The sequence below is a fragment of the Thamnophis elegans genome, chromosome 10 (assembly GCF_009769535.1).
Source record: "Thamnophis elegans isolate rThaEle1 chromosome 10, rThaEle1.pri, whole genome shotgun sequence".
Taxonomy (NCBI): domain Eukaryota; kingdom Metazoa; phylum Chordata; class Lepidosauria; order Squamata; family Colubridae; genus Thamnophis; species Thamnophis elegans.
Window position 1 is genome coordinate 43,343,646 of NC_045550.1, and position 121,896 is coordinate 43,465,541.

The window sequence follows — 121,896 nt, forward strand, 5'->3', positions numbered from 1 at the left end:
CAGAGTCCACTTCATTTCTGTTCCTGGGATCTTCAGTTTAAAGGATAAGGTAGCAAGTGAAGTGTTTCTGTTAGTTAGTTGATTGGTTAGTTAGTTGGTTGGTTGGTTAGTTAGTTAGTTAGTTAGAAAGGGAGGAGGAAGGAAGAGGAAGGAAGGAAGGAAGGAAGGAAGGAAGGAAGGAGGAAGGAAGACTTGATGTTTGATAGATTATTTAACTTACAGTACTTTTTTAAAAACATTTTGGATAGTTGAAAAAAATAACTGAAATTCAGTGCATTTTAAGAAAAGAACTGGTTTACCTTCAAATAATTCTAGTCAATGTTCCACTCCAGATAATTTAAAATGATAAGATTAAATTTTCAGCAGTCTACTTCCCTCCAGATGCGTTGTATCTAGTAGAGCAACATGCCTATTGGTTTATAATCATAAGACTGACAACTCAAACTATTTGGCAGGCACTAAAATTGAGAAGTCTAAGTTATTTCCTCTTTCCAGTATATTGCCTTTCAACAGTGAACAAGGTTTCCATCATTGAACTGCTATAGCCTTTAGTTGCTCCTCCTCCTTCTTTCAATAATAAATAACCGCCCATTTTATATGCATTTTCAAACAAATTAACTGCATGGATGTCTAAATGACAGCAACACATTATGTTTTATTTTTAGAGGAAACACATAGATGAGTCACATCTAAATACCTATTTCCAGTTTGAAAATTATGCAGGTATATTACTTTTTTGAGGTGATGATTAACATTGGTGCCCAATTAATGTCCATGAAAGCTGAGTGTTCACCACCTACAGAGTCCCTATAAAAACATCAAATGAACCCTCAAATTGCTTTCAGGTAGGAAATTCATGTATTAAAAACTTGAATATAAGCACTATAAAAAGCATAATCTAGCCAAAATTATCATCAATTGGATTTATATATTGTCTTGGCAACATTTTGGTGAGGTCTCACTCACCATCTTCAGGTTGGGCTTAAAGTGTGGTCAGAGCTGTCGTCTTTCTATAAATCTTGGTTGGGGTGTGGTGGAGTGCTGGCTTTTTTTTTTTTTTTTTTTTCTTACTGCGTTCTTGTGTTCTGCGATGCATGCATTTATTCTCCTGTTTGTTTGTCCTATATATATTGCAGGGCAGATTTTGCATGGTATACCTATGCAAAATCTTGTCATCACGATACTCCCCACCTACCAGACATCTGGAAACCATCCTAGTCAACAACGAGCCCCACCCACCATCCAGGCCGTTACAACACACAACAACAATGGACACACAGCCAGCACCAATCAGCACCAATCTACCAATCATGATACATCCACACACCCATCAATCCACTTACTGAACAAAGCCAGCACTCCACACAAACCCCATCACACACACACACACACACACACACATATATATTCTGAAGTTTTAAAATACATGAACAAATCTATGAAGGATAAAGCTATAGAGATGGCTACTATATATGCTTAAATATTAATATCTGAGGAAAAATAAAGAAGTGGGGTGGGATTGATAACAATTAATTCCAGCATATGCGAAGGTGGATAAAATAAACATATTTGTAACTTTAACTTTTCCATGACTGTGTTCAGAGCCAAGAAAAAATTAAATCACATTGTTGAAAATGATCTGCTTCTAGTAAAATTGGAATCTAATATATTTTCAAAAATATTGGATTAGCTAACAGTTTTATGTTTCTTTTTTGCACCATACAGTGACCATCCAGATTTTTTGCAGACCAGAATAAGATCAGTGAATAAAGACTTCAGCCTGAAAAGGAGCCTGCAGATGTAGTGGGGAGAGCCAAATTCAAGGTGATGGTTATAATCAGAAACCAAACGTCTTTGTGAAGGGTGCACATGCAAACACTAAGGAGGCAGGCTTAATTTTTATTTATTTATTTTACACATTATGCCAATACCTCTTGTAGTGCTGGTTCTCAGCTCATCAAGGAAGAGACACCAACCAATAAGCCACAACTCTTATAGAGGCATTTTAATTCTTTTCAACTCAATGGAGTTTTAGAAAAGAAAAACTCATAAAGAGATTCAAGGGTGCTTATCAGTTTGTCCATCCGGTGGTCTGCACTCTCTTGAAACAGACAGAAAAACATTTTGGCATGGGAGAAGACAGTAAAAGAAATGGCCTTGAACAGGATGGGTAGTTGGGGATAAATTAATGTCCTTGGTTTAAGTCTTTGACAGATTAAATCCGAACTTTAAATTGGGTTCAAAACTCAAGCAGTATCCAATTCTAAATGGCTCAGAGTTGGTAATATATTCTGAAGACTCAGCTCTACTAGTATTCCTACAGCTGCAATTTTTTTATCAGTTGAAGTTTTGGAATGCACATAGAGTACATTATACTAATCCATCCTGGATTTAACTAAGGCACATGAACTCACAGTGTGTGAGTTCATTACATTCTGCTATTTGCTCTCTCTCCTCTTTTTCTCTTGTTGTCCTGTTTCCTCTTTTATTTTTTTCTCTTTATTTTTAAAAAAAATATATTATTTCTTTAAATACTCTCAAATATGCATAACAGTAATATTTATTTTTACACTGTTAATATACATAATAGCAAGCAATAGATCCCTAACTGTGCAAAGGTAGATTTAAGTCTAAAGCATAACCCACATAGTAAAATATTTCAAATTCTAGAGTCAGCAATATGAGTATTAAGGCAATGATCGAACAGGAGCCTAATACCTAAGCCATTTTTTGAAAAATGTTGAAATTGCATTCCTAAAGATATTCTTGTTTTTTTTAAGTGACCTAATGTGCAAACAGAACAAAAGAGCATGAGGATTCTCATCACTACATTTGACAGCTTGGGCTTCCATGTGGTTTTGGGAATAGGAAGACACAGTTTTGTTATTGGTGTCATGTGCTCTGATAACATAGAGCAGCATAAATGTTATAATAACTTTGTAATATAGATTGTATGTCATCATTATCATTTCTAAACTGTCCATGACTAATGCTTGCTGGTGGGGTGTGGTGAGAATATTGTTGTTCATCCATTCTCTGTGTTTTGGTTCTCAATTTTTGGGCAAGGCTTGGATACAACCGCTGTTGAACTGGCAGAGTGATAGGATGTCTTCAGGTACTGTATGCACATTGAAGGATACAGTTCTTCTCCCTGAATATAGTCCTATATCCATTTAGTGGGAATAAGCCATATTGACATCTTGAGATTTATTTACATGAGTAGAATTATTTTTAAACCATTTATACTAGTCACTATTCATATTTTAATCTACTATGGGTACATTTAAATTTATTTTTAAAAAACTGATGAAACAGATAACACTTTTCCATTTTCCTTTCTGTTTAAGATCCGAAAAATGGTGAAAACTAAGAAATTATTTGAATATTTTTTAAATAGAATAGCATGCCCAACCATGGCATAGGGCTTAATCTGTAATATGTTTATGAAGCTTTAATTATTTTATTGTTTGTGCCATAATCTGATTTGCTATATAAACATTTTAAAAAATCCATTAAGCAGGCGAAGGAGGGCGGGGTGGGCGGCAGCGGCTGCTTTAAGTGCTCCCTTGTCTCACAGCCGGGGCCGCTCCAGGCCGCCGGCCGCTGACACATGCTCCTACAAGAGCCTCTGTGCAGCGCCGGGAGGCCGCAGAGAAGCTTCGCTCCGCTTCTCACCCAGCCTTCCCCCAGAGGCGATCCAGGACTTCCAGCGGCGGAGCCTGGAGAAGCAGGCCGGGGCAGCGGGGCAGCAGCATCGGGGATGGTGGGGCACTTTGCATCGCGGGAGCCGCCAAGCGCCCAGGTCTGCAGCAGAGAGGCAGCCTCCTCCTTCTCGCCCCACTCCTCTCTCCTCTGAAGCACGTCCCGCCCAACGTAAGCGTGGTCAAGAAGACACGATGGCTGCTTCCAAATCAGGAGGCGGGAGAATTAGTGCCTCTTTTCCATCTGAACTTCTTTGCCTTTTAACTCTTTATTAACTTTTAGAAGGCGAAAAATTTCTTATGGAAAAGAGGTCCCGAGTTCTCTTGCCTCCTGCTTTGGTTAACACTAAGCAGACACCAAGCCACTGTGAGCTGGAATCTGGTAGCAACTATCTTGGCTTTAATTATTTAAAAAAATATATTTAAATTTCTTTCTTTTTCCTGAGGAGACTGGTGAGGCTCCGCCTCCCTTGCCTCTAGTGACTGCACGTCCCTGCATGGCAAACTAATAAAAGAAATTTGGATTTAAATTACAAATGGCAATCTGGGAAAAGACCTATAAATCTTATTAACAAATTTTTATTTAGATCTTGTCATAAAGGTGTAAGGTTTTGGAGGGGAGTCTGACGAGAGGAGATGGGACATAAATAGTAAATGTTTTTAGCCAATTATAATAACAACAAGGAAATGTCAATGGACATTGTTTAATAATATATACATGCTATGGTATTGGCAAAAGTAATTTAGGTATAAATTCTAAACAGTGAGTTGGGGGAAAAGGCAGGGGGAAGGTTTAGAAACTTTATTAATTGACTTTTACTTAAAAGATGCTATAAAGATGTAATGTTATTGGAGGATTTTTTGAAATAACTAATGAATGCCATTATGTGGTTGTGTCTTTAAGTATGAATGATTTCAGGTAAAAGCATGTTCAAATAATTGTAGTCAAATGAAAATTGTGGTACATTGATAGTAAGATATACAAAGATTTTTGACTTAAAGTGTATAATCTAATATGAACTATAAGTAATGACTGTGGAAGAAATGCACGAAAGTTATCTGTAACCAATCGACACGCTTTCTACAAGATGTAATGAAGGATGATTCTTTTTTTGTGTTTTTGTTCAATTAAAATAAAAAAAACTTTTCTCAAAACAATCCATTAAATAATATTTAGCAATTGTTGATATTGTATCTTACTTTTATACAAATCCACTCATTTTAAATTGAATTGCATGGACAAACCAAAACATCCGTATTTTAGAATTCAATTATTTTATGACTGAAAAACAAAATACAAAATGACCATATGGTATCGTGGAAGTTGCATTAAGCTGCATTTAAATTTTGGACTAACCTTTCTTGCTGAATTTTCAGACAAATGGACAAGTCTATGAAACAAATCTATGATTGGGAAATAAAAAACTAGATGAATTTAAAATGAAAGTTATGCTTCTTAATCCTTAAATTGAGGGTTTAATTTGGATTGGTTTAAAAGAGACATTTGCTAAAACAAAAACAAAAACTTTATTCTGTCCCACTCCATTGGAATATACTATTGGAACATAGCATACTATGCTGCCAGAAATATATTGTGCAAATATGTTTATAGACTTGCACAATAGTTGAGTATTAAGTAAACTACATATTCCTAAAGTGAATAATTGTTTTTGCAATTAAGTAGGTTTCTTTAAAATCAGTGATCAGATTTTTTTTTTCTGAGAAAAAGCAATGCATTTATCTTGAACTATTCTTTTTTTTCTATACAATTGTCTTCACTCTTAAGACACAACTGAAACAATTTTATGAGTTACATTTCAGCTCCTAGTATCTGGTTTCTGTCACGTAACTGTAGGACAGATGGTATTCATTATGTTAGCCAGAAAATATTAATGAATGGGACAATCTTACAAAAAGAAAAGCCATAATTCCTTGTAAGCAACACATGCTATTCTATATACTAATTGCAAGTTCATTCTCTGAATGCCTCTCCTGATGTAGCCAAAGTGGCAGCATTCAAACATGAAAAACAGGTCTCAGAAGCCTTGGGAAAAGTCCAGCTTTTAAAAATTATGCCCACATTTTTATGGAGGAAAGGAGAAAAGGCTAAACCAGCAGGGAGGTAGCATGTTGGAAGGGGTCCAGTAAATTGCTGAAGGAACAAGAAAATTGGAGAAAAGAAAAAAAATAATTGAAGAGAAAATCCTGATAACAAAAATGGCTGTTGGCTGAAATCCTCAGCTGTAATTCTTCATTTGTAAGTGTTGCATATCCACTTATATTAGTTAAGTATTAAATTAATAGATAAAGTCAAGAAGATATTTAATTGTAACTCTACAACCCACATCCCACTGAGTCATCATTTCAAAGCTATTTATTTACCTAAATAGAGAAATAGAATGATCAAGGAGAGACAAAAATTGAATTTCTTTGTGGGAATCTGACATGGAACATTCCTTCCTTCCTTCTTCTCTCCCTCCCTCCCAACACTTGTTCACCACTGTCAATTATGAATGCTCACTAAACAAGTAGATGAGGCCTGTCAAACTGGCAGTTCACAGGCCAGAGATGTCATGCTCAGGCCATGCCCACACCGGTTCAGCAAAGGCAAAAAAAAACCTGTGATATGTCATGATACATCACATGACACGATTGAGTTTGATACCCATGGAGCAGATGTTAAATAAAGACCAATTGTGAATGCAATTTCAAGTCCTAAGTTTTATTTGGGGACAATCAGTGTAATTTCTCCAGATTCTATACAAAGTTACCTTCAGTATTTGAAATGGTCACATTAATATTTTCCATTTCAAATAGTAAAATAACAACCTCAAAAATTCTTCAGTACTTTTGATTTTTACACCTCCTACTATGAAATCAAGCTCAAATTCTAGTGATTGAATAGATATTTAGCCTACAGTTCTATGGGTATTTCCCAAAATTCTAATAAATTATCATTCTCTTTTTTTATTTTTCCCTCAATTCAATCATGTCTGATTCTCAAAGACTGCCTGAACAAGTCCCTGCAGTTCTCTTGACAAGATTTTTCAGAAGTGGGTTTGCTATTGTTATTCTTCCTAGGGCTGAGAGAAAGTGACTGGCCCAAGGTCACCCAACTGGCTAAGGCAGGACTAGAATACACGATTTCCCATTTTTTAGTTTGATACTTTACTATATTAAACTGTCTCTCTCCTCATAGATTCTTTAAAAAGGAAATCCTCAAGTCATCTTATTGACATTACACTACAAAGACAAACATTTTATAAGTCCCAAGGGATGCCTTGTTGGTTGCTTCACCATTTCAGAAACTAATTCCCACAATTTCAGTTCTTAATTTCATCTGAAGCAAATGAGGAAATAAAAGAGATACAACAACATACAGCCTCATTCAGTTGAGAACGAGCGCAAGTTTGAACATGCAACATTTCCTATTTTATAATTTAAAAATGATGACTTAGGAAGAAAGCAATCAAAGCACAGCTCTGTCCTGTATGTGGTACATTTCCCAATGAATGCCTAGTACTTTCTTCTTTTAAATATTGAAATTGAGTGAGCCCCTGAGATTTATACATTCTTTGCATAATAAATCTATCATGGATATTTATGAATCCCCAGATACCCTATTTCTTCTAAGAGTCTTCCATAGAAACAGCTTGTATTTCATTCATTCAAAGGATTGTGCATGGGTGTATGAGTTGCCCTGTCACTGCTATCTAAGATTATAGGAAGAAAATTCTACCCAGGAAACTGAGCATTTTTCCATTCTGGATTTTTTTTAAAAAAAAAATGCTATTGTTGAAAAGTTGTTCTTTTTCCCATATTCTTATTTTGGCACTCCATTCATGTCTCTTCCATCTTGCAAAGATGGATGATGTTAAGAGCCAAGTTTCACAACCTTGGCAACTTTCACATGGCTGGCTGGGGAATTCAGCAAGTTGAAGTCCTGGCTAACAAATTCTGGGAATTGAAGTCCCCACATCTGAAAGTTGCCAAAATTGAAAAACAATGTGTTATGTTTGATTCAGCCTGGCTCAGATTTAATCAAAATAATTTGAATAATCTAAATCCATCCTATGTCCTGAACCTATGTTCTGTTTCTGTTGCAAGTATTCAAATGGTATATACTGTACCTAAGAGATACCACAAAGATGTGAACATTTTGTTCCAGAGCTTGATTTCAGCAGGCCAGATTTCCTAGGAAATAGATTTTTTTAAAAGTCTCTGCCAAAATAGTGTTTCTTATTTGTAATAAATGCAGATATTTCTAATTGGAGTCCTCTTGCTATATGATATAACCCAACCAAGCAAATAACTTCATTTCTGATTCAGAGTTTGGACTTATTCTAAACCTGCCTTATATCAACATCACAACCTTTCATGTACGCTGTCCATGAAACCATTCATCTAATTCTTTTTTAAAAGAACTCCTGGATGAGTTTATGGTCATAATTTTCCTTAACTTGGAGCAGGTTACAGGTAGTTTCCCTTTCTTTATTTTATTGGCTTCTTAAATTGAAAGTGCTTTGTTTTCTGCAACTGCCTTGTTATAGTCAGATGGAGTAGCTGATGGGTGGTAATTAAAGGATAGGGCAAAGCCTTCCTGGTGAACCCAAGCTTTGCAAGGGACTTGGCTGCAATGTTATTGGGGGAAAAATATTGTTGCCGAAAACATGTTATGGATTGCAAGAAGGCAAAGCTTAAGTTATCCTACATGTTCCTTCCAGTGAGTGGCAGCTCTTAGCTGTTTTTGTCTAATCTCCAAAGCTGCATAGGATGAACAGTATTTAGTGCTACTTCAAGTTACTACCAGAGGTGGGTTCCTACCAGTTCGCACCTATTCGGTAGAACCGGTTCATCAAATCTACCAAACTGGTTAGAAGAGGTTCCACCAGTGGACCCGGAAAGCAGGCCACACTTACAGAAGAGGTTCCAAACTTTTTTTAAACCCACCTCTGGTCCTTGGATATGATTATTCTACACAATCATGCTCATATTTATAAAACTCAGTGCCTCTGTGAAAGGTAAGGTTGACTACTGTGTTTGTGGTGCAATCAGAACCAAAGATGCCTTTTAAAAAACAAGTTTACATCATATTCTTATGCATGCCAGTGCTGTGTGTGAGGTAATTTAAGGTGGTTCTGACAAGTGTCGTCGGCATCTTCATATCCGGTCACATGGGCGGCAAGCCACTCCCATCTGGTCACATGGGTGACAAGCCACCCCCACAAAGGAGGCCACACACACAGAGTAGGTTCAAACAATTTTTAAAACCCACCACTGGCTACTACTTAGTTCTAAGTTTAATAGTACTTAGATGAAAGAGCATAGCAATCCAGGGCTTCAGACTGCACCTGGAAGTTGAGAAAAATATTCTGGTAGAAGAGTGGCTTCTTTTAGTACCTTTAGTACTATTGCCAAGATGAGTGCATGGCCATGGATCTTGACTCAACCTTTATCTTGCTATCTCCTCCTACATTCGTATTGTGCATTATGAGTCAAAGTACAAACCAAATCTTCCACACTTAGTTCTGAATTAGGAAATAGTATTGTTATAGCTAATATAAAATATATAGTTTTGATATAAGAATGTCGATCTAGGATGGTAACATTTACTCCAAAAGTTTTGAATATATCCTCTCTAAGCCTCCTAAAAATGGTAATCAAACTACAATTTTGACATTATGGCATGACATATAATGGAAACAATTGAATACATGAAACAATATTCAACAGGGCATCTTAATTCAATTCATTTAATGTTGATCTTGGCCATTTTCTTAATTGGAGTGCAATCTTGGAAGACCATCCAGAGATCATAGGCTAATGCAAATGCATAGGAATTGTTTGAAAAGAAAGAAGAGGGAAAATGGCTCAGCAGTATGTCAGCTTGATTAACTTTGTGGAATTTTAAAAATGAAGAGTCAGGGGAAATTATGGAATTTCTCAGCTTTAGATATTCACCCAGAGCTCAATAAACAAAGTATATCCACATGGCTAGGAGGATGTTGATAACCCTGAATTCTGATCAGTGAAACAGAAGCTTATTCTAATCTTGTTTACATTTTATAGAGTTATCTTGTGCAGCATGGAAGGCAGAGCAGTTAATACAATACTTTGGAAGGAATACACACTTATATAAAAAAAATAGAGAGGAACCATTTCTATTTCCAATGAAATGGTTAGGAAGGGGAAAAAAACTTTATTTTAAGAAATAGAAGAATCAAATAACTGTGATGAAGATTTCCTAGGCCGATATGTAGAGATAGTCCTCAATTTATTACTGCAAGTGGGACTAGAACGTCTGTCCCTTATCAATGCAATAAGTAAGTTACACTCAATTTTATGACCATTTTTCACTAGATTGATAAGTGAATCCAGCTTGGAATGGAATAGAATGGAATTTATTATTTATATGCTGCCCTTCTCCGGGAGGACTCAGGGCGGCAAACAATCCAAAAAGGGAAAGGGGAACATCAAAACGAAATACAAATAATAAAAATAAGCAACAGTCGCACAACCATACATGTCAAGAAGGGAGGGGACTCATCACCCCCAGGCCTGCCGGCAAAGCCAGGTTTTGACGGCTTTTCGGAAGGCCTGGAGAGAGGTGAGGGTCCGAATCCCTGCGGGGAGTTCATTCCAGAGGGCTGGAGCTGCCACAGAGAAGGCCCTCCCCCGGGTAGTAGCCAGATGGCATTGGCTAGTAGATGGAACCCGGAGGAGGCCAACCCTGTGAGATCTAATGGGTCTGTGGGAGGTAATTGGCAGCAGGCGGTCTCTCAAGTACCCAGATCCAATACCATGAAGGTCTTTATAAGTTACGACTAGCACTTTGAAGCATATCCGGAGACTGATTGGTAACCAGTGCAGCTCGCGGAGGATAGGTGTAACGTGGGTGTACTGAGGTGCACCCACGATCACTCACGCGGCTGCGTCTGGACGAGTTGAAGTCTCCGAATACTCTTCAAGGGCTGCCCCATGTAGAGCGCATTGCAGTAGTCCAGTCTTGAGGTCATGAGGGCATGAGTGACTGTTGCGAGCGCCTCCCGGTCCAGGTAGGGACGCAACTGGTGCACCAGGTGAACCTGGGCAAATGCCCCCCTGGTCACAGCCGACAAATGGTGCTCTAAAGTCAGCTGTGGATCCAGGAGGACCCCCAAGTTGCGAGCCCTGTCTGAGGGGCGTAGATCTTCACCCCCCCAGCCTGAGTAATGGAATATTGACCAAATTTTTGGGAGGGAAACACAACAGCCACTCGGTCTTGTCTGGATTGAGTACAAGCTTGTTAACCCACATCCAGACCCTAACAGCCTCCAGGCACTGGCACATCATGTCAACCGCTTCCCCCATTGACTGCTTCTTGGCAGCTTCCTGGGAAGGTTAGAAACGACGATTTTGTATTACTCCATAACACTGCAACTATCATAAATATATGTCAGTTGCAAAGAATCTAGAATTGTGATCACGTGTTAGTGAGGACACTTCGATGGTTGGAAGTGCAAATAACAGATACACGTCACTTTTTTCAGTTTTGTTCTAACTTTAAATGGTTGTTAAACTAATTATTATAAATCAAGGATTACCTGCATTATACGTATGCTGAGGTCTAGGACAGCTAGACTTCAGCCATGCTTGATAATACCTCAAGAAAAGCAGGATAAACTAAATGAACACACTTCTCAATCTCAGCACAAATTGCATGAACTCAGATGTAAACATATACAAATATGTGATTACATACCAGTATTCCATGTGAGACATTGTTGTGCCAATGGAGACATGACTATTATGATAAATATCATTAATTATGTCTACAAAATGTATGATAAAGTCTTCAGTAAACTAAAGACATCTATAATACATGGTACATATACAGAAAAGCGTAGAAAGAAATACTGTAGAATTGGATATGCTTCTCATTTGCTCAGAGAAGAGAAAGAAAAAAAGGAGTTGGTAAGCTATATCGTAAATATTCAGCAAAGTTAAGAAATAATAACAAATGCAAAGCAATGAACTAGAAATTGCAAGATGAAAACCCCAGAAACGCCATTTATGAATCAAACAGTCTATCTGCCTAATGTTGCTGATGTGATTGGTTACTAGCTTTTTTGTGCTTGCAAATACTGATACAGAGGCACTCCAGTTTTCAAAAAGAATTTATCTAGTCCTATGTAAAGTTGGCAGAAATTTACCATGCCACTTTAACTTTCACAGCTCCAACTGATCTCAGCAGCAAGATTAAAAGTAAATATGGTGCCCTTTTCATTCATGACTTGGACACTTGCCTGGAACAGTTACAAATATAAAGCTTCCAGTTTCCAAGAGAGAAGGATTAGAACCTCAGCTAAGCAGCTACACTATTGTTTCCAATCCACTGTTGCCTGAGATCTCTTCAGTTCTAAATAATGTTAGGGGTAGCCTTGACCTGCCTCATTTCGTGACTTTCATTTCTTTTAATTGCAAAGTTTCAATGAACTCTTGTCTTATTATTTAATATGTACGTTGCATTATTATAATATAGTAAGCAAATCACTTGCTCTGGCAGATGCTGAGGTTATTCTGGTGGGCCCTAAGGCAGGAACCAAAAGCCTTATTGCAATCATATGCAATAGGCATGTTGTGATAGCTGGAACTTCAAGTACCAGCCATAAATACCACTCGTTAGCACAACTGCAAGTTTGAACAGTCCCTCAAATATTGGAACACTGCTATCAGGTCTCCCTTGGTCATTCTCTTCACTAGACTAGCTGTGCCCAGTTCCTGTATGTTTTAGCCTCCAGTCCCCTAATCATGCTGGTTGCTCTTCTCTGCACTTTTTCTAATGTCCCCACATCTTTTTTATAGTGTGATGACCAAAACTGGATGCAGTACTCTAGGTGTGGTCTTACTAGGACTTTATAGAGTGGTATTAGTACCTCACCTGATCTTGACTGTATCCCTGTTAATGCAATTTAGGATTGCACTGGCTTTTTTGGCTGCCGCTGCACACTGCTGGCTCATATTTAGCTGGTTGTCCACTAAGACTCCAAAATCCCCCTCACAGTCACTACTATTAAGCCTGGTTTCACCCAGTTTATATGTGTACTTTTGGTTTTTCTTACCTAAGTGTAGGACTTTACATTTCTCTACATTGAATTTCATTTTGTTAGATAGGACCAGTGTTCAAGTCTGTCGAGATCCATCTTTGTTTCCAGTAGAGAAATGAAGAAGAATAATGAAAATGTACCCAAATAATTATCCTACACAATCTAGACTCAATATAAAAAAGGCAGAGTTATGCTGAATTTCTTTCTCATGCTTCTCCTTTCCTGAGATTCCTGAATGTCCTCTGTGATGCCCTGTATGCTCCTTAACTCTCTCACTGATTCCTCTGTGTTCCCGATCTCTGTTAGACATTCCATCATAGTATTATTTATGACATTACATTAGAATTCCCTTCATGACTCTCTTTTTTTTAAAAATTGCCTAATAAACAAAACACCTGGTCGTTGGAATTATTTATCTGCAGACTATTTTATCTATCAAAACTTAAGTTCAGAACTGCCAATAGAAAGTAATTATGTAAGCTTTATTCCATGAAGCATTTATCTCACAAGAACAGATACATCTGTGGAAATTGTAATTTAGATTATCCTAATTGGTTTTAATATCTTATCCAGTAAGCATTCTGAATATTTTTATGCATACAGCATTAGCAATAGAAATCATAAATAAGCAAAGTAATTGTCTAATGCTTCTTCTTACCTAGACAAGTGTTAAACTTTTCACAATCCTAAGCAATTGATAATAGCAAAATATCTCTCATCTGACTCAAAATGTAATCACTTCTATAATCTGTTGTTTTGTGAATGGAGGTGGGGGTGATAAGCCAAGATGTTTGAAATCTTATAGCATCATGGCTTTTGTAGATTTACAAATTTTCATAATTTCATATGTATGAAAGAATTCATGCACTGGAAGAAGACATGGCAATAAGATTTTGTTATTTGTGCTTCAAAACATTATGCACTCCAGTTCTTCTTATATATCTACAATATTTCAATATTACAAAATAAATCTTCAATGGCCTTTCTTCATATGAAAATCCTTATAAATGCATGACAATAATATAGTGGATTATAGTAGCTATAACTGCCATTTCTTTTTCTCCTTTTCTCAAACGGATATCCTCAAGACTGATAGATTATAACCTTAAGAATTCATTACTAGTCTTGAAAAGCCACCATTACCCATACTGTATGAGAATATCGAGCTTTGGTGGTGCAGTGGTTAGAATGCAGTATTGCAGGCTAACTCTGCCAACTGCAAGCAGTTCGATCCTGACTGACTCCAGGTTAACTCAGCCTTCCATCCTTCCAAGGTTGGTAAAATGAGGACCCAGATTGTTGGGAATAATATGCTGATTTTGTAAACTATTTAGAGATGGCTGAAAAGCATTATGAAGGAATATATAGGTCTAACTCCTAGTGCTATTTTGTAATTCCTAATAACAATTTTTTTAGCGAGTCTAAGATTCAGAAAACCTGCTTTATTTAAATTTCCAGATAATAACACCTTCTGAAATAGAAATAGAACTTCCAAGAATTACTAATGCAGGTATATAATTATTTTAATTTATTTTATCCAGTAATGAAACCTAGTGAACATTAAGTGAACATTAATGACAGCTTTGGTGTGAATTCTGTGACTTTCTAATGTTTATTATGTTATAGAATGTTCTTGTTTATTCGTCTCCAAAAACCATTTGGCATATTTTACTAGTCTCATGATCTGAACTTCTTCTGTTTTCATCAATTTAGACTGTATTGCTGACCTTTAATGCTTATGGGAGATGAAAAAAGGAAGTTGTCTATCAGCTGTCTAGAAACCAGAAGCTTCATTCTCTCTCCCTCTCCCTCTCTCTCTCCCTCTCATGTGCACATGTGTATTCCAATACTAGGAATTTATTTCCTGTTCACTGTGGGAAATATAATTATAGGTGACTTGTTAACCTTAGTTTATTTCTATTTGCCTTTTATATCATTAAATATAGTTTTGCAATATTATTTTTTTATATACCTGACAATTTAAATATTTCAGTCAAGGTCCTCCCTCACTGCTTGAAAAGAAGATTTCAACTTGCTGTGGGCTGTTAAAATCCTTGTTGCTGAGAGAGCTTAGTTTCAGGGGAAATCAGGAAAAATAGTAGAGTTGTACTTTAAGATGAGTACATACCCTGTTCTGACCCCCCAGCCTGTGAATAAACCAGAACACAGGCTTGGCTGTTTGCCACTGTTCAATTACTGAGATAACAAATCCTTTGGTTGAGGGCCCAGACAACTCATGTTCAATAGAGTAGCTCTGCAGCAACCCAGATAGTTCAAACGAAGCAACGCAGATAGTCCAAATGAACAGACATGACTAGAATACACAGATAGATTTTCTTAACTACTAATTTGTTTCCTGCAAATGTCCCCTCCCAACGCCTCACCTATAATCTCTCTTGGGAGGGACAAATCAACAACCACCTGTGCTTAATCATCTTCTGTGAGTCTGCCTCCAGAGTTGCTGCTTCTGTTTCTCAGCCCTTCTCAATCTAGCAGGGACAAACTGCCTTTGATCCTCCCCACTGCTCCATGTTTCAGGCCCCTCCTGGTGGCCTCCTGGTGACCTCTCTGATTCCTGCTCTGAGTCTGAACCCTGCCCAGGGTCTTTCACATCATCTAGGGCAGACTCATATGGTTCCTCGCTATCCGAGTCTATCAGCAGGTCAACCGGATCCTGCTGGGCCACAACAAAACCCCTACTGACTCTTCAGTGGTCAAATAGCATGCTTAGACAAAAAGAGAGCCAGTTTGGTCTAGTGGTTAAAGATAGCAAGCAGGAGAATTTGAGTTTAAATCCTACCTTAGCCATGAAAGTCATCTGGTGACTTTGGATCAGTCACTCTGTCTCATCTCAACCACTTCACAGAGTTGTTATTGTAGGGAAAACAGGGAGAGGAAGTGTATTGGATTTATTCATCACCTTGAGTTATTTGTAAAAAAAATAAAGGTGGAACACAAATAAACCTTTTTTTTAAAGCCAAGCATATGTATTATCCGATCAAACCATAGGTTTGCACACTAATGGAAAAACAGTAAATTGGGAAGAGGAGAGTGTTAAGGATATAAATGAGTGATAATCCAAAGAAGAAAGGGAAACATTCCAGCGTAACTGCTGGGTCAATAGCAATGGCAAAAGCTACTGCTTTTTTCACTGGGAGCCACAAAATAAATAATTGTTTAATCTCACCCAGAAGGAAGGAAACCAACAAAAGAGCACAGCTCCAAAAGGCAAATCACAGCGATGACTGCTGCAGAAAGTAGGTCTTAGATTCGGTTTAATTATTGTTTTAAATATTGGGATTTAAAGGAAAGTTAAAAAGGCTGTATAAAAGCATGCAAATGTGAGTAGATAAATAGGTACCAGTTCAGTGGGAAGGTAACACTGTTCCATGTGCCTCAGCATATAATCATGCTGACCACATGACCACAGAAAAGTCTTGAGACAATGCTAGCTCCCTCAGCTAATGGGATGAGCACCACCTCCTAGAGCCAGATACGACTGGACAGAGGAAACTTTTGTCTTTACTATATCCCTATACAGAGGTTTTTAAAACTATAATACTTTCAGGAAAGCCACCTACAGTACTTTTGAGATTTGTTTCATGGTTTTGTTTTTCAGCACAGAAAGATTCAAGACAGTCCCTGGCTACATGCATTTACATAGAATAAAAGTAACACATATAGCACACACAAACATGCACACAGAGATGGGGAGGGGAGAGAGAAGGAGATAGAAGGAAAGAGAGAGAAAACAGGTGGAAAGAACAGAAGAAAAAGGCAAAATCAAATTCCAGTTTTAAAAATTAAATGGCATTTATGTGTAATGACCATTAAAAACAATTCAATGAAAGACATTTTCAGTGAAGCCAGAATTGATGGAATTACTTTGGTTTACATTCCACCACTTATTTTGTCTGAATATTAAATTAACAAGGCAAAGTCATATCCATGTCTCTACTTACAGATCAGAGATCCATATGAAAAAAGTCAGCACATGAATAATTTAAGTAATTCTCAGCTATGTTTGTCAGCATGGAAATGTAAACCAGTATGGCTAAGATAGAAAATCAGAATATAGCTATATAGTTAGTTATAAAAAATACATACACATGCATATTCTCATACATGCTTAAAGAAGCTGATGGAGGGTTTCGAAAATTTATAAGACATGCAACAAGCAACAAGGTGCGAAGAGAAGTCCACACAAAGTTGATTAAGGAAATAACCAGAAGATTAATCCCACATAAGGCAAAAAGAATTGAATATATGAACAGTGTGGCATCTGGGTATCCTTAATTTTGATGCCAAATAATAGTAATAATATTGACAATTTTAGTAGTCTTAGTTACATTAATCATCCTCACATAATTATAATAACATTATACATAATACATTCATCTTTCAACTTCTGATACTTTCTTTTACATACTGATTGTAAAATATTTTATAGAAATATGCATAATATTTCCCCCCTTTCTGATTTCTACCTCTATTCTAAATCTTAATAACACAAATCTTATATTAGTAGATATTCTAATTCTATCTACATCTCTTGCCCGTTTAATATTTAAATTCTTCTTTATTTTTGGAATAATTCCCATATTCCTCCCTTGGGATTTTTCATAAAATATATTAATCAAACTCATATCATTATAGTAACATTATAAATATTACAATTAAAGTTGTTAGCATTATAGTATTTGCTCCACCATCTCTATAATCCTTCATCATTTAATTATTCAGTTTCTAACTTTTCATCATGTTGCACTTCCAGTGTTCTTCCCAGTAAGATATTCCTTCCTAAAATAGAATTATGCCAAGCTTGTGATAGGTTTCTTGAATCCCTTTGCAACTCATGTATCATCTCAGAAGCAAGTTGTCTTCCAAGACAACCTATTAAGTTAAACAGGCAAAAATAGCTGAGTTAACACCAGAGGTGGGATTCAGCCAGATCAGACTGATTTTGCAAGGACCAGTTGGCCCTGTCCATCCTGCCCCCACCATCCTGCCCCGCCCCGCCCCTCCTGAGAGTCTCCATGCAGCCTGTTCATCATGCCAGGTAAGTACAGGACCTGTGTGGAGGCCCTGAGAGGGCGAAAAATGGGCCTACTGGAAGTTCCCGAAGTCTGGAAATGGGCACATTTTCACCCTCCCAGAGACTCAAGGAAAGCCTCCGGAGCCTGGAGAGGGTGAAATTCCATGCTCCTGCCATGAGGAGGCTGAATAGGCCATGCCTTACATGGCCACGCCCACCCAGTAATCGGGCAGAGAACCGGTCGCTAAAAATTTTCAATCCCATGCCTGGTTAACACTCTACGATTGATCTATAATCAATAATGTTACTAATAGTGGCAGTAATATTTTTTTTAATTTCATTTGTATTAATGACTAAGTGAAGTACGTAGAGTAAAATAATAACTGAAACAGCAATACATTACAATGAATCATAACATCCTTACAGAAAACAAGGAGCCTTTTACACTAAAAGACTCACAACATATAATAAGCTTCTGTGATTTTAAATGAGAAGTTAAAAAACACTTATTTTAAATCAACTTCATAGAAGCCCAGGTGAGGAGAAGCTATTAACCCCAACATGGAACTTCACTGTAGAACCAAATGACTATGGCCCATCAACAGTCAAAGGCTTAAATGATGGAATCTCCATCTAGACTCAAGCAAGATGTTAAGAAGGGGTTGAGTTTGGAGTCTCTGCACTACACATGTTAGACTTTCCCCAGAATCCTTGAATCCTTATTTTGCCATTTCCAAGGAAATTTAGTCAGTCTGGCAAGATTCTTATAATATACAATAAAACTCTGGTCTTATTGGTTCTGATTCTAGCTGCTTTCACTAGCAGGTATATAGGTTATCAGCAGTTTCTTCAAATAAATTGGGTGTTTCCATGTGTGGGGTATGATGTGTCAATATCATCAATTTCTACTGGTTACCCTTCTCAAATTCCTACATAATGCTAGGGTTTAACATTATAAGTGAACCCTGATATGTTGTGCAAACCTAATCAGTAAGGATTTATTTGATTCACCATTCCGTAATCCCAAACAATCACCAAAATATTGGTCTTATTGTACCAGCTATGAATAGATGGCATCTCCCAGTGGACAGAAAATGATTTTGCTCCCATACATTGTACAGTTCTGGACAAGCAACGGCTTCATTGATCCATCTGTAAACAGGCAATTAGTATTCACCTTCATTAGAGGATTGGTAAAAATAAAATAGTTCCTGTATATGAGGCAAGTTGGACATGCAAAACAACATCTAGTTTGTTAATACAAAAGAAGAGAGGTTGGGGAGAGGAAAACAAGGGAAAGGAAGGGAAATTCTCACTTTTGCTTTGGCTTTTGATTCAATTCCTAAACAAACTTCATCTGGACATATTCAAATCTTACTATTTTTAATAAAGCAACTTTGCTGATAATGGAATGCACAAAACCAGAGGTGTTATACTTAGAGTCAGACAGACAATATGCACACTACAACTATATACGTAAACAGCAAAACAAAAAAATCTTAACCAAAACAAATCACTGTAAAAAGGAAGAGACTATCAAAGGGAAAAAATACTGCCCGCTGCAATTCAAAGAGTATGAAATGCCTGCAATGTTTCTTTTGATGAATATGAATTTAAACAGAAAACTGTTTCCACAGACATGAATCTGCTTTCACATTTTCTGAAATAATTGACTAGGATATTCATTTGAAGAATATTAAAGATGTGTGTCTGATATCTAGGAAGGAAGATGTTAGTGCCTTTCTTTTCTTACCCAAGAAGTACATCACAAATAATTTATTGGCATTGCCCTCATGAGAGTACAGATTTGTGTGCATATCATAACTACTATATATGGGAGTGCAGTTGTATATGATTAACATTGTAAAAATTGAAAGTCTCTTCTGCAGTTTTAATGACATTTTGTTTGGTAAGAACAGCTTGCTGCAGTTTTGCAATTTTTTACATAACCATTACTCTGAAGTAGCTGTAGACTTCAAAATTTAAACTTCCTTTCACTTCTTTTATGCTTCTGTAACCGCAGTGAAATCATTTAGCCAACATGAATTTCCCACACAGCCCCAACTGAAACTTAAACAATAGTTCTTGAGTTTATTTTCCCTGAGAAAAAAATGTTTTAGTGAGTAAGGCATCAGCTCAGTGTCACATTTTATTTCCCTGAACTGTTTGTATCTTGCCCATTTCAGAAATCAAGACATTCAACATATAAGGACATAAGAAAAGTGGTGTAGGATTAGATCAAAACTTGTCTTATCCGAAACTCAGCTTCCCTGCATCCAATAAAATGATTTAAGGAAATCCACAAATATGAAGTGAATGTAATAGGATATCTCTGCTTTCCCAACAAGTAGTATTGACACAAGGAAAGACAGAAGGAGAAAGGCCAATTCTTAAAGCTACAAAATTTCTATAGTAAGGAGACCCAGTAAGGAGAGAGGAAAGCAAATACCCAGATGGAACAGCAACACAATATCAAAACATTTAATCTCCCATCAGATGTGATGGAATAGTTTGGAATCTTTTCTTCAGTCCCACAGCCTGACTATCTCAAGGGGCACTTGGGGGCATTCAACTTTACTCCCCTTATTGGTAATAATTAACTTGCTGATTGAGATTTCCAGGAATTATAGGAAACAAACTTTCAAAATCCATAGCTTCCTCATCCCTCACAATGAAGGCAAGGGGAGGGATGCCAGACAAAGATCTAGCTTTGATGGCTTATCAAATAAAACACTGTGGTTCATCAACATGGACTCTGTCACAGTACAAATGAACATTTAATTCATGGAGTCTGCTAGACTTTACCACCACATTTTTATTGGTTCAAAAATTATCTCTAAAATACATTTCCACAAATGTATTTCAATAAAGGAGAATATTTGTAGCTCAGGGTTTAAACTAAGGAGTCCTTGGTGATCTCTGAGTTTGGTTGTTTTCATACGGATGTTGCATTACCCAAACTAGGTAATATCATCAGTACTACTGATAGAAATGCATTCAGTAGGCAAAAATGCATTCATGTTAGAAAAGCTGTGTACCAAAATGATTTATTTGAGAAAAATACATCCAAGGTTTGTTTATTTATTAAATGTATATGCTGGATATCTCACACTGAAAAATGACTATATATCCAAAATAGAAATGTTTATGGAGAATCTCAATCATCCAGGTCATGGTTGTCCCAAAGGTCCTTTTTTAAAATGTAACTGGATTGTCTTTGTTTTTCCTTGAAGATGTTTCATTTCTCATCCAAGAAACTTCTTCAATTAAGAAGCTGGAGAATATGAAGCTCCAACACTGGAGGTTTTTAAGAAGAGATTGTATAGCTGTTTGTCCGAAATGATATAGGGTTTTCTACTTGACTAGGGGGTAGGACTAGAAGACCTCCAAGGTCCCGTCCAACTCTGTTATATAAAGCTTTGATGAAAAGGAAACACAATTTATTATATGTGATTTTGAATCGTTCTTATAAACATGATTTCACACATTTTAAAGCAAGTGCAAGAGGTGGCGCAGTGGGTAGAGTGCAGTACTGCAGGCCACTTCAGCTGACTGTTATCTGCATTTCAGCGGTTCTAATCTCACCGACTCAAGGTTGACTCAGCCTTCCATCCTTCCGAGGTGGGTGAAATGAGGACCCAGACTGTGGGGGCGATATGCTGACTCTATAAACCGCTTAGAGAGGGCTGAAAGCCCTATGAAGCGGTATATAAGTCTAACTGCTATTGCTATGTCAAGATAAATTAGAAACCTCTGATTTATAAATGTAATCGGAGCTGTCTACAGAAGCTTGCATGAGGGTTTCTTCCATGTTGCTTTTCCATCACCCATGCAGACTCCTCAATATCAAAAGCATGGACTACTCAAATGAGCTGGTTTTTCACCTATCTTTTCCTTCCCTGGTAAAGGAAGTATGGGCAATTGAAGCTAATCGTTAAGTTGAGAGAATGGGATTTGTCTATGGAGAACATAAAGATAATCTAACATGTTCTGTTTCCTATCATGGGCAAAAAGACTATCGATACAATACAATACATACAATAGCAGAGTTGGAAGGGACCTTCTAGTCCAACCCCCTGCCTAGGCAGGAAACCCTATACCATTTCAGACAGATGGCTATCCAACATCTTCTTAAGTTCTAAGTTGCTTCTCTCCTTGATTAGTTCCCACCCATTGCTTCTTGTTCTACCCTCAGGTGCCTTGGAGAATAGTTTGACTCCCTCTTCTTTGTGGCAACCCCTGACATATTAAAATACTGCTATCATGTCTCCCCTAGTCCTTCTTTTCATTAAACTAGACATACCCAGTTCCTGCAACCGTTCTTCATACGTTTTAGTCTCCTAATCATCTTTGTTGCTCTTCTCTGCACTCTTTCTAGAGTCTCCACATCTTTTCTACATCGTGGTGACCAAAACTGAATGCAGTATTCCAAGTGTGGCCTTACCAAGGCATTATAAAGTGATATTAACACTTCACGTGATCTTGATTCTATTCCTCTATTTATGTAGCCTAGAACTGTGTTGGCTTTTTTTAGCAGCTGCTGCACACTGCTGGCTCATATTTAAAAGGTTGTCCACTAGGACTCCAAGATCCCTCTCACAGTTACTACTATTGAGCAAGGTACCACCTATACTGTACCTGTGCATTTCGTTTTTGTTGCCTAAATGTAGAACCTTACTCTTTTCATCATTGAATTTCATTTTATTAGATAGTGCCCAATGTTCAAGTTTGTCCAGATCTTGAGCCTATCTTCTGGAGTGTTGGCTATTCCTGCCAGCTTGGTTGTCTCTGCAAATTTGATGAGTTCCCCATTTATTCCCTCATCCAAATCATTGATGAAGATGTTGAAGAGTACTGGGCCTAAAACAGTACCTTGGGGTACTCCACTGCATATTTCCCTCCATGAAGATGCAGTTCCATTGAGGACTACACGTTGAGTGCGGTTGGTCAGCCAGTTATGAATCCACATGGTGGTGATGCTGTCTAACCCACATCCTTCTACTTTATCTAGTAGTTAGTTATGGTCTACCTTATCAAATGCCTTACTGAAGTCCAAGTAAACTATATCGACGGCATTCCTCTGGTCCACTTTTTTTTTATAATTTATTTTTTATTTTTGTTACATAGACAACATATACACACAACAATATAAAAAAAGAAAAAAGAAAAGAAAAAAAACACACAAAAGAAAAAAAAGCCCATCATCACATACAGTATGTCGTTTGGTTACAGGTGTTTTAACATTTATCATTCTTATACATTTATTGTTTCATTTAATAGATTATAATTTAGTATCGTTTCTTATTCCCCTACCTGTGGCAATCCATCCCAACTACATTTCCCCCCCCCACACACACACACCGTATCTCTCTGTTATATATTTAATAGACACAACAATAAAATAAAAATTAAAAAAAAGAAAAACCATCATCACATACAGCATGTCGTTTGGTTACAAGTGTTTTAACATCCACATCCTCGAATAATGTTTACCATCTCAAACTTTTCATCTAGTGTAACTAAAAACCTCATTTTCATTCTACAATATATATTCAGTTACCATTAGTATTATTTTTCCCCAGAAAATATACTTATGTTCATTATTATCCTTGTACTTCATACCTTCAAACAGAGATCTTATTCCTTCATTTTTCAACAAAACGTCACTGCATATATATACCAGTTTTTAATTATTCCCTTATTAAAATTGTTTATCTGGTCCACTAATTTTGTCACATCATCAAAAATTCAATAAGATTAGTCTGGCATGATCTGTTTTTGACAAACTCATGTTGGCTTTTGGCTATTACTTTGTTTGCTTCTAGGTGTTTGCTAATTCATTGCTTAATTATTTTTTCCTGAATCTTTCCTGATAGGTCTGTAGTTTCCTGGAACTGGTTTTTTTCCTTTTTTGAAGATGGGAACCACATCAGCTCTTTTCCAGTCCTCTGGTAGTTCTCCAGGATCTCTGAAAGATATAATTCAGTGGTTCTGAGATCTCATCTGCCAGTTTCTTCAGAACCCTGGGCTGTAATCCATCCAGTCCTGGTGATTTGAACTCATCTAGGGTAGACAGGTGCTCACTTACCGTTTTCTTCCCTATTTCAATTTGTGTTCCTAATCCTAATTTGGACCATTATGTTATTATCCACTTTTAATGTCAATACTTTTTAATTATATTTTAATGTTAGTATTTTTTAATATAGTGTAAAAACTAATGTGTATTGCTGGTCTTTGACCGTACTAAAGATTTTACTTTACTACTTTACTGTGTTCCTAATCTGATTTTTGTGGTGCTGTTTTTGATAGTCTGGACTGTTTTATCCCTTTGTGTAAAGACAGATGCAAAACATGAGTTAAATAGTTCTGCTTTCTTCCTGTTGCTTGTCACCTTCTTGCCACTTTCTCCCAGCAATGGACCAATTGTTTTCTTTTTCTTGTTTTTAACATGTTGGAAGAAGCTTTTTTTGTTAATTTTTACTTTTGTGGCAAGCCTTTCTTCATTGTGAGCCTTAGCTTTCCTCACCTCATCTTTACAGGCTCGGGCTATTTGCTGATATTCTGCCTTAGTTATGTCCCCCTCTTTCCACTTTTTATACTTATCTTTTTTGCCTTTCAATTTGTCAGAGAGTTCTTTATCCAGTCATGCCGGTTTCTTTTGGGAGCTGTTATTTTTCTTCTTCATTGGTATTGTGCTAGACTGGGCTTTTGTAATCTCATTTTTCAAAATAGAGCAAGATAGGATGAATTGATGTCCATTTGCATCCTGCATAGGTTACTTTTGTCATTCAGTGAAAGAAAGAGGCTAGCATTTTACAGTTTCTTTTGCATGGACAAATTAATGGTTTCAGTGTGGGGGGGGTTTCTAAGGAAGGTGGGGTTTTACCCTTCTGAAGCCTTAATGCTTCCTGCTAAGACAGCTGAGGGACTATTTCTCATATTCAGACTAGATTTAGTTCCCCACTTCTGGAACACCAAATACATAACATAAAGATGATCAGACTTAATTGTTACAGAACGTCTCCCACAGATCGAAATGCCACTGATGGACAGACTAAGTTATGTAGTTTTCAGAATTCGCAAAACAGTCACGATTGTCAGTGTCTAACCCCACATCTTGTATTATCATTACTTTTCTGGCTGTTACTGATTTTAACATTGTGACTGATCCCTTTCATCTAATTCTTATAACATTGATACTATGGATCTCTATGAGAATATTAGTAGTAGTGTTTTTAAAATCTATTAAAATATGTCTTGCATGAAGGCTTGATTTGTAAAACAAACAAAAATAAAATAAGCGATTTTAGACTCTTAGCCATTTTCAAATTGTCTGTAGAACAAATCTGAAAAATGTAAAACTAAAATAAGTTTTCAGTTTTATGCTTACACTGATATAAAATATTCACAAAGGTTTTGCCCTTTTCATAAAACCCACAATGAATAGTGTTGCTATAGCATAGGCTATTTTTCTACCACTAAATGACTCACTGAATATACAACATCAAAAGTTGCTTTGCCCTCCCAGCTCTTATGTTGCTCGTTCTCTTAGCACCACACAAACTTCCTTTTCTTGCATTTTCAAAATAGAAATGTGATCGCACTGCATCTCTCTACAGTACTTTGTAGATGAGAGCAAACATCATTAATTGTAAATGTAGCAGAAATGTGACAGAGGTTGCTGCCTCAACCCTAACGGTTGCTTGGAAATAAAAATATGGGCATGCAACATAAAAGTTAATCTTTCATTCCAAAGAAAGTTCTCTCCATACATTGTTTATATATTAAATAATTTAGAAGAAACAGAAAGACATCACTGTTCACAGTATCTATTGAAACATACCCCAGCAAATAGACATTTTAAAATAATTGACATGTTCAACACTGCAGGGTATGCACTTGCAGTATTAGAAGAGAATTAAAGTAAAAATGTCAAATATTTTATCATGAGAAATCATAAAAATTAATATAATAGAATTAGTAGACCATTCAAGACCAGACATTACTAGTATTTAAAAATACTAAAGCAAAAAGAAAGTTCCAATACTAATATAATATTTCCATCTTCATTCCAAAAATAGCAGGTAGTTCACCCATTTCTGTGCCTCGTGGCTGCTTTGATGTCATTATTTTTCATACTTCGTTTTACTTTTTTCTTATCCTGCATTAGTCAAACTAGATTATCATGGATCACATAATCACTGGAATTTTAAGACTGACTAGTTTATATTGCAGTTGAGATTACGGGATCAAATGTGGAATCTTCAGGATTAAATACCTTCAAAATAATCAAATCCACTCAAAGGTTTGGGAGGACAAAAGACAAACCTAGACCAATTCCCAATCCAACCTATACCACAATGTCCTACAGTAAATAAATAATTCTCATTTAGATCATTATTGTAAATCTTACCATGGGGGAAGTGAAGATACTATCCCTAAAGACCTTTAGTGTTAAAAAGATAGATAAGGAATAAAATGCAAACTATTTTTTTTAATATATTTTTTTCTAAAGAAAACAAGGCTAGATCAGGAGTATTCTCTAGATCAGATATATTCTTTAACCACATTGTTTATGAATAAATAGCATACACATTTAAAGTCTGTTAAAAATAGGTAAATATATTTTAATAAGGCTTATGCTTTGAACATCAAGGCGTCCCATTCTTCAGCCAAGAATTCTCTCCTTCAGTCTGCCTTAATCTTTTGGTGTTATTTTCCAAACTATTAAAAAAAACCCGCATGAAACTGTTCTGTTCCAGGCTTCCTCTTAAGAGCAAACAATATTAACAGCAGCAGCAATTAGTGCTTTTGAAATATTTGTTCTTAGGAATGAATGAATACAGCAAATAATGAAGACCTTAATGTTTCTGTTTTGCTTGCTTTATTTTTTACTAACAAGATCTAATCCAATAAACAGTTCCATTATCCTCAATGTTTAACTCATTTAAGAGCTGTCATGTTGACTATATCCTTCATAATATCTGCATTTTGCAAATACAGACATGTGCAGACTCACTTCTTGTCTGAGAATCAAATCAGATTTTGTTCCAAGTTGCTTAAAGAAAGTTTTCTATACTTTCACATTCTCCAGGCAGCTCCTTTCATTTTCCAATTAGTGTGTGGTCTAATTTAGCACTTTTTCCAACACATACAGCTTCTGGAAAAGATCTTATACAAGTGTAGTCATTATTGCATAAGAAAACATGTGATTTATACTACAAATCTTAATGTTCTTCAGATGTTATAAGCAATGTTCCCTCTAATTTTTTTTCAGTGTGTGCGGAAAAGTATAGTATTTGAGCAGCACATTTTCATGCCTGAGCACCTGAATTTTTTTCACAGAGCAATTGATTTATAGGATCCGAATTGGAATGGAGAAAAATGGTTTTGTGCGTGAGTGTGTGTGTGTGTGTGTGTGTCTGTGTGTGTGCTTGAGTGAGCGAGGGATCCAGTAAGGGAACTGCGCCTATTTAGGAAAGAAGGTAAATTATTGCAAACATGATCAATCGAAGATAAGTATGGGGACAGGTTGGGCAGTAGAGAGAAAGTGATAAAAGAGTGGGAGAGAGGAAGAAAAAAAGAGGGAAGAGAGACAGAAAGAGACAGAGAAGAACAGAGAAAGTGACAGAAGAGTGGGAAAGAAGGAGAGACAAAGAGAGACAAAGAGAAAGAGGGTGAAAGAGACAGAAAGAGACTAAGAGGAGAGAGAAGGGAGAAGGAGAAAGTGACAGAAGAATGGAAGAGAGGGAGAGAGAAAGAGAAGGGAGACAAAGAGAAAGAGGATGAGAGAGACAGAGAGAGAAGAGAGGAAGAGGAAAGAGTAAGAGAGAACATCTCATTTCAACCCTGAGGTGCAAATGTTCTCTTTGATTGGTAATTTTATTTGTCCATTTACTATTCAATACTCTCATTTTTCCTTAAGTTCATCAAGAATTCCCTTCTTTTTACTGAATTTATCACAATACCATGAGAACAACTTTTTCAGCATAGCTTTACAGCTATTTAAAATATATAGTAATTTAGGTCAGCTTTTCAGAACATTAGTCTATTTATAAGTCACTAAGTGCAAAGAAACAGATTCAGAAAGTTGGCTTCCCTTTTTGTAATTGCCTATTGCCTGCTTAATTTTCTACCTACATTTTTGATAACTGATATTCACGTTGACCCAAAAAGCCCATCATAGAAAGAAATGCTCCCTATGAACTTTGTTGGGTTTCCATGGAATGAAGTTTGATCTTTTTCTCAACCATACAGTAGCATATTTTTTCTAAGGAGGATATAATCAAGATAGTCCATAATTGCCTATCAATCTAACAGTATGGCGATTGACAATCTCTTTATATTTCAACTCTAACTCTTTCAGCCTTAAAGGTTTGGTGAGGAGAAATCCAAAAATTCTTTTAAAGAGGAAAAAAATGCTTGCACAATTCCACCCATTGAGACATGTATATATACACAACACACAGAGAAACAAACTTAACAAAGTGCTAAGTCTGCCCACTAACTAACTAACTAACTAACTAACTAACTAACTAACTAACTCTCTCTCTCTCTCTCTCTTTCTTAAAGAGAGAGAGAGAGAGAAAGAGAGAGAGAGAGAGAGAGAATCCCTCCTTCCTTCAGCCCAACACTCTTGCTGGCATCCCAGACGGATGAGAGGGACTGCAGAGGGTCTCCTCGAGTCTAGGGCAGCGAGTCATTCGATGGGAAAGTTGCCTCTTGGAAGGAATGACCCGGATTGGCTCTCGCTTCATCTCTCCTGCTTTGTCTCTCCTCCCTCTTTGCTTCTCCGTTCAGTCTTTGGGCAGCAGATCGAAAGCGGAAGCTCACACTCTCCCTCCCTCCCTCCCTCCCTCCCCTCCTCCTCCTCCCTCCCTTCCTCTCTCTCTCTCAAATGGCAATTCCAAGCAGCCGCTGCTGGGAGCCGGCCCGCACCCCTTCTCTCAGCTACTTCTGCTGTGATTGCTGTCTCCAGGCTGGCTCTCCCCTCGTGGAAAGCGTCTCACAAAACCACTGGGCGGCAGTTGGAAACTGCTGCGCTGTGTTTTGTTGCCACGTGCGCAGCCGCTCACCCGCGCACCTTAGAGGGAACAGTGGTTATAAGATGTAGTTCTTGGGAGCACTCCAGAAATACTGATCAACATATTACAGAGTAAGACATTATCTTCACTCAGATCCACCAGTTTATCACCCAGATGGAAAGATTACATAGTTCTCTACAAATCACCGATAAGTAAATCTCAAGGGATATTGTACAGATTATATTTCAATCAATCAATCAATCAAACAAACAAACAAACTTTATTATATGTCAGAGCAGAAACTCCCACACTGCAGTTGTGTTATGGGTCAGTCTGACGAACCCATAGAGAAGAAAAACTTGACAAGTTTTGACTATGCACCTTAGGAGCCTGTAGGCTTTGAGATATCTATAGATGAAACCAGTGGTGGGATTCAAACATTTTTTTACTACCATTTCTACATGTGTGACTTGGTGGGTGCGGCATGGCTTGGTGGGCCTGGCAGGGGAAGGTTACTGCAAAATCCCCATTTCCTCCTGATCAGCTGGGACTTGGGACACAGAGAATAAATGGGAGCAGGGCCAGTCAGATATGGTATTTACCAGTTCTCTGAACTACTCAAAATTTCCACTACCGGTTCTCCAGAACTGGTCAGAACCTGCTGAATACCACCTCTGGATGAGACTCAGAAAGAGGGGGTCTGTTGGAGGGTGGATCTGCAGTTCTGGAGCAATCAGTAATTAATCAAGCATCTACAATTAATCATTTTAGCCTTCTGTAAGGCTTTAAAGACCTGTCTCCTCCCCCTCCCTCTCCCTGGATAGGGAGAAAATTAAATAATATGATTAGCACAGATTGGAGCCATGCTTTTGTTATTTTAATGTTTTACGTTTAAACTGGTGGAATTTTATTGTTTTAAAAATGATTTGGGGAGGCTTTTAATTTTTGATGGGAGCCATTCAGAATTAGTTGAGAGATGGGTAAAAAATAAAATAAAATAAAGTAAAGTAAAATAAAATAAAATAAATAATAATAAAATAATAATAAAATAATAAAATAAATAACAAAATAAATAACAAAATAATAAAATAATAAAATAATAAAATAATAAAATAATAAAATAATAAAATAATAAAATAATAAAATAATAAAATAATAAAATAATAAAATAATAAATAATAAAATAATAAAATAATAAAATAATAAAATAATAAAATAATAAAATAATAAAATAATAAAATAATAAAATAATAACATAATAAAATAATAAAATAATAAAATAACAAAATAACAAAATAACAAAATAATAATAAAATAATAAAATAATAATAATAAAATAAAGTAAAGTACAGTAAAATAAACTAAAATAATAAAATAAAATAATAAAATAATAAAATAATAAAAATAAAATAATAAAATATAATAAAATAAAATAATAATAAACTAATAGAATAAAATAGAATAAAATAAAATAGGAAGTAGAGCAACAGACTGTACTACCTGAACTAGACCAAGGGCCGGAAAAGATATATGGTATCATACATGCAAAACAAAATCAACAAATCAAATCAGTACAATGATATTCTATGAGATTTCCTTCTCCCTCCTTCCCCACCCAAAAATGAAAACAGGAGCAGTATTTGGGACTAAGAAAAGACGACTCCACTCTGATTCTGGCATTAGTTTGCATAGAGCCATTGCTCGTGGAGTCAGCTTGGTTTTCCTCAATTCTTGTATTCCTGCAATTTAGTGAGATTTACATCTACTATAAAGACCTCTGGCTTCCTGCACCTGTAATTGCTGGCACAGGGCCATTTTATCTGCTTTGAACTATGATAATAACTGTAAGAGCTATGCTCTGTATCCCAATACTGAAAACATTTATAACAACATACTACCTTGTGATTTCCTTTCAGCTTTATGTTGTCATTGATTCTCCCTTAAAGCTTAAAATATGACTGAGAAAATTATGCTTCCGGGGGTGGGGGGAGGGAGAATTATCAAACAGGAGCGTCTCTCTATCCTTTGCTTCTGCTCATGTGGTCCTACCATAACCTGAGGGGAAAATGTCATTGCTTTAAAGAGTGGAAAGCAAATACTTGTGACTTTTTATACTCTGTAGGATAGAAGTTGTATCTAAAGCACTGCATAGTTCTAGTAAAAATGTACTTTTGTTACATAGCAAATCTACTATAGGGTTGCTGCCTAATGATAGGGACAAAGGTTGTCTTTTGTACTTTAAATGTTTTATTCATTTTCATTTTCAATTTTGTACATTCACTTATATACTGGATATTGAATAATATAATAGTAAGAAAAGAAAAACCCCAACCTAAACACAACTCATAAACCCAACCTATCGCTTTCATACACCCCTTCTTCTCCCCCTCCAACTTTCCTTTCTCCCTCCAACAATCACCCCTCCTACTTCCCTTTCCCCTCCTATCTTCCTTTCTCGCCTCCTTCCCCTCTCATCCTCCTTACATTCCCCTCTTCCTCCCTCCTTACTTCTCCCTCTTCCTTTCCTCTACTTCTCACTATGGTGTATTCTATTCCTTAATCTATTCAGTTACGCTAAAAAGAAAAAAGAAAGGAAAAAAGCAAAAAGAAAAAAAAAGAGAAAAATAAAAAGAAAATATAAAAATCAACAGTATACAAGTGTATTCTTCTTGTTCTATATATTGAAACTATATCTTCACCCACCCACCCACCCCCAATGAACCCCCCTCCCTAACCCCCTCCGACTTCCCAGGTCCCACACCCGGCACAGTTCAGTACCCTTCACCTTCAAAATATCTTATTAACAATAATAATGAAAATAAAATAAAAAGAACACTCCGAAAAAGAAAAAAAGAAGAAAAAAAAAAAACGAAAAAGTAAGTAAATAAAAAAAACTTAAAAATCTTTTACATTATGCTCAGCCTCCCATCATTCTTAAAGTTTAAACAGTGTGAATCATTCCATTTATATTTTATCATCGTCCCTTACTTCTTAAAAATCTTTTGCATTATGCTCAGCCTCCCATCATTCTTAAAATTTAATCAGTGTGAATCATTCCATTTTTATTTTGTCTTCGTCCCTTACTTCTTTGATATTTACCCCATCTTCCTGTAAATTCTCCAAAAAAAAACCTTTCTTAACCTTATATTCAAATATTAGTTTATACAAAAATCAATTTGTCTTCAAATACAGAGCAATCTAGTCATACTTTCGCTACTCATCTTCCTACCCTTCATTTCACATCTCCATTCCACCCAAACCGAAATTACATATGATTAGGATCTCGCTCTTCACTTTAAAATCCTAAGCTTTTTATGTTATACTTCAAGCATGTAAATCCGTAAAATGTGTACCCAAAATCCATACCAGTTCATTCAATCCCAAGATCCCTTCATCAATATCCCATTCCACCTTCCTTTCTGCCACACTCTTCCCCCCTCCATTCCTCCCAAGCCACAATTCATGCGCAGTTTGGATTAAGATTCAAGTAAATCTTATAAAAGTCCCGTATAATGTCTGTCTGGAATAAGCAATAAGCAATTCCTCATCAATGCACAGCTTTACCATTTACCAAACAGAAATAATCAGTCCAAAAGCTTAGAAGGTATTTTAAGAACATCGCTGGGTCTATGTTCCTTACTCTTCTGCCCTTCGGAAAGAGAAGGCTACCCTCTCCCTTGTAACCACATGTCCCACTGCTTTGAAAATATGACTGAATCCTCAGTTTCCGCTCTTCTGTCTCTCCAATAGGGGGAGAACACCTCCCTCCTTCTTGTAACCAAGTAACTTGCTGCTTGTCTTTCCTTCACCTTGTCCTTCTGCGTTTCCGAATGAGTCAGGAAGCCCCGCCTTCAGAGTTTTATAATAAAAATCCCAGGCTTCCGAAACAGAATTGATGCGAAATCTTTGATTTTCAAATGTAACTGTGATTCCAACTGGGGCCTCCCACCTATACTTTATTTGACGATTTCTGAGTTCTTGGGTTAAAAAAGTGTAGCCTTTCCTTGCTTGCAGCATCCGGAGCGGAATTTCTTTAAAGACGAACAAATCATGGCCATCGATTCGAAGCCTGCTATTATGAAACTTTTGTGAGATCGCATCTCTGGATTCTTTTGTGAAAAAGTATATAATTATGTCTCTTGGAAGCTGTCGTTGCTCTGCTATATGCGAATTTTGGCGATAGATTTTTCGAATATTCCAATCAAAATTGAGTCCCGGACCTCCCACCGCTTGGCTGAAAGCTTCTACAAAAGTCTGTTTCAGGTTTTCTCCTTTCTTTTCAGGCAGTCCTCTGACTCTTATTGCAGACGCCTTTCTGTTATAATTTATCATTGTAAGTTGTGTTTGAGTGTCCATAATCTCTTGTTGTAAGGCTTGAATATTAGAAGTCAATTTAAAATTAGCCCCCTCCAAAGTTTCCAATTTAGTCTCCATTTCTTCAATATAATATGTCAAAATAGACGTGGTTTCAAACATATCCGCATTTATTTGGGCAATTTTGGTCTGTATTTTATCGCATAAATCCAGCACAAATTCTTTGATTTCTTTCTTAAAGTCATTAATTATTTGAAAGAAAAGCTCCTGTGTCAAAGAATCTCCAGTAGGTGGCGTAGGAGACAAAGGCAGCGATTTACTAACAAGTTCTTTAAGCACAATCGGGGAGGATTTTTTTGCCTGTTTAGACCTGGGAGACATTATAGATAAAATCTGAGAATAGACAGATAAACAGTGTCTTCAGCTGGTCAGTTCTCACTAAATTATTTGTAGATTTTGCTTGTTAATGAGTAGCAGTCTCCGGGGAAATAAAGCCAGTTAATTACGTCATCAATCACCAACACAGTAAAAACGCCATTTTGTATCCCAATTGCGCAGAGACGTTCAAAGAAAAAACAAGGCTGGTGTTTAGATAGTTATAAAAAAAAAACATCACAGGAGTAAGACCCGCTCGTATTATCTTAAAAACAATTTATCATTGTCCTGAGTGAGGGAGTCGGCTGTCTAGGGCTGCAAAAAGGCAGCTGCGAAGAACTGGCTGGAGATAAGAGCTCAGTTACGCTAGAACTCTTCTTCATTCACAGCCCAAAAAAAAGGAAAAAGGGCTGTGAACTACGAATAAATCCTAACACCTGAGCTTCTGCCTGTCCCTTTCTGCCAGAAAGGGATGATATCTATTGATCTTAATTAGATATACAGACCAGAACTCTAAGAGGGGCTCCGTTGAGCTCCTCGGCGACAGGCTCCTCCCACAGGAAGTGCGGGACAAAGGTTGTCTTGAAGTCTCTGTCTATTCAGATTCTATTCTGAGAACTTTGATAAATTATAGTTTTCTTTGTACATTATTTATTTCTGCAAATTTAATTAGCAGTTGTTCCCCACGACCAAGCAAATTTTCAAAAGAAACAAAATTCCCAGTTGAAAAAAAAGATTTGGGGGAAAAACATGTAATTTCACAAATTGAATTAATCTGAAGATATTATCATTGCTCCTATTTGTGCCCCATCATCTGCTGTAATGGAACGACAGGATGATGATTAATTTCTTCTTTATTCTCATGGCATAAATATAATACTAACACTACACAGATACTGTGTGGAAATGTTGCATATATTCTATAACACAGGAGTCCCCAACCTCCGTGCCATGGACCCGCACCAGACAATGGCATGCCAGAAATTGGGCCATGCAAATGAGCAAAGCCCCATTGGCACACACATGAGATACAGGCTGCATTCAAACACACACACACACACACACACACACACACACCTCTGGTCTGCAGAAAGTTCTGTCCTCACAGAACCACTCCCTGGTGCCCAAAAGATTGGGGGATGCTGTTACAACAATCTAACTTCTGCTAATGTGGGAGTCTTCTGGTTTCAGGAGCTATCCTATTCCAAAAATCACATTGAGACTAATTCAACTTCTAGTAAGCTGTTTAAATAAAACCACCATTATCTCGCCTAGAATCAAAACTTGGCAAAAATGAAATAAATCCCCTCTAAGCCTTATTTTTGAAATACAAACTAGTGAAATTGCAACAAGATATTGAACAGAAAAAGATTTGTTACTAATTTGTCTCTCTGGTTATATTGTAGAAATTAAAGTGTTGAAACATTAATACTATGATAGTTTCCATTAAGTTATTTTGCTACTCAGACAAAAATTATGCTAGCAATTCTGTTCAGTCTCTATTGCTCTCTAATTTACCCATTGGGAGATTAGCATGGCTTTGTTTTTAGAAGAAGCATGCACAAGAAAAACAGTGTTTTCAGTTCCCTCATATTTGGCAGTTTAGAGCAATGCCTGAATAGTGACCCATAAACCACAACTTCATACTTCTGTTGTTTTGAATATTCTGCTGAACTTGCTCTCTCTCTCTCTCTCGCTCTCTCTCTCTCTCTCTCTCTCTCTCTCTCTCTCTGTCTCTCTCTCTCAAACTTGGCCTCTCCTTGTTGAACTTCTATTTGAATTACTCACTTCCTGATCTGTCCTTCTCCACCTTTTCTTTCTCTCTGCCACCCTCATCTGGTCAGGCTCTTTCTTCACGAATACTGCTTCTTTTGTAGTCTGTTCTTGCAACAAACTCTTCCTTGTAACATCCAAGGAAAGGTTACAAAATATTACCTAGGCTTACCTACATTTCAATTTAACCCATTTTTTAAATATTGCCTGATGTAGATGCTTCACTATCAATTTTGTTATCTTTTTAAAACTTTGGTTTTATTTGTAAGGTTTCTTGAAGCATAGTTTGATTGCTTTATATGATTTAAACAGGTTAAGCTGTAAATTGTATTTCTTAATAGATTTAAAAATTAACGCTAATATTATATTTCTCATCTCACTGTTTTAATATTTTATAATATTGTTTTATAAGACTGTAATGTGACAAAAGTCACTATAAAATGGGTGGCATATAAACTTAATAAATACATAAAAACAAAATGAATGATCTCTTATTTTGTAAGTCAACATTCTAGCATTTGAAGTCACCCACAATTCCATGATTTTCTTGATTCATTTGTTTCATTTTTGTCTCTTGGGGAATTTTCTAAGTTCCCTTGGTTTTGTCTTTTCTTATCCATCCATATTCTGATTGGATATATTTTGGTAGGGCTTAAAGCTGTTGTGGTTATTAGCATAGAATATTCTTATTCCAAAACTCACTTAATGAAAAAATATTATATATAATAGATTGATTGCTCATAAACTTTACACTACATAAAAGGATATTAAATATATTGTACATATTAAACAAAAACAAAAACATAATTAAAAAGCATAGTGCTGCAAGACTTAAATACAAACAATGATGATAAGACGTGAGGTTCTCAAGAAGACACGGAAAGAACAGGAAATATTCTGGTTGTAATACAGAAATTTGGTTATATTCAAGGAAATGCTACTTTATTTAGAGATCTAAATGGAACGTAATTTATGAATTAAAGTGTATCATAACACTGTCCTAGAGATCAAATATTTAATTTCACCCACACTCTTAAAAATAACTGTTTGAACATACAAAACTAGACTAATAGTAAAACATATTCCTTTGAATATAACTGGAATAGTATTCAGTAATGTTTTAAAATTTACTCAGAATTTATTCACTGTGTAACCATAGTTTCTACATGATATTTATTCCAAACTAGATGCAAAAATATCCACTTGGTAACAAAGAGAGTTAATACAATGGTTTTAACATATTAAAACAGGCAATTGCCTTTATAATCAGTTGCTATGATCTTAAAAGCACTTTTGCTCAGCAACAGAAAATTTAATTTGGACACAGACACATACATTGAAAGATAACTAATTTGTTCGCTAGACTCTGGGTCAGCAGAATGCAAAAGAGCTCCAAACCAGGCAAGTTTTAGGAATTAAATTCCCTAAGAAATGTTATAAGGGAATAATAAAGAAAGCAATGTATATTAAACAGTGACCTTTACAGCAGAAATGTAATAGCTAATAATATAATGGAATAACTCTCCATGTGCTCCTACATTCTTGTCTCATCACAGGACTCTACCAGAGCCTAATGACAGTTAGTAACATCACGTACCATAAACAGTGGCATTTATTGTGCCCATATGCTGTCTCTTTTATCACCACAGTCTGGTTTCTGTTATCTGTCTTTCTTTTTACTCTGCAGATTCACGGGAAGCATCTGATGTGCCAACTGCTTGGTACTCTATGCCTCTTCTCAGACCTATGCCATGTACAGGTCATCATATATGACAGACTTCCACAAGTTGAAATGTTAAGGTTTCTATGATAGGAGAAGCCACACATTGAACGCTTGGGCAACTTGGTTTACTAGAATTCTTTATTGGCCAAGTGTGATTGGACACACAAGAAATTTGTCTTTGGTGCATAAGCTCTCAGTGTACATAAAAAGATAAGATACATTCATCAAGAATCATAAGGTACAGCACTTAATGATAGTCATAGGGTACAAATAAGCAATCAGGAATCAACAATATCAATATAAATCATAAGGATACAAGCATCAAAGTTACAGTCCTGCATTCATAAGTGGGAGGAGATGTGTGATAGGAACGATGAGAAGACTAATAGTAATAGTAATGCAGCCTTTGTCAATGGTTTGACAGATGGTACTAACAAAAGTACCATTGTATTCTCATCGGAATCTAAACAATAGGAACCCAATTCTTTTTCTATAAATACATATAAGAGACACCAAAGCAAATAACTGAATTAATCTGTAGTTGGTGGATTACCCATGAACTTCATGCCAGTAGAACATGAAGATATTTCTTTGTCATTGGCATGGACTGAAATATTAGGACTGTAAAAACTTAGCACAGTTAGTATAAAATTATATTAATTGGATATGCAATTTAGTGCTCTTTACTAGGTCTTGGTGGTTTGACATATACATATCCGTGTATAGAGGAGAGTATCATCAGAATCAAAGTCCAACTTAAAGGTCTTCTGATGTTTCTGACTTCAAATCATTGATTAGCCCATAACTTTCAATCCAGCAGCAATAACATTATTGCATATTAACCACTTTTATTTTGCTAAAGATAGGTCAAGTCCTGCATAATTTCTTACTGTAAGCATTATTTTTTTAAAGCTATATTCTAGATAGCTTCCTTATCTTGAATAATTTTATATCAACAAAATAACTATTATTCTGTTAATATCAAATTCATATGCATATGGAATAAGATCTTTCTCACTTTTCAATTTATTTTGGAAAAAATAATTTTAAAATAAGACATGTCTTTGTGCTGCCATTTAACATAGTTTGAATGAGTATACAAAAATATTGTCAGACTGAGTTCAGTTTCATGACAGTTCCTTCAATGAAGCACTTTAATTTGTTATAGAATATGTTATAACTGGTCAGATTTAAATGGCATTTTCTTCACTCTAATTTTTGTTAATGGAAGGAATATTACCCACACAAAGTAGAACACAAACTTTTTAGATCCCTTTGAAAGAAGTCAAAAATCTGGTAGACTGAATTAGAAAAAAATTACTCTAAATTCCCTTGCCCTATTATTGTTAGATATCTGGCCTTCCAGTTAGGGTCTAATGCTAATTTTTAATCCTCAGTAATTGTGTGATTATTTTCCACTAGGCTATTACAATCATCAGTTAATACAGCTAAATAGGAAGGAAATAATGTGGTTAACAAAACTGAATATAAGTAGTATAAGAAAGATTGGAAGGAATATAATTTATTCAGACAGAGGGATGAAAGTATGAATGAAATTTTGGATACAGTTTTACAATAAATAATATATTAACACTTTTGGGAAAAGATGACATGTGGGCATGTTACATTCATTATCCCACACTGTCCCTCCAATTACAAAGTCCAGTCTTTGAAATATTTTGAAAAAACAAAATCAAACTGCCTTGTTAATATTGCATTATTAACAGAAACATGTCTTTGGATAGCTTTTTTCCCCAATTACTCAATTTTCTTTTATCCAAATTAAATTTTAGATGACTACAAGTAATCCCAGAATGCTTATCAACAAAAGAAAATATCTAATCTCAATTCAATAACTGAAATGTATTTTACTTTCTTATAAAGCTAGATAAGATGTTGTATTTTCTGAAATATATCTCCAAGTCTAAGGTGACCAGATTTTCAGATTGGTAAAGAGGGACACCTTTGACCGGGCTGGGGGGTGGGGGGGCTTGATTAAAAATTTTATACGGAGCAACAAAAATTTTCATACAATGCAAACAACATAACTACAATTTACAAATATAAATTGTAACTGTTGCCAAACATCAAAATTTTGATCACGTGACCATGAGGATGCTGCAACAGTTGCTAAGTGTGAAAATGGTTGCTAAGTGTGAAAAATGGTCATCAGTCACTTTTTTCAATGCCATTGTAACTTTGGTCACTAAGCCCATTATACCACCTTTCTGGCCACAGTTCTTAAGTGAATAACTGCAGCTGATGAGATAGTAACATACGTGAATCTGGTTTCCCTATTTGACTTTGTCAAAAGGTGATTATATGACCCCAGGACACTGAAACCATCATAAATACGAATCTGTTGCCAAACATCAAAATTTTGATCGCGTGACCATGAGGATGCTGCAATGGTCGCTAAGTGTGAAAATGGTCATCAGTCACTTTTTTCAATGCCATTGTAACTTTGGTCACTATACCACCTTTCTTGCCACAGTTCTTAAGTGAATCTTAAGTGAAGATGTTATATCTTAAGTGAATCTTAAGTCTTAAGTGAAGATGTTATACAGTAGAACCTCTGGTCATGAACGCTTCTGACCAAAATATTCACATTCTCCCCCCCCCCTGCTGCTGATTTCCCCTTCTGCACCATTTTTTTTGTAAGCGCCAAATTTCCAAAATTAGGTTTGATTCATGACCAAATCAGTTTGCGACCAAAATTATGGAACGAATTATGGTTGTGACCAGAGGTTCTACTGTATTCATGCCTTTACATACTCTATATCACCTCAAAATGTTGCACAGCCTTCATAAGTTTCTAATACAGATAAAATTAAATACAACATCAAAACCATAAAAAAGTAAAATTAACCTGGCTGGAAAATCCTATGCCTGTCTTGCTATTATTACTGACACACTTGCTGCAGTATTTGATGGCTAAAAGAAAAAAATATTGTTAAAGTGTGTATTATGTTCACTCCCATGTCTTGTCTGCTGCGTAGATTTTGAATTCATTAAAAGAGCTTATTTTACACCAAATCCCTCTCATATTATTCTCCTATGTTCAATAAACCCTAAGAGACAGCACATGAAATTCCTGTAACTGTATATTTAGTAAATTGTGGAGCTGAGTTTATCCAGTTAACTCAGTTTTTGGACTTAAGTAATCACATACAATAAAGGAAATAAAACTATTTAGAATGAAGTGTAGTTGGCTATTTGTGATTAAGGGTGTCATGCAGAAACAATTATAGTTTTGATCAGGAAAATACCCTAAAAAAACCTTTTGTTCTTTTTTTTAATGATTTTTCCATGGCACATCATAGTGTTACACATATTATTTTGAATAAAAAAACAGCAGCTGCACATTTTTAAAAACCTACATTATTTTAAAATGCATTAAAAAAAATAAAAGAAAGAAACCCAGTTCACTTACCAGCAGGCAGAAACTCCAAGTCAATCCAAAATGATATAGATGTTAATACAAAGAACTGAGCAAATTGAAATGGTGAAATTAGTCAGGGAAATATTTTTCAAAGAAACTTTGCCACCATTTTGGAGGAGTCCTCCAACCTCCGTGTCCCTCCCCTCCGGAAAATCCAGGAAGTAACAGTCGCTTCCCTCTCTAGCCATTTCCTGCAGCTCTATGGTACTAGATCATTTTTTTCTTATAAAAGTGAGTAAAAGCAACGCGGGGGGGAGGTCCGTTTTGTTGCTTTAACGTTTTAATATCTTCAATGAAAGTACTGAGACAGAGAGAGGGGGGGATTAGACAGGGTGTCTTTTGTCTTGCCCCGGTTAGGATTTCTTAAGCAAATCCACTGGGCTTTCAACATGAAGCCAGAAAAAAATCGGGACTTTTTAAAACACCCAGGGACACGCGAAAAATTGTTATAAAGCCTGATTGTCACGCTGAAATAGGGACGTCTGGTCACCTTATCCAAGTCAGGGTAAAAGCTATTCTGAGGCAGTTAAGCTATGGGTGGGAGACAGAAAAAGAAGACATGATGGTAATAGCCAGTTGGGTCCCATGGTTAAGGCACCAGGATAGAAACTGGGAAACTGTGAATTCTAGTCCCACTTTAGGCATGAAAACCAGGCTGATGACTTTAGCCCACCACTCTCTCTTAACCCAATAACTTATCACTGTGTGGAAAATAGATGAAGGAAGGACTATTATATGTTTATTGCCTTGAGTTGTTTATAAAATAATAATAATTGTAGTGGCAGCAGTGACAATAATAGGTATCTTGTGGAGAAGATTTAATAAAATAAAGGTGTATTTACTAGAAGGAAAACCAGAGAATAATCTGAAACCAACTGATATATTCTTCTAAACCATATACCATTAATTTAAAGGTTAACACATTATAAAAACGTGAGCCAGTTATGGCTTATTCAGTAAACTGTGCTTGACCCAATCATATCAAAAAAATAATACATCAACCTTATTGGAAAAAAAATAAGTCTCGGTCTTGTAATACCCAAACAGGAGATAGCCCAGGGATCTTGGCTACATAAAATATATTAACATTCATTGGATGATTTACATGTTAATAATATTTTATTAATCACTAATTAAGTTACTATGTACAACAATTTGTCTTTTAATTAACAGTCTCAGGCTATTGCCAACTGACTAAGTTGATTTAAAATCCCATATTCTTAAAGAAACATCTAGTCATACTTGGCTGTTTCAAAAAGCTAAGCATGTTTAATTCTGACAAACGACAAATCACTGAGAAATCTTAGGTAATTATTTGCAGTCAGCAGGAACTGAACTTGATTGGAGGAAGACATTATTTTGACCCTTAAAACTATTTGCAGTATATATGCCTTTTCTTCAGGAGGTTCAAAGGCAGAAACATAATACAATATTTAAAAGTTGTTTATAAAGCTGTTTTGAATACAATAATTTACAGAAAAAAGAAAATATCAGTGAATTGCATTGTGGCTAAAATTAAGGATAGGCTATTAAAGACACAGCTAGGAGTTTAGTTGCATCAGTTCTTACAAAGCAAATATTACTGTGGTAATATGCTTTTGAACTACTATACGCAGTCCACACACTGCATATGCGTAAACCAGGACCTGTAGGCATCATCGTGAATTAATCAGCCACTTTTATATCCTTAAATTGCAAGCACTCGGACAGCACATTTTCAGATTAATAAATGTTATTAAAAGGCATATGTAACTTCCCATTTTACATTACACTGTTATATGTATAGCATCAAATATAATTGCATTTAATCAAAAGGGACTCCTGTCAATTCACAGCCTTATAGGCCTGTTTCATTGATTCCCAGTTCCATTTCTCCCCCTCTCTGTCTAAAACAAAAAAGTTTATTTATTAGGGGGGAATGAATATGTCTCCTTTTTCTTCACAAGTAAGGAAATGCGACTCTGAAATCATGCTTTAGATAGCAATAGCAATAGCAGTAGACTTATATACCGCTTCATAGGCCTTTCAGGCCTCTCTAAGCGGTTTACAGAGAGTCAGCATATTGCCCCCAACAATCTGGGTCCTCATTTTACCCACCTCGGAAGGATGGAAGGCTGAGTCAACCCTGAGCCGGTGAGATTTGAACCGCTGAACTGCTGATCTAGCAGTAGCCTGCAGTGCTGCATTTAACCACTGCGCCACCTTGGCTCTTGGCAACCACTTTATTTTCTAATACTAAAATAACCCAAATACTTAGAATGTTTTCTCAGCAAAGTGTTGTCTTCCATGACTATATTTGAAAAAGTTAAAATATTAAACAAAATACTTCATGCTTACAACAAAATATTTAATATAGCATGACTTATAATGTTATATTTACGTTTTAAAATATTAATTTCCCTAGATCATAAGGATGATATAGCAAATCTGATCAACAAATTGTCTCTGTTTTTATCAAAGCTGTGGCAATTTAATCAATATTATATCTACATTTGACTTTTTCTGTTTAAATCTAGAGTTTCATCTCTAATTCTTGAATGTGGTATGAATACCTATATACCGTTCCCTTGTGACTAAGACTTGGATGAAGTATTTGAATAATAGGTAATTTGTATAATGTTTAAAAAGAGAAGGAATCCCAAAATAATTACTTTCATCCTCATGAACGCAACATGAAGAGAGCTAACTAAAGGCATCTTTAGCTGAAACTATCTAAATCAATTATTTCCTGGTATAGTTTGCCTCAAAGGTATCATTTTAATTAGGATATCAACATTAGAAAAGATTCCAGATTATATTTCATATGAACTTTTTAACTTTATAAATCCCTTTTGGATATTATGTTTGTTTTGTGCTTTTATTTTTCCTCCCCTCCAATTTGTATTTTTGAATATTAGGTGTTAAATGTATCCTATTCAACACTGATTACAGCACATGTAATATTCTCACAATGACATTGTTAATGAAGAACATCTGTTTAAAATCTTTAAGTACATTAATTGTGTTTGCCAGTATGGCAATGCATATTCATTCAAAGCCATTTTGGAGATATTCCATGGTGTTTTCAATATGAATTAGAAGCTGCTGGAATCTAAAGATAATTAGTAAGGTACCTGCATATTTATACTACTGGTATGTAATATGTATAAATCTCAATATCAAATAGCTATGTACATATATAATTCTTACACATGTATGTAAACACATGGATTGTTTTAATTAAAACAATTTAAATAAAAAGAAAAACTGTTTTGGAAGAGAGAAACATCAAAATGCTTAGGAACAAAGGTAAGGAAGCTTTTTTTTTCATCTAATAAAATCAAGGTAGAAAAAGAATCTGATGCTACAAAAAATAAGACAAATAGAAAATTGCAATAGAAAATTGAGCGCTTTAGTGATTTTAAGATGGGAACAAATTTGGGTGTTTTGCAAACAGTGAATCCATGAAGGAATACAGCTGACTTTCACTTTTAAAATAATCTGACATTACTTAAAGTGAATGAACTATCTGGAGATCATGCTCTTTTTTTCTTCCACTGTTTAGTTAGTCCTAATTTAGCAATCACAGTTGGAACTAGTAACTCAGTTGTTTGGTGAAGCGGTCACTAAGTGAAATATCACCTCTTACTTCAGCTTTCTTTTGCATTATTGACCTGCAAAGGCCATAAATTAATTATACTGTTACTTTTTTCATCATCATCATCATACTTACAAACAGTCACCAAATAAGGCAGTCACTAAAGGAGAACTCCCTGTAATAGAATAGAATAGAATAGAATAGAATAGAATAGAATTCTTTATTGGCAAGTGTGATTGGACACACAAAGAATTTGTCTTTGGTGCATATGCTCTCACTGTACATAAAAAGACAAGATACATTCATCAAGAATCATAAGGTACAACACATAATGATAGTCATATGGTACAAATAAGGAATCAGGAAACAATCAATATCAATATAAATCATAAAGATACAAGCAACAAAGTTACAGTCATGCAGTCATAAATAGGAGAGATGGGTGATAGGAACGATGAAAAGACTAATAGTAATAGTAATGCAGCCTTAGTTAATAATTTAACAGTGTTGAGGGAATTATTTGTTTAGCAGAGTGATGGCGTTTGGGGAAAACGGTTCATGTTTCTAGTTGTCTTGGTGTGTACAGTGCTCAATAGTATCATTTTGATTATATCAATTATATGAATGTTCAGGTAGTCTTCGACTTACCACTACAATTGGGACCAAAAACAATAGTCATCACAGTTAAGAATGGACCCTTATGATCCAAGCATTAGAAACAGGTCACAATAGTACATTCTATGCTTTAAGCTACATACTGCAGAATGCATTATTATTATTATGCAAACTTTCATTATGTTCATCATTGCACAGCTCAGTCAGCAGGCACCTTTCTTCAAAAGTTTACTCTGGAAGTTCTAAATGCAGGCAGTCTTTTATTTATGACCACAACTGATTCTAAATTTTATGTTGCTAAGCACGATAGTTAAGTGAGTTTTCCCCCATTTTACAACCTTTTTTTTTTTTTTTTTTGGCCACAATTATCAACTGATATACGTAGTCATCTGGCTTCTCCCGTTGACTTTCCTTCTCAGAAACCAGCTGGGAAGATTACAAATGGTGATCACCTGATCCCAGGATACTGGAACTGTCATAAATACATGCCAGTTGCTAACTGCCTGGATTTTGATCACATGATCATGGGGCTAATGCAATGGTTGTAAGTCTGAAAACCAGTCATGTCACTTTTTTCAATGCTGCTGTAACTTCAGATGGTCACTAAGCAAATAGTTGTAAGTCAAGGACTACATATATATATATATATATATATATATATATATATATATATATATATATATATATATATATATATATATACACACACACACACACATACATACATACATACACACACACACACATACATACATACATACATATATATCACAATCAATGTTTTACTTGTCCTGTATTTATTGGAGCATAGAGTTGGAAAAGACAGTTGAACTACCAAGTCAATCTCTACTCGTTATAGTTAAAACATCCCTTACAGATATTTATCAAGTGTCTCTTGAAAACGTTTAAAAGAGGAAGTTCACCACTTTCCTTGATGGTTGGTTTTTCTGAAATTGTTCTGCCTATTGGGTTTTCCCTGCTACCATTCAAGTGAAATTTGCTTCCCTGTAATTTAAAGCAATTACTCTGTGTCCTGCAATCTGGAGTGAAAATGCACCATTTACTTTGCTTCACACATTTTAGTAAAGGTTTTAAAAGGAGCAAAGTGAAACTAAAGAGAAAGGGTTTCTGTATTCTTTTCTTGAACCCAAGGAAATCACTGCAACTCAGATATTAACTGCTCAGTTTTGTTCTATTTGCAATCATTACTGTAAGAAGCAAAGTTGCCAGGCAAAAAGTTTGCCTTAAGCCAGCAGTATTTCTTTATATATATTTATATGTACATGTATAATCAGATAATTTTATAACAACAGGGTACTTTAATCTCATTCTAGTTTTCAAAGTGGCTCTGTTCATTGCCACCAGCCATTTGGCATTTACAAAATACATCTCTAATTACATCTCAGAATTAGTTAATAGCACAATTTTTTAAAATATTTAAAGCCAAAATTCTTCACTGTTTGGCTTAGAATATATGTTTATAGATGTCCATTAGGGAAGGAGAGGAACCAATGAAATACAGGATCTCCGATTTCCAATGGGAAGAATACCAAGATAAATGATACTGAAGACCACTGAGAATTTCAATATGGTCAGGGAGGCCCATTCCCTCTTTTAGATCCTGAAATAGGTCCTCAGGTAGAGCAACTAATGTCACCTGTGTCACAGGCCCAGGCCTGAATTCTGAATAAAAAATGTTCACACAATCTACTTCTACTTTTGCCTTGTCATACATGCAAGTTGTCTAAGCATAGTTTGTATAAGCCAGTGATGGCTAACCTTTTTGTCTTCATGTGCTGAAAGCACGTACCCACACGCCCACACTCATAATACAATGCGCACATGACCACCCAATGCAAAAAAACCCACACATGGCACGTGACCTACCGGTGCTCCCTCATGCATGTGCCCCACCCCCCTGTGCCTCGTTTTGGGACTGGAAGGCTTCCTGCACCAACCTAGAAACCAAAACAGGGCACAGGGACGCCACACGAGGCCTCCTCGCGCATGTTCCCCACATGAGCACATCCCCCTGCACATGTGTGGCAGAGACTCAAAGATCAGCTGGGCAGCAAGAAGCACTTGCGCATGTGCAGTGGAGCTAGGCTGGGGCGACGGCTCGCATACCCGCAGAGAGGGCTCTGCATACCACCTGTGGCACGCGCGCCATAGGTTCACTATCACTGGTATAAGCCAAACTCTTTGAACTGACTAACTCCACCAGGACGTACTAACAATGTCCCAACTCAAAAGCCCAATTGGTGACAAGGCTATGCTCTCCTGCAGTGGTGGGTTCCGGCTCCCGTTGCAACTGGAATGCTGCAATGGGGCCAGGCATCCACCACATGCATGCGCACAGTGTACACATGTGTATCCACTGCCCACAACGCTCCAGCTCAAATAGAGGTAAAAAGAGCGGGCAGTGGGTGGGCCCTCCAGAGCACTGTACCAGAACGGTACCTGGTGCACACAGCAGGCACCAGTACGCCTGTGCCAGGGCGTACCGGTCATATCCCACCACTGCTCTTCTGCATAAAGGGCAACCCAGCCTGACCAGATGGCCTCTCCACTTAGTAACTCTACCACTGGCATACTGGAGACATAGGCTTCAGAAGGCATGGTTCCACTCCATCACACAACCTTCACAGGATATTTTTCTGAATATCCTGAAAGGCTCCATCAATGTAAGAAGGACCTTGTGAGCCACTGATGAACATTCATAAATATCCTCTATCATCAGACAGATTGCTCTGTAGATATAGTATAAACAAATTCCCATCTACGCATGTCAAAAGCAAAACATTTTTTTTATTTTAAATATATTTATGGATATTTATAATTCTGTATCTATCCCATTCTTTTTTAATGACATTGAAGTGGCAACAAAATCAGAAATTCCTTCCTCTTATGTAGTAGTTATTATCAAAATATTTATTTAACAAAGTATTGTATTAGATTTTCCTAACCTTCTCCAGATGTGTTGGAAGAATATTCTCCAGATTTCTTAACTTCTTTGGCCACATTGGTTGTAAATTCTGGAAGTAGAATTTGGCAGATCTAAAAAATCTGTACAATGGAGGGATGAGTTGAACTATCTTAAGCTAGTAGATAGATATGAGAGTCAGAATAATGCATACCTAAATTGTTCAGGTATCAGCTGTTATAGTACTTGAACTGTAAAAGGGCAACACAATGCTCAGTGATAAGATGGAGAGGTAGAAATGTAAAACTTTCAAAAAAATATTGAAGCCATGCACAAACTAGTCACTTAAATAATTAGCTCTAACCCAAAACATATAAATCTCACATCTTGGAAAGGTGGAAAAATTCAAGACATTTTTAGATCTTTTCTTTTTCTTTAAGGCTTTTACAAAAATTAAGATGGGGACAAAAGGAAATTTGGGGAAATTTTGGAAAATTCTTCAATGAAAAACCATTGTCATATAGTGTCTATGATGTTAAGGGTAACAGTGAAGATCCTGATTTAAATCATCACTCAAACATGAAGTTTACTAAGTGACTGAGAATAATTCCTACTCAAGCTAGTCTACTTCACAGGATTATTATTGTGGAAATAAAACTACAAAAGAAAACCCACCCCATGTAAGCTATCTTAAGCTTGTACTGAAAAAATTTAAAAAATATGTAAATTCAATATAATCATTAAAATCATGATTCTACTTAGGTATATCATTGAAGAAATGCATCACTACAAAATGAACCAGAAAGGATGTTGCAAAATATGAAAATCCAGCATGAATACATTGGATGAATAGCAAAATACATCTTACCATCCTAGGGAAGACCTTGACCAAGGGTTTTATGTGATGTTCTGCCCAATTACAAATGTGGATGGACAAATACAAGATGCTTATTCTGCCTTAAATCAGGCATCTCTCCCAAACAAGGGTTTGTACCTGCAGCAAGCCTCTACTGTGGCATTGTGCCAACATTTTGGGATAGGATTGTCATTATCTAACTATCATATCAAATATCTTCTCTACCGAGGCCGACCTGTGAGTATTTGAGGGCAGCAATTAGCTAATAAATAACCAATACCTAGAGTGTTTAGATCAGAGATCTCAAAACTTGGCAACTTTAAGACTTGTTGAAGTCCACAAGTCTTAAAGTTGCCAAGTTTTGAGATCTCTGGTTTAGATGAAGCATAATATAAAAAAACATATTTGGGCAGAAAAGGGAAGAAAGCTATTAGTTTGTTATTTATTAAATTTATATGGCATTTATTTATAAAGCAAACATTACACTTTAAAGGATGCAATGTGGCAATTTAAGAAAGCAGATTTCAGTATTTTGAAGATCACAAAACAATAATAAGATTTGAAGCCAGGAACAAAATAAGGTCATAGTTATAAGAGTAAAATTAGAGTTGTTAGGTCATTCAGGTGCTATTTTAAATTGCAAACAAAGAGGGCTTAATGATTGTCGTGCAATTTCAAACTGGCATTCTTTTTCAAGATTCTTTAAAGAAGTACACAAATTAAATGTGTATTTTTGTGTCAGGGTGTTTATTCCTGTCTTACAGCAAGCCCAATTTTTCCAGGCATCAGGCATTGTTTAGAGAGGTTTTTGCTAGCTGTTTTAATTAGAAGCTTATCACTTTCCTGGAATGGATTTATAAAGAACAAAAAGTTCTACATCTTGCTTTTTGCAGGCCTTCTAAGACTTCATAGAAACATCTCAGAAAAGCACAATCTAATGTAGCTTCCTATAATTTCCTTTTAGCTTGGTTGTTTGCCATCTTTTGCATTTAATTGCCTGTTAATAACAAAGCAGTGGTGTGTAATGAACCAAATATTATTGTGGATGGACAAGAGCATTTAAACTGAACAAATTCCCAGTTTTGATTGCTCAAGAATCTGGTTTTTGCCTGCTTTTTTTTGTCATTTTGCATCATCATTAAACCAATTCTGAACAGAAAAAGGGCATAAAAATACTGCAAAAAATTTGAATCATTAAATTAATTCTGAATAGAAAAAAGTATAAAACTATTGCAACAAATTTAATCAATATTATTAATGATGGCATTCATAAGTACTCAAAGAACATAGCATTATGATATCATTATGAGAGTAGGATTAAATTTTGTTGTTTATATTTTCCTCCCACAGAAAATGATTTTTTTAAAATGTTTTCAAACCCATATTTAAGACAAGTTAAGTAAGAAAAAGACAGCACACCTAATGTGTTACCAAGACTGGTTGGGAAGGACAACTTCTCATAAGAAGTTTATCCAAAATAGTTTTTTGGATGCTACTCTGGTCATAGGTGCAAGGCTGGAAGCAGGAAGGAACAATGACCTTTGAAGAAACTTTAGTGATAACCAGTTGATCTAGTTAGCACATGAGCAGAATATGATTCCCTGCATTTCAAGCCGGGCATGTTTTTAATGTACCACCTCATAGCCCAACTATTCACAATGAAATGTATAATTCACACTGGCTGATGAATATCTGACCTTTGAATATATCTGGATTGTCATCATATTTATCAGGTAGGAAGCAGGAAGAAGAGAAGCGGTGTTAGTGACAACACAGGTAACAGGTTAATTTTTTCCAGTTGCATCATTGATTTCTTTCAGTTGAGTCAAACAGATAATCTGAATATCCATCTAGTTCTGCTGGAGGTTCACTAGATTCTTACACCAGAGGAAGCCATTGGAAACTTATTTATCAATCAATCATGCTTTTCAGAAAATGTGATTAAAAACAATCAATCCAAACTTCTCACTTCAATGCTTTGAAGAAATGAAACATCAGACAACATAAGAATTGGCAATTTTTTCCAATTACATTCTCTCCTACTCATGGATATAGCTGTAGCTGTGTTTAGTTATGCTAGGGAACTGATATGTCTTTTATGAGTTTAAAACTCACAAGTAGGTCATCACAGCTTATACATTTGCTGAAAAAAGACCATCAGAAAATTGATTACCTGTTAAATATAAGTTTATACAAATTGTATCCTAAGATTCCAAAGTTATATCAAGCCATGATCAATAGAAGGAAACATCACATTCTATTGGCACTGATTGGCTGTTTCCAGTTTGAAATACTGCTTCATTACTTTATTGATTAAATACATATCTACTTTGCTGCAGTTTACACAATCTATCAAAAATAAAAATCTACCCAATTAGAACCATTATAGAGTAGGATCATTGTCAAAAGCATCAAAAGCAAATAAACAGTCCACAACAAGAAAGATAAGTGTAATCAGTGAAAAATAAGGAAAAGAACAAGATGACATCAGTTAGAAACATAAGAAAAGCCCTCAAGATAATTTCACTCTTTAACATACGTATATCTAAAAAACAGAAGGACAGGGGTTAGCTCTACCTCCATTGGGATGTAGTTATAATTCTTCTGAACCTTTCAGTAATGTGATACTATAAGTATTTCCCCCTTAAAAGTATCCTAGCCTTCCCCGATTGGAGAAGGTAATCCTGTAGATACTCTGGAAAAATGGCAAAAATACTAATGTGATGGATTCCCATACAGTAATCTAGACTCTGACCATGATAAGCTCCCCCTCCCCTATTTTATTGCCCCATGCCCTGCCCACCCCCCAAAAAATACATTGTTTCTTAGGAGTTACTATATATTCTCATAGCAGTGTCAGAGTTTCAGGATAACTAAGTGAAGATCAATTGATAGTAAAGATTATTTCACTTCATGAGGTGAATATATTAAATGAATTTAAAGATAACTAACTTGCTTGTTTTGCATTTTGCTTTGTTTGAATGTCACATACTAGTTGACCAGATTTCAAAGTAAAAAAAAAAAAGACAATATACTGTGTGTCTTTTAGTCAATCTTAACTCCTAGCTTGGACAAATTCCTGCAGGTATTTTTGGCAACATTTTTGGCAATGATTTGTCCTTGCCTTCTTCCTCCTAGAGAAAAAGAAACTGGCCCACATCACCCAGCTGGCTTTATGCCTAAAGCAGGACTAGAACTCACTCTCTCCCAGTTTCTACCCTCATGCCTTTAACTACTACATAAAACTGTCTCTCTATAAAACTGGTATTATTAATTAATACCAGGCACAATTTAACTAGGTTGCAAAAATGTTAATGATCATTATATGATAGCAAACAGACACATTAATAAGGTAGGTCTTTCCTCTAATCTAGTGGCCAACTGGAGTTTTGTAATCCCAAATACTATTCCTATATACAATGAACTATGATCCATATTATGATTTGTTTGACCCTGCTAATATTACTACTATCAGCCATCTGGGGATCTTGAAATCTGGAAAATGTTCCTGATATGGGAGTATGCTTAAAATGTCTCTTCAAAAGCTGTCTGGTTACCTTGTCATGTAAAGTTATGAGTATATACTAAATGCATATGATGGTATGTATCATTTAAGGTAATTTACACCAACATAGCTTAGTTGCTTTAAGATTCATTGGTAAAAAAAAAATTACACACAGAAAGGGCAGCGTGTCCTGCTAAGACCATGATGCTTTGTAATAAAGAGATAAGAGAAGTTGCAAAATTGCAAGGCATGGTGATAACACAAGCATTTGTGGGGCGGGAGGAATCAATTGTCTGCTTTGATAACTCTGCTACATTTTCTAATTTCTACTGTATCTTGACAAAACCAATGGCCATACTGGGTGTTTTACAATTGGCACAGAATAGGATATAATCACATTTGTATTATATTTCTGTGGAAATTTCCAGAGCCTGCTCATCTCTAAGAAATATTGTTGGAAACACTGGCTGGAAAAATGTACTTAGGATATTTATAGCCAGTACCCAGCCCATAGGCAGTGAATGTGAATTTTAAATATGCATTCTCTTGGACAGATAAACACTCTTCTTAGATAAGAGGCAGTTCTAACAATAGAACTAATGTGCCATGTGGAATAAGTCTCCATGTAGCCCAACAAAGAACAAAAGCCTTAGCCATTCCTCTGAGAAAATGTGGCTTAAGAAAAAATGATTGATTATTGATTATATGCCATCAGGTCATTGCCAAATTATAACAACAATATAGATGGATTTTCTCCATGATGATCTGTCCTTAATCTGTTATTTCAAATCTTCCAAATGTGCACTTATCCCCCATTATAGCTGAATCTATCCATTTTGCTGCTGTTCTTGTCCTCTTTTTCTCTTATGCTTCAGCATTTCCAGCTTTAGACCTTTCTCAAGAGAGCTGGATCTTCATATAATTCTGAAAGAGAATAATTTGAGTTTGGTCAGTTGTGTCTCAAGTGGGTTTTCTTGAGAGTTGATTTATTCAATAATCCATTTCTTTGGTATTCCCAGGAGTCTTCTCCAACACAAAAGTTCAACAGTGTCAATACACTTCCTATTCTACTTAGTATAAAATCCATACAGTTAGGATAATATTAGTCTTAAAGTAAAAGAATTTCAGAATAATAGTCACATATAAAAGGAATGAAGCAAGCAATGAACCAGAAGACTAGTCACACTAAAGAAATGTCCCAAGAAAAGTGAAACAAGTCACTCATGTGAAGACTTGAAAAAAGTTGTGAAAAGGGAGAGATACTTCCTTCCTGTTACATTATAAATTATATTCCATAATGACTTGCATGTGAACAAGTACAGTATTCTTGCTGCCTGATCTACTCCCTATGCTTTAGAAAAGCTAACCATGCCAGATTGTGAAACCTATTTTTACTCCACAATTTGTTACGTTTTTGTAAAAGAATAACATTTAGGATTTCTAGTGCTCCCAAGATGTTCCGAAGTAGTATGTACACAGCTGGTGATAATTTGAATTTTCAGGGTTAATTTAGCCTCTCCAAAGACTTTCGAAAGTTCTGCAAGCTGAAAAGCTGCAGATTGAAAACTAAACACAAAAAATGCCCCCATCACTAAAAAAAAAAAAAAAAGCATTTACAATAGTGTTATTGCAAAAATTAACATGGAGTAAGTCCTCATTGAAAGAAAGTTGAAGTATTTTAGGAATTAATTCCCTCTACCCCCACCATCTGTTTTTGATTTAAAGAAGTTCAAGGCTATGGTGCAATGCTTTGGAATATCTTGTAGTACATCCTGCACCCTTTAAATGAACTGCTTAGAGTAACTGTATTGAGCAACAAGAACTATTTGGCAATGGGATAAAGATGACACTTCCATGGAGTAGAATAATTCTCAATGAAAATTCTGATATTGACACTCTTTATGAGTGTGGTATTGTCAGTTCTGACAGAAACACTTATAAAGGAGTTAAAATACATTCCTATTCAGAAAAGATTGCCAAATCTAATAGAACATTTGTAAATCCACAAATAACACAAGTTCAAATTGGATGGTGTAGCAAAATGATCACTTTTTTCAGCTTCCTGTTATTGCACCTAAGATGCTACAAAAAATACAGGAGGATTTGCTGGCCATTATAGAGTCAAAGGCTCTTTTTTCTTAGATAGGTTTATTAGATTTTTATTATATATTTAAAATTAAAAATAAATATTAAATATATTTATATTTATAAATATATAAATATTTATTCTATTATTATTATTGTACAATTGTATCACAGCGGCCAGTTGTTTCGCCGGATTTGGCATTGGTTACTAGTCGGGCCCCACCCAGGGGCCTAGGACGTCGTAACGTATTTTCGTAATATGCGTGCAGATCCAAGCAGTGCGGCTTTTTGCATTTGACTGATGGTGATTTTGTCAATTTTTAACTGTTTTAAATGTAATTCCAGTGCTTTTGGAATAGCACCCAGTGTGCCAATTACCACTGGAATTACCACTGCTGGTTTGTGCCATAGTCGTTGAATTTCGATTTTTAAGTCCTGGTATCTTGCGATTTTTTCATGTTCCTTCTCGGCGACCCTGCTATCACCTGGTATTGCGATGTCTATGATTGTGACCTTATTTTTCTCAACCAGTGTGATGTCTGGTGTATTATGCGCCAGTATTTTGTCGGTTTGTATACGGAAATCCCACAAGATCTTGACCATCTGATTTTCGGTGACTTTTTCAGGCTGATGTTCCCACCAGTTTGTTGCTGTTTTAATATTATAATTTTTGCACAAATTCCAATGGATCATTTGTGCTACTGAATTGTGCCGCAATTTATAATCAGTCTGTGCGATTTTTTTACAGCAGCTGAGTATGTGATCAACAGTTTCATCAGCTTCTTTGCAAAGTCTGCATTTGGCATCATCAGAGGATTTTTCGATTTTGGCCTTAATGGCATTTGTGCGGATAGCTTGTTCTTGCGCAGCCAGGATTAGTGACTCTGTTTCTTTCTTTAATGTACCTGTTTTTAACCATAACCAAGTTTGTTCACTGTCCACTTTATCTTTTATTTTTTCCAGAAATTGACCATGCAGTGCTTTGTTCTGCCAACTCTCCATTCTTGATTTTATCACATCTTTTCTGTATTCTTGTTTTGTCTGTTGGGCCTTCAGTAGATTTTTGTTCTTTACTTCGATTAATAGATGTTCTTGAGTGTCTTTTAAATAATCAGCCAGTGCATGTTTTTCTTCTTCAACTGTTTGCTTCACTTGTAATAATCCTCTGCCACCTGATTTTCGGGGCAGATATAGTCTATCAGTATCACCACGTGGATGTAAACTGTAGTGCATTGTCATTAGTTTCCTGGTTTTTCGGTCCAAAAGGTCCAAATCAGCTTGTGTCCAGTTAACTATGCCAGCTGTGTATCTTATAACTGGTATTGCCCAGGTATTTATGGCCTTGATTGTATTTCCACCATTCAATTTAGATTTCAAAATTTTCCTAACTCTGTTGGTGTACTCTCGCCTGACAATAGTTTTTACTTCTCCATGCTTGATGTTATCCAACTGCAGAATGCCTAAGTATTTGTAGGCTTCATTTTCTTTGCATTTAATTAGTTGGCCATTGGGCATTTCAATTCCCTCAGATGCAGTGATTTTGCCCCTTTTTATGGATACAGTGGCGCATTTTTCCATGCCAAACTGCATTGAAATATCGGTGCTGAATACTCGGACTGTATTTGTCAATGATTGGATTTCTATTTCTGACTTGCCATAGAGTTTCAAATCATCCATATATAGTAAGCTGATCTTTTGTGCCCCTGCTCCTTCTTTTGTTGCCTTTTTGCTCTACTGGCAAGATGTTGTTTGTTTCCAAATAATCCATCATGTTATCTGCAATAATGCCTGTGAGTAATTTGAAGGTTGTTGGTAAGCATGTTATTGGTCTATAGTTTTCAGGTGTTGTTCCTTTAGTTGGATCTTTCTGAATCAAGTATGTTTTTCCAGTTGTCAACCATTCATCAATTTGGCCCTTTTGTAAAATTTCATTCAGTTGCCTGGCCAATATTGCATGTAAACTGGTCAGATATTTGAGCCAGAAACCATGTAATTGGTCCTTTCCAGGTGATGTCCAATTCTTTAAAGTTTGTTACTTTCAATGTCCATTCTTGAATTGTAGGCAAGTCTTCCTTCTTCCAATATTGCGCCACCAACAGTCTTGCTGCAGTTATCAGGTGCAGAATCAAATTGGTCTCTACCACTGTAAAGTCAGTACATATACCTAGTAAAAATAACTGAGGACTAAACTTTATCCTTCTTTTAAAAACATTTTGCATGACCCACCATATTTTTATCCAAAATGCCTTAACCTTTTGGCAGGTCCACCATATATGATAATATGTAGCATCGAGAGAACCACACCTCCAACATTTAGGCTGTACATTCGGATACATAGAAGCCAACTTTTTAGGATCTAAATGCCATCTATAGAACATCTTGTAAAAATTTTCTCTCAGATTTTGAGCTTGTGTAAATTTCACATTTCTTACCCAGATTCTTTCCCATGTATCCAACATTATTGGTTCCTCAATATTTTGAGCCCATTTTATCATACAATCTTTAACTAATTCTGTTTCCGAATCCATCTGTATTAATACATTATATATCCTCTTTATATGCATTAAGCTTTGATCTCTTATTTGTTTAAGCAGATTATCCTCAACTTGAATAAAACCAATTTTTTGATCTATTTTCCACCTAGCCTGTAATTGCCCATACTGGAACCATGTTTGAACTACCTTCTCCTCTTTTAATACCTCTAAAGATTTTAATTGTAATACCCCCCTTTCCGAGGTAAGAAGCTGTCTGTAGGTAATTCTGTCCTGTTTTTGTGCTGTATTCATATTTTCAATTGCGTGTCTAGGAATTGCCCACATGGGTATCTTGTCATTTAATTTATATTGGTATTTCTTCCAGACCCGCAATAAAGCATTTCTTAAAATATGACTTTTAAAGTTCTTATCCAATTTTTTGTTGAATAACAGGTAAGCATGCCAACCAAATACCAGATCATGTCCCTCAATGTTCAATATTCTATCATTGGTTAAGTGAATCCAATCACTAATTACAGATAATACCACTGCATCATAATATAGTTTTAAATTAGGTAGTTTCAATCCTCCTCTCTCACGTACATCTTGCATTATTTTCATCTTTACCCTCGGCTTCTTTCCTGCCCACACAAATTTGTTGATACCCTTCTGCCATTCTAAAAGGTTCGCATCTTTTTTAAGTATAGGTAACATTTGGAAGAGAAATAAAAATTTTGGTAAAATGTTCATTTTCACTGCCGCTATCCTACCCAGCAAAGATAAGTGCAATTTCTCCCATTTTTTCATCTCTGTCTGTATGCTATGCCAAAGTGGTTCATAATTATGCTTATATAATTTCCCATTTGAAGTTAAAATGTTAACTCCAAGATATTTGACTTTTTTAACTACCTCACATCCTAGCATCACTCCTAATTCTTCCTTTTGTTTAATATTCATATTTATAGCTAATATTTTGGTTTTTCCTAAGTTTATTTTAAAGCCCGACACTTGACCATATTGATTAATCATATTCATTAAAACCATACTAGATTCCTGCGGTTGTTCCAATATTATGACCAAATCATCCGCAAAAGCGCGGACTCTATATTCTTGCTGCCTAATCTTGATCCCTTTTAAACCATCCAAGCCCCGTATTTTATTCAACAATACTTCCAAAGTTATAATAAACAATAATGGGGACAAAGGACAGCCCTGTCTTGTACCTTTTCCAATTTGAAAAGAGTCTGTTAGACTTCCATTGACTATGATTTGTGCTGTTTGCTGTTGGTATATTGCTTTAATTGACTGTAAAAAATTATCTCCTATCTGCATTTTTTGCAGTATCTTCAACAGAAATTGCCAGTTAACTCGATCAAAGGCCTTCTCAGCATCCAAAAATATAAACGCAGCAGGGATCTGGTTGTTCTTTCCCAAATATTCTAATGCATTAATAATTAATCTAACATTACTTTTCATCTGCCTCCCTTGTATAAAACCTGTTTGGTCCGTATGTATCAATTGTTGAGTGACCAACATTAACCTATTTGCTAATATTTTAGTAAAAATTTTATAATCTACATTCAGTAATGAAATAGGTCTATAATTTTTGGGTTGAGTAGTATCTTGATCTTCTTTGGGTATCAAAGATATAAACGCTGTCTTCCAAGATGGAGGGACTTTACCTTCCGTTTGAATCATATTAAATAATTCTCTAAGAGGTTCTACCATTTCTAACTGTAAGTTTTTATAGTAAACCGCTGTCAAGCCATCTGTACCTGGTGCTTTCCCTGACTTTAATTGCTTAATTACCTGCAGGATTTCCCCCGAGGTTATTGGTTGATTCAATTTTTGCCTGTGTTCTTCTCTAACTGAAGGTATTTTCTCTTTGTCTAAATATTTGTCTATGTCTAAACCATTAATTTTATCCCCTTTATACAGTTCTGTAAAAAATTCCCAGAAAGCCTTTTGAATCTCTTCCTGTTGAAATACCTCCTTCCCTCTGTAAATCAGTTTAGATATATTTCGAGTTTTCCTTTTTTTTCCTAATCTGATAAGCTAACCATCTGCCAGGTTTGTTTGCATTACAAAAAGTATTGTGTTTTGCATATAATAGATTAGTAGCCACCTGGTCAGAGATCAACATGTCAAATTGAGATTTTAATATGTTAATAGCTTCCTTAACCTTTGTATCGTCTGGGTTCATTGTTAACTCCAGCTCTTTTCTCTTAATTTCCTCTTCCAGTTCTGTTCGTTTTAACCCTTGCTTATTTCTATGTGTTTTATTTATATTCATCAAAACTCCTCTCATATACGCTTTGCTTGCGTCCCATACAAATTCCATAGATGTACCCTTATTCATATTCAAAACAAAATATTCAGATAGTAATTTTTTACAATCATTAATATACTTTTCATATCTAAATAAGTTTTCGTTCAATCTCCAAGACCTTCTTGCCTGCACTACCCTTCCCAACTCCATCCAAACTGGGTTATGGTCCGAAAGGATCCTAGCTGCAATCTTTGTTTTCTTGACCCTAGAAAGCAAATCATTAGTGGTTAGAATAAAATCAATCCTTGAGAGGGATTGATGCCTGTCCGAGAAGAAAGTGAAGTCACATTCCTCTGCATTTCTTTCTCGCCAAATATCTCTCAATTCAAAATCATCCATAATGTCAAAGAAAGATTTGGGTAACTTTGCTCGCATCTTGGTATTTAGGCGGGAAATCTTCTTATCTCTCTTAGTGTCTATCACTCCATTCCAGTCACCCAATAGTATACAGGAACTATAGTCCCACTGTACTAATTTAGCATGAAGATTTCTATAGAATCTATCTTGCTGTTGATTGGGAGCATAAATTCCCAAAAGTAATGTCTTTTTCCCTTCTAAGATTAAGTCTAAAGCAATATATCTTCCGAAGGGATCTGCTTCTATTAATTCAGCTTTCATATCTTTTCTTAAGTATACAACTATACCATTCTTCTTTTCCATAGCAGAAGCTGCAAAATGTTGACCAAGTTTTGAGTTGATCAAATATTTTTGATCAGTTGACTTGATATGAGTTTCTTGCAAACAAATTACAACGTTCTTAAACTGTTTGAGATAATGAAATATTTTCTTCCTCTTCTGTGGAGAGTTCAGTCCGTTGACATTCCATGTTAAAATCTTAGTTGTCATCTTTGGTTGGTTGAAGCATTTTTAGAGCTTCCTGCACGGCCTGTTTAACCTTAGGTCTAGCTCCTCCCATTGCTTCCAGATTTGTTGTTGTAGATCCTTGATCGATGGCCGATGATTGTTGATGCTGTTGCTTTTTAGCTTGTTTCTCCATACGTCTAGTAGTCATGCGGCTAGGTCTTGGTTCCATAGCACCTTGCACTTCTAGAGAAGAAAGATGCTCCATCTTGTCTGGTGGTTGTGTAGTTTGCTGTCTATCCTGTCCTTCTTGTGGTCTTTCTCTAGGTCCAGATGGTGCAGGGTGTCCGGCCTTCAATATATTATAATAAAAATCTCGGGCTTTCCATACAGAGTTGAGGCGGTACCTTTGCTTATCAAATGTAAATATGATGCCAAATGGTGCATCCCATCTATACTGTATCTGACGATTTCTGAGTTCTTCGACCAAAAAAGCGTAGTCTCTCCTGGCTCTTAACATTTGAGGTGGTATCTCTTTCAAAACAACCAGGTCTTGACCGCCAATTTGAAGCTTAGTGTTATAAGATGCTTGCAGTACCATATTTCTAAACTCTCTTGTAGTAAAATATATAACGATGTCTCGAGGAAGCTGCTTCTGCTTTGCCAGCCAGGAGTTAACGCGGTAAGCTTTGTCAATTTGCCAGTCTTGATTGGTCCCTGGTCTTCCCATCAAAAGCTTCCGATAGGATCTGTTTCAGGTTCTCCTGTTTCTCCTCACGCAGCCCCCTTACTCTTAATGCGAACTCCATTTGTCGGTACTGTATCATAATAATTTCTTTTTCAGCATTTTCCACTTTTTGTTCCACCACCTCTGTTTTCAATGTCAAGTTAGCATTGGCATCATTAAGAACCTCTAGAGTATCTTCCACTCCAGAAATATGTTCTGTTAATACAGTTACAAGACTCAGCATGTCATCTCTAATTTTATCAACCTTAGCATCAAATTTCTCATACAGCTCCTGTTTAAGTCCTTTTATTTCACTTTTAATTTCTTCTTTCATTTCTTTTATTTCCTCTTTTCTCTCCTGCTTTACCACCTCTCTATTATCTCTAAACTTATCTTCCATTTTAATTGTCTGTGCATTAAGAGCCTCGCTTAGATTACTCAGGAAAAATTCTTTCGTTAACACATCCCCAGCAGGGGGTGTAGGAAGCGGAGGCTGCAGCTTTGTGCCAGGCACTGAGGATGTGCCCCTGGAAGTAGAGGGTGACGACTTCAAGTTAATATTTGGTTTTGAGGCCATTTCAAAATTTATCTGCCTGCAGTTAATAAAACTCTTTTGCCTGAATATGCAGCTTTAAGTAAAGAGGCTTTTATTTTGAAGTTTAAGGCTTGGCAAAACTTTCAGTGAGTAAACATTGTAACAAGACCATTCAGCAGATTCATCACCATTTAACTTCCAAATAAGCAAGGTTAATGAAGGAGTAAAATTCTTCTATTGTGAAACCAAAACAAATGATAAGCAATCTCTTTTGTTTTGAATTCTTGTGAGGATTAGCAAAAAGTGTTCGTTATTACCGGAGAAACCGGCCTGCTCGGCGCCATTTTAGAAGCCTCTGAGTAAATAATTTTTCGGAGGAGAAAAAGAAAAGAAGCTAAAATGTTGATAAGCAATTATTGTCCACAGTAAACGGATCCAGCTCGTGATAAGAATAAATCAAACAAAACTTTGAGCAGAGTGGGAGAGACCTACTTTGTCCTGCACAAGGCAGTTTGAAGTTCCCAGCACGGACAGCCGTTCTGCCTTGGGCTAGCCCCCCTTTCCTTGCAAGCACAAAAGCTGCAAAAATCGAAGAGCATTTGCCAGCAAAACAGTTTCTTCTTTCCTTCTTGCCTGAAGGATAAGAAAACCTGATAAGACGTCAGATGGAAGATCCTCTAAACAGGTACGTAGCCAGGAATTCGGAGGCAGCTGATTTTTTGCTGCCTCCACCAGCATCTGCACTATATTTTTGTCGTTTTGTTGGCTGGTCCACTTGTAGCCCACTTGTCGACGGATGTCCAGGGACCTCAACATCCGCCGCGGCCCTTGTTAACCCGCGCGACGACCGATGCGGTATGGAATTCTTATTCGTTTTTTTCACCATATTGTATGGGTTGGCGGGGGTTTTTTTTATGGGACCAGATGCCAACCTGATCCCAACCTTCCTCCTTTCTCATCCGGGCTTGGGACCGGCAACGGCGGAGTTTTATTATTATTATTATTATTATTGTTATTATTATTATTATATGAGGTGGGGGGAAACAGCTAGCCATATTAAATCAAACACACAGCCCACAATAATCTCCAGGTGCTATTAAGAAAATGGATATGTTTAACATTTTCTCTGTGTCCTGTGCTAAGCATATTGGGCTACAAGCTTAGTCTACAGTTCTTGATCCACAGCTTAACATTGCTTAAAGTATATTTCTATATTTCTAATTTTTACAGTAAATTTCTAATTTTTACAATATATTTCTAATTTTTACAGTTTATCACTCAGAGGAGATATAGTAAAGTGTGATTCTAATATATGGATAGAAAAAGAGCAAAATGGTGAATCCAAGGCAGAATTCCCCAACCTTTCTGGCCTTGTGGACCAATGGTGGTTGGGGAGAGAAGATGGATCTACACAGCAACTGCACATGCACGCAGCTCCATCTGCTCAAATGGAGCACACATGCATGTTTACCCGCTGCTCATGCATGTTGGGATGGCCATGTGTGCAGAGTCACCATTATGTCTGCAGCCCAGCTGCAAACACCTAATGACCCACTAGTGGGACATCACCCAAAGGTTGGGAACCCCTGTTGCAAGGCATATCATAATCACCTTATCAAAAGTTCCAAGAATAGGGCCCATGCCTATTGCCACATATAGCACATTTTCTGACACATATTTCAAGCAATATTTGGTTGCCCTGCAAATGAACCATGACCTATTTGATATCTGTGCCAGATTTGCCCTAATCTTTTTATGACTTTTCCAACACATACCATTGCCAGCCACCTTTGAATTTAAAACTTTGGATTGATGATAACTGTAAAAGCAATTATCTACGAATAGAAGACAATATATTTAGATGCAAGAAGAACTAATATAATAATGTAATATATTAATGTCCATATGCTTTATTTAGTTTTCAAAAATATCTGGGGATATAATTTGGAATTACTGGTTAAGCAATGTAATCTTCATCAGTTACTATTTTGTATATTTTTACATCTCCACAAATTTTACATGATTCTATTTTATAAAATACAACCCAAATGCTTATAGTTTTTCTAATTCTTTAATGAATCAAGAGAGGTCATCAAGATGACTGTTCAGGAGTGGGATTCTACCAGTTTGGCCTGATTCGGGAGAATCAGTAGCTCAAAAGATCAGCTGAGAGCAAACCAGTTGGCTCCAACCTTCAGGTAGCCCGCTCACCCGCCCATGGGCTATACTCACCTATATTTCCTTGTTTTTTAGCCCAGCTGATAGGTGGATAGATTGCCATGCCTCAGCTGTTTTCTTGTGAAGTGTGCATGTGCACGCATGAAGCAAGCCAGTTGTTAAACCAGTAGGATCCCACCCCTGTGACTGTTGATTATTGAACAATGTATATATTTTAATCAGATATTTCTATTATTCATTATGTTTATCCAGCTCCCCTTTCAAATCCTTTTGTTATTGACAAGTGTACATACAGCAAGCCTATCTTGGCAAAAATAGGAATATAAATTACTCAGCATGGATTAAGAAACAGATGGTCTGTTTCAAATTCTTGGTCTAAAAGAAAACTAAAGAACAACTTGACTAATAGAGATTTCATTAAATATGACTACTTATTAAGTAAAATTACTCACGGACAAGGAGATCTGGATTAAAAAACTGGTAGATGGAAAGGGCCTACAATGCATTTTCTCCACGCCATTTCGCTGTTTCCATTCTTCTCTCCATCTCCATTATGCTATATCAGTGTGAATCTTGAATTGAACAAGAAATAACAGCTGACGGAGATGTAATAGAAAAATGACCATCAGGGGAAAGCATTAAGAGCACACACTGTTCTCTCCTTCCTTGGCGACATTTTGGCTCTAAAGTACTACTCTTGAAACAGAAGCATATGCCAAGAATTCTCTTACATATTTTATTGGATAACATTCAGTTTAAGTTTTCGCACCACAGAAAAGATATACATATAATGTCATACACATATTTAAAGGTACTTTGAAATGAGCCTTAAAATAATCTTTTAAAAAATATGATAATTTCAGTTATCTTTAAAGTCCTTATAATAAGCTTTGTAAGAAATAATCAAAAATGTATCTAAAGTAATGAAAAAATTCTTCAGTTTGCTCCTACATTATGCAAATTTTACTTTGTGGGAGAGTCAATTCTATTTTTGCAGTTTACTTATTTTTCTTACATTATGTCATAGTGTGAAATGCTTATAAATAAAGCATTATTGTTATTAGGGGCGATTTATCCTGTTAGTTTGCACTCAGATGGAGATAATACAATAAACATTGGAATGATTAACACATGTAGTTACTTGCATCTCTAAGTGATTTATTTCCATATTTACCTCCTTCATTCACAACAGCTTCAAAATGGCTTATGGAAGTAGAGGTATAAAAATATTTTAAAAACTAGAACACAAACAAAAACATGAATTAAAAATAAAATAACATATCAAACAGTTAAAAGAGATTTCTCATGCTAAACTCCAAGAAGATGACATCCATCCACCCCTAGGCTAAAAGTAAAGTCACCATATATGGAAGCTACAAGAGAAATATAATATCTCCAATTCTCCATTCTCCAATTTAAAAAGTATAAACTAAAGAGAAGTATGTTTGAACATCTTAAACTTGCACCTTGTAAATGCATGATTCATACACCTAATTAAGGCAGGCAGAGCAAAGATCCTGGGGCGGGGCGGGGGAACTATGTCTATTATTTTAAAATGGTTTGCTCTTGAGAAAGTGTTCTCTACAGCCTTTTCAGGCCTCAGATATCCTTATACAAATTTCTGCAAATAATATGCCTTCTCTCAAAACTAAAAATATCTGAAATCTTCTGAAATCAGCACATCTTATGAAATTTCAAAGTTTTTAGCCCTGAAATATTAATGAAGTTTCATGCGAAAAAGCCAAAATCTTGTAAGATTTGATCATTATTCCATCTTCTGTATCCTGGGGTGACCCTTTGCAATATAACAGATCTTCAGGTACTTGATAAGGGCTATCATAGCTCCACCTTTCATCCTTAGGACTTTGTTTTCACTTTCCTGATTATCAGTGGTGCTCTTTTTCAAATTGTTTCTTGGTTTGACTACTTTTTTTAAACATCATGCCCAGAACAGACACAATATTCAAGGTGAGATATAACAAAAGAAGAATTAGATTAACTACTTTTTAAAAAAAATAGCATTCCATGCAGGACTTCCATATCCTCTTAGAGATATCCATCTTACTGAGGTATGTTCTTCAACTTTATTTTGACATTTCCATATTTTATACTGTAGAATAAAACTGTAGGAGCAGAACAAATGGATCTTGGCCCCTAGTAGCTAATTATCTTAACTTTAACAAAAAGGAAAAAGAAGGGAAAGAAGAACAAAAGAAGGGAAAGAAGAACAAAAGAAGGAAGCAGGTTATGGAAAGCAATATAGCAATACTACTTCAAATTATATACCTCTCCATAACGCTTTATAACATTCTCTGAGCGTCTTGCAATGTCAGCATATTGCCCTCAATAATCTGGGTCCCCATTTTATTGACTTTGGAAGGATGGAAGGCTTGAGTCAATCAGGATCGAACTCCTGGCTATGGGCAAAGTTAGCATGCAATACTTCATTCTAAAAAGGGACGTTAAATAAAAGGGACATTAAATAAAAGGGATATTAAATAAAAGGGACATGATATCTCAGGGCCTAAGACGATGAGCTTGTCGATCAGAAAGGTCGGCAGTTCGATGATTCGAATCCCTAGTGCCATGTAACGGATTGAGCTCCTGTTACTTGTCCCAGCTTCTGCCAATCTAGCATTCTAAAACATATAAAAATGCAAGTAGAAAAATAGGACCACCTTTGGTGGGAAGGTAACAGTGCTCCATGCACCTTTGGCATTTAGTCATGCCAGCTACATGACCACGGAGACATCTTCAGCCAGCGCTGGCTCTTCGGCTTTGAACCGGAGATGAACACTGTCCCTTAGAGTCAGGAATGACTAGCACATATGTGGGAGGGGAACCTTTACCTTACCATTATTGCATTCTAACCACTTCACCCACATGACAGAGTGTGGTGAAAGAAATCACAAGATGGACACACAATGATGTGATTTGGTGCTTTTCTGTGCATTGTGACCTATATTAACTTTTTTTAAAACTGTAGTCGGCAGCCATCCATTTCTAATATAAAAAAAAATTAAACAAGAAATACTCTATGTTGCCAAAGGTCACAATTGATTCTGATTATGTAGATGGGTGAGTGAATACTTTTGGCAATATAGTGTATCTCATATATTTTTTAACGTATCTATATTTGGTGATTTGCTGAGGTGGTACCATTGTTATTAATATATGTTGCTATCTTCCTCTCTTTTAATTGTAATATGAGTATTTCAATTTATTTTTTAGATTACTGTTTTATATATTTTTAATGTACACTGCCCAGAATCACTTTTGTGAGAAGGGCAGACATATATACATGATGACTGAATCAATGCAACAATCAGAGACTGAATCAATGAATATTTCTATGCATCTTTGTGTTTGTATATACACTGCATGAGAAAACCCACTGAAAGTTTGGAAAGAACCTTGCTGAATCCGACCGAAGCTCTTCAAGGCAGCCCTCCATCTCACATAGTAACCACTAGATGCTTCTAGGAAGCTCACAAGTAGCAAGCAGATCAGGACATATGCCAATGTACCACTGAATATAAAGAAACCCATTATTGCAAATTACACATCCCAAATTTAAAGTGAGGAAATACACAAAAAGTTATATAAAGAAACAACTGGCCATCAAAGAACAGTCTCATTTCTTACGATCTAAAATGTTGGTAATAAAAACTTAACTGTACATTGTTCCTTATCAGTTTGATAAGAGGATATTAAGAGTTACTGAAAGAAACACATTCACTTTGAAAAATCTATGTGTATGATTATCAATGTTTCAATAAGCAATTTGACAAAAAGGGCAGATTAGAGATAGAATGTCAGTCACTCCATTTTCTCCAACAGACTTTCATATAGTATTAGTTTAGCCCAGTCTTATTACAAATAATGGATGCCCTGTTTAATTCAGCCTCAAGAGAAAAATAACAGAGTGAACTAGACCAACCACAGTGAGGTGCAAGGAAACAATTACAGCAATTATTCCTATCTTCAGATGTGATAAAATAAAGGTTGAAGAAATTGTCAACAACTCTGCATAGTACGAATACTGGAGAAATACTTTAAACAATAATCAGAAAATCACTCCAGAATAAAATATAAGAGAACATATTAATTAAAACAATGCAAGTGTACTTCAGAAATATATATATTCCTGCTGAAGTATTCCAGCTGAAGCTGAACATATCCAATTGACTGCAGTGGCAGAATTAAAAATTAAATGTCTAATTCATTCTTATTCAAATAAATGTAATGTATAAATTCTTAACATTATTCACAAAGTTCCCTTCATGTCTTTTGATGAAAGTTTTGGTATTGTGGTTCTTAACAAAAAGTAATACCTGTCTGAAAAAGCTGCTTAGCTTTCTTTATGCCAAGTTACCAAGGCATCTAAGAACAGTAACAGAACATGTGGTTTATATTAAAGAGAGGCCAGACTTGGGAATAAGGATTTCTTCCAGTGTTGACCACTGAATATGATCACAGCAGACTAGATGGACAAATAGTGTTTCCTGGTACAGAACAGCTTCCTATATTCTTAAAATAAATGCAAAAGAATGATGATTTAAGAGGGTTTGCCCTTTGGCTCACCCATAGTGCTAATAAAATGCATAGAGATCCTGTCTTATTTTGTGCATACAAAAATCCTTATGTTCATATTATTCTAGAGCTACATACAGATATGTAAGGTCTTTAAAACCTATCCTGATAATTTTCTAGGTCAGTATTATTCATATAGTTCATAAATGAACTACAAATCAGACAGCTACAATTTAATCTAGGATGCTACATTAACCCATATAAACTTGGGGAGTTAATGGTCCAATGTGTTGGGCATATCTAGGAAACGGCTTTCATTCCATGAATCATGGTTAAATTCATATGAATAAACATTCATATGAACATGATCTCTGGGTCATTGTGAAAAATGTGTCTATGACTTTAGATTCATCTGTGATTTTTTTTAAAGAAAAGGAAAGCATTATAAGCCAATATTCAAAACAACCATGGCGTATTATGGTTGCATAGTATTTCCATGCTATATAGTAATATAGTATTTTCATTTCACACATAAAAAAATTAAAGCTGAATGAAGGTCAGACAGTGAGTCTGGAGATGATTTAAGATTAAGCACTCTAGGTCAAACCTATGGACATTTTGTTTACCACACAGATGGTGTTACCTGGTTAAATTTAAAATATTTAAAAAGCAGTTGGAGGCGGAGAAATCTAGACTCAAATTCTAGTAAGAATATTTAAGGTCATGTTATACTGTGATTATGGAGCATAAAAGGGAAGGAGCAACATTAGAAAGAACATTATCACTTTTCTCCTTACCAGAATTACTATTATTCTTTTTAAATATTTCTTACAATTTAGAAGGAAACATGCAGAAACATCATTGCTTAGCCATGATACTCAGTGTTACTAATATGTCAGGTTTCCGTTTCTAAAAATATTTTCTTATACCAAATGCGGTTTTTCATTCTTTTTTTTTTAATGAGGGGTTGGTGAGAATCCATATCCTTGTTTTAAAAAATGAGTAACACTTAAATTTCCAAGAGTTTGGGAAGGCATTCTTTTCTTTACAATACTAATATCCAGTATCAGTTTGATTTTTGCCCATATAAAGTTAATCTTTAAGCATACACAGAAGGTATTGCATAACCAAGATTTGTTCCATAATTACACTTATTTCACTAAGGGCACAGGTGCTCTGTTGAGAGAATTAATGAAAGAAACAACCGCTAGTCCCAAACCACATATGATCACACTTATTGTGAGTGAATATTAACCATTTTTGCTTTAGAGTAATCTATAAATTTCAAAATTTGAACAAATTATGTCTTATATATTTTCCAAATTTTGTTTTAATATTTTAAAATCCACACCATCATTTACAGAACATCTGTGATTTTTCACTATATATTTGACTTGAAGAATGTCTGGATAGTCCCATGATTTACATAAATTATCCAAAGGGATTTTCTTGATCAGTAGAAACTCTTATTTTCATTATCTAACATTATATGGTGACTTTCAGTACGTCTCCCTTAACACATGTTCCATCAAGAAAATCTGAATTATTCCTCCTCAAAACACAAAATGTCAAATTCTGTCCAGATATATTCTTGTCTGCTTGCTTGAAACATGGAGATGACTGATAGCTATCATGCCAAAACCATTATATAAAGTCATAGAACAATATTATATTTAACCAAAGGAATTCACTGCTACCAGAAAATAAGAAGAGAAAAATATAAGCTCAGGAAAATCCCTGTCCCATCCTGTCAACTTCATCTGAAATCAATCCTAAAATTATTCACTTCCTTAGATGTTCCATTTGATAACCTACTAAAGGTGTAAGCATGTGTTTTTATACAAAATTAATTAACCCACCATCTGCATGAGATTACTCATACACAACTCATTCTCTCATATACATATCAGTACCCCTCCCTCCTTCAGCAAAGGAGATGAAGGAAAGTGAGATAAGAAAAAGGGTGGGTAGAGGTGAAAGAAAGAAGAAGCTACACTGGATGAAAATGAGGCATAAAAATAGCAAAGCAGATTTGAAATAAAACAAAAGAGAGTCCAGTTTAGATGTTATACAAAAGACTAGCTTTAGAAGGTAAGTTGCTAACAACAACCATCTGCTAATCTTTCAAGGTAGTCATGCTTTTTAGCAGCAATGATTCCAGCCATTTGAACTGCCTCACATTTCCTTGTTTTTACCAGTTCTTTTCTTCTAGACATTGGATATCTAACTTCCTATTTATTTATTTATTTATTTATTTATTCATTCATTCATTCATTCATTCATTCATTCATTCATTCATTCATTCATTCATTCAGTTAATTTATGTAGCCATTCTATTCACATTCACTGATAATTATTACTTTTTATCAGATAAAAGAAGTACTAAATAAAAACATTGCACAAAATGTATCCATGGATTAACCTCTCAAAATTACAGAGATCCATTATTGAAAACCTAGAACAAGATGACAAACATGGAAAGAGACAGACACTGAGGAGTGGGGGATCTAGAAGACCAACAACTGAATTCGGAGGCAGAAAGATCTGATTCAGAAGGCCATACTCTATTCAAAGAGCTTCCTTCCACTGCTCTTTTGTTCAACAGACACAAATTCAAGAGAACTCCCAATTAATTGTGCCTCATATTGTTTGGGTTTGAATTGTCTGCCTGAGGCATTAAATTGTCTTAGCCAGAAACCATCTCCTCCACTTAGCCAGAAACCATCTCCTCCACTTCAAACAGCACTTAAAATTGATAACAATATGTTACAGATCCACTGGTAGTGTTGAATTGGAATTAACAGCTACAGTTAATCTCAAAGATGCTTTTTCAAAAGACAACTGGACTCTCTTTGTTTTTCCTTGAAGACGGTTCACTTCTCATCCAAGAAGTTCTGGAGAACTGCAGAAGAATCTTGGCTGAGAAGTGAAAAACATTTCAAGGAAAAACAAAGACAACCATGACCTGCATGGCTGAGAATCTCCATAGACATTCAGCTACAGTTAGGAATAGATCTGACAAAAGCTCTCCCACAGTTTAATGACAGGCAAAAATTCCAGACATGCGGATTTTGATACATCTTCCTTTTTCCTCTACTTTTACATGCACCCAACATAACTTTAGTCAGAAAGTGCTGATCATGCAGAGACAATAAAGAAAAAGAATGTTGGCACATTCCTTTTTCGTATCAGTCATATTGCTAGCAAGAAACTCAACCACATCTGCAGCTTTGGATAAACCTTTTCACTTTTAATAAATACAAATTACTATTGTACAGAGCTAGTTAAATTGTTAGAAAAATGAACCTTATAGTATTGACATATTTTAAAGAAGAGGAAGGTCTTTTTGTATAGTGCAAATTAGTATCTCTTTGTATGATGCTAGTTAAAATAAATGTTTTTAACACATTTGAATATTACACCAGCTTTATATTGCATAGTGCACAAACAAGACAATTCTGCTTTCTGAAATCCATTCTGTGAAAAGATATTTTTAATTTAGCCCAGTTTTCTGGAGGATCATAATGTTAGCTTTGAAGAATAGAGTAATGGTGCTTTAAATTGATAGGTAGAATCTGAACAAAATCAGGTCTACAATACCTATAGTTATGACTTGAAGAAGTGTGTATACTGTTGAGGTGACCAGTCCTCTCCTAATGCTCTTTGGAAGTCATTCTGAATGCCTTTGAATTTCTGACTTGATAAACAGATGTGCAAGCACACAACTGCCAGACTGTTCTCCATTGAATATACATGAACAGCTGCTGAGAAACATATGTCACTCCGGTTTCAAAATTAAGAGGAAGCTGAAAAGGTGCACTTGCAAGTACATAATAGCAGCCATCTATCATCTCCGCAACCACCACCACGATCATAATTATTAAGTTTAGAAATAATGTAAGTGTTCATTAAAGAAACTTTAATTTAGCCTCGAATGGGGACCAATCAGATGTCTTTTAAGTCTCCCTTTCCCTCTCCCCCCCCCTCTCTCTTTCTCTCCCTCCTCCCGCCGCCCACCCCATATATCTTCCCCTTATGGATTGAAATAGAAAAGAGCAGTGGTTTGCATGTCGAAGCTTGTGTCTACATTTTGGCATCATTACAATCAGGATCACCTATGATTAGAAACACCAATGATACCGAGAAAACATCTGAAAGTGTTTTTTTTTAATTATATGATCTGTTCCAGAGGCAACATCTGTATAACATTGACTGAAGGTTTACAAATAGCTTTCACATTACTGAGTTTTCAAGTACCAATCAAAATTTTGAAAATGTAAAAGATAGATGGAGAAGTGGGAAAGACAAGATTGATGTTCAAACCATGTCATAGCATGTTATGATTTTAATATTCCAGTAGTATTCTCAATATAGACTCTGGGATTTCCCATAAGATTCTTATTGTTGTTATTTTAATGCAACTCTGTATTTTCCTACAGTATTTTCTCTTCGTATTTCGTTTACACATTATAGCAGAAATAGAAATAGTTCTCCATCCAGCCTGTCATTGCCTGGTTGAGCTGAAAATGCTGCAAGGACACGTTTCTCTCCATTTATACATAACTATTACATGTACTCATTTTTCATACTCCAGGGTCCAATGGTATTGTTTCTTAACTCCCACATTCCCAGAAATCCCCTGCCTTTTTTAGAATATAATTCTTTATTTAAAATTATCTTTTTCTTCCTTCCTTTAGATTTTTTTCAATGCATCCATCTGTGAACTATCCAATTACTGTGAACCCTGTGCTCTGCTTTCCAGTCACATTGCCAACTTTTCAGCCCTATTTGCTGTTACAAGGATTTCAATAGAGGTTGTGCATTTTTGTCATATTTTTGACAATTTCCAGAAGGCGACTATCTTCTCACGCTGGGCTTTTGATGGACCACAGCTGTTAAAGGCTGGTGTGCATTGGTAGCTCCTATTGTGGTTGGCCCTGAAGGCAGGCTGAAAGGCATTGCTTATTACCAGCAACCAGCTACTCTTTCTAGATGAAGACTGGCACATTGGGCATGATGTCAAGAGGGAAGTCTTTGAACAGATACTGTCAGGCCTGGAAGCCATCGTTTGCATTGGGCCTTCAGGCGTGCCACATTTATTGCTGTGGGAAACTGGGAGGGGGGATTATATGGAGTGGGGTAGAATAAAATAACATTCCTTTCTTAGAGGGTCAAAGACATCTTGCCCGTCACCTGGAGTAGCGTGACTGGGAGGCATCTCCAGTTGAGACGGTGTCTGATTGGACCATGTGATGGACAAGTGGGTGCTGGGCAGGGACTTGGACTTTCATTTGGGTGGGGAAAACCTGGAAACTTTCAAATTCTGGTTTTCCCAGATGTGCCAATATGACATTGCTAATAAAATGGAACTTTGCGGAAACTCAAGCCTCCGGAGTCTTCTTTCGTTAGCGGGTGTTACTTGGAACCCTGACAGATACATCTGCAACTCTAGAAGAAATTTACAAGGCTACAGGCAGAGATGTGCAACTTTCTAGTAGAGGAAGCTTCCACTCATATTCTAATTCTCAGAGCCTAGGTGGCGCAGTGGTTAAATGCAGCACTGCAGGCTACTGCTAGATCAGCAGGTCAGCGGTTCAAATCTCACCGGCTCAGGGTTGACTCAGCCTTCCATCCTTCCGAGGTGGGTAAAATGAGGACCCAGATTGTTGGGGGCAATATGCTGACTCTCTGTAAACCGCTTAGAGAGGCCTGAAAGGCCTATGAAGCGGTATATAAGTCTACTGCTATTGCTATTGCTATTGGTATATGTAGCGGAAGGAAGGGTAGCTGACAAAAGATTACAGATAGTCCTTGACCTACAACAGTTTATTTAGTGACTGTTTGAAGTTACAATGGCACTAAAAAAGTGATTGCTGACGGTTTTTTCACATTCATAACTGTGGCAGTCTCCCTGCAGTTACGTGATCAAAATTCAGATGCTTGGCAACTAAGTCATAATTATGACAGTTGCAGTGTCCCAGGGCCAAGCGATTGTTGTGGCTTTCTGACAAGCAAAGTCAATGGGGAAGCCAGATTCACTTAACAACCATGTCACTAACTTAACAACTACAATGATTCACTTAACCATTGTGGCAAGAGAGGTCCCTTACCAAATGTTTCACTTAGCAACAGAAATTTTGGGCTCCATTGTGAGGACTATCTGTACATTGTTGCTTCCCCCTTTCTGTGATAATAGCCAACAGCCCTCTTTGAGGCTAGCATGTGGTGTTCAAATCAAGCAGTGCTTTAAACTGCCCAGATTGAACCCCAGAGTCTCTCGGTGTGCTTTTTTTAAAAACAAAAAATCCAAGCCAAGGGTAGGCGACAGCAACAACAACCAGGTCACCTGATGCTGAACCCAAAATAAGAGGGCTGAGAAAGGAGGAATCAAAGTAAACAGAAAGTTCCAAAAGCTCCAAATATGGGTAATGTGTAGGGCACCTGGGGCTTTTCGTGTTTCACAGAAGCAATGAATAGTTGGTTCTCTGTGTCATTTGTCCTTTTTCCAAAAAGAGAATAAAAATATATACACAGATATCCAAAACTTCTCTGGCATGAAAAGTTCCACTTGACTGTACAGACATGGGAACACTGAGGAGCAGAGAGAGTAGTAAAGGACCAGGGTGCGCCATGGCAAGACCAATGGGAGAGATGAAAGAAGTGCCCTTTCATTCTTCCAAGGTGGGTAAAATGAGGACCCTGATTGTTGGGGACAATATGCTAACTCTGTAAACCGCTTAGAGCAGGGGTGTCAAACTCAATTTGATTGAAGGCCACATCAGCGTTGTGTTTGACCTCGGGAGGTGGGTTGGGGGTAGCCAGCTATACATCACTCGTGTCAGGGGTGCCTGTGGTGGGCTGAGAGATCTGCCAATGAAAATAGACTGTTTCCAGGGTGGCCCTGCGGGTCAGATCTAAGCACCCCACAGGCCGGATCCAGCCCATGAGCTTTGAGTTTGACACCCCTGGCTTAGAGAGACCTGTAAAGCACTATGAAGCGGTATATAAGTCTAAGTGCTATTGCTACCTTCCCAACACCCATCAAGGCAGGGTTCATTGCCTTCATACAGTGACTTGAAAAATGAAGGACAGAAACACCACTTTGCTGGGAAGCACAAAAATCTGTCTTATAAGATGATTCTGCAGTGGGATACTTGCAGACATTTGTGGATACCCAGGCTTTTAAAATGAAGGCTGAGGCATGCTTGCAGTGGAGCAAGGCACCATATGGCTTAGCCTAGGTTCAAATCCAAAATGAAATCCCTGCAAAGTGCAAACCCGAACTAAACTGACCAATGAAAAGAAATGTCCAGTTAAATTGTACGTTTTGCAGCCCGCTATGTGCATTTGATTTGAGGGCGATGCTGAGTGAGGGAAAGCAATCCGCTATCCCCCAGGTCTTTTGGATAGTGTCACTCACAAATCTTTTTACATTGATTCCTGCCAACAGCACTGAAGGGGTTAATTTAAATCCCTGCCATCTAAAAGTTACAAAGTCCAGGTTTGAGAACTCTCCAGAAAACTTTTGAACACAGTATATATATTCCCATGTGAGAGGGATATCCCTTCCCACAAAACACATTGTTTATATGCATACAATGTAAGAATGATGGAAATCAGTGAGGGGAGCTGTGTGTGAAATTCTCTGCAATTCACACACTCCCGGTGCAACGCCCAGACCATCCTGAGCTCTGCTTCAAGTAATTGCTCCCATGAGGACCCCCTAGAGGCCCCTGAAAATGTGAACAAGCTGTTCACTTTCTGGCGGGGAGGGCCTCTGGAAATGCGGGCGCTTTATCAGAGGGGAAAGCGCTGCTTCCGTCAGACAAGCGCGGGGGGGGGGAACCCACCCCCACTAAAACTTTTAGTTTCCCCACCGGTCGAAAGAACGTAAAACTTTGCAAAGGACCCCCTTCAAAACGAAGGGAATCGATGCCGACTTTATCTTCTTCTTCTACGTCCTGAAGATGCAGGGAGAGGGGAAGCGGGAGGGAAGCGCGCCGATGGCTACCTTGGCTTCAGGCGCTGAGAAGGCGAAGCGGAGGCACACGCGTGTCCGTCCACGCAGCGATTTCATGATCGGTGGACGGCGGGGGGGGGGGGCGGGGAAGAGGACCGTGGAGGTTGGAAATGCAGGCGGAATCACGCGCTGGGAGGGGCGGCGGGGCGGGGGAAGAAAGGGAGATGGCCAGAAGGGGGTCTCCTAGGAGGGAATGGGGCGGGTGGAGTGAGCTGGATGGGAAACAAGCGGGCAACGTCCCTTGCTATAAATCCAGAACTAACACCGGACAGATCCAAGCCTCACGACACTCCCTACGAGTTACCCAGGGGACTGGGCTGAGCTGAGCCTCCGCCTTCTAGCAATAGTAGCACCGGCGTGCTCAGAAGGCGAAGAGAAGGGCTCGTAGCGGACAGAGAGACCGAACTAAGGGAGAAGAGGGAAAGCGCCACCAATCCATAGGTGGACCACCGCGGCCACCTCTTCGCCCTGCGACACCCGCGCGGAGGCGCTCCTGTAAGTTTCTTTCCCCTCCACTCTTTTCAGCGCTATTTCAACTTTCTAAACACCCCGCGCCCATATCTGTAGGATCAGGTAAGATGGAAAGGTCTGAGTAGCTATGACTTGAGGAATACTGATGTTGCAACGCCGATGAGCGGAGGCTACTCCTGCGAGGTGTAGATAATACTAGGTAGTAATACTAGGAGTTGGGCATTGTTATTTCCTTCTCTTCAAGTTCTTTGCTTAAAAAACCAGACAGTTGCAATCAAAATGCAGCAACTTGATTTCGGAATTTCATAGTACTTGGCTAAACTTGGGTGTTGTGTTGTATCATAATTCTGGAATACTTAAAATCTAAAGAATTTGGAGATATTTAACTTGCTGCAATATTTAAAGATATTTATATTGTTTCTAGGATAAAGTATTCCTTTTAGAGTTGTTATTATTTACATTGCTACTTCTTTTTCTGGTGAAGCCCAATACAAAATATATCTTTCAAGGTGCATATGTACATCATTATATAAGCACTTTTTGGGACGTTGTACACTCTGTTCAGAAAACTTTGAAAGTGGGATTGCATTAGTCAGTTCACAATAACAACTGGGCCCCTAAATGAAGAGAGCAGTGCTCTTCCAAGGCTAGCTTCCTGAAACAATGCCACATAAACAATGCTGTGTACAAATGCTAAAGGGTCTCTACCCTTCTGGCCTCATCACATGAATCCTCTTGTCTTTCTCCTCTTATCAGGACCTCCAAACCATCACTTAACAGTGCAGACTACCAGCCCATTACTGTACAAGGGGCAAATTTTCCAATTTATCACAACGTCCAATGGAAAAAGTTATATTCTTGCTTAGATCTTAAAAAATAAACAATTGAATTCACAGTCTGTTCTCTTCTGAACTTTGAAATTATGTCAAGCCAGTATTGTATCTTAACTATGGCTGTGTTTTTCTTGATTTTTCTCTCACAAGATGTTTATAAGGTACCGATTTCTAGGGCCCTCAGTGCAGTAACTCTGCGCATTGGCTCTTTGCAGTTAAACACTGTAGTCCGGGGAAAGCTCTTTCTATTTGGTTGGGTTGGTTAAAGTCCATTGAATTCAGTGGCATTTGAATAGCCAAACTATGTAGAGGATCACAGTCACATGTTCTGATTAGGAAACTCACTCCATTCTATGACCTTCTGTGCCTTCTCTCGTCCCCTGATTATTATCAAAGTCTGACGTAAATAAAAGTCCAGCATTTAACTAACAGGAATGTGTGTTTTAATGTACTTTACACTTGGAAAACTCCATGGTTTATTTTAGTTGCCCGTTACTACTCTTGATCTTCCAAACCTCTCTATTTTATCCGCATTTGGCTGCTTGGTATGTGTACCCTGTATTGTAGAACACATAAATGTGGGTAAAGTGAAGAATAATTTCTTAACACTTCAATCTTGCTAGGAAGATTGGAATTGATAGTTTTAATAGAGTCATAATAATTGTAAAAATCTGTCATTTATTGCAAGTGTATTTAAAAATAGATAAAATTCTGATTAAGAAAAACTGGGGATTATACTAATCTTGGGTTCCTCAATTTAGAAATGGCAATATTTGTGGAAGAAAATTGTAAAACAATTCTATGTCCCAAACATCACCAGTATGGGGCCTATCTATGTGGACATTTCCATTTCCATACAAAAGTAAAGAGTGAATCACGCTACATAAAGTCTGCCTAATACTGATTTTTTTGCTATGTGTAAAGCAGCCAGAATAAACATTACATGATTTAGGATATATACAGATAAACATGTACGAAAGATTAGAAACCAACTCTGTCTGTCTCTGCTTTTAAACTGAAATTAGTGCTATTACTTGAGTAGATTTGGGAATATTTGCTCCATGACCTTTGGTGTATAATTATGGAAGAAAAGAGAAGAAGAAGCACTAGACATTTGAAAAAGGGAGAAAAATGCTTGGGAAACATAGACAGAGAAAACGGTGGGAATTCTCCAAATGGGAATTCTCCAAATGGAATGTTGATCACGTTTTCATCTGTGGAAAGTATGTGTGTGAACATATAGGAATCTAGATAGGAAAAGGCTTGCATTTATTGCAAGGGGCAATACCAGAGACCCCTTAGCTTTCATACTATACAAAACAAACTTCTCACAAGAACAAAGGAACAGCTCTAGAATGTGAAGAGCCAGCAGTGTACTACACCTGAGATACTGATGGAAAAGGAAATTGAATGAGAAATAATTGCAGTCAACCAGTTCTCACCTCCTACAGTAAACAAATACAAAGTAAACTTGATTCCTTTTGATATTTTTTAAGGAATCATGATTTGGAGGAAGTAGGTGGCTCATAAACACAGTTTTGACATATTAACTCTTGTTTTTTAATCTAGTTATCTCCCATGTAGGATTTTCAAGGGTTTTCCTCCAAGACTATGGCTTTTAGGCTCACTAGCTTTGTTATTATCTTATAGTTATTGTTATTATCCTTGTATATAAATGTATTGTAATAGGATATTTTTTATCCATTGGTTTCTTCCCTCCCACCTGGTGGTATTATGGCAAAAATGAGGTTTCCTTTTATTGCCTTAGTGACTTCATAGCAAACATTTTTTGACCTGATAGGCCTATTTAAAATGAGAAGATATTTTTGCTTTTCTATCTTATTGCTGTGACTAAATGTTGCAATGTTTAAGGCTGTAGACCAAGAACCAATGCATTTGGGAAGGTGTTGAACTGGACTGGGGAGAGTTGAGTCCCATTCAGAGTCATAAGAATATATTTGAGGCAAGTTACTCATCTTTAGCTCAACCTATTTCCCCATAAAAAAATAAGGTTACAGTGCTAATGATATCTAATGATCCTACTCTATTCTTAATCTACAGACATTATGTCTATAGACTTGGTTGACTGGGCGCTATAATCACTTCCAAAGGATGCCAGAGAAGGGAAGTTATGGTGTAACCCTTAAACTATCCTGTTGAACTATTTACAGTCATAGATAAAACTCAACTATCAGAATAAGTTTCTGTTACTTTTCCTGTTACTCAGAGCAAAAAAATGCACTGAAAAATTCTCGTGACCCAAACCCATGTAGATTTATCTGGACATTAAAAATTCAATAAATCAGAATAGTTAATGATGGGTTTCATAATGGGGAAGAGACGATTAGCAGTAGAGCACATGTTTTATATATAAAACAGTAGTTTTATATAACTTTGCAGTGCTCGGTAAGACCTCTGTTTAGGAATTGCTCCTGATAAAGTACACAAATTTGAGTTAGTATCTGTATGATTTCATAAACTGGCTTCCTAAAGAACTATAGGGATGAGGTCAATGTCAGGCTTGACAGAAACAACATCAAGCCTTGTTGATTGATCAGGTAGAATACAATAACTGGAAAGTTCTCCCCCTAAGTTTTATGAAACTGATGCACATTTAATAAGCATTTTATTATCTCTTCAGACAATTTTGGTTACACAGCAGGCTTACCACATATAAAAATCTTGCACTCCAAGATAGGTAGGTAGGTAGGGGATAGAGATAGAAATGATAGATGATAGAGATAGAAAGAGATTTCCGTGCCTTTTAAATTGACTTTAAACTGTGATTTTATACTGTTTTAGTTTGGTGTATTATTTTTCTTCACTGAGTTTTAGGCTGACTTATAATTGCAAAGTTCACTTCATTGCCCTGTGTTTAAAACTAGCATGCAGATTTTATAGAGGCATTACTATGAATTTGTTTATCCTACAGCTCTTCCTGACAGCTGAGCTAAAGTGCTACCCACCTGTTCTTGAGTTTTTAGAAAACTATATTTGCTGTGTTCTATTGGCAATCCTACTCTGCCAGAGGCACAATGCCAGCAAATAGTGCTGCTTTTATTTAAGGTGTGGTGCAGATTAATGGCAGAAATTGGTGGGCTCCTAGCTATGTTACTTTTCAATGGCAAAATAACCATTAATTAACATGAGGTGCCGTTGGGGAAGAGACAAGATTTGAAGATGGCCAGACCAGCTCTTTTAGCTGTCTGTCACCATTCATTCTGGTTGGTGCAAGTGTTTTGGGTGAGTGCAATCAATGATGAGCTTCTAACTGAATTCCTATCAACAGGGCTGTTAGGAATCTGGACTATGGACTATGTTATTTGGATTATCCCTTAACTGAAAGACATTGATGACTGACTATCTTATCCATGTATGGCTTGGACTGTTTGATGGACTCTGATACCTCTATTTCCACGAAAGTAAAAGCCTATTTAAACTGCAGTGTCTATGTATGCTGGTTTGTGTGTTCTCCAACACAACTTTCACAATGCTTCTTTGACCGCACTTGCTCTCCCAACGGGGAGCTTACCTAACAAGGGCTTTATGCTATTCTAGAACAGGACTGAACTCAGGTCTAAAAGAGCCCTGAACATCAACTGCAAAACCATTTGCCATAGCAGAGATGCTTATTGGGGTCCTTTTAGATATATTAGTAAAATTCTGGAAGAGTTTTTTCCTACCATGTTCTCATGATGTTACAGTTATCCCATCTTCAGGTTTTCCTTTTTAGTGGGCAATAAGCTGTGCAGTTTTGCAATGAGCATAATCTAATGCGCTTCACAGATGATTTGATCACTGTTGAGTTCTAGTAAACTTTATAAGGGAGGATCTTTCTGGCAAATCTTTGTTCGAGCATTGACGCTGGGAAAAATTGCACTGGGAAGTTACATAAAGATGACCATCTTATTTCTTCCAGCTTTAACATACAGCCTCTCCCTCACTTTCACAGCCTCTCCCTCACTTTCACAGCACTTTCACTATTCACCCTCTATTCAAAGCAGAATGACCTTGGAGAATACTGTCCAGGATTATGGAATATGCCCTCAAAAGTGTCAATTTGGTCAGAAAGTGCCAGAATGATCCTTCCTTCCCTGTAAAGTTCACTAGATCTCAGCAGGGATCAAATAATCTTTGAAGTATGTTAGATTGCAAAACTGCACGGCATATTGGAATACCTGAAGATAAGATGATTTTAACATCATGTGAACATGGCAGGAAAAAAATTGTTGACCATGTCCATGTCAAGAGGTAAGTGGGCCCTTAATTTCAGCTATTTGCCCAGAGAATTGCAGAGAAAGAAAAAGGGAGAAGGAGAATGAAAATTATTTACTCTGCTTATGAGATTTGTAGTCCAGCACATCTGAAAAACATTCAGTTGAAAAAAACATGAGATGGCTGGATGAATAGACAGATGATAAGTCTTTACAATAGTTTTCTAACAGCCATAGTTTTTTGCTAAACCAGCAATATCCATAAAGTAAGACATAGCACAGAAAGTATTACTATTGGCAAAATGTATTTGTCAACATACAGCCTTGTTAATCTCCCACTGTCATCATAGCAATGTTAGAAACAAATCATAACTGTGTAGCTCTCAAGTGAATGTGTATAAGTCTCTTTGATTTGGGAAACAATATTGCTATGTATTACATTTAAAAACACAATTCTTGTTTTAGGTGTATATGTTGTATTGCTAGCCTCCTTGCACATTTTATAATTAGAACTCCTGTGAGATATTTCTCTGAAATGAACTATAAACATATGGGCTTCCTCTCTATAGCAGCAAAGAGTCAGAACTTTCTGTTTAGTTGCCATCAGGATGTTTGTAACCCAGATTAAATGATCTTATTTTAAACCTAGCATCATCACTTACAGGTTATTCTATTTTTAAAAAAATACCAATCACATATTCACTCTGCTTTAGCATATCTTAATTGAATTTGAATTATATTCTATTGCTGTCTACAATGCCACCAGACATATTGTGAAGTACTAGTTAATAGAATTAAAATAGTTACACGCATCAAACTTCAAAAATTCCTCAGCCTATTTTTCTTGCTACATTAAGGCAATACATTGGCTAAAGCAAAGGTGATGTCTGATAACACACAGTGGTACAAAACTAAGACATTGATCACACACTTTTCTTAATGGAATGTCCTGTTCTGTATTTTTGCTAAAATTCTCCTAATTTTGTGGAAAACATGACAACTCAAATAAATAAATCTGACAAATAACTTCCTGTGTCATCTGATCATCTTAGAAGGGATCTATCTATGTGCTGGTTAAGAGTTGACAAGAAATTGATGATATGTACCAATCAATCAGTCGAAGATCATGATAACAAGTGCTAATGGACATGAGATGTTTAAAATCAGCAGAGTGGGAATTTTAATTAGTTTGAGAATTTAGCTTCCTTGGATTAAAAATTGTTCACTTTGGCAATTCTGAAATTAAACACACAATAACTTTAGGCAATGGTTAACATGAATATGGTCTGGAGAAGCAGAGATACTGATATAAATATAAAACGCAGACTAGTGAGAACAATAGTCTTCCCTATAGTGAAGTATGGGTGTAAGAGTTGGCCACTAAGAATGGCTGATCAAAGAAGAATTGCTGCCTTTGAACTGTGGTGCTGGTGAAAGTTACTGCATATATCATGGACAGCCAGAGTAACTAACAGAGAGCTGCTAAATCATATAAAATAAGACACATCATTAGAAGCTAAAATCATAAGATTATGTCTGATTTACTTTGGCCATGTTATGCATGCAATTTCATTGGAGAAGTCAGTGATGCTAGGAATGGTTAGAGGAACAAGAAGAAGGGGCAAGCAAAGAACATGCTAGCTTGATAGCATCAAATCTGATACAAAGATGAGCATCCAACAACTGAAAGAAGTTGTGCTTGACAGGGTAGCATGCAGAGCACTTGCTTATAAAGTCAACAAAAGTCAAACATGACTGAATGGTTACAACAATAACAACCAATCAATATTATTTGTGGGTTTTTAAAAACTCATGTTTTTGTAATTTTCATGTAATTTCCTTAAAAATAAAAGAATGCATTATTGGTGGGCTTCAGTAAATATAACCACCTTGCTTATTTTATTTGTTTATTAGATTTACTATATATCCTATCCATTCAATGCTTAGATGGAGATTTCTATTCATTTTATCACAGCAACAGCAATTCTGTCTTTTGCACTAAAAAGACTATAGGGCTGTCCTTATGTAGTCATTAAAAACTGAACTCAGTTTTGTTTTCTTTACTCATTCTAGTAAGTGTACCTAAAGGATATATGCCCTCCCACCTAAAATAAAATACAGAAAGCATTATCAACTTTATTTAAGGATTCAGAAGATTGTGCCAATAGTGTGCATGTTCCACTTGTATTGGGCTTGGGATGTGGAGGGGGGAAGAAATGGAAAGAGCTTCCACAATACTTTCAGAGGCACACGAGACATGTTTGGGGATAATTCCCAGCTGTTCATGTTTCCCCAGCATTCTCCTTGTGAAATAAAATGTTGTTACATTTTCCTTTGGAAAATGAAAATAATTTATCCGGTCTCCAGCATGTGTTATGATAACACTTTAATGTATATCAATATTTCATTTTTTATAAGGGATGAACGTAATGTGACAGTGAGTTCGAAAAAAGGAAACAGTTTCTAATAAAATTGACTCAGCCTTCTGTTATTTCACAATCATAGGTCAGGTTAATAATAGGGATGTTCTATAAACATACCACACTACATTTATTTGGTAGATTTATATTTCTATAACCAATCAGAACAAACTAAGGCAATAAAAGCCTATCACTTAAAGACAATTGTAGAACCATCATACAGCCCTAAGCATTTCACTGCTAGGATTAATTTAAAGTGGAAAAAATGAAAATGAATTTTACATTCAGTGTTACAAAGAGTGGATTGCATAAGTAAAGTACCTAGTGAAAGAAAAACACCTTAAAATTAAATAATGTTCCATTTTTCTTTCTATGCTGTTCCCAACTTGGTGCTCTGAAGTTACATTAGACAGCACCAAAGCAAGATTATTTATCCAGGCAAGATTTCAGGCAAGACTCTTACACAAATCAGAAGTTACATTAAAAAATAGAGAGAAGGAGATCATTTCTGGGTTGTCAATCACCAATCTTTGTTGTTCAATTTTTTTTAAAAAAAAAGTTTTCTCGAATGTCATAGATGTGCCAATGAAAGGAGAAGCAAAATTACTTTCTCCTTAAATTTAAAGCAAAATTTAAAAAAGAAAATTAATCTTAATTTCAGTATTGCATAATACTGCATAATGTTGTATTTCATAATTTGGATATGAAAATATTAATTTATAAAAAGGAAAGTAAATGTTAATTGAATACTCCACCAAACTATAAACTATGAAAAGGCATCATGCTTTTTCTGCAAGATCTAATGGAGCAGGCTGGTGTAAGCAGAGAGGAGACATCACTCAGATAGACCAGGTCCAGGCCATAAAAGGCTTTAAAGGTTAAAATCAATCCAAGATGGCCCTGACGATGGCTGCCTTGTTGAAATGCTCTCTAATGATTTATTTTTTATTATTCTTTGGGATTCTCTACAGACCTCATACTTACGAAATCATCTGCTAACATTAAGTGTTATACCTTATGATTCTTGACAAATGTATAAACATGTAAAAAAAAATGTCTTTATGTACACTGAGTCATATGCACCAAAGACAAATTCCTTGTGTGTCCAATTGCACTTGGCCAATAAAGAATTGTATTCTATTCTAAATCAGCATTTTGAATTGGGTCAGGAAGCAAACTGGCAACCAATCAGCTCATGACGAAATGAAGTGAAACCAATGACATCTTTCTTATGGACAAGGCTAAGTTGTGGGAATGACCTCATATAATCCATACAAAACTCAGAAATTACTTTGTTTGAAAAAAGGTGAATCCTGCTGAAGACGATAAACCAATCTGCTTTACATAAACAAATATCAAGAAATTCATTATAATTGTTGGAACAAAGTTGAAGATACAAAGTGAATATCAAATCTGAGGAGGAGATGATGGTGGATGGATGGATGGATGGATGGATGGATGGATGGAGATGACATATAAAAGGAAAAATTATGTGTTTTTCATAATTTTAAGTATTATATCATAATTACTGACCATCCCACATGGTAGCCAGTGAAGATATTATGCATTATTCATCCTCACCTTCAACTTCATTTAGGTGGGGCAACATCTGAAGGAGAAGGTAATAGGAACTTGGATGTGTAAATATGTACTACACCAGGCAAAGTTTAGGGATAGACAAAAGAAAGGATACCTAACTGCCGTTTCATTTCGAATGGAAAGGTGCATTTGACTATATAGTTGGTAAAATAATTTATTGATTATATAGTCAAGTGAAATGTTAGTTATTACATTGAGCCTTTATGAGGAAAAAGATTTTATTCTCCATTCCCACACTTTCCATAATCTGATTCCTGTATATGTTTGTTTTGCATAAGCATACATTGCAATGAAATAAAGGCTTTCTTGTTTGCATAAAAAAAGATGTTAGGATAATATGTGGTGTTATCTTAACATATGGTAGGAATGTATATTATATTTTCATAGATTCTAAGGTTTATTGTAGACTGCACAGTCTGTCCACATAAGATATTATCCAAACATCTGGTAGGCAACATCTGTGAAATACTCCATAGACTTCCAAGCTTTCTTAAAGTGTATCCTTGTTTGCATGTTCTGCTTGCCAGAGTAATTGATTGATGATTTTCTACATTCCTATCCCATTGCAGTCAAGAGACTCTTTGCGATTTACATAAAGTATATCAGCCAAATAAAACACCCACAATATAAAAACTATAGACACCTCCACACAAACAAAAAACAGAGTTGCAGTTGCATGTAAAGCTGAAAGAGAGCTGGGTGGGTGGGAGATTCCATTTTGATGTAATACACCTAGTGAGTCCTATCCTGTAAAAAACAACATAATCTGAAAGCATATCTATGTGATTATGTATTTTATTTATTTGTGTTTTCTATACCGGTTTACGATAACACAGAGTCCAAAAGCCTTTCCATACGACTGGACATATACCATTGGGAGCGGACACTACTCCTGATTCAACATCTGAATGCAGTAGTCATTCTTGAATTAGATTTTGATCAAATAGCTCTAATTCAACCATATCTGGAGGAAAACCACTGTTTTTCCATCCCATCTCTATAGGTGGCTTAGTGGCTAAGACACTGAGCTTGTCAATCAGAAAAGTCAACAGTTTGGCGGTTCGAATCCCTAGTACAGGTCTCCTGAGTGAGCAGTAACTCTGTTACTGTTAAGTATTCTTCAGTCCATGTTTAATTGCAAGATGAAGAACTATAAAAATTGAGGGTAAGGGTTTTATTATGGCAAATTTAATCTGGAGTGTGATAAAATGAACACTAAGATTGTAGTCATTATTGACATAGATTTTATTCAAGTCCATTCCCTACTTTGTTCTCTTTTTGTAATGAAATTCCTCTTTTATTTTGATGTATGACTATACTCTTCAATGCTGGTTTTTTATTTTAAAAAAATTCAGATTTGGAATGTTGATTTAAAACTAGATATATTCACTATTCGGTAGCAGACATTAATGTGCAATTTGTTGCTGATAATTTATTAGACTTATTATGTATAATGTGCATTTAGGCATTTTCTGTTTCAAAATATAAAGAGCTAGAATTTTGTACTGTACTTTGTCCATTGGCTAGTAAAATGATAAATTGCAAAAGACTTAATTATCAATAGCAAATTACAAGTGTAGTAAATTTGCAAAAATAAGCAAAAGTTGTTCAGAATGCTTAGTGAAAGAACATTAAATATTCAGCATGTGTCAATGATAATGATGAGTGATCTAATTTTGGCTTATTGGAGTTGCTACAGCAGAAATCCAAGATTTTTGTGGTACAAAACATGCTGAACCCAATTTTATAAGCTCCTTTTCTATGGAGAATTATAAGCTATAATTTAAGAAATATAATCATTGGGGTTGTCATTTGCGTATCGATGAAGGAGGGGGAGAAGTAAAATTGATCATATTCTCCAAAGTGCACTTGAATAAAGAGACCAGATTAAGCTCACTAGTTATCAGTGGGTTTTTTCCTTGAGTCCAACTGATTTATTATTATGCTACAATAATTTATCTTTAAAATGTCCCACGAATGTTGCTATTTTTGTTTGCTTATTAATCTCAATAGAAAATTATTCCAATTTTAATAGCAGCCAAGAAATTTTTTGTAGCAATAAAGCAAAATGAAATGTTTTCTTTTGCTTATCATCCTTGGGAAAGCATCACTGGATCATTTCATAGTCAATAAAATAGCATCTTTCATACCAATGGTGGGTTTCAATTTTTTTTGCTACTGGTTCAGTGGGCGTGGCTGGGTGGGGAGAGGTCATTGACTGACTGGGCATGGTCAACTTGACATCACTCATGCTCAAGCCCACTCAGTCACATGACCACCACCCCCATCAAGCCACAGCCACAGAAAAAAGTAGGATTTTTTTTTTGAATTTCTACCTATCTGCCTGCATGCCACCCCGCCCTCCCTTTACCAGTCACACGCATTGCCCCATTTACCCTCCTTCAATGGTCCCCCCCCTAGTCCCGCTCCCCCCCTCTTTGTTCAGGATGCTACCTTCCTCCCGTGGTGGCTGGTCTGGACTCCGGAGGGCAAGCTAACCTCGAGTAGTTTTCGGCGGCCCCCAGCCAGCTGCCAATTTGGGGAAGCAGTTGGCAAAGAAGCCTCCCAGCCACCACCTCTTGCAAGTCTGAGGGGAGTAATGCAAGAGGTAATGGGGTGTGTGAAGAACAAGATGGCAACAACAGTGGCTTTTTCGGTGACCTCCCCTCCTCCCGTGCATGCATGACAGAGATCCAAAGACCAGCTGGCCAGCAGGAGGAACGCACACATATGTTGTGGAGCTGGGCTAGTGTGATGGCTGGCGTGCCCTAGAGCAGTGGTTCCCAAACTTGACAACTTTTAAGACTTGTGGACTTCAACTCCCAGCTCTGCTGGCTGGAGAATATTGGGAGTTGAAGTCCACAAGTCTTAAAGTTGCCAAGTTTGGGAACCACTGCCCTAGAGAGATCTCTGTGTGCCACCTGTGGCATGTATACCATAGATTCTCCATCACAGATGTAGATCTTTGTGGTTGGTCTCCAGCTAATTCTCTTTAACATATTTATATTTTCATATAACCTGAATGTTTCTTTCCACCCACCCTTTAATTTTAGGTCCATAACAAAGAAGCCATTAAGAAACCTCTGGCTAATTCTGCTGCTCTTATTTTTTTAATATTTTATGCTCCGGGCACTTTTAAACAGCCTTTTTATCATTTTTAGAAAATATATATAAGTAAGGTTTCTCCAGCTGAGCAGTTGTCATATGTCATAAGGCTAAAGTCACTAGGAAGTTCATCTTGCATACACATCTTATCCATCTCTTTTTATTCAGGACCTGATGGGAGGAGAAAAATGTTGAGGATTGTTTTGAAATATTATAAATATCTCCTAATGCTAGAATTTTATTTTAAACTGATTTAAATTACCCTTCATTATAAGTGATCTACAGTGTGGCATGATAGCACAACCCCCCACCCCCCACCCAAAAAACGATCTGAAATTTGAAAGTTTAAAATGTACCAAATTATATAGCTTACAATCTACCTATGTATAACATCAGTTTTGTTTCCTACAGTATAACTGATTTTGGGGAAGAAAAATTATACAACATATTACATCATTTCATTGAGTTAATCATACATGATCTATTACAGCAAAAAAGATCTAACAGGCTTTTAATTATTGAGTGTGCAACACTTTTTTGCTTTATAAATTTGCTTTCTCTTTCTACAGAGACAGCTAGAATCCTTCTGAAATGTAATCATATTGTTTGCTTGAATAAACCTATATACAGCCCTATCCTATGCATGTTTCTCTTTTGGACTAAATAATATATAACACTCAAAACCTATTGCTTAAATCTGTGATGGTGAGCCTATGGAATGCATGCCAGAGTAGCACATAAAGTTCTCTCTGTGGGCACATGAGCCATTGCCCCAGTTCAGCTCTGCTGAACCTCCCACCAGTCAGATGGTTTTTGGGTCTCTGCTGTGCATGTAGGGGGGGGGGGGGCAGAGCACATGCAGGAGACCTGCATGCACACACGCATTGCATTTAGGGGGTTTAGACATGCTCTTTGGGCACTTGGTCTGGAAAAGGTTAGCCATCACTGGCTTAACATCTTAAAGAAATCCAGGAATGTGTACAAAACAAACACTATTTTTTAAAATAAAATAAAAAATCATATAATATGGCCAGGTATTCAACAATAAAAATACCATCAATGGAAAAGTGTCACGGAGTCAACAAAGGGCATAACTGTGTGAATGGAACACAGTTCCCCTTTTAATGAATTGCATGTTGTGCATGTGAGTTGTAATTCACTCACACATGTCACCTTGACTTTTTTTATGCACCCTGCAGATGTCAACATTATAAGCACTAAAGCATGATGCAGATATTATTATTTATGTAGTCTCTTGCTTTCTCGAGTGCCATGTTTCCTTAAACACCGCTTTGTATTCTGAATACGGCAGAACACAAAGTGTTCCCTGTTACAGAGCATTCTGTGATGAATTCATTGAGAATCTTTGGAGACAAAGTCCAATAATTTCTGCAGAGTCACATGTTGCCTTACCATACGGAAAAATTGAAAATACAGATGTTGCATTAAAGTGTGAATAAACTAGGGGGCATTATTTTTATGCATTTTATTTTTTTATCTTGTTTGCTATTTGAACGTAGAAGTCACATAATACTGAGTATTCAACCTGAATGTTCCAGTGGTGTGTTCATATTGGTTCAGCCCGGGTCAGCCGAGTCAGTAGTGATATGCTGGCCTGGGTTACAGAATCGGCAGCGACCCAGGCTGGCCACACCTCCAAACTGGTTCCCCAGTCACCACCATCTTTTTTGGAATTCTGCGCATGTGCAGAACAATTTCTATTAAACTGTGCATGTGCATGCAGTGCGCACGAAGCATGCACATGAGCAAACGAGCAGTAACACCGGCTAGAATTCTTCCCTGGAACAGTCCATTACATTGTTCTGACTTTTGCTTTTAATGAAGATCTCTCATCAGGAAAACTCAGTATTTATTCAATTTTCCAATGGTCATCAGTATTTATAAGTAGAAGCACAGTTCTTAGGAAAGCATTTTAATGCAGTATCTATATTTACAATATTTTATTGCAGATACATCTTCACTGTAAAATATGTCAGTGCCTGCCATTCTCGACTTTATAAACACTTTTATATGTTATCCTTTGCAAAATTCTCAGCTGATCCTCATGCCAATCCATTTCAGATCCCATTAAAGATGTGTGCCTTGTAGAGAAAGTTGAATGGAAGAATAAATGCTCTGCAGTGATGTTCTGCTTTTCCTGACTTTTGCCTTTTTGTGATTTGTCCATATTTAACAAATTCTCTCTCACTGAAATCGGACAAGAAATACATTTATTTCAATTATAAGGCTAAGTAGTTTATTCGTGAGGAGAAGCAGGTTTCAGTCTGAGAATCCCAAAACCTTTTGTGTGCACAAATATATAGTTTCACTAGGGATGATGGCACCACTTACAGCAATATAGATGGGAAGACCTGACTGAACTTTCCTAAAAACTAAAAACTGAACAGAGAAAAGAAGATGTTGGATTGAAGTTTTCTTTTTCTTTTAAAGAACAAGAAAGAAAAGGCTTGTTCTTGTTCTTATTCTTGTTCACAGAGAGTAACAAAGGAGTATGGGAGGAGACAAGTAGCAAAGTAACATATATTGTATAACAAGGGAGGAGGTAGAGAAGAATGGAGGGAAGTATGAGGGTCTCTAGGAGTATGTCAAAGCCTAGAATCTTTTGCCCAGAGCCTTCTCATCCTTGGTAGTACCATTACTTCTCCCCTCTCCTCCTCCCATTTTGAAGCTCCAACACTGGAAAAATACAGAGTGCAGAAGATTTCAGAACAAATGAAGATTTTTTTCCCCCTCTTCAAGGTTGGAGCATCAACTCTCCCTGCAGTAGGACAATCTATCTATCTTATAATTTCTGAAGCATCTTCTCAGGATCATTTATAAGCAAAACACTTGAAATATTAATTTTAAAATAAAAAGTTTAACTTTGGTCTGTATGCCCAAACTTCACACGTCCTCTGAAGTAGGGGATTGATGTGATTTCATACTAAGAACTAACTGCAAATACTTCAGTAGAGATTAGAGGGTTTGAAAATAACATTTCAACTATATTGGAATATTTATACATGTTTGGAAGGCCATCTGCAAGGGAAGAAATAAGAAACTGCGACACTTTGTGGGTTTTAAAATTTATTGAGTTCAGTTTTCAGTACAATTTTAAACAATTCATATTGTATATGGACTCAGAAAAACGATTTATGTTTGTACTTTCTTCTGGCCTTTAAGTTAATGAGTCAGAAGAACTGTTTTACATTTTTCATAATAAAATTAATAACTTTAGGAAAAGGATATTAATAGTTGCAAAAAGGAACAAGGTTTTCAGCAACAGTTTGAGAAGTAAATTGATACAGTATTTAAAACATCTGCATGGAAAAATGAGAAATTGCAAGAATGATAAAATATACTTTGATCAAAATCTATGAAATATAATGATCTAGGACATTTGAAAATCAAGAGTGGTATTGTCTAATTTTCCAAAATTGCTTTGGGATTTTTGTTTTTAAAATGCCGGAAAATTTTTCTCTAAATATTCTGCAAAGATTTTGGCACTTTTTCATATGTTGGTTGCCCTAGTGGACAAGATAATCCCTCCCACAAAAAAAATCCTTTATATTCAGCTAATATTTCCAATATGTAAGCAAGCAGGTTACAATGTATTTATTTATTCATCATTTTGATGTAGCAATCCAACTCTGGTGTCTTACAATGTGAAGAATTTATATTTTATGATGTGTCATGAATATAAAGTCTAAAACTATAATGGATACAACCAATTTGCTTTAGTCCAGTAGGATGCACTTTAATTTAACTTAATTGGATGTAATCAAAATGCTCCATGTTGACTAATGAATACTTAGTAAGATTGGTCTATTTGTTGTTAGCAACCCCCAAAATATTTCCCTGTGATAGAATTTGACTATGTACCAGCAGAATACATCACAGCTATGTTTAAGGAAATATGCTTTAGCCTGCTCTCTCAATTGGCATTTTAAACACCTTTCACAATAGCATTTCTAATTTAGGGCAGTGACATTTTCAAATGAAAATTTCCAGTGCTGAACTATAGCATGGAATCTAATGTGGTATTGGTCAATTTAGAGAGTTTCCATAAAAACTAGACAAATATTTGTGATTACAGGGGCTAATATAATATGTCATCTATCATCTATCAATTATCTGATTTATATGGCTGCTCATCTCACTGTAAGGACTAACACTTAATGTAAACACAATATAATAACATTACATGGAAGTTTTGTTTGCATAGTCACACCCATTTTGATATCATTAATTGCCCTTGTTGACACATCAGTTCAAGAGGGATACTTTTTAATACTTTTTAAAAGTATATCATCATTTCTTTCCTTTCCTTTCCTACACCTAGCAGCTGTATTGTCCATGACATTGGGGATGAGTAGCCAACCTCATTCCAGAGGTGGTACCACTGCAAGTAGAAGTAAAACTAAAAGACATTGCAAGGGAGGGAATATTTGCTTGCCTACCAGAATTTTGGTTGCTAAGTGGGTCACCATATTACTGATTTTATGACCATTTTACCACAGACATTAAGCAAATCACATGTTCATTAAGTGAATCATGCAATTATTAAGCAAATCTGACTTCCCCAGTTGACTTTGCTTGATAGAAGCCAGGTGAGGCTGTCCTAATTTTGAACCATCACTAACAGTCATGAGGCAAGGACTACCCATAATTATTAAAAGTATGCTATTCCTAAAAACATCTGAGAAATGTTTTCTGCCCACAACTAAATATTGAAATAGCCATTTCAGAATGTTATTACTCATGAGGAACCTCTTCCAAAGCAAAGTGAGCCAAACATGTCATGCTTGCTTGCACCTGCAGTGTAGAATTGTTTTTCATCTGAACTGCCTAAATTTTTCTTTGTCCCGTTAACTTATTTCTTTTGCCGGCCATTGGCTATACTTCTGACTTAGCACGTTGGAGATTAATTTTCTCTTGAAATCTTTGTTTATGCAGACAGTCTGAATAGGATTCAGTTGGCAAAACAGCAAAAATAGGGGATGAGAAAGGGGAGCAAATAAATATCTGATTTATTTATCTAAAACCTGACATAGAAGATGAATCCATCCTGCCAAAAGAAAGATAAGACAGAAAAAACTCATTTGCCTTCTATACTATTTTTCAGTAAGCGTCAGCCTATTCTCTCACAGTACATTTGGGAGGTGGGGAGTTGGGTGTTAAATATTGGTTAAATATTCATGATGCCAGTAACACCCTCTGGCCCTCTGATTGGCTGAGAGCCCCAGAGGGTGTTGCCGGCTTAACGTTACTGTTAATTGGCCGTGGGACTGACGTCAGCAGTTGCTGTCTCGTCCCCGGCCGGTGATTGGTTTAAAAATAGTATAAATACCTTGGCGCGAGTTTTCGTTCTTTGAATCGCTGTCGACCTGAATAAACCAAGTTGTTGTTGGAACCTGGCTGTGCGTCGTCCCTCCGTCAATATTTAAAACTGGCGACGAGGATGGGATTTAGCGATTCCACGCAAGCCTAGGTTAAAGAGAAAGAGAGGTCCTATCAGCTAGCTGCCATAAGTCGCTACTTCGCGCCGGCACCGAACGCTGAGGAAAAAAAAAATTCCTGTCACCAATTTCCTGTCACGACCTCCTTCCCTCCGCTCCTAACACTTCAGCCTGCCGAACTTCTTACTCAATATGAATTCCTTGCCGCCTTTCGCTCCTTTTGGCTCCGCCGGTGAATCCTGGGAAGGATTCATGGAGCGTTTTGAAACTTATTTAATCGCTACCAAAAACCAGGCTCAAACAGATGAGGAGAAGTGCAGCTTCTTTTTATCATGCTGCGAACCCTCAATGTTCGCCTCAGCCAGAGCTATGGCTGCTCCCAGACCGGCATACAAATTAGGCTGGGACAACTTGATGGCGAAATTGAAGGGGCACTATGCCCCAACGCCTTCCAAAATTGCCCGCAGTTTCGCGTTCCGGAGAAGAGTACAGAAGCCGGGGGAGACGATCAGTCAATTTTTGGAAGCCCTGCGCACTGTGGCGGCCCAGTGCGATTTTTCGAACCTCGAAGAAAATTTAGTCGAGCAGTTCGTGTGCGGAGTGCGGGATGTACACTTAAGAAGCCGCATGTTCCGTCATCACGACATAACACTACTCCAGGCAGTAGAGATCGCCAGAGCAGCTGAGCTCTCTGAGCAATCAACAGCTGATTTGGAGCGGCTACAGTTGTCATCTCAAACACCAGGGCACGTTCCGTTCGCTCCACCGGCCTCACAAGTACATGACATTGACTATGATGATTTTACACCTTCTGAGGACCTGGAGCCCGACAACGTCGGCCAAGTCCGGGCCCAACCGCGGCGGAAGCAACCTGCATCATCAGCCGCCACACCGCTGACACCGCAAAACTCCAAGGTGTCTTGCCTTAGTTGCGGAGGCCGCCACGACCGCCAAACCTGTCAATTCAGAAACGCAATCTGCCGCCGTTATCAGAGGCAGGGGCACATCGCCCAAGTCTGCCGAGCCTCTTTGCCGGCCCCTGCCTTCTTTCAAGCTAATGAGAGAACCAAGTCGCAGCAGCGCCGCCAGCAGCCACCGAAACCAACTCGCAGAGGAGACGACTGCCATAATGTGTCCGAACCACAAGAAGTGGAAAGTTCCATCAATCAAGCCTCCTCGGGATCTCGCAAAGTTACAGCCAATGTCCACCTGGCAGGTCAGCCTTGCCAAATGGAGGTTGACTCTGGTTCCTCCCGATCATTATTGTCCTGGGACATGTTCTCCCACCTCTGCCCTACAGTATCCCAAACTAAGTTAGCCCCATCCCGGGTACTCTTAAGGGACTACCAGGGAAAGTTGATCCCTGTTCTGGGATCCTTTCCTATTCCTGTTAAGTATGGCAAGTTTGAGGGGAAGCTACCAATCATCATAGTAAAGAATGACTTGCCGGCCCTTCTTGGCCTTGACTGGTTTCCGGCACTGGGATTGTCCATTGGGGGGGTGCACCGGGTAAATTCTTCTTCAATTGAGGACGTCCTACAGGAGTTCTCTGATGTTTTTGATGGACAGCTCGGGTGCTACAAGGGAACCCCCATCTCCCTTAGTTTGGATCCTCAGATTGCTCCTATTAGGCTGAAAGCCCGCAGGGTGCCCTTTGCCTTAAGGGCCAAGGTTGACGCCGAACTTGACAAATTATTGGCGCAGGGTGTCATCGAGCCAGTTGATCATGCCCCATGGGAGACACCCATAGTCCTCCCGGTCAAACCGGATGGCTCGGTGAGAATCTGCGCCGACTACAAGTCGACGATCAACTTGGCCCTTCAGGCAAACCCCTATCCAGTCCCTGTTGTGCAACACCTGCTCCATTCCTTGGGGCAGGGTTGCATATTTGCCAAACTGGATATGGCGCAAGCCTATCAACAGCTCCCGGTGGATGACGATGCGGCGGCTGCCCAGACCATCGTCACCCATCGTGGGGCTTTTCGTTGTCGCCGCCTACAATTCGGTGTGTCCGTGGCCCCGGGGATCTTCCAAAGTCTCATGGAGCGCCTGCTCCATGGACTTCCGGGGGTAGTTCCATATTTCGATGATGTTCTGATCGCTGCAACAAGCCGCTCAGAACTCATCGAAATATTAAGGAAGGTCCTCTGTCGTTTCAGGGGCGCGGGATTAAAATTAAAAAGCAGCAAATGCTCATTTGCTTTCCCTAGGGTAGAATTCTTGGGCTTCTTAATAGATGCCCAAGGCATTCACCCTACACCCTCTAAAATTGCCGCCATTAAGAACGCCCCTGCTCCCACCTCCAGGGCGGAGCTACAGGCGTTCCTAGGGCTGCTCAATTTCTACGCCCCCTTTATCCCTCACAAGGCGTCACTAGCCGAGCCGCTGCATCGGTTGCTCGACCGATCCGCGGCCTGGCACTGGGGAAGCCGCGAAGCGCATGCGTTCGCGGCTGTCAAAGAGACGCTGACGTCATCGGCAGTCCTCATTCAATATCATGATGGGCTGCCTCTGATGTTGGCGTGTGACGCCTCCCCATTTGGTGTAGGGGCGGTCCTGAGCCATATCCTCCCTAATGGCTCAGAAGCCCCTGTGGCCTTTTATTCCCGGACACTCTCCTCGGCGGAGCGCAACTACAGTCAGATCGACAAGGAGGCTCTGGCTGCAGTGTCCGGGATTAAGAGGTTCCACGATTACCTCTACGGTCGGCACTTTACTCTTGTCACCGACCATAAGCCACTCCTTGGGCTTTTGGTGGGGGACAAGCCGACCCCCACCGTTCTATCCCCCCGCATGACTCGCTGGACGGAGTTCCTCGCAGCGTATTCTTATACGTTGCTCTACCGTCCGGGCAAACAGCTGGGGCATGCAGATGCCCTCAGCCGTTGCCCACTACCGGAGACGGACACCGCCCCCGTCCCCTCTCTATCTGTCCTCTCCATTGCCGCCTCCGGGTTCCCACTCTCCGCCGCGGACGTGGCGGCCCACACGAAGGCCGATCCGATCCTGTCCCAGGTCTCTTCCTGGGTTTTAAGGGGATGGCCAACAGACAAGGTGGCAGAGGGCTTCCAGCCCTTTAAAAATCGCCAGGCCGAGATCTCCCTCCACGGGGGGTGTCTCATCTGGGGGGATCGGGTACTGATCCCCACCGCGCTCCGGCCACTAGTTCTGGATCTGCTCCACAAGGACCACCCGGGCATAGCACGAATGAAGGCATTAGCCCGTAGCTATGTATGGTGGCCCTTGTTGGACACAGAGATAGCGGCCCATGTGGGCCGCTGCACGACCTGTCAATTATCCAGGCCCAACCCCCCTGCCGGGCCTGCTCGTGAGTGGGAGGCTCCGAGAGGCCCATGGTCTCGCCTCCACATCGACTTCGCTGGTCCCTTCCACGGCCAGAACTTCCTGGTTGTGGTGGATGCCTACTCTCGGTGGGTGGAGCTAGTCCTCATGGGCTCTACCACAGCCGAGAGTACGGTCAGGGCTCTACGGAAACTGTTCGCAACCCATGGGTTGCCGGACGTGATGGTCTCGGACAATGGGCCCCAGTTCACATCCACCACCTTCCAGGAGTTCTTGGCCGAGCAAGGGATCCGGCATGCGCCCATAGCCCCGTACCACCCAGCCAGCAATGGCCGGGCAGAACGGGCGGTCCGCTCAGCAAAGGAGGCGCTGAGCCGCATGGACCGGGGCGATTGGCAGGCGAGGGTGGCGGCTTACCTGCTAAGCCAACATTCCACCCCCTGCCCAGCTACCAACAAAAGCCCCGCGGAGCTCTTGATGGGCCGGCGCCTGCGGACTTCCCTGGATAGGCTTCACCCGCTCTATTCAGGGGATCAGCCGAGCAATCTGGGGGTTCTCCCTCCCCGGTCCTTTAAGTTAGGGGATTCCGTGTGGGCTCGGTCCTTTGCGGGGGAACCAAGATGGGTGCCTGGTTCTATCGTTGCCCTGACCGGCCCATGTTCTTTTAGGATCCAATTGGCTGATGGATCCCAATGGAGACGCCACCTGGATCAATTAAGGAGGCGTCTCCCGTCGCAGGCTGGTGGCCGCGAACCCCCGAGTGACAACACCGCAGTACCGGGGTTGCAATGTGAAGCCTTCGCCACTCCAGGCCTCAACCTGCTGTGTCAACCACAAAGTCCTCAAGCCGAGAGACCGCAACTCAGGGCCTTCGCCACACCAGGCCCCCTCCTGTATCAACCACAACGTTCTCAAACCGGGAGACCGCAAACGAGGGCCTTCGCCTCACCAGGCCCTGCCTACCCAGGCGCCAGCTACATGGACGCCAGCCCAACAGCTCAATCCGAGAACACTACCCAGAGGGTCCCTCCTACGACCAGTGACACGCCCCCACGGCCAAACCTACCTTTACAGTTGAGCCCGCCTTCTGGGCCTTTCCGAAATGGCGTGCCTCGGAGCTGCACTCCCTTCGGGGAGGAGCTACCACGAGGAGGTCCTCCTCCGCCGACGACTTCCCCTGAAATGAGAAGATCTGGGCGGGTCCGGCGCCGCCCAGCGTACCTTAAGGACTACGCATGCTCCGTTTCGGGCATGCGCAGAACTGGGGGAAAGGGGTGTTAAATATTGGTTAAATATTCATGATGCCAGTAACACCCTCTGGCCCTCTGATTGGCTGAGAGCCCCAGAGGGTGTTGCCGGCTTAACGTTACTGTTAATTGGCCGTGGGACTGACGTCAGCAGTTGCTGTCTCGTCCCCGGCCGGTGATTGGTTTAAAAATAGTATAAATACCTTGGCGCGAGTTTTCGTTCTTTGAATCGCTGTCGACCTGAATAAACCAAGTTGTTGTTGGAACCTGGCTGTGCGTCGTCCCTCCGTCAATATTTAAAACTAAGACAGAAAAAACTCATTTGCCTTCTATACTATTTTTCAGTAAGCGTCAGCCTATTCTCTCACAGTACATTTGGGAGGTGGGGAGTTGGGGAAAAATCTAGTATTCCTCTGATATAAATGTAGTAGATTCAACGCACATGATGTGACTGGAAACAAGTGCAATCCAATATAGGTAGTCCCCAACTTACAACCATTCGTAGTTACAGTGGCCCTGAAAAAGTGACTTATTACCATTTTTCTTATTCATGATCCATGGTCACAAGATTTACATCCGGATGCTTGTCAACTGACTCACATTTATGATTGCAGTGTCCTGGGATCGTGTGATGCCTTTTGTGATCTTCTGACAAGCAAAGTCACTGTGGAAACCAGATTCACTCAACTGTTATTATTAGTAATATTATTAATTTAACCACTGCAGTTGATACACTTAACAAATGTGGCAAGAAAAGTTGTAAAATGGGCAAAACCTCACTTAACAACTTTCTCACTTAGCAGCATAAATTTTGTGTTCAATTGGGGTCATAAATTGAGGATGATTTATATTTGGAATTATCTTGTTATGCATTATTACATCTGATTAGAGATGCTCACTTTTTGCTCTCCCATCATCTACCTTATTATTTTTATTAAATTTTACCTCACTGAACTCCAGTAACTCTCAGAAAAGATTTGTGGTTCTTGACTATAAGTTGTTTTATTGAAGTATTGCATTTATATTCCATCTCTTCTTAAATGTACAAACCTGTGTACAGTCACCAGAACTTAGACGATACTATGAGGCCCTTGCTTCATGCAGAAATGCAGATTAATGCCTCCCATACAGATAGCTGACTAGTGTACGCTTGAACAAAATAGAGGAGGCACACACACACACACACACACACACACACACACACACATTTACACACCCTGCTCATCTCTGCCAATCAATCCACTATTAGACTTTTCTCACCATTTTTTCTACCATTCAATCAGAAACCATTGTATTTTATTGATTGTGGGCCATCAACTTTAAGTGATCACATAGTTTTTCTCCATGATAGTATGTACTTAACCTTTGAATATACTCATACAAACAAAATCCTAAAGAAATATAACAAATGTATGTAAAATTAAGCCCTTTCTTTTAATACTGAAGCCTCAGTCATATTCAGTTCTTTCTACTCCCCAACTGCTTTCAACTTAAATAAAAATTCTTATCACAAATGTCCTCCTTATCTTTTAGCTTTAGTTGTGCTTTATCAGTCCATTTCAGCCAGCACACAAACTGAACTCCTGACCATGTGCTTCCAAGTCAAATGTATTTAAAATATGTAATCATGTTCAAATTCTCTTAATCCAGAAAACATTGGTACATATTTTCAGATAAATTTGCCTAGAATTAGTCACTATTTCCTCACCCTCTCCGTCTCTTAAAAGTATTCTTAGTTTCTATTATATTTAGGATAATATTCTAAACCATTCTCCCACGTTTAGGCACCCTGGTTCCTTCCAGACATCCTTTATGTTTTTCTTATTGGCCATGCTAGCTGCAGCTAATAGGAACTGAAGTTCAAAACATCTGGATGCCAGCATGTCATCTATTGCTACATGCAATTTTGGGGTGTGGCAGTGCTGTTACACATGAATGCAGCTTCATGAAAAAAAAATACACATCGTGAGTATTGGCAAAAATACAATTTAAAAATCGGGATTTTCCGTTCATGGCTTTAGAGCAATGCTAAAACAAACAAAAACCAGGCATAGGCGTGGTTTGGATGGATGAAAGTGCATTTTTTTCCTAATTCTTATTGGTGACATAATTTTTACTTATGAAATTCCTATATTTGAATGGTGTCAGAAATTGATATATTGTTGTTCTTAACAATACACTAAGGCATCATTAAATTGTTATTCTGTTTGATTGCAACAAGATGTTCAGTCATCCAAGATGAAAATCACTCTTGAATAATCCTCTGTTAAAACCATTGGAAAGAACAGTGCTATCAGAGAGGAGAAATGATGAATCACAAAACTGGATATGTTTTTAACTCTTACTGATAGAGGGGCAATTTCTAGGAGCACATTTTCACCATATGCACTAAATTCTCACACTTTGCTTGCCCTGAGAAAATTATAACAAAATACAGCTCAGAACAAATATTATAACAATGCTTAGAATATATCAGGAAGAGAATTTAATTCCAGCTGCCATCAGATCATTTGTTTTGAACTCAGTTACACATTAACTGTATAGAGCACAATTTGGCTCTTATTTCAACTTTTTGGCTCCTTTGAAAAAGCACAATTAGACTTTTTTTAAAAAATTCCAAAAATCGGTGGAAATACAACAATTTGGTCTGATTTTTTTTTCTTCCATTGTGGTGACAAATTTTAAAGCCACAAATTCTACAAGACTATTCAGATAAATGAGAATTAAACAAATGTTAATGATTGAATCTTCTATTCTATTAACTTTTTTTTGCAAAATATTACTAAAATAGTATACTACTCCAACCATAAGTTGTTTTTTGTGTAATAACAATCAACAGGATACTTAACACGTCTTAATGAAAATCAGAAATAAGTTTGTCTACTAGGGAATTTAATTTGCTTTATAAATCATTTATAGAAAATAATTCCACACATTGATTTGCATCATATCAGAATTTGCTACTTTTACATAAAATGTTAAATATAATGTTTTACCTATTTTTCATAAGGATGGATCTTTTAAAACTGATAGATGTGTATGTGGTAGACAATTCTTACTATTTTGGTTACCTTATTAAAGATTGGTTGTTGGTTCAATTCTATTAACAGTTAAGATTATTTTATATATAGCCTTCACCTAATTTTATTTTGAATATCCTTATTCAAATTTCTAATTCTTTTTCATTTATTCTTTTTTTTCTACATGTTTGTCTGTTAAATATATATTAAAATAAAGAAAAAAGAAGTAAAGAATTGTTTTAAAATATTTCTAATTGCTCTATTTACAGTTATCTCTAATGGAGTTTTAGGACTAGTTGCTCAATTGCCAAGAATCAAAGCCAATGTTTGGTTAGTTACTCTATTTGCTTGGATAAAGATTAACTTAGATCCAACTGGGATGCTTCCATGCATCTTGTTAATTATACATCAGAGATAGAAAAACAATATAAATAAATTGCTTTCATGCTGTCTCTTACTAAGAATGTATTCCTTTAGGATTAGAAAATGCTAACATTCTTATCATACAGCAGATTTGGGACATGGAATCTCAAAATTATTTAAATCAAATCTCAAAGACATATCGGTTCTTTCAGGGAATCTTGGAAGAGTTTCAAGTGGTTTTCTTGTGCTCACTTAATTATCTCAAGTATTGATAGGCATTTTCTAGAGCCTTCATGAATGTGATTCCCTTGGCGTTTCTGTGTGAATCAGGTAATTTAGTCAATTGTTTTGGTCCTTTTACAATGTGAATTTAGTCTAACTGTTGGCTAAGATTCATTAAGTCTTTATTCAACAAGTTCCACTCTGACTAACCTTGTATTCAATATTTAGTCACTAAATAAGACTTTAAAGTTACACACTTGTTGTCTAAAGAAATGTGCTATATTCCCATTGCTCATACAGAATTAGTTATGTGCATCTTAGAGTAACTTTTTAAAGACTAAACATATTCACAAATGAAGGCAAATATACATGTCCCAGAGTGGATCCTGCATTAAACATATCCTTTATCATTATTCTTTTTCTTTGTTAATTTGCTATTACTCTACTCTTTTTGATAGATTCTACAGATAAAAACAAATAGCATTGTTCTTAGTTTGCTATGCTCCATGGAAGGAAGTCTCAAAATGCAAAGAAGGGAAGGCACTCCCCTCTCCCCAAACATCTTCCATGTACCCTTCAGAACACCTTGAGAATTTTTGAACTGCAACTTCCATCAGTGAAAGAATCCTGGCAAATAGCAAGAGTGTATGGCAACTTTGGTTCAAAAAAGTAGGAAAACAGTTCTTAATCTCAATCTCAATCAGAATAGAGGTGGATGGACTTTGGAGGACTTCTAGTCCAAACCCTTGCTCAACCAGTGATGAGGCACCTACAACTTCTGACAGCAAGCTATTCCATTGGTTAATTGTCCTGATTGTTAGGAAGTTTCACCTTAGTTTCAGATTGCTTCTCTCCTTGATTATTTCCATCCATTGTTTCTTGTCATACCTACAGATGCTTTGGAAAATAAGTTGATCTCCCTCTTCATTGTGGCAAGCTCTCAAATACTAGAATACAGCTATCATATCACCCCTAGTCCTTCCTTTCTCTAGACTAGCCAAACCCAAATCCTGCTACCGTTCTTCATATGTTTTAGTCTCCAAGTGTCTAATCATCTTAGTTGCTCTTCTTTGCACTTTTTCCAAAGTCTCAAAAACTTTTTTGTACTGTGGTGACCAAAACTGGATGCAGCTTTGTAAAACGGTACTAATACTTCACATGATTTTGATTATATGCTTCTGTTTATACAACCAAGGATTGTGTTCGCTTTTTTTGGCAGCTGCTGCACATTGTTGGCTGACATTTAAGTGATTGTCCAATAGGACTCCAAGGTCCATTTCACAGTTACCATGTTTGAGCCAGGTTCAGCCTATCTGTACTTTGGTTTTTCCTGCCTAAGTGTAAAACCTTGCTTTTTTCATGTTAAATTTCATGTTGTTGGATAAAGCCCATTGTTCAAGTCTTTTTGGAATGCTTTCTCAGCAAATTGTTGCCTGCCTTGAGTAAATCTGAAAAAGTATATCTAAAAAAGGCCCACTGTTCAAGACTGTCAAGATCTTTGAGCTTGTATTCTGGTGTGCTGGCTATTCCTACCAGCTTAGTGTCATTTTACCTAGTATTTATTTACCTAGTTTACCTGTATTTGTACCTGATATTCTATTTACTGAGCATCATTGAACCAAAGGTAGTTATTTTTTTTAACACTTCATTATGTATACTTCCAAATACTCCTGGGACTAAAACGAAGACTTTTTTTTCTGCTTTTGCTTTCATAGCTGACTTTGCACTGACAAATGGCATTATTGTTCAATGTTAAAGTTAAAATGATTTTTTTAAATAGCAAACAAAACACCTAATGGTTAAGATCTCTTGTTACTGCTGTGTTGTTTCCTCTTGCTTTTGAAGTAGGCTTGCCAGGAAACTGATGATTCTACTTGCTTGCTTTTTCCTCGTCAAAGGGATTATGCTCTTATTTTCTAACAATTTTTACATAGAGAAAAAAAACAAAAGGATCATACTGTTGGGTTAGGTCAGGTAATCATTATCTGGAATGTTGACAAAACTTGCAGTTATGTTTGTGATTCAATTGTGGAAAGATCAAATAATGAATTTAATGTGTGCAGGCACAATCCCAAATCTAGAACTACAAATAAAACTTTGATATTGTATAAAATCACCTTAAATATTGATCTTTAGTAGAGTAACACTGAGCTATGAGTTATCAGTTATAATCCCAAAGGTGATTTTTTTCAAGAGGCCACTGGACTTTCTGGTTTTTCTTTGAAAATGTTTTGCTTCTCATCCAAGAGGTTTCTTCAGCTCTGATTGAATAGTGGGGAATGGAAGGATTTATATTCCTTGCAGGCAGCTGGTCATTTGCATTCTTTTAGCGAGTCCTTAAGGTCATCTGGAGGTTTATCTCTGTCATCAGGGTCACCTGCGGGGTGCAATTGGATGTGGAGCCTTCTGGAAACTGTTGAAAGGACTGTGTTGTAGACTGGAGATAGATGATGTCATATCCCCCCTCCCCCCTTAACAGAAGGCTGTTCTTTCAAAAGCACTTTTGGACAATCAGGACCTGGATGACTGAGAATCTCCATAAGTATGTTATAATGCAAGAAAGAAGGAACTGCAGGACTAGCATATTATCTTACATTTCCTTGAGGAATGTTTTTATTTTTCAGTGGTATCAAGGTCCTTAGTGCTCTTTGAGTTTGGTTGTTTTCTTGTAGACATTTCATTATCTAACTAACATCATCAGTGCTAGGCCAGCATTAGCACTGATGATATTGCTTAGTTTGGTTAATGAAATATGTCTGCCAACCAAACTCAGAAAGCATCAAAGACCCTCATTACAATCCTGATCTACAAATATTCTCCTTCAGTGTTATTACCACATGTGCTATGTTCTATTAATGAATAGCGTATAAATTATGCAACAATTTGACTTTAACTCAAGAAATCAATACAGGAAGTGGCTTTACATCAAATGATCTTATTATTAATTGATTTCTCTCAATATAATCTACCTACATAAATCAGATGCAGCTCCCAAATTCTTCAAAGTTGTGTTTGGTGCTATCCTGTAATGCTGGTGAAATCTGTGAATTTAGGCATGTTGTGTTCCAGTGAATTGAGTCTATTCTTCTAATAAGAGTTCAATTTGGAGTTCCTTTTAAGACCTGGTTTCTTCATATTATAGCTACTAAGTAGGCTGTTTTCCTCAGTATGTCGTTAATCCTTGCAAGATGGTAACCTAGGTAACTTACATAACAATCTTCTTCCTCTAGAACTATCAAGGTGCTGTTAAAATTGTTCTTAATTCGATACTCAAATCCTCTTTTTAAAATCAGCTTATAAGATCATGTGATTGAAGAAAAACCAGTCTAATGCAGTGATTAAGGCACTGAAATAGAAATCAGGAATCCATGAGGTCTAGTCCCACCTGAGGGGCAAGTCGGTTGGATGATCTTAGGACAGCCACTAAGAAACTATTTTTGGAAAAAAATGTTTCCATAAAAACTGCATAAACCAATCCACCAGGATTCAAGACTGACCCACGGGCCCAACATACCCAAGAAAGGAAGTAGTTGAAACAGTCAACATCAATGTGTCACACTAGAATGTTAATATATTTTGCATAGGATGAGTCCCAATATCTTTCAGCTTAGTAAACTTGTCATTTTGCCATCAAGTCTAATATTTAAAAAATCTCTTTTTAAATTATTCTTCCTAGTTGCAATCTTTATACTGAATATTTCCTAGTGTACAAAGAATGTGAATAAAAAAAATCCTTATATCTTTCAGTTTCTACAAATGGGCAAATATATGTGTTGTCAACTCTGGAACAGTGGATACAATACATCTCTGGTGCCATATGTCATATAATGATATCATTTTCTGACACTTCAGGAAATGCATGTTTTTCTTCTGTCACCATCATTTATTAGAAACTGGGGAAGTGCCCATAGTTGAGTGTTAAATTCTTTTTTTCCCCTCAGCCACTAGTTACACTTATTCCCTTGTTAGACCAGCGATATGCAGTTTCCATTATTTTTCATTCTTTTTTCCAAAGCATTCCTGTTTTTCCCAACCTAGGGAAAATCTGTGGCTTTATTTTCTCTTTCTGAGAACAAATTCCCTATTAGAAGACAAAATATAGGTTCCATAATTAATATAACTATGAGAGATTGTGATGAAAATTTGGAAAAATAACATTTCTGTTTTTCTGGCATGGCATAATGGTGTTTGTGATTCATTATATTACTAGTACAGAGGTTAGGGACTTGTTTAATTTCGGTGAGAATCATAATTGCTGTCATAATAATACTCTTTGTAATATGCAGAGATGGTATTCAGCCAGTTCTGACAGATTCTGGAGAACTGGTAGTGGAAATTTTGCGTAGTTCGGAGAACCAGCAAATAGGCTTGCTCCACCCCCACTGCCTTCCAGCTTATCTTCTTTTGTTGCCCTGAACAGGAGAATGGAGCTGGAAAGCAGGTTAGTAGGGTGGGGAGGGTATGGGGATTTTCTAATAACCTTTCCCCACCATGCCCACCAAGCCATGCCCGCAGAACCAGTAGTAAAAAAAATTGAATCCCATCACTAGTAACATGGTATTCATATCCCTCAACTAAAAGGCTAGGACTGATTTGATGTTGAGAGGTAGTTTTTTTTAAATATATTTTTGGAAGAATCTAATTTACCTGGTGCATTTCTGAAAAAAGCACTAAGTTTCAGTCATTATTATTATTTTCTAAAAAATGTTTGACCCACTGGTGTATTTGGAAATAAATGTGAGGCCAGAATCGGAGTCAAATTGAGGTGTTAACTTTCCATATCTTTTAAATTATCTCTTTAGCTATTTATCATAGGTGGAAGTTTGGAGAAGCTCAAATGATGGTGTATCAACATACATAATGCTCTCTGTATATAGCTTATTTTGATAAGCCATTGCTGTACTAAATTATGGGATTCAATGTGAGACAAAGATAAAGGACATAAAATATTATGAACTAATGAATTATATGAGTTAGTGTGATTTCCTTAGTTGAAAAATATCTAAAGACCACAGCCTGACTTCTTCAAAATACATAACCCGGTTTTAATGTAGATTACCTTGCTGGGTGCTGTTTTTGGCTTAGACTGTAATGATATTATCTATATATACTGTGTATTCATCCAGACATTTTCTTTTCACACAAAGAGATGTTATATAAAATTATAAAAACAATCAAAATGTGATAAGGTATAAATGTAGGTTAGAAGCTGTTGTGGCCCAGCAGGAGCCATTGGAGCTGCCAACAGACTCTGACAGCGAGGGGCCCTATGAGTCGGCTTTGGAGGATTTCGAAGATCCTGGACAGGGATACGACTCCGAGCAGGGCTCAGAGAGGCTGGTTGGCCACCAGGAGGCGCCGGAGCCTTGGACCAGTGGGGAGGAGACAAGGGAGTGTGATCCGGATGTCAGCAGTGAGTTGTTCCTGGATGCCCGGCACCGGAGAACTAATAGGTGTAAGGAACAGTTACACAGTTACAGGAGGTAATTGCACTCAGCTGGTAGTAATTAGGCTCCTCTCCAGACTATAGAAGGCATGCTTGTGCACACGCCCCTTTTGCAGAAGTCAACGCATAAACTAATGTTGGAGAACAGTATTGTGAGCTTGGCAGGCTGGATTGCTGCCCAGGCTTGTCTGTGCCGGTTTGCTGCCGAAGACCTGTCTGTCTGTGAATAAATTCCGTAAAGTATCTTTGGCTTGGAGTGTTTTGGTATGGGACGAGGGTGGTCAGAACAGAAGCATAATGAATAAATAAGAAAAATAAAAATATATAAATCCTTTATCAAGAAAAAGAGGAAAACAGGAGGCAGAAGAGCTACTATCTGGGTGTAACTCATCACCATCATCTTGAATATGAAGAAGAGTCAGTACCATGGATTAATAAGTAACTTGAACGAAATGTTATCCTTTCTACTACATTTCTTGAAATAAAAAAAATGAAGTCAATAAACCTGCATTTAGCTTACCAGTAAATAACATTTTGTACTATATTGGTAGGAAAAATCAAAGTTTTATAATGGGCATGACTAAGTCCCACTGACTGGTTAGGCCAAGTGGGACCTACCTAATTATCAGATTAAGGGGGGGGGGTGTCTTAATAAATTTATTATATGAATAATTCATATAATGGACCATTAATTTCAGCATCCAAGGTAACAGAAATGATGATAATATGCATGGAAAGAAAGAATCAGGAAGGGATCTCAAACTTTATATCCGTTGATTTCTCAGAATTTAAATGTGCTTTGGAAGAAATGTGCTGTATGTCTTAAAAATTATTTATGGGGCAGTATGTTCATTTTGCAACTCAAGTGAGTTCTTCATTTTTCCTTAAAGTGGAATTTTTATTATGGCAAACATACCCTTTTCCACAACCAGATTCAATATGCTTATGGATTGTAAGCTTTATGTGACCTTATAGCAACAGATGTCAAAATCTCAGTCCATGATTTACTATAGCAGGATATTAGGTTAAATGTCAGCAAATCAAAAACATACTAAAATAGCAGCAATTAGCAAAGGAAAAGATCTATTATTATCCCCTAATCTACACAAGAATAAAGTTTATCCTCCCTTCTGCTTTTAATTTTGGAACACAAAGAAATTCTTTAAAAGTATATATACTACTGAGTAATGGTAAATTCTTTTTCTAAAAATAAATATGTTATACAGACCTCTAGTGGTCAAATCCTGTATTTGTTGAGAAGTACATTTTGAACCAAATGTAACAATTTCATTCTGTGTAATATTACCTTCATTTTCTACTGAAATCATCTTCAGGGAACAAATATAGAAGAAGCTAGTCAAAAATAGCTTTATTTTTTCAACTGTCTCTAGCCATGGTTCCAGCAGATATTTTTAGACAAAGCAATCAAAATTGCATTATTTGAAGGTATCAGAAGCTTTATTTTTTTCACACTTGCACAAAGGTTTTTAAATAGTCAGCTTTGTCCCTCCAACAGCATCCCACATACAACAGCCTTTCAGAAGCACCCCATGATGGTTGGTGACAAAAATGAAACAGTCTTGCTTTCCCTGAGAGCTTCAGTTACCTACATTTAAGCTATTTTGCTTCGTGGACGTGTTAAACATTTTTTTAAAAAAAAAACTCTTAGAATTATGCTTTCTTAATACAGATCTTCCAATATTTTTATGCTAATATAATTGAGGAAAAAAGGATAAATGATATTGGTTTTCTACAATGTTGTGGTTCAGTAATTAGCAATTTGGTAAAAGCTATTTTTTCAAAGGACACTACAAGAGCAAAGTTAGAATCTTGAAGGGGGGTGACATCAACTTTTGCCAGAAAAATAATATCTTCCCCTCACTCAAATGCACCTGCTATTTATCTTGAAATAACAGTTTCCATAGAAGTCAAATGAAGCTTGTCTTACCATCCTGTTTGAAGGTCCACATGGGAACCAAAATGAATTAGAACGGGCAAAATAAGGTAATGCCCTATCACACCCATTTCTCACCATCAAGGACCCAATTCTTTGTGGATCTCCCACAATTAGGGGAGATGCCATCATGTCAGCTCAATTAAAGTAGACCAGATTAGGAAAGCAAATTAATGAATGCTACTAATTTTATTACAAGGTTACAGCAGAAGTGGATTCCTCTCGGTTCGGACTGGTTTGGCTGAACCAGTAGTGGTTTGATGACCTACGTCGGTGGAACCGGCAGTGACCCAGGCCTGCCACATCCCTGAACTGGTTTTCTGGATGGTGCCATAGGCACCACCATCTTGTTTTTTGCTTCTGCACAGGCGCAGAACAATTTTTATTCACTGCGGATGTGCGCACAGTGCACAGAGCGCTTCCACGAACGAACCAACAGTAGCGACTGCTGGAACCCACCCCTGGGTTACAGTAACAGAATCTTGCAAGTCTGAATGCCCTCCTCCCTTTATCTTCCAGTGAACTAGGAAGGGCAATGCTGAGACACTTTCTCCATCCCCATTCCTGCTTTGGATTCAAATTTATCTTATTTATCTTGGTTGTGGCTCTTTCTCTGGTTTCCCAAGGCTACATGACAACACTCCCCCCCCCCAAAAAAAAAGATTCAGCTTCTTTAAAGAGTTGCAGATGGGCATTACATACATAGAAGCACTTTTAAAATCAGATTCAGAAATGGAGTACATCTCCATTCCTTTTATAAACACTTTCACATAGTTTCACAAATGGTTTCATAACTAGTTTGATCACCAGAGAAAAGAGGAAATGTATAGAAAGAAGCAGTGAGATAATTTGCTCACATTAATGCAATCTCAGATATGATAGGGTAAGTCCCCCACCCACTCTAGTTGGGCTTCAAATACAGAATTGTCTCTTCAAGTTCAGCAAGGCCTCATTCATACCTACCACTGATGTCATCATTAATGGTGTTTAATCTGCCCTGCAGTTTCCTGGTGGGTTTTTATGTCTAGTATTTCATCTATGTATGTTGCCTCAGATATTTTAAGGCAGAGAGGAAATCAAGGTATGAACGATTTCCTGTGGATAAAAGAAGCAGCAGTTAGCATGTCTAAATATGAAAGTAAAATGAGTTGAATTATTCTCGAAGCCAAAAATTAGGTCTTGTGTTTACTTTTTATCCCAATTACTCTTAATCCCTCTCATAGGGTGCTTTGATTTACAAAGATGAAGCACTGAAATGAAGATAGTTCAAATCAGCCAGCACATGAATTCAATAAGAATGATATTAACAGAAACTACCCTTAGGAGTTACATTAAACTGGGGCAATGTAGGGTTAGGGTTATTATTGCTTAAAGTGAAAACTTCAAAGTATGGTTATAATAAATTATATTGTTCCAAATTAATACTGATCCAAATTAACTGCAGAGCCATCATATACTTTGAAAGTAATGAATGGACTTAACTCCATCATAATTTAAATTTTGATCCCATATGTGATGTGATAAAGCAACAGGAAACTATTCATGTTCTGTTTCGCTATTTGTTATTCACCTTTCTTTCACAAATAATACTGGCCAATCATAAATTACTTTAGCTAACTAGAACTGAAATCTAACACAAAGCCATTAGGATGAATCCAATTTTCTCTCCTGATGACATGGATAAACCCAAGCAGCTATGAATTAATTGCAAAATTGAACAGCTTCATAATCTCAACCAAATTGTGCAAGAACTTGCCGAAAAGAAAGTGATGAATGCCCTTTTTATCTCCAGTTTTATTTTGTTTAAAGTTAGACCAGATGTTTTCTATTCTCCTTAAAGAAATAGTAGAAGAAGAGTATAAATCATACATAAGAATTATTTTATGCCAAAAATATAAGGCTATATAATTTTATTCCATTTGCACAAGAGCAAATATTTAGAGATTGGCAATGAAATAGTCCTTCAGATAAGATGTTCAGGTGACCTTTTTACAGAGCTATCCACTTACTGTCAAGAAGGCCCTTGTTGGAAAGAAAAGGCTGAAAAATGATTTTTCCTTGAAATCTGGCTTACAATCCTTGTTTACGTGATTGCGGTTAATGAAGTTGTCACAGGAAGCTGCAGCCACCAGTATCTCATCTTGTTTTTCATTTCAGTAAAAGTGCTGTTTACCTTGTAGAGAGGCCCAGCATCCTTCTCTATTATCTCAGGCAGTTTAATTAGAAGGTATGATCATCCAACATAGGAAATGAGCATAGTGCTAAATAATAGTTGGTGGAACAGTATGAAGCAACAGCACATTCTCATCAGAGACTTATTATAATCATCGCAATTAAAAAAGAAAATAAAAGGTCAGCCAGGACAGCTATATACAACAGGGATTAGCAGCTCTCCATATAATTTGATGAAAGTCTGAGGCTTCAGTGATCATCACATTTGATGCCCCTTGAATGAGGGCTATTGACAAAGCCTCACGTTTACCTCTCAGTGTTAGGGAGGTCAGGCCACAATCTAGCACTGTTGCCAAGCTTCCCACTGGCATTTATGGAAAAAATCTACCACAATAACTCATGCAAGTTGCAATAGTGCAGAAACAACAATTTGGTAGCTATTGTTTTGATGTTTGTCACAATATTTACCCAGCTTAAAAAGTAGACATTCCATGAGAACTATAATCTGAGCAAGATATGGGGAGCTTCTTTATACTGGCTTACCTCAAAAGCCATACATGTGGTTTATTTGGTTTGGCTAGGTAGGGTGAATAATCTTGCAAACTATGATTTCTGGCTCATGTGTGATATTCAGACCACAATGGCTTGTTCAATGAACTATGTTTAAAACATAGTGTTACTTAAGCATATTATGAATTCTAACTGATTCATACTATTGGCTTCTCAAACTCTGTTGTCCCTCAATTTCAAACAGGGCTTCTTCTTCCTCTCCCTGGTGATACAGAGAGTCTTTTTATAGAAGTCTCTGTCTTACACCAGTGCTTCTCAACTTAGCAACTCCAACTCCCAAAAATTCCCAACCAGAATATAAAGAAACACTGTCTTATTCCATTAAGCTATTGATCAGCAATCTTCTAGGAAGATATCAAAGATATGTGTAACATTGATGATTTTCTGTAGTGAAAATGCAGAAGAGTATTGTTAGTTTTGAGGAGTTTAGTAACATTTTGATTTCTCCTTCAGATTCAGAAAAACCATTTGAGGTAGCTTGCTTGTATTTTTATGAATAAATAAGATGTAGCTTCAAAGTTTTTTCACTGAAAGTCTTAGACTTTCAATTCTCATCCCAGATTTTTGCCAGCCATTAACTGTCAGGGCTTGTGATCTCCAGACCTCCAGATGGCAGGGCCAGGAAATTAGCGAAGTTTTAATAAAAACCTTGAGATGGTTGTTGTTGGGACAACAAGTTAGAAACTGGGGACTGTGGAAACTGGCTGCCCTTAGAGAATCTCTGGTATCATTAAGGAGCTTCTGGTGGCTTGTAAGAGATTTAGATATCATCTTGCTTGGTATGTTTGCTTTTTATGTTTCGTTTTTTAATCTTGTTTGCCTGAGCAAACAATAAAACTTAAAGCCCCTTTATTCATTTGTATGCTTATGGTCTCTTGTATGCTTATGGTACCTGGGCATCTGATTACTGCCCTGATATTGACCAAACACTGAGCTGGAAGCATTCAAAGAATTTCTCCACGCCTTCACTACAATGCAAATGAAGACTCCTCACAGAGAAGAATGCTACTTTGTCAAGCATTCATGTATCACTGTTTGAGTATACAGAGGGGGGAAATGACAAACATCATCCTACTAGAATTTACAGTATTAATAATTTCTGGCACTGTTGATTTCAATAAACACATTTGTTCTTTTCAATTTCTAATGTAGTGTTTTATTTCAAGGGAGAAATGGAGGAAGGAAAGAAGGAAGGAGGGGGTGAGGGAGGGAGGGAGGGAGGGAGGGAGGGAAGGAAGGAAGGAAGGAAGGAAGGAAGGAAGGAGAATTTGAATAATTCCTGTCTCTTTTTTTTAAATGAAATCTGCTTGTTACAGGCAATCAGCAAAATGACAGCATAATATGAACTCTGATCAAAGAAGGCACAAATAAACTAAGTGTCCTTTCTTAATTTCTTTAGGTTAATTAAATATTCATCTTTGCAAGGTATTTCACGTTGAATTCCTGATAATAATTAATCACATTGTGATTTACCAAACAGATGGATTTTTAAAGTATTATATATGGGTTAAAAGAAAAAGGTCAAGGCCACAATGTATTATTTGCATTTTATAGCAAGTAAAAATCAAAAGAAGGTAACACATTTTCACAATGCATGTTCTAATGAAAATAGAACCTCAACTGATTGCTTTACTTGAGCCAGGTTTAATCCCAATTGTATTTTGATTAGCTAAAATCAATGCTGTTAAATAATTTGCCACGGCAAGTGACATTCTAAATAGAGCAAAGAATCATTTATAATAATGTGAAATTCTTTACTTTTAAACATATTTCATACATTATTTAGGGTTTTTAAAAACATTTTTTCCTGATTGGTACTAGGCAAATTATATGGATCTTAAGTAGATATTTCTGTTTTTAAGATGGAAACGCTGTAATTTTAATTATTTTTAGCAAGGAAAAGGAATAATTTAGTGCGAAACAAAAGTATTTTCAGAGCTGTCATGTGCCATCCTATCTCCTTTAGCTGATATCTTGATTTTCCAGTTTAGCGAGATTGTATATTGATTAATTCTTATTCTTTGTACAGTACTTGTTTTTCTATTTTCTATACTAGTGCTATTGCTGTGAATTTTAGAGCAACACATTTCTTTCAAAATATTAGAAGTTCCTATTGTTACAAAAATCCAATTTGGATTTAGCAATGGTTCCTGCATGCAGCTCAGGTACTGGGCGGTTGTATCTGAAAGATATGAAAAATGTCAAATGAACAACTGGTTAAGGTTGTTCATTTGGTTAAGGTAAGGTTAAGGTTAAGGTAAGATAAGGTTATGAATATATCTCACTGTTATCTTATCATGAGAAAATTATACAGGTGTTACTTTTTAGGAGTCCGTGATGTCAAATGAAAATTCTTAAACAACAAACAGTAGCAATCAGTATAAATTACTGAGAGCAGCTTCATGTTTTGCACATATTGTGAATCAACTGACTGTCATAGGAGTGGTATTCTACAAGTGTTGGGAGTTGTAGTGAAAAATATTTTGAAGAACATCATATTGAGTTGAAGGGTCAGGCACTTTAGAGCTCCCTAAGAAAAGAACCTGGAAAATGTAAAATGAAAAAAAAATAGTTCCCATGTTCTCTATTTAAGTAGTTTTAAAATAAAGAACAAGCATATGCATGCTTTCAACTCGTTTCCTAATAAAGTTAATGAATTCATTAACTTTAATTTTTGTGAATCTGTTTCTGTTTGAATTAATTCTTCATGTGAATTTTCCTCCTATGTGGTGTTGATAATTCTTAAAAGTTGCAGTCCAGGATAACAGAGAACAATATATTGAAGGAGGCTAGCTTATGGCATGCTACATTCAAAGGATTACATTTTATTAAATGGATTTTATTTATTTCTTCTGCTTCATGTAGTGATTGGCTGTTTTCAGAGTAGTAGAACAAGGACAAAGAAGCATAGTTCACTTAAAAAGAAATCAGTTTTGTGATAAAATTTATAAACAATCTTCATTCACTGCAAATATTTGTTAAACTCTCTTACACAGCTGACTACAAAACCGACAAAAATTATATCCTTTTCACCACTACCCATTCAATCAACTCAACATTAGAAATCAGCCACAGGATTAGTCCTCCACTTACTAATAATTCATAAATACACTCTAAAACCAACCTATAATTTCTCTACACGTTTCAAAGTATTACCACTTGGTATTGTTAATCTGAAGCTTACAGAGTCAGAACTAAATATTGTTCATTTTTAATGTAGCCAAAAGCTGACCATAAAGAGCACCTTCCCATCCACAGCTTCCAGTGCTTTGTGAATTAAGAAATTGTTCCCCCACTTCTTTTCCTTCATATAAAGAGAAGAAAATAAGTTCCTTGTATCCACTCACAATGTCCCTATTTTGCCACTTAGTAGACCAGCTGACACTGCTAATGGCAGTGTAAAACTGCCAACCTTGATTTTTTTTCCCCTAGAAATCCAGTTAAAGATTTTTGATTAAAATCAATCAAATCACTAATTACTGGTATGCAAGATAGTGTAACTGCAGAATATGCGCAGAGTGGCTGTGTGGTCTCACACCCAACATATTTAATCTTGTCTCTCACTTAAACATTTTTGAATTCATACAGTATTTTGAAGTCACTAGTCAATCTGTGTTTGCAAAAGTGGCTAAACCATAAAAATCCCAACCAAGTTTAACACTAATCATTTTATACAAACATAGTCATTAGGTCCTGGATAAGAATGGTGTGTGGACACAAGCAGGAAAGAATTATCTTAATGTCTGCTCAATCTCTGTGATCTCAGACAATGCCTTTAGAGAGCCATTAAAATGCACATTTAATTGTGTTCTTTGTGTTAGTATTCCAAGACCAACCAGAGAAACTTGCTCAGATGCTTACTAAATCCAGTCTTAACGTAACAGATACAGAACGCTAAGATATTTGGAATCTAGCAGCTGTGCTATATTTAATTTTTGCATTGATAACAGAACACTGGACAACATCTCATTTATTTGCAGTGCTGCAATATGTCCAGACTACAAGGTCACCTTTTGTTCTAGTGTGAAGCCTTTTTTAAAAACCACTGGCTATACCTAAATTCAAAAAAAAAATTCACTATTACTTAGGCCACAGACTTTAATCTAAGGCTAAAACCCTATATACTCATTAATCTGATATACCAACAAATAGATGAATGGGAAGAAACCATAAAATGCAATGTAATATTAAGCAAAAGTGTTGCTTCAGGGATATCGCTGAGCATACTCAGACAGCTGGTTTAATATGGTCTTTGTCCAATGACAGTTTATATACCAAAAGAGACAAAACTACTGGATAAAGTATCTAACCATCAAAGAGACCTGATATGTTATAGCAGTTTAAAGATCTAATAAAATGGTGTTAAGGAGCTGTCAGGTGAGTGCTTTTAATACATTGAACTAGAAAACAAGAATAATAAGCTTTTAATTTTCCTTTCTCAGGTGCTGTTGGTATCAGTTTCCTACACAGCCTCTAACAGAACTGATCACAATGGTGCTAAATATCTCTGCAGAAGAGACCGATAAAAAGCACCCCATCGACTGTCCCTCTTTGGGAAGAAACAGCTACATTTATGTCATGGTTCCAACTGTTTACAGTATCATCTTTGTCATTGGTATATTTGGAAACAGCCTGGTTGTGATTATCATCTACTTCTACATGAAGATGAAAACTGTGGCCAGCGTATTTCTGCTTAATTTAGCCCTGGCAGATCTGTGTTTCCTAGTAACTCTACCATTATGGGCAGCTACAACAGCCATGAAGTACCATTGGCCTTTTGGAAACTGCTTGTGTAAGATCGCTTCAGTTGCAGCAACCTTCAATATGTATGCCAGTGTCTTTCTCTTGACGTGCCTCAGCGTAGATCGTTACTTAACAATAGTGCATCCCATGAAGGCCCGCCTTCAACGCACAATGCTCGTTGCCCGGGTAACTTGCATCATCATCTGGCTGTTGGCAGTCATTGCCAGCTTACCTGTTGGAATTCACCGCCGTGCATATGACCTTGAAAATGAAAACATCACAGTATGTGCTTTTTGGTATGGCACACGCAGGAATTCAACCAACCCCATAACCATCAACATTGGATTAGGCCTATCGAAAAATATTCTGGGCTTCTTCATTCCTTTTGTGGTCATTTTAATAAGCTACATATTAATCTGGAAAACTCTGAAAAAGGCTTACGAGTTTCAGAAGAATAACGGCAGAGGTGATGACATCTTTAAGTTGATTGTGGCAATAGTTCTTTTTTTCTTTTTTTCTTGGATTCCTCATCAAATATTTACTTTTATAGATGTGCTGATTCAGCTTGATGTGATTAAGAGCTGTGATATTGAAGATATTGTGGACACAGCTATGCCCTTCACAATCTGCTTAGCTTATTTTAACAACTGCCTGAATCCTGTCTTTTATGGCTTTTGGGGAAAGAACTTTAGAAAATACTTCCTTCAGCTACTCAAATACATCCCTCCAAATGTCAGGCATTCCAGTTTGTCAACAAAGATGACTTCGCTTTCCTACCGACCCTCAGAAGACTTAATCCGCACTAGCAGAAAAAAAGGATCTCTAGTTGCTGAGTGATAGTATAGCAGCACATTTTTTGCTGTTAGTTGCTCAAAGGAACAATGTTCCTCTTCTGCAGTGTTGGGCCATCTGAAATACTTTATCCTTGTGAAAACTGGGTAGTAGCTTCATGTCACGTTGGACAAAGAATGCAGGCACCATGCCTTACCGTGTCGGAGCTTGGTGGGAAATAATGTGTGGTAGAACATTTAATCCAAACATGTAGAAGAATCTCTGAAATTATCTTTCATTACCTTATACATCGGTGTTATATAGAAGACTTATTTCAGAATCCGGAAAGGAAAGAAAAGGAAAGGAGTATTTCAAGAAAGTGAAAGAACTCCCTGTGTAATTATAATCTAATCCTCCTTGTGCTACATTTCATTACATACACCCATCTTCTACAGAGCCTGAGAAGTGCCAGAACTGAACTCATGTATATCAGTAATACCAAAAAGTTTTGAAATAAGAGTAAAAGTGTAATGCAATGTAGAATGAGTCCACATTTAGACAAAAAAAAATTCATGTTCAAGTAACACTTGCTACATATATAACTAAATGTACCACGTTCCAAATATAGCACTGTTTCTAAATGTAATTGAACAAAAACTCTTGGCAAAATATATCTGTGGAAAATGTCTGTTTACTTTCACACAATTTTAACTGCCTTTCAGAAGTACTTCACTACTATTGTTTATATAGTACAGTTCCTTTCAAATTGGGTGTTGATTTAGAAAAGTTTTGATAATACAGCCTTTCCTAAATTGGTACATTCTAGTTGATCCAGGTTACAACTATAATGACTACTGTACTGTCAGCTCAGTGCAATGTATCTGGAAGACACTTTATAGGTCATAACCTGAACCTTGACCTATACTGCATTCAGAAGCAAACTGGCAACCGATTCAACTTGCAGAGCAGAGGTTCAACATGCACCAGTCTTGCAGTTCATATAACTACCGAGACCATCACATTTTGCACCAGATTCAGTTCTAGATACTTAGATTCAAGGAAGAGGGACGTCCCAGGGCAACTTGATACACAAAAAACTTCTCACAGATACTCAAATTTGCATGTAGGGAATGTGCATTTGGAAATTCTGGGAGGTTGAACTCTATATATCTTAAAATTGCCAAGTTTGACAACCACTACAGCAAACCCACCCAAATATGGTGTGATGCCAAATAGGCAGTCATCCACCATCCCTATTGACATAGACACACACATGTGCACCAATAAATAGGCATGCTATATTAATATTCTATAATATATGAACAAGACAGTGCCATTAAAGTAACAAAAAAATGAACCAAAAAAATACTCAGAGCCTGGGTGTCAAACTTGATCATGTCACAGGCTGGATCATGATGTATCATGACTTCTTTTGCCTTTGCAGAGCTGGGGTGGGGATGGCCTATGCATGATGTATCTGGCCCAAGGGGCCACCAGTATAATAGGCCTGGTCTAGGGCTATGTCAGCAATAAAAAGAAAGAGGTATTATACGGTATAGAACCTCTGTTAGGATCAGTAAGTATTAAAATCAATTGCAAACTAAGAACATGTGCTGTCTATATTCTTTTAGCATCTATTATCAATCCCAGAGCTCCTAATCACTATACCTCTATGTATATATTTCGGATACTTTTAAATCTGTAAAACTTATTTTGTGCAAAAAAATCATGCAGCTATAATTTTACATTAATTAAAAATACTCTTGATCATAGTGAGGATTTATATCCAGTATTTTAATTCAGTATCAGCTAATGGTCAAATAACTGCAAGCAAAGAAGACAAGAGATTAATAGTCATAGCCACTGCTGGACTTATCTCTGTCTTTTTAACAGAACATAGGATCGATGTTTCAAAGGCTATTTAAAACTTGCTATCTTAGTCTTCAGGTGGCCTGTCCTGCATTATCAAACAGTCAAAGGATATGGATTACTTGTTTAACATTGCTTTAATAGTATATTGCAACTTTCCTTTATGAAAAAATATATATTCTGATAACATCTGCTTTGAAGATAGTAGAACAGGGGTGTCAAACTCACGTCGTCATGCTGGCGTCATGTGATGTAGTGGGACTTTTTTCCCCTTCGCTAAATCGTGGCCAGCGTGTGACACATCCAGCCCATGGGGTAGGAGTTTGACAGCCCTGTAGTAGAAGGATCCTTTATTAACATTTCTGTGGGTGCAAGACATTTAATTAAAACATTACCTTAAGACCTTTAATTAAAACATTGTGTTCCTTCACCTGTTACGTTACTAACTCTTCACTATTGGTGATGTTGACTGGAGCTGTTAAGAGTGTAGATTAGCAACATATTTCATAAAAAGATGCATTACACTGCCATAAGTCATTAAGGGATAAGTAGAAAAGGAGAATTGTGTTGTCAAAAGCATTCTCTTGCATAAAGACTCTCCAAAAACGAAGGGCTCAAATTACACGAGAAAAAGGTAGAATAGTATGTCCAGATGTTCTGCTGGAAAGTCTGAAGAAAAATAGGATGCATGCATGCATAGATGAAAATAGAACTATTTTCATAAACTGACACAAAATTTTATTAAAGTCTTCGATCACATGGCAAGAGGTACCCAACTTCAAATGTAAGTGAAGTTTTGTCCTTTATAATTAATCTGCATTTGTTTCTTAAAGAACCAATATAAAATTATGCATTTACTTTTATTGTCATCTTCATTTCATACTATCTATCATCTTCAAAACAGATCACATTGCTCTCTGCTTAAAAGGGAAACCTATACATCAACTAACACAGGAATACTTTTTATTTGCAATTATTGCCACATCTATTAAAACACTTTTTTTCTGCTGGCAGAATCATTTTTAAATGTTGGCTTGCTGAATTTGTAAATGAAATCATATTTATTTCTATTTATTAATAACAGTACTTTATTCTACTCATTCTTCCCATCATGGATGTAAAGCGCTTTCTTCAAAATTTAGTATAAAATATACAGAATGGATTAACTTGCAAAAAGGTAGCAATCAGTTGGTGGTACAGAAAACATGCAAAAAGAAATGTATTTTTTATGATATTTTATTAGTGATTCCACAATAGTATATATTTGCAAACACTCATGTTAGAAGTATGTTGAAAGTATTTATGAATTATCAATGGATTTAAATTTTTTTAAGAGTTTTACCCTTGCACATACAAAAATGTTCACTGTATCTGAAATATAATTTCATGTTTGATAAATCTAACATCAAAAGCAAACAAATTGTTAATGTTTGTAGTTTCCTTTGTTGGCTCAGTATGTGTAATGTTCACATGCATAGCATAAACAGCCATGTGTATAACATAGATTCTATATCTTACAAAAGCTGTGAAAATAAAGTTCATATATATTAATATTTCAAAATATAATAATTGTTCCCACATTTGTGTCACTATGAATCACTAAGTCCAGAGCCACCCAATGCTATTTTTGAACATCCACAATATACTTGCATCCAAAATGTCATTGAAAATTGACAGAGAATAAAATAGCAATAGACTTATTTACCACTCCACAATGCTTTACAACACTCTCTGAGCAGTTTAGAATATCAGCACTATTGCCCCCAACAATCTGAGTCCTCATTTTACCAACCTCGGAAGGATGAAAAGCTGAATCAACCTTGAGCCCGTCAGGATCGAACTCCAGCTATGGCCAAAGTTTGCCTGTGTATCTCAACCTGGCCAACTTGAAGATGTTGCTGATGAGGAACTCTGGAAGTTGAAGTCCACACATTTTCAAATTGACAAGTCAACCTTGGTTACAGAAACTAAAACGAGAAAAGTTAACATTTGTCATGTAATCACAGGTATAGTCTGTTATTCTAAAATGTTAGTTTCTATTATATATACATATATGTGGCACATTTGTGTCATTGAGCAAATACTGTTACCAAATGAAGGAGTGCTAGACAATTGACTCCAACCCACAAGTCTCTCTTCAAGTGAAACAGAAACACAAAAACATCACAGCAAAAACCATAAAAAAAAAAAAGAATAATATCAGAGAATGGATTCAGGGATTATAGTAGAATATGACTTTATTCAAATACTTTGAAGTATTTCTGTATAACACCCCCCCCCCCCCCAGGAAATCCACTGAGTTGATACTGGTTTTCATAGAACCTGAAGTACTTTTAAATGAATCAGGAGCTTTGATAGAAAACAGTCCAATCCTACAGTATCTCAGTTCTAAAACAGATTATCCATTTAAACCATCAGCTGGGAACTTTTTAGGTTACACATTGCGTATCATGGGGATTTACAGCTGCTGCTACTTTTGAGAAA

At 37.0% G+C, this 121,896-nt stretch overlaps 1 protein-coding gene and 1 long non-coding RNA gene across 3 annotated transcripts; one reads left to right on the forward strand and one right to left on the reverse strand.

Moving 5' to 3' along the window:
* Positions 1-47,453: 47,453 nt before the first annotated feature.
* On the reverse strand, positions 47,454-75,726 carry LOC116514111. 2 transcript variants are annotated; one of them, XR_004256075.1, is made up of 4 exons: positions 75,623-75,726; positions 64,253-64,316; positions 63,531-63,650; positions 47,454-52,873 (listed from the first exon to the last, which is right to left on the reverse strand). It is a non-coding gene; the product is annotated as an uncharacterized LOC116514111 (long non-coding RNA). The 2 variants fall into 2 exon arrangements; XR_004256074.1 differs by lacking the exon at positions 64,253-64,316.
* A 156-nt stretch (positions 75,727-75,882) lies between these two features.
* On the forward strand, positions 75,883-120,113 carry AGTR1 (angiotensin II receptor type 1). Its single transcript, XM_032225562.1, has 2 exons — positions 75,883-76,126; positions 116,472-120,113. The coding sequence occupies exon 2, from the start codon at positions 116,521-116,523 to the stop codon at positions 117,607-117,609; it is 1,089 nt and encodes a 362-aa protein (XP_032081453.1). The 5' UTR covers positions 75,883-76,126; positions 116,472-116,520; the 3' UTR covers positions 117,610-120,113.
* The last annotated feature ends 1,783 nt before the right edge of the window (positions 120,114-121,896 follow it).

Coding starts and splice junctions, on each gene's coding strand:
- AGTR1 (XM_032225562.1), top strand. CDS start 116,521: ATGGTGCTAAATATCTCTGCAGAAGAGACCGATAAAAAGCACCCCATC.